Source organism: Pinus tabuliformis, chromosome X, assembly GCF_031772625.1.
Source record: "Pinus tabuliformis cultivar Carrire ecotype Pingquan chromosome X, CPIR1, whole genome shotgun sequence".
NCBI lineage: Eukaryota > Viridiplantae > Streptophyta > Pinopsida > Pinales > Pinaceae > Pinus > Pinus tabuliformis.
The window spans coordinates 1,556,454,581-1,556,598,759 of NC_142308.1; the positions used below are offsets into that span (position 1 = coordinate 1,556,454,581).

General features: G+C 40.5%; 1 protein-coding gene across 2 annotated transcripts; it reads right to left on the minus strand.

Annotated features, from left to right (window-relative positions):
- Positions 1-13,819: 13,819 nt before the first annotated feature.
- Positions 13,820-108,371, minus strand: LOC149145974 (F-box protein SKIP31-like). Of its 2 annotated transcripts, none has more exons than XM_089448803.1 (9): positions 108,081-108,371; positions 105,934-106,238; positions 105,702-105,780; positions 42,696-42,806; positions 42,402-42,576; positions 42,115-42,233; positions 41,827-41,878; positions 14,466-14,526; positions 13,820-14,265 (listed from the first exon to the last, which is right to left on the minus strand). In XM_089448803.1, the coding sequence occupies exons 1-9, from the start codon at positions 108,207-108,209 to the stop codon at positions 14,232-14,234; spliced, it is 1,065 nt and encodes a 354-aa protein (XP_089304929.1). In that variant the 5' UTR covers positions 108,210-108,371; the 3' UTR covers positions 13,820-14,231. The 2 variants fall into 2 exon arrangements, with proteins under 2 accessions (XP_089304929.1, XP_089304928.1); XM_089448802.1 differs by having other exon boundaries at positions 41,812-41,878; positions 108,081-108,368.
- Between the last annotated feature and the right edge of the window lie 35,808 nt (positions 108,372-144,179).

Sequence of the window (144,179 nt, forward strand, 5' to 3'; positions counted from 1 at the left end):
AGAGGTTGATTCTCATAAATGTTTATGATTTAATATGGAAAGTGACTTTCTGCATGCTAGAGGAAATTGGCTTCCTATAATATTTCTAATTAATTGAATTAATTTTGGCATGCATTCATGAGCTAGTTTATGTTTATTATTAATCTAAGAGGCCTGCAGATTTTGAATTGTTAGGAGCTTGAAATTAGCCTAGTGGGCTTAAGTATGAATGAAGGGATAGATTTTTGTCAAGTTTCTTTTATGTAATTAACAGATTTGGCCTTCGAGTCTTGTTATTAGCTACTAAACTCAGGAAGGATAGTGTGTGTGTGTGTGTCTGTGTGTGTATAGAGAGAGAGAGAATGGGTTAGGCCAAGCCTTGTTAAAATCTTAGGAAGGATAACATATGTAACTATATACATATACATATATATCTATAGCAGGTTGGGTCGAAGCCTCTGTAAGCTTAGGAAGGAGTGTGACTGTCAATGTGTGTTTGCAATATAAGCTAAATGGGTATAGATCCAAAGAGATTCATAACAACATGTATATATATATGGTTGTGTGGGGGTTGCACCTTAAGGCGTTAAGGGGTTTGGACCTCAAGTCATAATCGGCCTTGTGTGGTAGAGTGTCATGACCAAGCGTTGAGGATAGAGGGAACCCCAAATATACACATAAACATGTGTCGCAAGGCCTGGAATTCCATGGCCCATAGGAGAAAATGGACTCGAGCTTATGTGCCCATCACAACAGGTGTTATGTCCAAGTGCTAAGGAGGTCTCAACAATGGATGAGAATTCAGTCATTAAGTAAAGGGAATTTTTTCGTCCTAGAGGAATTACCCTAGCGATTTCGAAGGAAGACCAAGATGATTCCATCAGGATTAAATTGTCGAGATGACGTGGTGTAGTGGGGTTACTTGCCTAACATTCATCGAAGTAGGACGAAGAACCCTGAGTTTATTAATAACTTGAAAGTAAGTTTTACCACGTAGTGGAGGACCGAGTGGGACCCAAGGCCAACGTGGCAAGCATCGTGGACTCAAGGTGACTTGGCGACGTAGGATGCAGACATGTGTTAGTTGAATTTTAGGGATTTGTGGGACTAAGTGGCATGTATCCGAGTGACACGTGGCACTCATGGAGTGGATCCACGAGGAGGGTGTGACATCACCCCTGAGATAAAATTCGTTGACATCACCCTGGCGCCTTGACCTTAGTGACTTGCAAAGCTGGATGCAATTCCACTGGGATTTTATTCCTGGGGTGAGGTGGCAATGGTGGGGCCCACATGTACAGGTGTAAGGGGGCTTGACCCATGTTATTGGTTGAAGCAGAGTTTATGTGGTGACATCACAGGGCCACTTCCACATAACCCTGTTGGTTTTGAATACATCACAGAGTGGTGTCGTCCATGACGATGTGGTAGTGGTGGGGCCCAAGTGTGTGTGGTTGTGGAAAATGGGTGTTGGTACACGTTGGAAGGTCCACAGGGGATCCACATAACCTTGGCATCTCTTCCCTGATAATTTCGACGGGGGACTATAAAGGAACCCATGAGTATTTTAGTCCCGGGGTGATGTGGCCATGGAGGGGTCGCGTCTTCGTATCTCACATATGTTATATGTTCATTTGTTTGGGGGATCTTACGAACTATGGAAAGGTGTAATGCAACACGATATGAACAAGTAAATAGTTGGGGTAGTGCTTCCATGTGCCAATTATGTGGCAATGACTGGGGTATCCATGTGGGGACCATGTGGGTGTCATGTGGAAGGTCAGATGACATGGCACTATCTAATAGGTCAGTTTCAATCGGCCATATATTTTGATCCAAGAGTCGAATTGAAGCAAATTTTATATCGTTAGAAATGTCTTGACGAGACAAACGCAATGACATTATCCATTTTAAGTTTTGATAAATTTGAGAAAGATCGAAAAAATTAAACCTTATTTCCATAGTTGTACCTTGGAGATCTAGTCAACTTATTAACTACTCTCTTTCTACCTTAATAGGATGATGGGTGGTAAGGGGGTGTGTTACATATTTTATGTAAAATATTTTATTTTGAATCAATAAAATTGCCTCAAGTGGCCACGTTGGCTAAGGCCATGGACTGTTTCTCTCTCAGAGGGTTTTAACCATGTAAAATATTGGCATTGTGTGTTGAAGAATATAGGGCAAGATGACATTAATGATTCTTCTAACTATGATAATTGCTTTTGATGTGTTTTTACTTGTTAGGATTATATTATTCTTATTATTATTATAGTTTGCTCTTTCATCATCAAACATCTACCAAAACAAGAAGATCAACAAGATACAAGTACACAATGTAGGCTCCAAGCCAGGGAAAAACCTCTCCTCTTGAGAGGAAAACCCTCAATATCTTCTTATAGATTCTTTATTAACGAATACCTAGACCTTTGACCAACATTGAAGCCCTTCCAAGACCAAGATTAGATTCTCAATAATGTGCTTGCTTTACTGCTTTCCAAATCCAATAAAATCTCTTCCAACAACACTTCTTCGACCTCCAGCCATAGATTTTCGGTCCTAACTGGAGATCTGCAACTTCGGCCCCCTGAAAACAGTTGATACTTTGCACATGTGGACTAGAACTACTTCTTCTTTGCCTCCAACTACCTCGCTTGACCTAATTTGTCTTCTAGATCTAGAAGGGGAATTTGTTGGCCCTTCCTTTAGCCCTTTTTCATTAGATTGAACCCTCACATGAAACCCTAGCCAAGCAATAGAAACCCTAGAGAAAATCTGCAGAATTTCAGCCCTCTTTGCACGTGTGGAAAGAAAGAGAGAGAGAGGAACCCAAAACACTTCTTCTCCTTCTTCTGCCTTCTTCGCTGCCCTTTTCTTCTTCTTTCTTCGCATGAGAGAGAGGAATGAATGTGTCCAAATGAGGTCGAACTTCCTCCTATATATAGGTCTTCTAGGGGTACGAATTCCATCTTCTAGGCCGACTTGATAGGCTAGCAGGCCGACTTGGTCTTGGAAGGTTCAGTAAAAATACAAAAATAATTATTTTTACAATTTACAAGATTTCCGCTGGGATCTTCATATTATGACAATGTCCCTATTTGACTTCTTGACCTAAGACAACCCTAGAAGCACTTTCAATTAGTGCTTGACCTATAAAACAAATTTCTTGGGAAATAAACCCAAGCTCAATAATAATAATCATCATTTTTCTTTCTTTTACAAAATACAAGAATCAAAAGTACATTTCATATTTATGAATACCGAACCTAGTTACACTTTCTTCAACAATCCCTCTTAACTAGGGAGGTATTCATAAATGGTACATGGCTATTCTCAATATTGAAGAGATCTCATAAGAAGAGTCGCACTAGTAATCCATTTGTATAGCATCATTATCACCAACATTTTCACATAACAAGGCCTGAACTAACAGCTCTATCTTTCAATAGATCAGAGCACAATGTTGGCAAGACCAATGATTATAGACACCTTCATCATTGTCTCTCGAGGTACATACCCTCCTGGATGTTCACTAAGTATGACCTTCTAGGACTATTCTTATCTTGGGTCCCCAACCCTCAAATAATATTGGTCCTCTTGCCTACTCTTATCTTGGATGCCCTACCACATCCTCAAAGAGTATCAGATGCCATATGATTACTCAATCCTCCATTCTTTCTTCCAAAATGAAGACAAGAATGATGTGTCTATCTCTACCTCTCAACTAGGGAAGATATGTCAACCAATCCAAGTTTGTTTCTAAAATACACAAGCTTCTTATTGGGAAGAGATTTTGTCAGAATATCAGCAATTTGATCATTGGTGGGGATATACTCCAGCTTCAGTACACCATCTTGTACCAACTTTCGAATGTAGTGGTACTTGTTGTTTATGTGCTTCGTCTTTCCATGAAATATCAGATCCTCATATAGTCTTATACAGCTAGTATTATCACAATGTATTATGGTAGGGTCCAACGGTCCTGCAAACATATCAAATAACATCTTTCTTAACTAGACCGCTTCCCTGCTCACTTCACACGCTGTAATGTACTTGGCCTCAGCACTACTCAAATCCAGTGTCTCTTGTTTTTTTCTCATCCAAGAGACGATGGAGGATCCCAAGCTAAAACATCCTCCTATAGTGCTTCTTCCATCCTTCTCACTTCCTACCCAATCGTAATCAATAAATCCTTCTAGATGAACATCTTTTCCTTTTTCATACTCTAGGAAATAGTGGACGGTTCCTTGCAGATATCTCAGTATATGCTTCACAGCTATCCATGATCACGTCTAGGCTCCATTTGAAATTGAATGAGAACATTTACTGCAAAACATATGTTCGGCCAAGTATTCACCATATACATCAAGGAGCTAATCATTTTTTTGTACTTAGTAGGACCCACTGGAATGGATTCAGAATTCCTTAACATTTTCAAGTTTGTGATCATTAGAGTTGTCATGGGGATGCATTCCATCATATCAAACCTTTTCAATAACTCGATCATATAATTTCTTTGTCCCAAGTAGATTTCAGTCGGTTCCTGCCAGACTTCCAGTCCCAGATAATAATGCATAAGTCCTAGATCCTTCATATCAAATTCAGCTGCCAACAATTTCTTACATTCTTGAATTCTTTCTTCATCACCAATTATTGAATATCATCTACATATAGAAGAATGATGACAGGTTCATCATTCTCTACTTTGATGTAGAGATTCGGATATATCGTGCTTTTCCTGAAACCCAACCTTTGCAAGTATGCATCCATTCTAGCATACCATGCCCTAGGAGCTTGCTTGAGGCCATAAAGTGCCTTCTTTAATTTTCAAACATGAGTTTCTCTATCCTTTACTTCGAATCCCAATGGTTGTTCTATGTAGACTTCTTCATCTATGGTAAGATTCAAGAATGTTGTTTTGACATCCATTTGATGTACCTTCCATCCCATTGATGCTGCCAGAGATATCAAAAATCGAATCATGGTATACCTTGTTGTGGGAGAAAAGGTCTCTTCATAGTCAATGCCTTCTTCCTGAGAGAAGCCTCGAGCCATGAATCTAGCCTTGAATTTATCTATGCTTCCATCTGCAGCATGCTTGATCTTATACAGCCACTTAGAGGTTACCAATGATTTGTTTTCCGATCTTGGGAAAATTTCTGAGACTCCATTCTTCATAATAGATTGGTATTCCTCATTCATTGCATTCTTCCATTCTTGGTGTTTGGTTTCTTCTTCGAAAGTGGAAGGTTCATATTCAATGAGCTTCGACATGTATGCTACATATCCTGAGTATCTTTTCAGTTTCTTGCTCTCCCTAAATATTCCTCTTGCGGTGTGACCTTCTGCTTCTTGAAGTGTAGAAGTTAACCAGTTAGGTCTCTTTCTTCTTTCAGGGAGAGAGATTGGTTCACTAGGACCTTCTTCTTCATGATGAGAGACTTCTTCTTCCTCAAACATAGGAAGATCCTCCTCATCAGAATCAGATGGGAGATCTTTAGATTTCTTAAAGGCAATGCTCTCATCAAAAATTACATCTCTACTTACATCTATTTGATGTCCTTCCTTTATCTAGATCCTGTAATCCTTGGAGGAGTTGCTATATCCAACGAATATTCCTTTCTTGCTTGCAAGATCTAGCTTCTTTCTTTTGTCCTTGGGAATGTGAATATATACAGGACACCCAAATATCTGGAGATGATCAATATTTGGTTTCTTCCCAATGAAGACTTCTTCTGGAGTTATATTGCCAAGTGACCTGTGAGGACTTCTATTTTGGATGTATACTACAGTCTTCGTTGCTTCTCCCCATAGAAATTTTGGTAGATCTTGATCATGGAGCATAGCCTTGACACTTTCTTCTATAGCTCTATTCTTTCGTTTAGCTACTCCATTCTGCTCGGGATTGTATGGAACTATAAGCTCCCTCTTAATCCCAACCTCCTTACATAAATAAATGAGTTCTTTGGAAGTATACTCGCCTCCATTATCTGACCTCGGGTTCTGTATCTTTCTTTTTGTAAGATTTTCTACCTCTGCCTTGAATTCTCAAAATTTTATGAATACTTCGTCCTTGGATTTAAGTAAATAAACCCAATTTTTCCTTTAATGATCATCAATGAAAGTAACATAATATGGATGACCTCCAAGTGATTTAGACATGGTACCACATAAATCAGAGTGGATGAGATCTAGAATCTTTGAGCTCTAGATGTACTGTGTGCAAATGGTTTCTTTGCATTCTTTCCTAGAGCACAGCCTTTGCAGACTCCTTCATGGTCTTCTTTGAGATTTGGTATCCCATTTACAATGGAGTTTAGAGTTGGCAAGATCTTGTAATGAAGATGGCCCAATCTTCTATGCCAAAGTTCACACAAACTTATTTCAATGTGGACAAGTGCTTGACTTAGAGGAGATGAGATTTGGTAGAGACTTCCTTCTCGAACTCCAATGGTTCTAGTTTTTTCAATGCTAGAATCTTTAGCCCAAACTACTAACTTACCATCTATAAAAGCAAATCTATCTCCTTTTTCTTCTACTGATGAAATAGAAATAAGAGTTTTGCACAAACCTGCAACATATAGAATGTTGTTGAGATGAATGTTACCTCCTTCTAGATCAATTGATGAAGATCCAATGCCTTTTACCGGATAGCTCTTGCTGTCACCAATCTCCACAGAGTATGAGGACTTCCATTTGAATAGTTTTTAGAGTTTCTTGTGATATCCGGTCATCTGCCGTGAAGCTCCACTATCTATCACCCATATATTTTCATCTTGAAATGTTCCAGTGAGGGTTGAGAACAATCCTTCACTATTTGAAGATTTGAGGTCTTTGGAAGAGAAGAGACTATTCCATATTGCCTTGAAACTTTGCTTGATGAGACTTGCTAATGATGAACACTTTTTTTCAAGTCTCTTCATAATGGAGTTGACCTTCTTCATGCCTTGTGTGAACCATAGCTCTCATACCATGTTGAAGAATCTAGGGCAAAGTGACATTAATGATTCTTCTAACTATGATAACTGCTTGTGGTGTCTTTTTACTTATTAGGATTATCTTCTTATTATTATTATTATGTGTTCTTATATCATCAAACAACTACCAAAACAAGAAGATCAACAAGATACAAGTACACAAGATGTAGGCTCCAAGCCAAGGAAAAACCTCTCCTCTTGAGAGGAAAACCCTTCAATCTCTTCTTATAGATTCTTTATTGACGAATACCAAAACCTTTGACCAACACTGAAGCCCTTCCAAGACCAAGATCAGCTTCTCAATAATGTGCTTGCTTTACTGCTTTCCAAACCCAACAGAATTTATTCCAGCAACACTTCTTCGACCTCCAGCCACATACTTTTGGCCCTAACTGCAGATCCATAACTTCGGCCCCCGGGCAGTAGCTGCTACTTCATGCGTGTGGACTAGAACTGCTTCTTTTTTGCCTCCAGCTGCCTCGCTTGACCTAATTTGTCTTCTGGATCTAGAAGGGGACTTTGTTGGCCCTTTCTTCAGCCCTTTTTCATCAAATCGAACCCTCACAATGAAACCCTAGCCAAGCAGCGGAAACCCTAGCAAAAATCTGTAGAATTTTAGCCCTCTTCTTCACACGTGTGGAAAGAAAGAGAGAGAGAGAGGAACCCAAAACGCTTCTTCTCCTTCTTCTTCCTTCTTCGTTGCCCTTTTCTGCTTCTTCCTTCTTCGTTTCCTTTTTTACATCTTCCTTCGCATATGAGAGAGAGGAATGAATGTGTCCAAATGAGGTCGAATTGTCTCCTATATATAGGTCTTCCAAGGGTACAAATTCCAGCTTCTACATCGAATTGATAGGCTAGCAAGCCGACTTGATAGGTTGGCAAGTCGACTTGGTCTTGGAAAGCTCAGTAATGTAGGAATTTATAGGGTAAGTTCCTCATATAGAACACCAAAGGACACCGCTCACAAACAGATCATAAATCAATACACCAGTATTCTTGACGTGGTTAAAACCCTCAAAGAGGGAAAAACAGTGCACGGCCTTATCCAACATGGCCACTTCAGGCAATTTATTAATGAAAGAAAGAAAATCTACATAAGCTTCTCTCATGAACGGTCACCCTACAAATGACCCTCCATGCTCTTTAAATAGAGATCATGGACCAATCGGTGTTAAGCCACGGATCAAGTGTCGGTAATACCGAGGAGAGAATGAACCATCGAATCACTTCATGTCTAGAACATATCGTTGTCGTTGGATTGTAAGTTACAAATGTACATATTAAAGGAACACACTTTAGCTAACCCTACACTAGACCAAGTTATACTTAACTATTTCCTATGTGTCGAAATATCCTAACAAGTAAAAATACAAAAATAATTCTTTTTACAATTTACAAGATGCCCGATGGGGTCTTCATATTATGATGATGTCCCTATTTGACTTCTTGACCTAGGACAACCCTAGAAGAATTTTCAATTAGTGCTTGACCTATTAAAAAAAAACTTGGGCAAGAAACCCAAGCTCAATAATAATAATAATCAATTTGATTTCTTTTACAAAATACAAGAATCAAAAGTACATTTCATATTTATGAAGACCGAACCTAGTTACACTTTCTTCAACATTATGATCTTTGATCTGATTGTGAGAGTGGTTATTGAAGGTGTTAGTCTTGTATGAAATATCATGTTTACCCAAACATGGTATCAAAATCCATTTGAACTTCTCTTGATAATGATCAAGATCTTGAAGTCCATGTTGCCACATTACCGAAATTTGTCATTTTTGTACCTTTTTGGCCTAAATAGACTATTTCATTGTGTCTAGAACATTGTTTTCAGCTAAGAACGCATTACATTTCATCCAAAATGGTGTATGTTTTCCCGAGATACAACATTTTGTGTTAGATTCATAGGTATACAATCCAAATTTGTCTTTAAAAAAAACATAGTTCATATTTTAGTTTTAAGTTTATATTCTCGATTTGCTACTCTTTCTCGTCTGCATATGCTCTTTTCCCTGCATTCGGTGCGATCTTTACAAATCATAAATAGAGTGGAAAGTGTCTCCTTAACTGTGTATGTTCTTTGTTGTGTGCTTTTTGTGACTTTCTAATTAGAGAACAAGTAACGCGCTTGCATATTGGAGTGATTAGCACTACAGGTACATCTAACAAAGCCCTAGTGGCCCAACGAAAGATAAAACAAAGCATCCAAAGAAGCATCAACCTCGCAACAAGAATAAAAATAAGGGTCCCAAACCCTCTCAACCAGTGTCTACTCCTAATGGTGACAAAGGACCAAAATCAAAGAGTAAGAAGACTGACAAACATTGCAGCTATTGTGGAAAATACGGTCATCTAGAGTCCATGGAGGCCTTGGAAGCAATAATGAATAAGCACAACATTAGCCTTGATTCTTATTCTAACGCTTCTTCTCATGGACACGCACTTTCTACTTTGGGTTTATCCTTCAATGCAACATGTACTTCATTAGCCTTGATTCTTATTCTAAAGCTTCTTCTCATGGACATGCACTTTCTACTTTCGGTTTCTCCTTCAATGCAACCTCTACTTCTTCTGATGAATGGCTTATTGATTCTATAGCATTTTATCATATGGCTAAAAAATAATTTTTTATGCTCTTAATGATTGTAATACCAAACAAATATTTGTTGGTGATGATAGATCTCTTAGTGTTGTAGGGTTTGGAATAGTTTAAGTAGATAATGGTCATTTCAATGATGTATTGTGTGTTCCAAGTCTTTCTTACAACCTTCTATATCAGTTTATCATATCGCTCATCCAAGGGAAGGTAAAACAGTTGAGTTTTCACTTCACTAAATTGTAATTAAGGATTTAAAATATCCTAAGCATGTCCTTACCAATGGAATAGTTAATGATATTACCTATTTGTACAAGTTTGACAACTTTCGATCATCATATTTTCTCTCAGTTTTTATTGTTCATAGTGATAACTTGAGCAAACTTTGGCATAAGCGATTTGGTCATCTAAATTATCGCTCTCTACAGCAACTATGTAACCAAAGTATGGTCATTAGTCTTCCTCTCGTTTCTTGTAGAGATGGTGTTTGTGTCAGTTGTATTCTCGGCAAACATCTTTGGGGCAGTTTTGACAAACGTACCTATTGGCATGCCCCAGCCCCTTTGCAGATTTTTCCCAATGATTTATTTGATCCATGTTCTTCTCCTTCCTTTTATGAGTTCAAGTACTTAACTTTCATCGATGACTTCTCCATACATAGTTTAGTTTATTTCTTAAAACTTAGAGGAAAGTTTTTGAATTATTCTTGGCCTACAAAGCCCTTGTAGAAATAAAATTGGACATCAACTACAAAGGTTACGAACAAATAATGGAAGGAAATATGTCAACAATAAATTCACAACTTGTTGCATTGCACAAGACATTCAAATGCAACATATTCTGCCATATGCACCATAGAAAAATGGTTTTGTTGAAAGAAAAAAATTGTACATTAAAGAAAAATGCTAATTGTATGATTCAATTTAAGGGATTAAATCTTCATTATTAGGCGAAAGCCATCAACTGTTAAAATTACATAGTAAATCACACTCCCACAAAGGCTTCAAACAATATAACATCAAAAAAACATGGACTCAAATTAAGGAAGATGTAATCCGCTTATGTATCTTTCGCAGTGTAGCATGGGCTCACATTCCTAATGAAAAATTGGAAGCTTTACAACCTAAAAGTGATAAATGTATTTTTTTATATTCTAAATATGTAAAAGGTTATAGACTTCTTCAATCTCACTCCAATGAAATAATCATTAAAAGAAATGTTAAATTTGATGAAAATATCTTAGCCTACAATCCTAGTTCGATGGGTGTGCCATCTTCAACATGCGAGCCATCTCTAGCAATTATGCCACCTTCTCTTCCCATTCTAGTTTCTTCAAATAATGATATTGAAGATCAAAATCCACCTAAACCTACTCACATTCCTCTAGATGAATCCATTGAACATGAACCTACACCAACACCACATCTTTCCAAATGGGTCTACTCAACACGTTAAGAAACTAGTAGCCCTGCCAATGATCCTACAGATCAACTTCATACTTGTTCACAATTCCAAGAAACCTCCTCTCTTTTGGCTCAAGTTTCAAACACTCATGATCCAGAAACATTTTCAGAAGCTTTAGCCCATTCAAATTGGAAAACAACAATGAATGAAGAATATCATTCCTTCATGGAAAACAATACTTGCGAACTTGTAGTATGTCTTCCAATAGGAAAAAAACATGCCAAATGTAAATGGGTATACATAACTAAGTATGCATCAAATGGAAGTGTTGAAAGACATAAGGCCTAATTAGTTGTTAAACAATTCTCTCAAGTTGAAGGAATTGACTATAATGAAACCTTTGTCATTGTCAACAAAATGAATTCCACCCTCCTTGTTCTAGCCCTTGTTGCCTCACATGGATGGGAGGTCCATCAAATGGATGTTAAATTCACCTTCTTACATGTGGATCTACAGGAAGAAATCTACATAGAACAACCTCTAGGCTATGTTCAAAGTGACTCCAACCTTCTTTGTAACCTTAAGAAATCTCTTTGTGATCTTAAACAAGCTCTTCGAGCTTGGTATGCAAAAATGAATTGATTTCTTCTTGACAATGGCTTCTTTAAATGTCATTTTGACCCCACTATCTACACCAAGAAAGTAGGAAGTTGATAACCTTATGTTCTTTATGTTGATAACCTTATGTTCTTTATGTTGATAATCCTTGTTTTTTATGTTGATAACCTTATCCTCACTAGTAGTGATCCTAAACTTTTAACCCGTACGAAATCAAGCCCTAAGAAGAAGTTTGAAATGACAAAGTTAGAATATTTGCATTATTTCCTCAAAGAAAAAGACAAACAATAAAACAAGGGAAAAATCTTTACAAATTTTGGAACGATTCTTAATAAACTCGTGAGCTCAAACCCCAAAATATGAAAAATTAAGAGCATTTTGATATCTCCTTTAGAATTTCATGCTTATATCAGATGTAGAGTTCTAACCATTGTTCCATGGGGATGCGTCCCCACTCCATGCACCCAAGATAGGGGGACGTTTGGGGGTGCGTTTCCCCACACACCCTTTCTGGGGAGTCTTGGGGAGATGCAAGGGGGTGTGTTCCCCTAGTGTGGGGGACGTGACTCCCCAAAAGGGGTGCTTTTGGGCGTCCCCTTTTGAGGGGGGTGGGTCCCCTCTTGAATTCATCTAATAACCCCTAATATAAACCAAAAACAAAAGAACAAAAAAAATGGAAATTCAAGCATTAATAAACTTAAAAACAGAAGTAATAATAATAAAACAAAACTTAATAAATAATACTAAACTAAAAAAAAAAAAAATTGAAAATTCATGTATTAATAAACTTTAAAAAAATTAATAATAATAAAACTAAACTAAACTAAAGATTAAGAAATTACCTAGGTTAACTTACCTATTCATTTCCCAAATTTTCTTGCCCGCTACAGCATGGTTTGGTTGGAGTTTGGTTTGTTACTCAAGAGGGTGACTCTAATTCAGATAGTGACATTCCAATTGACAGTCATGTGGAAGATGGATGTAGAGGACCAATCATTGAGATTGAGTCCTTGATGTTGATTTTATTTTCAGTGTTCAATATCCAATTTTACTTTTCAATTTTAACTTTTGAGTTGTCACACTAGATATTAATGACCTTAGACTAATTCTGGACTCCTCACTATTAACTATTTTTGAGTTTGAGACTTTGAGTTAAATAATTTTTGAATTTAGTAATTTACTATTTTAGTGTTCAAACAAAAGTATCTAGTATATAGTAAATACTAAATATACTAGTTTGTTTTGCTTTCAATTTAAATTCTAGAATGATGAATGATGAATTTAATTGTTAAATCAACGTAGATTATAGAATGATGAATGATATGGATCAATGTATTTGAACCCACACGTCCCCTTGTGCATCTCCCCGCACCGGAGTTTTGGTGGAACATTGGTTATAACCTTGTCAACCAGAGCCTTTTGTAAGTTCGTGAGAGTTTTCAAAGCCTCGTATATTTTGTTAAAAGTACACGGAAAGTTTTGATTTACAAAAATCAAAATACAAAAATGCATTTTGCATGCTCTCGTGTTCCTCATAGCTTAAGGGTATTTAAGGTTTATATATGAATTAATCATTTCATACGTGACTGAATAGGTAAAGAAAAATGATAGTTTTATGTTTAATACAAGACAGCAAGCATTAATGTTACCCAATTCCACCACCATTGTCCAATGTATTGACCACCCATTGAGTTGTTCTCGAACATGGAAAATGCATAATTACAAGGATGATATTTGTTACACTACATGTAATATAAGTATTCTAATCCTATATTGATTCTTTGCATTATAAACTGCCATTTCAAAAGATTAAGATGTGACTTTCAAGACATGAAAACACAAAATGTTCAATACACATTATAAACGAAATTACTGTGCTTAATTTTATTGCCGCATTAAGTTCAAAGCAACCTCACTAAATCCCAAAAGACGAAGAAGCAACTAAGAGAGTTGTTTCCGTGGAGACAGCTCAAGTTCAGATCCTCGAGCGGACACAAAAAGCCTTCGTATATTAATAGCATGAATGACATCATGGGCAACAACCAGATAAAAAGGAACAGCATATACCCAATTAACTTAAAGCAATAGCCCAGATACTTTTATCACCCATGCCTTTAACATAATTCTAGACAGAAATAACTATTTACTGAAAAGCCATGCGACCCATATCTGTTCATTGATAACAGGCTATATTAGAATTTAGTATGCAATATAAGTATAGGCTAGACTAGAGATATGTTCTAATCTATTCTGGATGATATTATTATTATCACACCTTATTGTGCCAAGCAATAAATATCAACTTGAAAGAAGAGACCAGATGCTCACTCAAGTTTACAAGAAATACTAATTCTTTAGTTTACAAAAGAATACTGAAGATTTTGATAGGTAACATGAAGGAATTTACACTCTTTGAATTATCATTAATAATAATATGTACTGCCACAGGAGCACATTAAAAACTACAACCTAAATACTAAGTTGCTCTCTTAATCATCCAAGAGAAGATAAAGCTGCTTTCTAGGTACAAAAGAACTACGAGTTCACAAAAAAAAAACAGCACTGAAACACAATATTACAGACTTATTGCAAGCAATATTACAAAATTGTCCTATATGCATCTTAAGGGTCATAGTTTCAACGAGCACTCATATTCTATTGCAGCCAGGATATATCACCTCCCTGTCCAAAACCATCAAATCAATAATTTGCCACAATGAATAAAAAAGAAATACAAGTAATAGCTGCATAAAGCTGACATTTAGATATCAATTGCAGTTATCCCTATCTGAATAGCATTTCATTAGTAATCTACTTTTGCTAAAAATAGTTACAAAATTCAGGAAAAAAGAGGAGACAATGATAAAGATAAAAATCATTACCTTAATGCCTCTTCCAGTTCTTTTTCATCATTACAGTTATATCCCAACAAATATGCGCGTGCTGTATGATAACACAAATTGCGTAAGAATCAACAAAAGCAACCATGCCGCAAAGTGAGATTTTTCTACTTTTATTATTAGTTTTTGATTGGTACACACTACAGACACAAGTACTAATGTTTTTCCAACAATGGAAAACATGTAGTTTAAACTTTATCCACATTATATGTACCTTAAAGTGTTATATGTATCAAATTGTTATAATAACCAAGGTTCTTAGAAAACGTTATAAAAATTCAAAGAACATAATACGATAGTTTGGACTCTGGAGCTGAACTTATCCGCCGCCTCTAAGAATGGGAGTATGCAGAATCAAATTACGAAAAAAATGAAATGCTTTACTCTTGATCAGAGTGATACTTCTAGAAATCGAAAATAAATATTGTAAAAGGAATCACAATATGCATGTTGTAGCACTAGTCCAAAACAATGTTTTAAAACTCGGAATTGGAACCAGAGCTACAGACTGGACCAGACCTGTCTGACAAACTGATTCTTGAATGATTTTACCAAAAAATACATAAAGTATGCCATATATATATATATATATTAAAACCTCCAAGATCACTCAGAATCATATCTCTTCACCATACCTCCACAGAGTCTGAATGCTCACAATTGACCAATGAGACGAGAGGCATACTTATAAATATATAACTTTCAATTAGGGCTTCACACCTCCACAGAGTCTGAATGCTCACAATTGACCAATGAGAGGAGAGGCATCCTTATAAATATATAACTTTCAATTAGGGCTTTTCTGGGGGAGGGTTTTTTCAATTTTGTGTTTTTCCCGTTATTTGTCACATTTTTACTGCAATGTGGGTGGTTGTGGTCCAGGCTAGTTCAGGATGGGAACCAGATGAACCAAGCCACCAGTCCAGTTCAACACCCAGTTCTGTGCTTGGGAGGGTTCAATCCAGCCAAACCAGCCAGTTCCAGTTCAGCAGTTTTTGAACAGTGGTCAAAATATAACACCAATAACCTCCTAAGCAGAACAGTTTATTATTCCCAAATGAAATTAATTAATTAATTAATTAATAATTTAAATAAATAATAACAAAAATCTAATTTTATTAACCCTATTACAGCAAATAATGATTTCTTAAAGCAGTCTATTGGAATTTGGCATAATGGTAAGCGGAAGTGATCCCACGCCAAGGTTCTATTCCTCATAAGAAAGAAAATCATTGGGTTAAATTATGACAATGCTGACAATCAATAATAACGTTAAATTCTTTTAGTAAAAGGATAAAAAATATTACATTAATTGTTTTAGGATGTTTGAGAGTGGTTCCAACCTTGTCGAACTTCATATGGAGAAAGTAGAATTTCATATCCCACTAAAAATTCAGGAATTCAGGATGGGTAGGATTGCATTTTCATTGAATTTTATCATGTATGAGGGTATGGAATTGGCATTTAATCAAGAGCACCAAGCCCTTTGTGTACCTTGATGTTGGTGATATTCATTGTGGAATTCCTATGACGTTGGTAGTGTTGACCATTGAAGTCCTCTACCATGACCTTAACAATACCCTTCACTCCAACCAAAATCATTGGTTCAGCATGTTAAAATTCTCTACCATATTATAAGGTTGAGGAGATAAACACTTCATTCAAACCAAAATCATCGGTTAGGCATGTTAAGCTTTTTCTACCATATTATAACGTTGAAGAATCCAAGGAATATAAAGACTTTGAGCCAGATGATGATTATGTGGCCTCTGCTGAGTCATGTTAAGCTTTTTCTACCATATTATAATGTTGAAGAATCCAAGGAATATAAATACTTTGAGCCAGATGATGATTGTGTAGCCTCTGCTGAGTGCTGATTGTTGAGAAGTGTCGCTTGGGAGGTATTCCACAAGTCCAGATTGGGGTTTGTGAGAATTTTGGTCACAAAAGGACTTTGTGGGCAAAAGACCCAAGTGAAGGGGTTTAAACTTCTAAAAGGAAAAATCCCCCCTAAGGTCTAGAGGGTTCCTAAGAAAGCTTGGGAAATCTATTTAAGAGAGGCCTTAGCACAAGGCTAGAGTCTAGCAGCAGCAGTTCAGATCAGGAAAGGTGGCCGTAGTATGCAGTTGTTGGAGCTGTGAGACCTATATAAGAGGGTCGAGAAGCTCAGCATATAGCCTAAGCAAAGCCGCATTCCCTGAGGGTACTGTGTGAGGGTTATGAGGTACTAAAGGAGGAGACAACATGCTCAAGTGACTGATATAGGAGGTCGTAGTGAGCTGTGTCGAGATTAAGCCCAGATCCAGTGATTCTTGGAGCTGTGATGAAGGATCCAAGAAGGTAGAGTTGTGTGCTTCAAGTTGGTTATAATGGAGCTGTTCTGAAGCATTCAAAACAGAGATTTACAAGCCCTAGTTTAGGACAGATCCATCATAGAGAAAGACATCTAAGGAGATCTAGCTGCAACCCTTCGGTGTCGATCTGCAGCGAAGAGAAGGCATCTCTTGTGACTTGATTAGGCCGAGGTTGGGCAGCATGCTGGAAGTGTGAAGAAGGCAGTTTCTGTGTACGTTTGAAGTGTCTGATCTCAATGAACAGGCCGCAGAAGGTTTTGTACTGTTGCAAGGGAGGCCGAGTGATATTTGGAGTTGATCTCAAGTTGGAGCAGCAGAACAAGAGGCCGCACTGTCCCAGAGTAATAGCGCAGAATAGAGGGCTGTTAGAGGAGGCCAAGCACATATCTGAAAGTGTGTTTTGGGCATGGAAGGAGCAATCCTGTAGTTGCAACAAGATGCCCTAACCAGAGTGCCTAAACCACAGTAATAGGTACACAGGCCGAGAGCTGGAAGAAGTATTCTTCTAGGGTATGTATGTATCTCTAAGTTGATGGATGTTATTAAGTGTTCGAGTCCAGGAGAGACAGTTTTGGAAGTCTGCTTCAGGGTTTGAAGCAGCAGTATGAGGGGTGCCCAAGACCTGTGGTTTGTGAGTCAAACCATCAGTGAGAGGCAGAGGATTTGATAAAGGAAACAGCCCTAGATGAGGGCAGATCCATGAGCCTAGATCCGTGCGACTTGAGGACTCAAATTGCAGAACAGAGTGCAGCCTGAACAAGCCCTAGAAGACGGCAGATTCATGGAACAGCTTTAGGGATTGGAGCAGCAGCATAGTAGTGTCCCAGATCTGTGCAACAGAGGAGCTATTGCAGAACAGAGGACAGCATACTCAGAGCCTTAGGTCAGTTCAGATGGGACTGAAGATTGGGCAGATCTAAAGATGGAGTAGCAGTGCAGGAACAACAATGCAGGAAAGAGTCCAGATTTGGAAGGACACTTATGGACTCTTGGAGGGCAGTGAGAAAGTGATCCTTGTGGGCCCTAAGTGCAGAACTAGGAAGGACTCTAGGTCTGCTAGGAGTGGCAGAATTGATGAGCTCGTTGACTAATCTTTGAAGGAATAAAGAAGGAGGTCATAGAGGAGCAGTTTGTAGCCCAAGTTCATTGTTGGAGAAGGACTTCTAGCAGTGATAGGCCATCCTGCCCTATGTTTGTCCTCATTTGAGCAATGCAAGAAGACAATAGTGGGAAGAGGTCCCTAAATAGCTGAGGAGCAGCAGTGGGCAAGAAGTCTCAAAGTGATATGTCCTTGAAGAACACAGGAGTAGCTAGTGAGCATGAAAACCCTGTGTTGGTTGTAGATGGACTTATGATCAGCTAGAGGGCAGATTGGTGAACTCGAGATTCAGTGACCTAAAGGACCAGGACCATTGATAGAGGCAGTGCTGCAGAATTGAAGCGAAGGACCCGCAGGTGTTCAGAATATGACCACGGCAGTTGTGATTGCATGCTACATCAACTAGACAGTCAGTGTATCTTGTTCAAGGCAGTTGGTCGTCATAGGTGTTTGACAACAAGCCATAGTTTGTATCTTGTACTTGTGGATGTATGAGGGTCATTATCAATTTATCCCTGGTATGGGAGCCTTAGATTGTTGTATTATCAGTTTGTTAATGTAACGAAGAAGGGTTGAAAATTTTAAAAATTGTCATGTGCGCTAGTTGATTCACTGATGTATGTTTTTCTGTTGTGCAAAGTAGGATAAATTGAGGTATTTGAGTTGGTTATCTCAAAGATTTTAAGACTCTAACCCAGATTCTCATATGCCATGGAAATTCAACACTTATGATCCCAATTTTTGTAGTGGTGATGAATTTGATGAGTAATCTTGTTGATCAATATGTGTAGTAGGCCAGTGGCCCAATAGCTTGTAGAATAGTGTTTGGACCCTAGAGGCCATTTAGAGCATCAATGATTATATATTTCATTGTTGATATGTATTGCATTCAATGTCATTTTGGTATATTCAGTCTTACTGTTGAAAATTGGCAGCTCCGGAATGAATTTCCTTAAATATAATCTCATTTCTGACAATTTTGGAGTGACTTTCCAAAAATAGTAAATCACCTTGCATCAATTGGTAATCAAGCATAATTGAAGGGAAAATCACTTAACTTATCATTCCCCAATCTTAATAGTTCAATCTCGCCTTAATCATCAATATTACTAATACTATTATTATTATCCTCTACGATATTATGATATTATTATTAAAAAGAATTACAAGTCACCTTACCCTCATCACCTCAATCACTTCGCACCTCTCTCCTTGATGTCTCACATAGCACTACGTATCTCTCTCTCTCTCTCTCTCTCTCTCTCTCTTAATGATGCATTACACTCTTTTACACACTCGTTAAATACATGGCATATTCTTCTTACACTCATTGAAGGCATGTCATAAAAAATTCCTCTTACGCCCTCTTTAATGCATATGTTACACTCTTCTTAACTAAGTCATGTGTACCTCTCCTTAATGGCATAAGTTACTAAGGCATGCGTACCAATCCTTAATGGCATAAGTTGTTGAAAAGTGTAACTAGGTTTTGTCTTCATAATGACATGTGTAATTGTGATTTTATGTAATTGATAAAAAGAAGAAAATAAAATTATTTTTGTAGTACTTGAATCATGGGTTTCATGATCAAGAAATTTTATTTTAGTTAAGGTTCCCATTGTGAACCTTTAGGTTTTGTCATCAAGTCATAAAAGTCAAATTGAGTCAATGTCATGTATGAAGGACCCTTCTTGGGCATGTTATATTTTTGTATGAGTCATTAAATGTATAAGAAGGCCCTCCAAGACCAAGCAAAAGTATCTCCTTCAAGTCGGCTACAAGATGGAGTAAATGATCTACACCAAAGGACATGTCAGCTCACCCTCACTCAAGTCGGCCTAATTGATGAGGAAATCACTATAAATAGGGCAGCTCGGCTTTCATTTGAGGCAGAGATTTTCAGTCAAGCAAGTCTGCAATTAGGAGTGCGAGAAACACTTAGAAAGAAGTCTCATAGCCAGTGAAAGGAAGGAAGGAAGAGCGAGTTTGTTTGGGTTTGTTTTAGGGTTGATCTCCACTCACATGCGCAAGGAAAAGGAGTATCATTGCTGCAGAAAAGGGTCAAAGTCTTCCTTGCTATGCTAGAAGTTGATATTCATCAAGCCGAGTTGGAGAAGAAATCTATTCAGTCCAAGCGAAGGAGATTAAGGGGTTGAATCACCATATATCTCACATGTGTTGCAACTAGGGTTTCCAAGGAGGCCAAAATATATATGGTGCAAATCTGAAGCAGAGAAAAGGAGCTGAATTCTGAAAGGTAGAGCTGAGAAGGAGGGAGAAGCAGAGGTTTGACTATTTTTGACTCAAGCAAGAAGAATTTCATCAAGGAGACTTTGTGTCTTAGCCTTGGAGAGGCAACAAGCTCAAGGGTCTTGGTCTTGGTATTCGTCAATTGAAGCCTCTATAAGAAGAAGAATTTGTTTGGGCTTTCCTCTCAAGTGGAAGAGGTGTTGGCCCTAGCTGATAGCCTACATTATGTGTCTCTGGTCTCTTTATAGTTCATGCTTTGGTAGTTGTTTGATGAAAAGGAACACTATAATAATCTAACTAAAGAGAAGATCCTAATCTACTAAAGTAAAAAACATTCACAAGCAGATATAATCAATACAAAAATCACCTAATCTTGATGCCCTAGATTTCTCAACACGATTGCAGAGCTAAGGTTAAAAAGTCAAGGAAGGCATCTTATCAAGGAACACTCAAGGAGAAAATCTCGTAGGATATCAAAGAAGTCAAGAAGTGTCAAAACCCTGGATCGAAGAAGAAGTCTATACCAGCAAGAAGTCTTGGAATCCTCAAATCATCTCAAGAGACCACAAAGACCCCACTCAAGTTGAAGGACTTATAAAAATCAAGTTTCTTTCTAGAGAAGCAAGATCAAGGATGTTGTTATCATCTTCAAAAGTTCTAAGCCAATTTCCACCTTTGAAGTAAGGATTTCATCCTTGAAAAAGATCATCCAAGAAGCATCAAGATATCAACAAGAAGTCAACATCGATCATCATCAAATAGGACAACACAATCAAAGGATCAAAAGTGATCTCCTTCTTTGTGGAGTCAAGGATCACTCTTGAAGAGATCTATCTTCATCAAGGATAAGTTCTCTATCATCTATTTTATTATCAAATTCAAGGAGGAAGCAAGTGGAAGAAGCATCTTGACAAGTAGGTATATTTATGTCTGAATCTATCAAAATTTCTTTTTGCAAGGAAAGCAACAAATTGGTTGAGGCTTCAAACTACCTTGCATGGAAGAAGAGGACAGATCTAAATCTCATTGAAAATGAGGTTATGGATCATGTCAAAGGATCTATCACCAAACCAACGAAAGAAGATGCTCTAGCACTTGCAAAGTTTATGAAAAGGGAAGTGAAGGCTCAAAGGATTCTCATAGAATCCATCAAGGATCCCTGCATTCCATATGTATCAAAACTCGAAACTTCAAAAGAAATCTATGACAAATTGGTAGAGTTATATTCCATAAGCACTGTTGGAAAAGTCATCTCATTAAGACAAGAACACTACAAGCTAAAGATGTCGAAGGAAGAAGGAATAGCCTCATACTTTATGAGGATATCTAAAATTAGGAATCAACCTCAAGCTCTGGGAGAAGTCATGTCTGATAGAGAAATGACTACAGTTGTACTAAATGCACTACCAGAGGAGTGGGATAACTTTACTTCAAGTATTTATGGGAAGAAAGAAGCTACTCCATTCCAGGATCTATGGTCACTGTGCAAGGTTGAAGATTCTAGGCTAAAGGCAAAATCTGATGTAGAATCAGGTGAGCAAAATTACGCATACGCTGCTACGACAAAGAGAAGTGGAAAGTTTGGGAAATTTGGTTCTCATAAAACAGAAGAGAAACATGGCCAAAATTCAATGCTATGGATGTCAAGAATATGGGCATTACAAAAGAGATTGTCCTAAGCTCAAGAAGGACAATAACAAAAGAAGTAGAGAAGAAGCCCATATCACCAAAGAAGTGGAGGAAGTTGAAAAGAAGAAGTACAAGAAAGAGGAAAGAGGAAGTAAGAGATCTCTACTATGATTGAGATAGTCTTCCTCACCTAGTTCTTTTCAAGTTCCTGATTTCAAGTTTTTCTGTTGTAAGATATGACTATCGTGATTCACTAAGAAAAATGATAGGATGCATCATGGCATCATAGAAGCAAAAAAAGCAATAGCTCATGACATCATCATAGAGAAGCATGAAAGATGGCTGAAATAGAAGTCTATGGAAGGATATAGCTCTTGGTAACCTCATTAGAAGCATAAGTGGCACTTATGGGAAAAAGAAGAAAAATTCATCTAGCACAAAGGTCATCATACATCTGTCAAAAGGGAACATCTGCTGGATGAGGATACTCAAGATCCTCTATCGAAATCTTTATCGGAAGGTTCACCAATCAAAAGGAAAAAATGGTTTCATCAAGAATTCCAACTTGTGGAATTCATGGGATGATGGTATGATGACAAAAGAAGTGAAGCAGATCAAGGGATTGTAGTTCTTTCAATCAAGGAAGCTGTTGAAAGAAGCCTGGATGACATAAAGGAAAATGAGGTATGTATGCTTGCATTCGATATTGTAAAGTCATGTCATATGGTTGCAGATAAACATGAATAAATGCTCTATCTCGAGAGCATGATCAAAAGAAAGGATCTCCTCCTTTGAAAGGATGCAGGAAGACATGGGTCACACATTCACTAGATGAAATCAACATAATATGTCCTCATATGTAATATGAGGTGGTTGACAATAATTGGAGGAACTCTGATTGGAAGTTCCTGGGAATAAAATGTGTGAAGAAAGGAAGGACAAGATCGTGGAATATGCAAAAATGGAAAAAGCAATCAACATCCAAGGACCAGAAGATTTGACTAGGATATCTCCATGAAAGATATGAAGAATCTGATGAAGTTTGAAAAAGAAAGAGACCCTTGACAATTTATATCTTAGGGAGATGTGTCAATATGTATGCAGGATGTTGATGCAAACTAAAAGATGTCATGATGAAAGACCATCACAAAGGTGATTTTGATTTAATGTTCATTCCTTTATTTTTTTAATGATATCTGGATGGGCTTATGCAGGGTTGCCGAGGGAAGAGCTATGGATGTCTTCCACCACTGTTGACCATGTAGCAGGAAAGAAGTTCCTTTAGGCAACATGGCATGAAGGAAGGCCAGATATGGACTAATGGATCACTTTATGATGAAAGGAATGATGACATGACTGACTCATGGATGAAAATGATGGATGGACTATGCCCTACGAAGAAGTCCCAAAACATGAAGACTCCTGAATAAAGAAAAGAAGTTCATGACATCGTGAGGAGGAGTTCTTCAAGCAGTTGGTTGTCCCATCATCTCCACCTGAGGAGTTGTTGTAGGTCCCTAATTAAGAGGGAGCCTGGAAACAAGTTTCTTACTTGGTAGAAACTTGGAAGAAAAATTCCTAAGCCAAGAGGGAGCTTAGGTACATTCCTTCCGTAGAAATGTGTACATTCCTTCATTGGAATAGGTATGTCCTCCCTAATTAAAAGGGAGAGATAGACACATCATTCTTATCTTCACTTGGGAAGACAGAATGGAGGAATGGGTAAACATCTAGCATTTGATGCTCTTTGAGGATGAGTTAGGGCATCCAAGATAAGAGTAGTCATAGAGCACAGATATTCTTTGAGGACTAGGAATCCAAGATAATAATAGTTCGAGGGAACACACCCTGAGAACCCGGGTGGGGTATGTTTTGACAGAGGCAATGATGAGGGTGCCTATACATCATTGGTCTTGCCAACATTGAGATCATATCTGGTGGAGAGATAGATGGACCCACTATCACCTCAATCAATGTCCCCTACTCTTTACGGACTTTCACTGATGGGAGGACTCCTGGTATACAGGAAATCACTACGAGGATAAGGTCAATGACACAATACAATTTGATTTCCAAAGCCCATTCAAAGGAGAGGCTCAAATAATGGCTTACTTGCTTAAAAAGCAAGATAAAGGGCTCTCCAAGAAAGGCTTATGGGAGGATGCCTAGACCTAGGGAAGAGGGATACGATACAAAAGGGTGTACCTAGATCAAAGTTTCCTAAAAAAGTGAAGGATCTCCATCATGGTTTTTTGAGATGGTGATCAATACAAGTTTTGGGACCACAAGAGAGACCTAGGGGATCCAAACCAGGCCCAGGGTTTGGGATGATCATCAACAATATGACTAGGTCAAGCAAGGATGAGAAGAAAGGGTCAAAGAGAGGTCAATTTCCAACGAGTTTTCAAGAGCAAATGACCCCAGAAATGCCACTAACCAAGATGGGTGAAGGATATAATCGGTTTTAGAGCTAGGGCTTGAGATTTCTCTCAAACAAGCCACAAGAATTGCCTCAGTTTTGGAGGGCACTTAGAGGACCCACCAACGTAGTTGCCTACCAACTCGCTCTCAAAATCTCACCTCCTAAAACAATTCGTGCTATGCCCTAAGAGACCTTCCAATTTAGGGTAGAAAAACCGAAACAAACCAAAAGAAAGAAAAAAAATAAAAATAAAAATAAATAAATAAAATAAGATAAAAAAGAGAGAAAACAAAAAAAAGAAAAGAAAAAAAATGAAGAAGCAAGGTGTGATCAACTAGGATGAGGATCAGTGCCTAGTCAATTGGGAGAAGTGGAGTCAAGAATAACCTTGATGAAGGAACTTCGTTCTTTCAAAGAGTCTTATTGCAGTTTTCGCTAGCCCTAATGAAGTAGCTACCCAGCAACAAAGGAATTTATACTTTGTTTGGCAAGGGATGGAGTGTCAAGGTTGCATAATCAAACCAACCCTTAGGAACATTCACTCACATTCTCAAAATGAATAATGCATGCAAGGATACAATAATCCAGTGCTTTTAAGAATTTCGCATCACATTAGGGCACAATAATAAGATTATCACACTATATTCCATACATTAGACATGCAACAACAATGATATAGCATTAAAATTTCACTTACAAGAGAAAATGAGTATATCCATCCATCACAATTGCACTAAAGAAGCTCCAAGATAAGAATAGTGAAATCCAAACATCAAAATGCATTAAGAAACTTCAAATTTGTCCATCAATTACAGGTTTGAATTCCTTTGCAAGAGATGATCCAAATCCCAATTATGATGTCTTACAAATGAGACCTCACTTGTATTTATATGAGCCTCCAATAATTTGAATGGGTCAAATTAGCCTAATGAGCCCCTAAAATGACTCTAATGTGCAAAATGATAAACCTATTAGTGACAAGCCCCATCAAATAGCTCCAAAGATAAAACAATGAGCCTCTCAAGAGGATCGAAATGATAGAACAATAGTGCAAATGGGTCGTTGGAAGGCCTAGACAAGTCCTCCATGTGCCAAATCGAAGAGGAGGGCTCTCATGATGATGACCAAGGGGTTGGCCCCTTGGTTTCCAAGCAAAACATTTGTGGTGCTCCCAAGTGGTTGTGGGGGCACAGTGAATGGTCTCATGGGTCTCCAACTGGATCAATATGTCGATACTCCATCCATGAGGGCTAGAATGATGATACAAGCCCTCCCATGTCTCCCTAGATGAGACAAAACCCCATCTGGGCCCTGGATCATATGCCAAGTGTCTGGTGCATGCATGTGGCCAGTTGGGCAATGTGATCCAAGTACATCATCATCTCTTCATGAGTGGGACACAGGTAAGCTAAATGTGGTGTTGAAGGATCCCATGGTGTGGCAATCAATGCTTTGTTGTGGAGGAGGCCGATGGCTCTCAACGCTCACCCTACAAGTGTCATCATGACCCTCTGGGGGGCTTGGATCCCGTATAGGGAGGCCCAAACCCAAGGCAAAGATCAATCTACAATCCTATATAAGATCCAATGCGTCTCCTGACCTTTTAGTACAACAATTCATTAGAGAAATTGAGTAAATAATCTTACAAATCATGGAACTAAGTGGACACTTCATAGTGGCATGTCCTTCCATAATGGTTTTAGAATGTACAGGTGTCCCCAAGCTCAAGAAGGAGGTTAATCAAGAATCCTATTAAGTGGTTTCAACCTCTAAGGGATCAAAAGGTCCATGGTACATTCATCAAATGGCAAGTGTCATGTGAAATAATAGTGGAACGGAGTTGGATAGCAAGGGAAGGCTCCAAGCCACATTCCATGGTACAAGGGTAGTTATAATGAGGGAATCCCACACGAGTGTATAGATGTAGGAAGGAGCAATCGTGATACATGTGATCCAAAATGGATCTAGAATAGACGTCTAAGTCTAAAAATGTTCTTCACAGAGGAAAATGAAAGTCAATGGATGCTCTTGGAAATAGTCCCATTGCATAGATCTCTTCAATCTAAACCTAATGCAATTGGAATGGGCTAAAACGGACTTCGTATGAAGAAGTTATTGTAATAAGAAGTTTGCCCATTATCCTTGAAAAGGAGGCAAATTCTTATAAAAATGGGCTTAAGGCCTTATATGCAAAAATCGCATCGCAAATGCCAAAGGGAAGGACTTAACCAAAGGCGTGAAGACTTGCAATGGGCCGATTGTGATGAGCGTTGTCAGTCGTCGGATTAAACGGGAAATCAACGGTTATGATTTGATCGATGATAGGCGATCGGGGGAGCTTAAGGGTTGCGGATCATGGAAGCAGCAACCGCCGATAAGCGATATTGCAATATGCCGATGTTCCGATGGGCTGATCGGCGATCGGCGAACCCCCAATACCAGGGCCAATGCACTGCGATATGTTGATATGCGATCAGCGATGGCGCCAATATGCGACAATGCCGAAATGCGATATGCGATACGCCGATATTGGCAATCAGTGATCCCCGATACAAAGGGCCAGTGCACATTGCGATATGTCGATAGAAGGCGGGCCTGATAGAGTTTATAAGCGCGATTTCATAACTTTTGAGATCAGGATTTACGGGATTTCTATGTATTTCCCATGTATTGGGTTTTTTTGGCCATATGATTATGTGATTGCGATTTGCGATAGAAAGGCAGACCCGATGGGTTTATAGATGCGATTGCATATATTTGAAGTCCGATTAAACACTCCAATGATGTGTTTTCGCCAGTTTTCCCTATGTATTGTGTTACGTGGTCGAACGTGGGCTTTCTGTAGGAAGAAGGCCAAACGGTTGGGTTTCCTGTGCCCGTCGGTTCATTGCAATGGGAAACTAATCCTTTTGTGGAAACGCGTAGTTTTCCATGATGGAGCACTGTAACCGATGTGTTACAAATACACAGAGAGCTCAGTTGACAGGGCTGCTGAAGGTTGCCGAGAGTCGCTTAGAGGTCGAGTGAAACACGAAAGGGACAGAGAGCCCGAGAACTCGAGCGCCGAGAGCCAGAAAGCCTGAGAGCTTCAGAGCCAGAGCCAGAGCCGAGAGCCGAGAGCCGGAGCCGGAGCCGGAGCCGAGAGCCGGAGCCAAAGCCGGAGCCAGAGCCAGAGCCAGAGCCAGAGCCAAGGGCCAAAGCCAAGAGCCAGAGCTGAGAGTAGAGACAAAAGCCACCAGAGGTTGGAGGCAAAGTTGCAGAGCCAGAGAGCTCAAATGGACTTCTAAAGAGCCATGAAGCTGCAATGAAGTTCAGAATAGCGAAGAGGTCGAAATGATCAAGCTGTTGTTGGTAACTGTTGTACTGATGAAAGAAGAAGGATTCCAGAGGCAATACAGAATTTTCAGGGAATCAGAGAGGCCAGAAGCTCAAGAAGCTCAGAGCACTGGCTGAAGAAATCAAGTCCAAAGAAGCCTAAATCTGTCTGCAGCTAAAGGACAGCCAGCGGGATAAGATGGTATTCTAAACCCATAGGTTCAATTGTAAACCAATGGAGTTGAGTGTGGAACTTGTAAAAGAAAGATTACCATAATCCCAAAGAGCCTAGTCGAGTTGATTAGAGCTCAAGGAGACGTAGCCCAAGATATCAGGGTGAACTCCATATTATATTGTTGTCTTATGGTTTGTTTACTTGCTGCATCTTATTGCTATGTGCATGATGTTTACTTGTTGCACTATCTCACTGTTATATGCTGCATATCAGTTTAAGTAAATAAACATAAGGCATTTGGTCAGTTAAAAACAAACACAAACATACACCTCTTTCAAGTTATTTAATTCCGCATTTATCAAGCATAAGATAGATTTTGGGAATATTTAAGCTTTGGAGTGGGAGAGGTTCTTGTAAGCTTGACAAGAAGCCTTTAGTGCCCCATTTCAGATCAACATGAGTTACCTCGGCCTTTGCTTTTCCACCCTTCTCCATATGCCTTTTGCCTTTTATTAATTTGTCTTTCTTTATATTGCTCATGACTCTAGGGAATGAGAGTATGATGTATATGATATAGCAGTGAATACCACCCCTTAAGGTTGGGCAGTTCATTGCCCACCAGGGGTTGGGACAATCATGGGTTCCCTAATGATGCAAAGGGCTCATATAGGGGCCCTAGCAACCAGGGTGATGGCCATAATGGTAGGGGGTAGAGTTCATGTTTGGCTTTTACCCACACACTAAATTTTTATGTCTCGGCCATCTTTTGCATTTTATGGTATATTTCCTATTGTAAGTGGCCAAATTATGCTTTTAACTTTCTTTTTAGCTACATCAACCTCTGGGGCATCGTTCCAAGCCGGACCCAAAGTGTGGATATGGGGAGGGGAAGGCTAACTACTTGTGGACCTAACGGACAAATGTGGACCCAAATGGGAAATATGTGCAAAGGGGTTATAATGAGCAAAGGGAAGTGATATATGTGGTGTTGGGAAGGGGGACCACGTAGCCAAAATCGGGGTTTCCCATGTAGTGCCACTCTTAATGCTAGTAGCCAATAGAGGAGATCCCACAGGACTAGGATACAAGACTAACCACCAATTTGGGACTAGGGAACGAGAGTACAGACCAAGCCCATTCTTTCTGTTGAATCCCCCACTAATCCATGTCAAATGTGTCCATGATAAGTAAGCAGAGATACCCAATTACATAATGAAAATCCATACCTTCAGGGTTGAAAGGCCCACCCTCAAACATACGATCATAACAGATGGGCGAGGGCACATAATAGTTGGCTCAGGTGGCAGAGAATGGTGGCACATTGGGCTATCTAATGGCCGCAAGGCGTTGTTGGTTGTCGGCTGAAGACAAGTCTAGGTGAAAATTTTCTCCTATGGGTGTCACCCATTGGTGGAGGTTAACAAGACCTAAATTCTTTGTGTCTCATTTTGTTCTTGGTTGTGTTCAATTATGCATTTGGTTTCTGTTTAATCTACAATTGCTTAACTAATATTGTTGCATAAAGAAGTTTTTGGAATAAGTAATTGTTACGGTGTAGAACATCAGAATTTCAACACTTACATAGTATATAGATGAGTGAACTTTGCATATTTTGTCTCTAATGGTTTGGAATTTTAAAAATAATCTGTTTCACTAAAAATTAAAAATTAATCATGTATTTTTTAAAAAACTGGTTCATTGAATCCAGTTCAATCTGAGTCTGGTTCAAAACCCGGTTTGATAGGTGACTGGTTCTGAAAACTATGATCCATATAGCAAGTAATGCAAGCAAAAGTAGAAGGGTTGCTTGCGAGAAGCTATGAATCCTTAGACTTTTCTTCACTTTCTACATGTTCCTTCCCATTCTCCTCCACACTCTTACAGGGAGGCTTATTAGTGCCTCAGTTTCAACCTCTGAACCACTTGGTTTTCAAATTACAAGTTGACCCAATAAGAAACCAAATTTTGAAAACCTAATTTGAAGGACAATACTCTTAAGCTTCTGAAGGCTTAGGATGAAGTCGCTTACGTCTACCATTAAGCCTCATCCTATATGTCATAATTGATCTTTCTTATAAACCTCTAGTTAAGAAGTTTACTAGTTCATGGTCTACACTAAAGGTTTTGGCTACTACTTGGACGGTTAAAACTCAGGCTCAACTAGTAAAGGAATCTATCAAGATTCTTTTTTGTGTTGAATGCTTTTTGATAGCCTTCTTTTTAATAGATCCAAAAAATTTCATGAAGGTACATGGTTCTTTAGGGTCAGTGATCTCTATTTTAAAAAGTGGGAAATGACTTTCTACCCATCAAATGAAACCCGATAATTGTTCCAATTTGGGTGAGGCTTCACTCATTGCCTAACAACATTTTTTAATAAAGAAATCTTGAAATTAGTAGGAAAAACAATTGGGAGATCCATACATGCAGCGAAGCCAAAGGAGGATATACTGCATTATGCTTGGATTTTCCTGCATGTAGTGTTTGATTACTCTTTAATTTCTTGATTGGGAATATATGCTCAGGTTGGATTACAAATAAATTCCTTTCAAATATAGTCAGTTCCCTGAATATGGTCATTTCATGAAGGGATATAACAAAAATCCAAATGCATTTTACCAAGGAGCCCCAAAAGATCAGAATAGAGAAGAATTTGATCCAGCAAGAAGATGAAGATCTAGAAAAACCCAAGAGCCAATGAAAACATAGGAAGAGCAAGGCCCTTCTGATGGAAATACGTTTGAAGTTATCAAAACGTGGAGGATGAATAGGAACTCTGACTGGACCATCTGGCTAAATAGGAACGGTTTCATCTTCAGAAACAGAGTGGCTCGATGGCCAGCGTCTATTGCCTGAATTGTCATTGCCTATCATGATATCCCAGAAGATGATCCCACACCTACTGGCCACGTTGTGACACCAGAAGTCATTGATCATAATCTCTCTTGGGCATACTTTGATGGTGCTGCTCAAAAACAAGGATGTGGGTGGGGTATTCTTTTGCATAAATCTGAAAATCATTTCTTTCAAATCCAGATGGGCTTGGGATTGGTACAAACAATTATGCTGAATTGATCTCTCTTAGACATCTCCTCCATTTTGCTCTTGCACATGAATGCAGACATATTCAGATTTTTGGAGACTCTAAAATAAATCATAAATTGGTTCAATAAATCATAAATTGGTTCAATAACTCATATGCATGTCATATGCACTCTCTCAGAAACATTTTGGATGAAGTCATGCTCTTAAAAGCACAATTTACTTATATCTCTTGTCAACATATTTACAAGGAGCATAATATGGTTGCCGACCAGCTTTCCAAGGCGGCCATGGTCCAGCCCAGAGGACTGTGGATAATACAAGAGCAGCAAGGAGATGATCACTTCCAATATTATCATCGGCCTTATATAGATCATTTCTACCAGCAGCCAATAGGCCCTAATTTTTGCAGTATATAGCAGTGATTACTATCAGTACTTGGTTTATACATTGTATATATTTTTTCTATGAACAGTTACAGTATACCCTGCGTGGTAATTATGTACAGACTTATATTTTTTTGATGGCTATGGCCAACTTTATAGCATATGCCATACAAGCATCTACTACATGTAATTTTCTAAATTAATGGAAGATTGCGATTTTTCCCCGAGGAAAAAAAAACTCCCCACTCTGCCCAAGAAAGTGCTCTGATACCACTTGTAATAGATCTTACCTGAAAACATATAACAATGGAAAATATGCCCAAGAAATCATGCAAGAGATGATAGAACTGAAATATTTTATTGGAAAAACCCTTGAGATAGGGTAACACCATACAACTACTCCTTGAGGAAGGAGATCACTCCACAAGCCATATGCTTGTCAATACACAATACTTGATTGTTGGTCAAGGTTGTCATTGATGTCAATATGACATTATTGGAGATGGCAAATATTCTTGTGATACATGAACCTCATACAAAACCTAGGTGCTAAGGTTGCCCTTACATTATGAAGATGTCAAGCCATTAATGAAGAAGTCTAAGATGCCCATGATGCCCTAAGCATGAAGATTGATGTATAATCCCTAAGTACCAATTATGTATACAAGCCCTTGCCCTAATAATATGATGTCCTTACTTGATGACAGCCCTCGTGATGACAAGCCCTCTATTGACTTGATGACATGAATGTTTACACTTGATGACCACATAATGACACCAATGTTTACACATGGATGATGGTTGGATACCACATAATGACACACTTGATGACAATGGATGATGATTGAAGACCATACTTGAAGCCCTAATAAAAATACCCGAAGCTTATACATGAAGAATCCTAAATCCCCAACGTCTGCACTAAAAACTCCAAAACTGTCATCCCAAGGTCTGCACTAAAAATTCCAAACAGTCATAAAGAAAATTAATTTTTGACATCTTGATGACATCATTTCATTGTGACTCCCTCACCAGATTGTAGAGGACATTTTCCTCTTTCCAACGAGCACAAACTTGTCTCCTAACTCCCTGCCATTATAAAGATATTAATTTTTGAAAATCACATATGTTAAAATTAACCAAAGTCTGGCAGCCGACTTAAGTAGGCTCACATGAGCAGACGTGCCCCTTCAACAGTTGTGTCCCTTCAAACTATGGTCGAACTACTATAAATATAAAGTTCTGTTCATTATTCCAAGACACAAAAAAAAAATCGGTTAAGTACAGAGAAAAGCTAATTCAGATCTGAGGTACTAAAGAAGGAGGACGAAAATTGAAGATAATTTTTGTTGCACAAATTCTGTTTTGGATCTCACTGTGACAAATTGTGTAACTTTGTAATTCAGACCTGTGGCCTTCTCTGTAATTCGGAACTGTGATTTGGCACCTCAGACCTGTGCATAAGACTGTGGACAGAGACTTCAATTTGACCTGTGTTGGGACTGAGGTTTGAGGAGACTGTGGTAGTTCTGAGTAGACCTTAAACAGTCATAAACAAACCGTGGAGCGCGCAGAGAATGGACCTTGAATGATAGCTTCGGACCTGGTTTTATTACACTGTTTTGGAGCAACTTCTGTATCTTTTGTGAAGTAGATTTAGAACATCTTTCTAGCAGAACGTGAGGCCATCATCTTGAGCCTCCTTGTGACATTAAAAAAATCAGTTTTGTTGGCATCATTTGAATCTTTTAAGGACAAGTATTTTAGCATCATTTGATGACACTTTTGGAACTGAGTATAGCAGACTTTTAAAGAGCGCTATTGAAGCAGTGATTTTGCATTGGAATTGGCTTCTTAGAACTGAGTTAAGATCATCTGAAAGCTGAGTTTGGAGCTGAGTTGAGGACTCCTGGAGCAGCCTTTCATGAGCAAACTTAAAGACATCCATGGAGCATCATGAAGCATTGTTGAAAATTCTTGGAGCAATCTTGAAGCAGGTTGGATCAACATTTTTGGATCAGCCTTCTATAGGATATCTTGGGCAGTCTTGATCAGCACTTTGAAAGCAGTCTTTGAGGCAGTTTTGGATCTGACCTTTAGAGCAGATTTGTTGAAGCAAAATTGAAAGGCAACCTTGATAGACTTGATCTCAGTTTTGGAGTTGCTCCCTTGTGAACACTCTTTGCATCTTTTGGAGGCCTATAGTTGTGAACCTTGGAGGCTTGTGCAAGTTGAAGAACTTGAAGACCTTGAATAGTGGAACCTAGGTTGCATGAAGCGACGAAACGTTTCGGAGTCTCCGAAACGGTACATTTAGACATGTCACCTCCCAAAGATGGAAACGTCATCCAAAACGTCAAATATGTTTATATATATATAAAAAGAAATTTATAAATAACTGAATAACACATAATCTTGCAAGAGAAAGGGAATAAGACCCATGTATGACAATTTAGAAGGAAAACCAAGTCTATATTAACTCTCATAGATGATTACATGATGGTCGAGTTTCGGAGTTTCGGGTACGTCCCGAAACACCGAGTTCCTAGAAGTTTCGTGCAACATAGAGTGGAATGTTTGGGGACTTGCACAAGAGAAGTATTAGATCTTGAAGAACACTCTTGGAGAAGCCCATTGAAGACTCTCTTTAAGAAGCCCATTAAAGACACTCTTGGAGAAGCCTGTTGAAGTCACTCTTGGAAAAGCTTATTGAAGCCATCATGAGGTGACCTTGAAGGTTTTGTTTGGGTACCATGAAGGACAACGGAGACACGTTCATGTGAAGAGATCAAGGTTGCCATTGATGACATAACATGGAGACTACAGTGAAGACGAAGATAGACAGGGCTCATTGAAGAAGACATTGGGAGCCGTGAAGTATAACCAAATACATCTTGACAAAGTGAAGCTAAGGGTTGGAGCCCAAGAGGTTGGAGCCACGAACTGACAAGGTTGGTGCCTTGGAGGGTAGGGTTGGAGCCCTATAGGATTAGAATCCTCAAGAAACCAGGTCGGAGCCTGAACCAAATATAGGGTTGAAGCCCTTGAGGTTGGTGCTTCAAAATTGACAAGGTTGGTGCCTTGGAAAGTCCAAGTCAATGCTTGGTACATTACAGGTTGGAACCTCGAGATTGAAGATCGATGTCTTCATCTAGGGTTGGAGCCCTATCTATATTGTACTTGATTTATTGTAAAGAAGAAATTAATAAAAGCTTTTATTCTTATTGTTCATTTTGTGTTCTAAATATAAGTGATCTAACTGGTAAAAATAATCATTGAAAAGAAATATTGATTCACCCCCCCCCCCAGTATTTCCAACAACTGGAATCGGAGCCAGTACCTTCACTCAAAGCCTAGCAGCTTGAAGGTTGATCCTTAGAACACAAATGGAAAAGCCAAGGAAGAAAGCCTCCAATCCTCCTAAAGATGTCTCTTCCTCTACCATGAAAACTGAAAACAATCAAATTGAGAAAGTTCCAGTGTTCAATGAAAACTTTGAATGGAAGGTAAGAATGAGAAATTTCTTAATGGCTCAAGGCATTGGAATATGGGAATCAGTGAATATTGATAGCACGATGGACGATGAATACAAGGAGTACAATACAAGAGTAATAAAGACAATTTTGAATGCGCTACCAAATCCTATAAAGGCCAATTTGGAAAAATGTTCGTCAACAAAAGATGTATGGGAACCTGTAACTCCTAAAACCCGTGAACCTGTACTCTATGACCTTGTAAGTTGTGGTATATCCACCTAATACTTAAGAGCCTATTGATCCCCCTTTTTTGATTCATATGACCTCCTAAAGGCTTGATCCTCCTCAAATCTTTCATCCTGCCTAACCATTGTTTTCTTCAAAGCGGGAAAGTATATACGATAAGCGGCAAGCCTTTGAAGTCTCACTATACCCAACTAGAATTTCCTTTTCTATAGTGGGCTCTAGCTTTGTCCTCTTCTTTGAAGGGACGTGTGAGTAAGTCAAGCACCCAAGTGCCCGACTTCAAGCTCTTCCCTGCAAAAGCCTCAACCCAAAGGAAAAAATGATAGACCTTGATCATGTAACATGGCTCTTGCTACCCCAACAATGGCCATGTTCTTCCTCTCAGAAACCCCATTCTGTTGCGACTTCTATGTAACTGTCAACTCTCTTTTAATGCCATCTTGCACATGGAAATTCTTGAAGTCATTGGAGGTATACTCACCCCCATTGTCTGACCTCAACACCCTAATTTTCCTCCCTGTCTGGTTCTCCACAAGAGCTTTGAACTCTTGGAACCAGCTAAAGACCTAACTCTTGGTCTTCATGAAGTAAATCTAGGTCTTCCTAGAGAAATCATCTATAAAGGTAACATAATACTCATACCCACTCAAAGAGACTGATGACATTGGACCACATACATCTGAGTGTACCAAATCTATAATCCCTACTACTTTGTTGTCACTGTTTGGAAAAACAGTCTTGGTGTACTTTCCAAGTGCACACCCTTTGCACACATCTTGATGCTCTGTACTGAACTCTGGTAATCCTATAACAACCTCCCTCAACACCCTAAGAGCCCATGGTGCAAATGAGCCATCCTCCTATGCCATAACTCACATAAATCCTTGTAGTTGATGTTAAGTGCCAAGGCATGAGTTGGTTGAAACATGAGCCTATATAGTTTCCCTTGTCTGATCCCAATCACTTTTGTTGTTTTGACACTAGATCCCTTAGGATGAATAAGTGATTGTCCATCTCGAAACACCAACCCAAGAACATAAAATGCATCTTTCATTACCATGGGCAGTCGGAACTCCCTCTGAAAGGATATTGTCCCACACCCAACTGCCTTGACCTTGGTGTTGTCTCCAAGCACTACCTCAAGATCCACACCACCCTCTGCAAGATCTGTAAAGTGCTCACATAGACTTGTCATATGGTTGGAGGCCCCACTATCTATATACCAAACACTGGTAGATGTTGCACTCGTGGAAATCAGCAAAGAAAACTCTCTCAAACTGAGTGGAAAACTCATCCACTTCCACTGAAGCTGCAAGCTGCTTCTTCTTCTTCTTGTTACGACACTGACCTACATAGTGCCCAAATTTATGACATGCAAAGCACTTGACTTTGCTCATGTCCTTTTTCTATTCACCCTTTGACTTGGCCCCACCTTTAGGACCTTTCTTGGACCTTTTCTTGCCCTTTGCTGAAAGAGCAACATTTTCCTCATCATCCCCTTGCTGCTGACCTGTATGAATTAAACCAAGTCTAAGCTCCTCCTGCACGAAATCGTCCCAAAGTCTCTCCCAATTGGGCATGTTCTCCCTGGCAACAATCCCATGCACAAAGTTATCCCATGGTTTAGAAAAACCATTCAAGGTTGTCGTAACCAAATTTGATTCCTCCTCACCAACAGCACCCAACTCATCACGCACCTGTGACACTCTGGTAAGGTATGATGTAACTGTATCAGATTTAGTCATCTTGGTGTTCCTTAACTTCTCTTTTAACACCATCTTTCTGTTTTGGTTTGAGCTCTGGTATAACTTGCATAAAAAATCCCACATCTCATATGCATTATTCTTACCTGTAACATGACAAATCACATGGTCTTTAATGGCATCAAGGATAAACCTTTTGGCTTTAACATTTTTTAATTATATTTGGCCAAAAGTGTTGCATAAGTAAGAATTGTGACAGGCTTTTCAACTATGTCCCACAACTCATATTCCTCCATAATCAATACAATCATCGCTTTCCATGGGCTGAAATTTCTTCCCCCTCCAATCTATCCTCAAACTTGTAGCCATATGACCCAGTTAGCTGATAACAAGGTCCAACCCTTTTCTTCGTGAACAATCTGCAATTTTCGTGCAAATCCTAGTGTCTTTGTTATTTGTTTTTCCCTTCCAGTATCATGTGCTATGATGCCATGTAAAAATCTTTCTTTGACCCAATCACCGGTTTTCAAATTTCAATAAGTTTTCTCAATTTAATGTTCATTCATAAATGCATATTCATCTGAACTTATAAATGAAAACACATTGAATCATTTACTTCAAATACTGAGAGGAAACTTAGAAAATTAATCACATAAAAGAAAAAAAATTCGGGCAACGCCCCTGGAAAAAACCCAAAGGAAAAACCAATAGAGTAAATTTTATTATAGGCTCACAGAGAAATGAATTTAAATTTTTACAGCAATAAATATAATACTTCTTCGAAAACTGTGCCCTTTCACCACCTCAATTTCTGTGCCTGACTTCTTGAAATCTGTGCCTGATTTCCTGTACAGTTTGTACATCCTGTATGGTCTGAACTGGAAATAATAAATGCCCTCAAAATCTGTCCAGTGATACCTCGATTTCTGTGCAATGACTCAACCTCAAAATCTGTGCAAGGTGCCTTGATTTCTATGCAATGATTCAGCCTGAAAATCTATGCAGTGATACCTCGATTCTGTGCAATGACAGCCTCAAAATCTGTGCAAGGTGCCCCAATTTTTGTGCAATGAAACAGCCTTGAAATCTGTGCAAGGTGCCTCGATTTATGTGCAATGAATGCTGAAACATTCTCCTTGGTTTGTGTGCCAAATCTCTTGGAACTCATGCCCCTTCGTGCTTCTCCTCCCAGCATTCTCCTTGGTTTGTGTGCCAACTCTCTTGGAACTCATGTCCCTTCATGCTGCTCCTTTTCCTCTCTCATGTGCTGCTTCTCCTCTCTCTAATCTCAAGCATGAGCAAAAATAATAAAAAATTAAATGTGCCTTTACCTAGAAACTCCTTTTATATCTCATTATAACGGTTGTAACTTACACCTAAGATCTAATGGGTGAGATGTAAATCTTTGGCCAATAAGATCTAGGGTTGTGATTTAATCTCTCATTATCACAACTTAAATCATTTTAGTCACATTAATTATTAAATAATGCATAAAAGTCACTTTAGCTTTAAAACTTACTAAGTTAATGTTCTAGAGACCACTTTTTGAACACTCTCCCACATGCTAGACAACAAGCCAATGTGGAAGACACTTGTCCGAGCTAATCTCAACACTAAGATAATCCCCACTTGGAGGAATCAGAGGATTAATCAAGCAAGGGTGGCTAAAAGGTTAGATTTCTAATCTCATATCCTCTTATATCAGGCCAAGTCAGGATCAGATCTAGGGTGGAGATAGGTGTTGAATCTCACCAACATCCAATACTACACTTTCAAATAGCCAAAGAGACGAGCAAAACCTCAAGCCCATTCAAATTCAACTCTAACGGGTTGCAGGAGGAAGACTTCATCAATGTAGTCAAATCTACAAGGAAGCTCTATGATGTCAATCCAAGAGAATCAACCAAGATACACTCTGCATGTAGTTTAAATGAAGTAAAAAAAAAATTGCAGTGACTTGGACCTATGCCAAGAGAAAAAATATGATCAAGTAGCTACAGTAGAGGCTAGTATTGCATCCATATGAATATTAAGAAGGATGAAAGGATGAAAAGACAAAGGAAAAATTAAAAGCTCTAGAGCAGAAGAGGAAGCTATTGGCAGAAAAAGAAGCTATGTGGAGACTAAAGAGTAGTATGGTTAGCTCATGGTGACAAAAACACAATTTTTTTTCTAAATTTGCTAACCATACGGAAAATATCAACACAATCTGGGAAATGTCAAGAGAAGATGGGACAAAGGCTACATCCTTTAAAGATGTTATTGAACTTGGAGAAGCTCATTTTTCAATTTTATTTTCACATATATTCAGATAAATAATGTTGCGATTTGTATGAATCATGTTATACAATATATAGAGTCAATATGCTTGATTTTGTATGAATCAGGTTATACAAATATAGAGTCAATATGCCTGATTTTGTATAAGCATTGCAGAAGTTGACAGGAAGACCTCTTTCTTTCCTACTTTTGTGGCAGAGGAAGATAATAAAAAGCTGATGGATCCAACAACGAAAGAAGAATTACAATCAATTCTGCAGAGCATTCAAAAGCACAAAAGCCCTGACCCTGACTGTTGGTCAACCAAATTCTTTATAGGATTTTATGAACTATTAGAAGAGGATCTCCCGACGGTTTTTGAAGAATCCACACCCACAGGTAGGATTCTGGGAGCTTTCAACACCACCTTTTCAACTCTTTCTCCAATAAAATACAAGCCTGAATCTTTTGATGACTTCAGGCCTATATCACTGTGCAATTGCATTGACAATGTCATAGCTAAAGTCATAACTGTAAGGGAAAAATACTTTATTGTTGAATCCATCCCATTTGAATAATTTGACTTCCTCAAAGAGAAACAAATTCATGATGCTATAGGTACATCTCAAGGAATGCACTCTCAAAACTAAGAAACTATCTTATATGATGCTCAAATTGGATCTCTTCAAGGGTTATGATAGAGCAAACTGACTCTATAAGGCCAACGCTTATCCACATTGGGTTCGAGGTAAAGTTATAGCCGGTCAATTGGATTAAATTCCTCTCCTCACTATCCTTTGTAGCCTAATCAATGGTTCAGTTTCTACCTTCTTCCTCTAGGACCATTTCTCTTCCTAAATGTATCTAAAGGTCTCAGAAGAGCTATAATAGAGGCAAAAAGCACTGGTAATTTTAAAGGTATAAAAATTGGAAGATCTCTTTTTTTGACTCATTTACTTTTTGTTGGTGATGTTTTGTGTTTTTGCGATGGGTTGTGGAGAGATACTAATAAATTGAAAGAAAACCCAGATTTATATTGTACAGGTACAATTATGATAATCAATGAGCGAATATCCTCTATCTGCTTTAATGGGATGGATGAGGATTAGCTCAAATTCGTTCTTCAACTTCTTCCTTATAACACCTCTGCACTCCAAGATGGTTTTAAATATCAAGGGCTCTTCATAAAATGAAATGATAATGGTATAAATGGTTGGAGATGGTTGTTAGCGAAGGTGGAAAGGAGAATAAATCATTGGTGTAACAGGTAGCTATCTAGGGACACAAGATTAGTGTCCGTCATATTTGTGCTGGAAGCTATCCATGTTTACTGGTATACCCTACCCTATATCCTAAAGGGAATTCCAGAGAAAAATAGGAAAATAAGCTTCAGATTTTTATGGTCTGGGAACAGGGAGGAGAGGAATTTCATTGGTAAAGCAAGCAATAGCCACGTCAAAGGAAATGGGTGGATGGGATCATAAAAACATACTCCATTATGGGAATGCTCTTGCAGCCAAGAGTGTGTGGAGACTAATATCAAAACATGGCCTCTGGAATCAGATTCTCACTCAAAAATATATCAAGCTTAAGTCAGCAGAAAAATGGATTAGAAGTCCAAACAAACCCAACAACAATGCATATAGATTCTATAGTATAGGGAAAGCAATGACATTAGCCTTCTCTTCAATAGGGAAATGGCTGGCATGGAAGGTTGGTAATGGGGCAAAGGTGAGGGTTTGGATAGATCTGTGGGTGGGGAGTCGAGCTGATTGCAAGTTGCCGGAAAGTTATAAATTCCTTCAACAAAGAAGGAATTTTCAACCTGACCCAAGCAGATGATCCAGAACCTTCTTCTATAAGGAAACAGGATTGGAAGAAGGCTTAGCAAGTAGGTCTAGAAGGCCAGGACAAGATGCAAGGGGAAGCATATCTAAATAAATTATAAGTGTGTCATGATCATATTAAAGAACCTGATGATGACCTCATCTTGACTAAAGCGCCACTCTTTGGTATTTACACTCCGAAGATAAGGACACAGAAATGTATAGCTCGGACAGACCAGAAGACATTCTTTGGTGGTGCAAGAATATTGGAAAAATCAGGTCCCTTCTAAAGACCAGATTTTTCATGTTGTCGACAATCAGAGATAAAGCACTCACATCTGAAGTTTTTAGAAAAGGAATAGATTGGGGCCAAGAAGATGTACCATGCGTAAGGAGAAGAAGAAAATATAGGCTACTTATTAATATCTTGCCCTAGTCAGGAGAAGTCTGGAATGAAATGGATACTTTGACTGGCAGAGTCGAGACAAAGAATTGTTTGCAAGGAGCTTCAGTGGAAGATGGGCCATGCAACTTGTATCTGTGATTCTCTAGAGACTTCTGAAGAAGCACTTAAAGATCTGAAAACCAAATCACTCACAAAATCATCAGCGTCAAACTTTTAAGGGGCAAGTTGAGGCACCATGTATAAAGAAAAATGTCTGAGTGAATGGGACTAAATTGTACAGACTACCTGGAGAAATACCTGGTTAATGTTTAGGTAGATCTTGATTATCTTAATGACTGTGAAGAAGGCCCAGGCAACAACATGGAGAAACAAGTACGATTTTGGATTTGGCAATAAACTGGAGAGAATAGGGTATAGATGAAGCCAACTAGAGCCCCTGCAACCATTGTCCAGAAAAATTCTTCCATAACAAGTCTACTAAAATTAAAACACAGTTGGATACAAAGTTTTCAGTTTTTAATATGATGTTTTAAACTTTTACTCTGTCCAGGGAACTGCTACAAGATGTCATGAAAGTGACTAGTCTGGAGTCTTAGTAGAAAGGGAAAAATTTAAAATGATCTGTCAATTTTGTAGAGACTCTGCACCTAGAGATATATCTAAGGGCCAATGTAAATTTTGTGTTATTATGTAAATGCTTGTATTTAAAAACAAATGACATAATTGTAAGCATCTCTTACCAAGTTGCCCATCACCTGTCAATGGCTCTGCTTCATCCACTGCAGCATAATCAGCTTGTTGATATCCCTAGCATAAATTATAGACCAAAGTCAATAATCCAATGGAGAGGATTTGATTCTTCGAGCATGAGATATTATTTTAACTAACATGCCCTTGTGGCCACATCTAGTAATCTTCTTTGAAGCACAAAGGTACTAATCCTGAAGAACCAGATGCCTACTAAAGAAAAGCAGAAAACTGCCAAAGGAAAGCCCAAAATCAGTTTATGTGACCTCATATATACTAGTTCTAAGTTCTCTTACAGGATCAACTTCCTCTTCTGCAGTGGAAATCCACTTGTCAGAACAACGACCAGAAATAAGGCAGACTAAAAGTTGATTGGCTGCATCTACCACTGTTTCTTGGCATGTATGATCACACACTGCAAGAGTACAGATGAAAAAGATTATTTTTTTCTCCAGCCCAAAATAATAACACTGATTACACTGAAGACATGGAATACAATTCTCCCAAATCAAAATTAATGTAGTCTAGGTAACCAAGCTTCTCCTCAGAACAAGAATAATGCTGTAAAAAGGCCTCGGCATACCATGCACCAATCCTGTTTTCTCACATAGAAAAATGTCACCAACTTGAGAGTATGTGCATGTACTTCCAGAGCATGCATGGGCACCTGTGAAAACATCAGGCAAACCATGATGTTGCTTCAACTGATTAATTTGATCACCCACTGTTGCATCAGGAATCATGATATCATCCTTCAACTGCAATACACATATGAGACAGCATTTATGAATTTAAAGAGTTGTGATATTCTGTAAACTGGTAAAAGTAAAGGGAACATTGAATCAGTTAAAATGATAAGTTTGTCAAGAGTAATAACCATTGAATGATGAGGAGCGTAACTGCGTTTGGCTGCTTGCATTTGTATGTAGTACTCCTGAAATTCAATGGGACAACCTTGAACAAATTCCATCGTGTCTACCGTGTCACGCTGATTACAAGAAACATAAGACAAGTTTTCTGAGCGAGTCTCTCAAATTTTTGAAAAATGGAGTTTTCTTTCATATAATCTCTCAGGTCTGACAGTCAACATTAAAATAACAACACAGTTCACGTTCCTTAAAGACTAGAAGAACTTAGTCCCAGTAATAAGCCTAATTGGCCGCATTGACACATATAGTTGTAATATGATCATAAAATACCTAAAATCCATCGGCGATCAACTCCCCATGCTTCCCCATGGGAGTCTCTGTCGTCATATCACACTAACGGAAAGAGCATATTCCTATTTATAAGAAGTTAATAAAAGGTTACCCAAGAAAGCTTTGATGTAAACCATGGAAAAAACGAAAAACGTGTGGGAGGAGCAAACTATTAAATGAATGGAGTAATAGGAATAGTGCAGACAACTCATTCTCTGGAAAACAGGGGCTAAGATCTTAACAAAAGGAAAAAAAACTAAAATTGATGGCTGGCAATTGAGGGGAAAACGTGAAAAGAAACAACAGAGCTACATAGAATATTTCAAAATTGGTACAGATCATAAAGTTCCAGCATGCATAGACGGTTAACATACCACAGAGCTACATAGAAAATTTCAGAAGTGATACAGACCACAAAGTTCCAGCATGCATAGAAGGTAAACATACCATCAGCATGTAAAGCAGATAATAGCCTTCATTCAAGATGAAGTTGTTGATGTTTTGGGTAGCATCGGGAGTATTCTCACATGTGGGACAAGTGGGCTAAGTGATGGAGCTTTGCACCCATAGACCCATGGTATTCTGATGACCCATCATATTCTAATTACCCATGGTATAGACTATAGACCCATGATATTGCACCCTTTGGAAAAGTATAAGTACAAGGGTGAGTGATTCATTCTTGTGGGTTGGCAAGAGAGTTTGTGGAGGGAAAAGAGGGCCGAGAAGGACGAGAGGGCCAAGCAGGGCACAGAGATGTGCAAGAGCACAAGACATTGAGAGAGAGATTCTCTCAAGTAAGAAAGAGATCTGCATGAGTAATATTGCAGGTTTGTTGTGAGTGAGATACTCAGTTATGTCGGGTCCGAGGAAAGAGCATGAAGCAACAAAGGAGATCCAGATCAATGATGGATCTAGGGCTTGATTTGATAAATCAGATCCAGGGTAATGGTTGTATGTGTAATTTCCTCGAGGGCCATTATCCCTTCTACGAGAGCCCTAGATTCTTGCTGAAGGACTAATGAGATTTATGTTTTGGGGCTGAAATTTTGTGTTTATTGTGCATAATTTGTTTCTAGTTAGGCATATCAGTGTGTTTCAGTTAATTAGTTGGGTTAAAGTTAATTTGAGACAGTTACCAGATCTGGTGTGTGTGTGCGCACTCAGTCTAGTGCCCAAAATCTAACATGGTATCAAAGCATGGTCTCTAAAAAGGACAGTTGGATCTGAGATTTGCACAAGTGACAGCACTAAGAGGGAGTTGTAAGAACTATTGCAGATAGCAGCAGTGTTTTGAAAAACCATAGCAAGCGAGTTGGCTAAGTATGGAAAACTACTTGTATGGGCCGTGACAGCCTGAATCAGTAGGCCTAGTTGCCTAGTAAGACATGGAATAGATCGTTCACACGTGGAGTTGTGGACAATTGCAGCCCGATGTGTAGACAAAGAGAAATGGATGAGAGATTCATTATGATCCATGTGTGAAGGTCTTTTGAAGATATCTGGGCTTGGAGGGGCCGCGTAAGGGCCAGATCTATTCTTGTAATAGGAGGAGGGCCAAGAAGGCAGGACTAAGATGGTCAGAGGGTTGAGATAGCCATTGCAGATCCATGTGAGAAATTCGGAGTGAAGGCATGCGATGTAGAGTCAAAGGGAGTTAGGCTTTGGAGGTAGTGAGTCAAAGGGAGTTAGTCTTCAAGGGGAGTTAGTAGCTCAGAGGAAGACAACCTTCAAGTTTGGGAAGTCATGGTACAAGATGGCCATGAAGGATGCTCAAGAGCGGGAGGCTTCTAGGAGTAGCGTGTCTTTGAAGAAAGGCCCCTGTCATACAGCAAGAATTGCTTTTGTGTCATATGGAGCAGTTGTGGTAGTGGATCAAGGGTGGAAATTTTTTTCCAAGTTCGAAGGCAAAGTCACTTCAAAGTGGTGTTGTGAGAATACATCCCTCGCTAAGGAGTGTTGACATTTTGGGTAGCATCGGGAGTATTCTCATGTGTGGGACAAGTGGGCTAACTGATGGGACTTTGCACCCATAGACCCATGGTATTTTGATGACCCATGGTATTCTAATGACCCATGGTATTACACCCTCTATAAAAGTATAAGCACAAGGGTGAGTGATTCATTCTTGTGGCTTGGCAAGAGGGCTGAGAGGGCCGAGAGGGCCAAGCAGGGCTGAGAGGGCCAAGCAGGGATGAGAGGGCTGGAAGAGCTGAGAGGGTCTAGCAAAGCATAAGGATGTGCAGGAGCACAAGACATTGAGAGAGAGAGAGCCGAGAGGGTCTAGCAAGGCCGAGCAAAGCATAGAGATGTGCAGGAGCACGAGACATTGAGAGAGAGGTTCTATCAAGTAAGCAAGAGATCTGCATGAGTAATATTGCAATTTGCAGGTTTGTTGTGAGTGAGATACTCAGTTGTGCTCTGTCTGAGGAAAGAGCACGTAGCAGCAAAGAAGATCCAGATCAGCCAGATCGAGGACGGATCTAGGGCTTGATCCGTTGGATCAGATCCAGGGTAATTGTTGTATATGTAATTTCCTCGAGGACCATTATCCCTTGTCCAGAAGCCCTAGATTTTTGTTGAATGACTAATGAGAATTGTGTTTTGGGGTTGAAATTTTGTGTTCATTGTGTCCGACCTAATTTCTGGTTTTATAAGTTCCACCGTGCATAATTTGTTTCTGGTTAGGCACATCAGTGTGTTTCAGTCACTGTTGATAATATCGGCGATATATCGGCGATATTCGAAAATATCGCGATATTTTCGGCAAAACGATATATCGCCGAGAAAATATCGCGATATTTTCAAAATATCGCCAAATATCGGAAAATATCGGCAAAATATCGCGATATTTTGAAAATATCTGCAAAATATCGGTTATATTTAAAAAATTGAAAAAAATATTTTTTATGCTTGCCGATATTTGCCGATATTTTGCCGATATTTTTGCCGATATTGCCGATAAGATATTTTCTGGACCCTCGCCGATATTTTGCCGATACCGATATTTTCAACACTGGTTTCAGTTAATTAGCTGGGTTAAGGTTAATTTGAGACTGTTACTAGATCTGGTGTGTGTGTGTGTGCATTGAGTCTAGTGCCCAAAATCTAACAAAAGTAAAGTAGATGATAGAACAGTTCAGCACAAAATCTCACCAACTTCATTCCCAAGTAGGTCAATGGAAATGGCATAGAAAGGGATGGGAGGAAACCTTTGCTGAATTCATAATTTGCAAGTAGAAACTGGTGATCATCTTCTGTTTCTGTATAGGGTAAGAGCACTGGAAAAAAACTACATTGAAGATAGGATATAGGCACAAGACATCTAAATATTTATTCAGGAGGGCAGAACTGGACAAGGTGTAGTTTAGGACTTAATCGAACAATCAGAATTATCCTCAGGAATCTTTGAAAAGGAGAAATGGTGACTGTGTTCCAGCTACTGCACTATTCCAGCAGAGCAGCATAGAGCGGAACAGCAGCCCTCCTTTCAGCAGTCCATAAAACAGTTATGAGGTGCACTAGCATTTATGGAAGAGAGAGAAATAGGGGTTGCATACATGCCAAAAGCATGCATTTACCATCCTCAGTCCAGTTTCAGTTTCAAATGTTTTTCCTTAATTACCAGTTCAGTTCTAAATCTGTTTTTGCTTTATTTAGTTTCGTATGCACAGTTAGAGGGTGCAGTTCCCTAAGTTAGTAGGGATTCTCATGCATGTCAATTTCCAGCTCAGTGGAGAGTGCAGATCTCTAGGAGGGAACACCTTAAATCTGCTTGGCTATCCATGCAGGCAAAGTGTGCCAGGGTTAGAGTTCACACTGGCAGTTAAGTTGCTGATGTCCATGCATCCAGATTCATTGGACCTCTTCTTCTCAGTTTATAATGGAGAAGCAGGGGGGAACACTTTATGGTTTAAGAGTTTGAGTTCTGAGCTGCAGCTTTAGCTTTTTGTTTTCAGATTTAATATAAAATCAGTGATGCTGTTTTGAGTGTTCAGAATAGCGTGTTTACTGTTTTAATTATCAGTAATATGTGTTTGTTAATTGAAGTACTCTAGCACAGAAATTTTGATTGGCATTTGAAGATTGACTGATCAATAGCTTTAGGTTAGATTTTAGAGTGCAGAATCCGCTCAACATGGCCTGACTTTCGACATGGTATCAGAGCATACTTGCTGAGACCTTACAAGAATCCATGTACAGATAATAGAACTGCTATCTGTGATAGGGAGTTATCGGGAGGTTTCAGAGGTGAGATGCTCAAGATCCATGCTTGAGAAATAGCACCGTGGACCTATAATAGGTTGTTTTCAGATTGCCAATCAGTTTTGTAGGGCATTCCAGGCATAGTAGTATGACTACATTTAATCAGATATAAAGAAAGATTGGAAGGTCAATCTAAATTCATTCTGTGAAAGTGCAAGGTACAGATGCCATTTGAGGAGCATGATATATGGGACTTCATTGAGAACAAGTTGAAAAGCCTTCTGATCTGGTGTTGTTGGGAGAGCATAACAAGGAGATGGCCAAGACAAAGCAAGTCATCCTCATCTCTCAGTCATCCCTGTCTCTCCGAAAGATCACTTGATCCCTCACATGACTAGAAAGACAATGAGTAAGGAGATGGTTGATGCTCTAGTCATTCTATATCAAATGAAAACTCAACAAGAAAATGTTGCTACAGAAAAAGTTTAGAGCCACATGGATAAGTTATGCAAATGCCATAGCCACCTCCTTGATGAAGATTTCTGAACTTCATGTCAGTTTGCAGCAATTGGAAAATGTGTCATCAGTGAAGCGCTAGCACTCATAGCATTAAAAGGGTTCTCTTCTTCTTGCAAGTTTTTGTCTAAGGAGTCTATGCCTGAGAAAAGCTTCCCACTTTTGATAAGCTATGGGAGAATTTCATCCAAAAGGAGACGAGACTGGAAAGTGTTATGAGCATGGTGGAGAAGCAAAATCTTGTACTCGTCAACAAGATGAAGAAGGGAAACAAGAAAGGAGGAATCAAGAAGGGCTAGAAAGGGGAGAAAGAAGATTCAGGTTCCTCTAATCAACGAAAGGACTTGGACCACATCAAGTGTTTTGAGCATCAAAAGTCTAGCCAGTACGCTTCTCAGTGTCATGAGAAGAAGGGGAAGGTCAAGCAGCAACAACAAAAAGCAGTTTGTAGGGGCTGCAGAAGCATCCACTAAAGTTGCAAAGCTTTCATTGAAGCTTGAGACATACTTTTTATGGTCTCATGCCTTCCATCTGACACCATGTCTGATGCCGAATGGTCTGTGGACAATGGAGCCTCCAAACATATTGTAGGAATTTACAGGGTAAGTTCCTCAGAAAGAATACCAAAAGGACACCGCTCACAACCAGATCTCAAATCAATACACCAATATTTTTGACGTGGTTAAAACCCTCAGAGTGCAAGGAGGGAAACAGTCCACGGCCTGTCCCAACGTGGGTACAGACAATTTATTAATCAAAGAATGAAAATTTACATAAGCTTCTCTCATGCACGGATTACCCGAACAATGACCCTCCATGCGCTTTAAATAGAACTCATGGACCAATCGGGTGTCAAGCCACGGATCAAGTGTCGATAATACCGAGGTGAGAGTGAACCGTTGGATCACTACATATCGTGACCGTCGGATTGTAAGTTACAATATGTACAACGGTAAAGAAAGACACTTTACCTAACTCTATACCTAACTCTAAACTAGACCAAGTTGATCTTAACTATATCCTATGTGTCGGAATATCCTAACATCCCCCCTTAAGAACAACTTGGGATAGGATTGAAGGATTTACAAATATGACACAATAGGAGAAGGAAGGAGGCACTAGAGCCTATCCCCCCTTAGTGACAACTTCCTGAACTCTAAGCATATATCGAAGTTTAGTGAACTTCGCCTCTGTGAGAGCCTTTGTGAAGATGTCTGCAATCTGATCATCTGTTGGACAATATTGTACTTCAAGAGCATGGTCATGAATGAGTTTTCTGATGAAGTGCATGTGTAGTTCGATGTGTTTGCTGCGCTGATGCTGGACTGGATCTTTGCATAGCTGAATGGCACTTTGATTATCACACCAAAGGGAGGTTGGATGCTGCTGCTCAAAGCCAAACTCTGATAGGATCTGACGAAGCCACAAGGCTTCCTTACTAGCTTCCACGGCACCACGATACTCTGCTTCTGCTGACGAAAGAGAAATGGCAGCCTGTTTCTTACAAGCCCATGTAATAGGTCCTGAACCAAGAGTGAAGACATAACCGGCAGTAGACTTCCGATCATCAGGGTCACCAGCCCAATCAGAATCAGTGAAACCAACTAACAGAGGAGCTGCTTTGGCACTGTAATGAATCCCAAACTGTACTGTACCTCGAACATAACGAAGTATTCTTTTGGCTGCTTTCCAGTGACTTTCACGGGGGTTTTGCATAAAACGAGCAACAAGGCCAACAGCAAAGGAAAGATCAGGACGAGTATGGGTTAAGTACAAGAGTTTTCCTACAAGTTGACGGTATAAGGTAGCATCAACTTCAGGAGAAGAACAAGAGACTGAAAGTTTGACTCCAGACTGAAAGGGAGAAGGGGCTGGCTTACAATCTTCCATGTGAAAATGACGAAGAATATCACAAGCATACTTGGACTGGGAAAGGGAAATACCCTCCTTGGATTGCAAGACTTGAAGACCGAGAAAATAGTGTAAGTGTCCTAAGTCTGTCATTTCAAATTTCTTTTTAAGGATAGACTTCACATGGTTTATAAGGTTGGGATCACTACCAGTAAGGATAAGATCATCAACATAAAGAACAAGGATGATAAGAGAGTCACCCACTTTCTTGGTGTAGACAGTATTGTCAGAATGACACCTAGAAAAGCCAGATTCTAAAAGAAAGCTATCCATTTTGGCATACCAAGCCCGAGGAGCCTGCTTGAGACCATAAAGGGATTTCTTAAGTCGACACACAAGGCTTGAGTCTGTTTGTATGAAGCCAATGGGTTGTTCCATATAGATTTCTTCCTGCAAGTCCCCATGCAAGAAGGCAGATTTAACATCCATTTGATGGACTTCCCATTTTAAAGAGGCAGCAAGGGAAAGAACAAGGCGGATAGAGTTCATTTTGGCAACAGGGGCGAAGGTTTCAGTGTAGTCAATTCCTTCAACCTGTGAAAAGCCCTTAGCAACAAGACGAGCTTTATGTTTATCAATTTTGCCATCTGGTCCATACTTGGTTCTGTAAACCCATTTACATCTTACAAGTTTTCGTCCCGTTGGTAGAGGAACAAGATCCCATGTATCATTTGTCATCAATGACTGATATTCTTCATTCATAGCTGCTTCCCAATGTGGATGGCCTGAAGCTTCTGCAAAAGTGTCAGGATCATGATTTACTGGAGCTTGAGCCAGTAAAGAAGAGGCTCTTTCAAACTGAGAACGTGTACGTCGCTGATCTGTAGGATCACCGGCAAGATCACCTGCTGCATCTCGAGTAGCACGGACCCATCTTGGAAGTTGAGGATCCTGAGAAGGTGGGGGAGGATTGTCATCCTCACTTTCATCATCTGAAGAAGAAATGTTTTCAAAAGTAGAAGAGATAGGAAGAGGTGGCACATCCGCCGGACTAGGCTCGCAGGCCGATTTATTTTCATCAAATTTTACATCTCTTCTAATGATAACATTTTTGGACTTAAATGGAATAAGTCTGTAACCTTTTACATCTTCAGAATATCCAACAAAAGTGCATTTCTCACTCTTAGGTTCTAAAGCTTTATGCTTTTCATCTGGAATATGGGCCCATGCTTCACTTCCAAACACACGAAAGTGACTTACATCTGGTTTAATGGAACTCCAAGCTTCTTCTGGAGTGATATTCTCTAGAACCTTAGTAGGAGTGCGATTGATTATATAATTTGCACAATTAATTGCTTCGGCCCAAAAACTAAGACTGAGTCCTTTAGATTGCAGCATACAATTAGCCATTTCCTTTAAGGTGCGATTTTTCCTTTCAGCTACACCATTTTGTTGTGGAGTGTATGGAACAGTATGTTGCATTTGAATTCCATTTTCAGTGCAAAAGTTGATGAATGTGTTTTTAACATATTCTCCACCATTATCAGTTCGTAGCTTAAGAATTTGATGTCCAGATTGTTTTTCAACAAAGGCTTTGAAGGCCAAAAAAGTGTTAAATACTTCGCTCTTGAGTTTTAAGAAGTATACCCAAGTGCGTCTGGAGAAATCATCAATGAAGGTTAAGAAGTACTTGCAACCAGAGAATGAAGCAACAGGAAGAGGACCACATAAATCACTGTGCACAAGCTGTAAAGGGGCTGAGGCGTGCCAAGAGGCACGTTTGTCAAAACTGTCCCGATGATGTTTTCCGAGTACACATCCGGAACAAACACCATCTCTGCAAGATATCATAGGAAGACCTGTCACCATATTTTCTTTACATAGATGCTGAAGGGAGCGATAGTTTAAGTGACCAAATCGCTCATGCCAAAGTTTGCTCACTTCATCATTATGAGCAACAAATGCTGAGGGAAGATTTGATGACCCAAAGTTGTGAAACTTATACAACCTTGTGGAATCATCAGCAAGACCAGTAGCTAGAATCTGTTTAGGATCTTTTAGATCCTTGATTACAACATCATGAGGTGAAAATTCAACAATTTTGCCTTCACCTGAATGAGTTATCTGATAGACAGATAGAAGGTTGGAGGATAAGGTTGGAACACATAATACATCATTAAACTGACCATTGTCTAGATGAACAGTTCCAGTCCCTACAACACTAAGAGATCTATCATCACCAACATATATATTTTTGGTGTTACAATCTTTTAAAGAAGAAAACATGGCTTGGTTTTTGGCCATGTGATAAGAGGCTCCAGAATCAATGAGCCACTCATGAGAATGAGAAGAAGAAGAAGATACATTTAAAGCATAACCAGACTGAGATGATTGACAACGACATGCAGAAAGTGCCATTCCGGAAGTTGAAGTTGAAGTAGGCTCCACATGGATGTTATGTTTCTTCATTGCGGCTTCCAAGGCTTCCATCTTCTTAAAGCATTTAGATTCTAAGTGGCCATCTCGATTACAAAAGTTACAATGTCTGTCAGTCCTCTTCCATTTGTTTTTATTGGTCTTGTCATTTTGCTGAAATGATCTTTCATCTTGAGGCTGAGTTGGTTTAGGACCATTCCTTTGAGGATAAGACTTCTTAGGATTCTTTGAATTTGGTTGCTGCTGGGCGGCTAACGCTTTCGAGGAAGAGTTTCCAAGATTAAGAAGACCAAGGTGTAAGAGTTTTTCTTGTTCTCTTATTAAGGAATCACAAAAGGAGTCAAAGGAAGGGGGTTTGTAGTCTTTGCCTTGACAAATGAAAGCTTCCCTTGTAGAATGGAAAGTGGAAACAAATACAGAGTAGGCTGGTCCCAACTTAGTAAGGATGGAATAAATAAGGTTACCATCTTCTTTCTTAACTTTAACACCTTCCAAGAGATATCTAAGGGTCTTGAATTTGGACAAGAAATCTTCAATGCAAGAAAAATTATTAGGATCCAAAGTAAGCAACTCATTCTCAAGTTGATGGGCTCTAATTTCATTTTTAATCCCAAAAACTTTAGCAAGTTTTTCTAATGCTTCATGAGGAGTTTCAATTTCTGCAATGTGGAATCTAAGATCAGGAGAAACAGACATTCCTATCAAACCACGTGCTTGATCTTGTCTATTTTCCCATTTTTCGGCCTTGTCTTCATCTTTGGGTTTCTTCTCTTGGTCTGTGGCTATTCTGAAGAGACCTTTACTTCTAAGTAAATCTCCCATGTAGGCTACCCATTGGAAGTAGTTAGTGCTGTCAAGAATGACTTGGCATGGACTTTCCATTTTTTGAAAAAAACTGAAGCTGAAGATGCTGAAAGTAAGTGGTCCAATGGATAGATCTCGAAAAAATAGGCGGTTTTAAAAAAAACGGCTCTGAAAAAGGCTTCCGGATGAAGAAGTTATGGCTTTTTGAAAAAAAATTGTTGACGTTGCCGGCAAAGTGCGCGAATGTGCGGGAATGAAAAAATCCGCCCCCACAAAATGGAGACTTGAACCCAAGACCTCTACTCTCTTAAAAAGTCTTTGAACCAATTGATCTATACAAAATATTTGAGAGAGAGAGAGAGAGAGAGAGGGGGGGGGGCCTCGATTTGCGTGCTTGCCTTGGGAAGGCTCTTTTCCCCTACAAAACACAAAACACAAAACCCAACACGAATATGCAAAGAAAAACGAACCTTACGGCTCAAAGTTAGCTTTAGCCAAAAAACTAGAATTTAAAAAAAAAATCTCAAAGTTAGCTTTTAACCGAAAAAATAAATATTTTTCTCAATGTTTCTGATTTTCCAAGATCACACTAAGGTGCAGGGAAAAGAGCATACGCATGAGAAAAATCCTTTCTTTCTGTTTCTGATTTGCCCAGATCGCACAGAGTCGCAGGGCAAAGAGCATACGCAGAAATGAAAGGTATAGATCCGGGAAAAAAAAGGCTAAATAAACCGAAACCGAAATAAGCAGAGAGAAAATGACAGTAAACTGCAAAAAAACACTGTATACCTCCCGATCTGAAAAATGACGCAGCTAGGGCTACCGGAAACCTTTTCGCGTGAAACGAAAGGGGTTCCTCACTGAAACAGATGCTCCGAACGCAACAGAGCAGTCCTCTCGGCCCGAAAGCAGTCAGAAACAGCAGATCTAGGAAACGACAGCCGCATGCAGTTCTACCGGCTTCAGATTTGGATCACCAACGGACGCGGCCCTCAAATAGCTCTGATACCATGTAGAAATTTACAGGGTAAGTTCCTCAGAAAGAATACCAAAAGGACACCGCTCACAACCAGATCTCAAATCAATACACCAGTATTTTTGACGTGGTTAAAACCCTCAGAGTGCAAGGAGGGAAACAGTCCACGGCCTGTCCCAACGTGGGTACAGACAATTTATTAATCAAAGAATGAAAATTTACATAAGCTTCTCTCATGCACGGATTACCCGAACAATGACCCTCCATGCGCTTTAAATAGAACTCATGGACCAATCGGGTGTCAAGCCACGGATCAAGTGTCGATAATACCGAAGTGAGAGTGAACCGTCGGATCACTACATATCGTGACCGTCGGATTGTAAGTTACAATATGTACAACGGTAAAGAAAGACACTTTACCTAACTCTATACCTAACTCTAAACTAGACCAAGTTGATCTTAACTATATCCTATGTGTCGGAATATCCTAACACATATGACCTCTAACAACAAGGCCTTGAGCAAACTTCAGGAGCAAGAAGCAGGCATGCAAGTAACCTCGGTAATGGTCCCATGTATCTAGTGGCAATGGTGGGATCTATCTCACTCTAGATGCCATCAAATAAATTATAATATCCTTAAGATTACTAGTGTTATATATGTCCATGGTTTAACTAAGAACATCCTTTCAGTTTCTGTGCTGACCATAGTTTTAAAAACCAGCCACAAAAACCGGTAACCGGTCTAACCGGCCGGTTAGAGGCCTGGCCGGTCCAAACCGGCCTAAAAAACCCGGTTAGATACCTCATGTGCCCGAAAACTGGCCCTAACCGGTCAAAACCGGCCGGTTCCGTCCTAAACCGGCCGGTTTATGGACAGCCCACCGAATTATGACAAAAAGCGCAGCGGTTTTGTGGTTTAGGGGTTTTGGGGGTGAGGGAAAGGTATTTGCCCTCCAAAAACACCCTCACACTTGCTATAAGAGACCCCTCTCACTCTCATTTGTCTCACACAACTGATTTGGAGTGTTTGTGAGTGTTTGTGAGTTTGTTTGTGAGCTTGGAGAGTGTGGAGTTTTTGCTGAAATAGTCATCTTGGAGTTGGAGTTGGAGCTATTTTGGAGATAGTGTGTAGCTGTCAGTGGAGTTGCCATCTTCAAGAGGAGGCTAAGGGAGCTAGTTTGCATTTCCAGGTAAGGATTTGCACTTGATAATTGCTCATTTGAGTCTGCTGTCCATGAATTTTTTTTTTGTGTTATAAACTTCTCACTTCTATGATCTACCATCCAGGGAGTCATCATGCCTCCAAAAGCCGAAGATACTGCATGGGCTCATTGTGATATGATTGATGGCAAAATGATCTGCAAATATTGCCAAAAATCCATTCAAGGAGGGGGTATTAACAGGTTCAAGCAACACTTGGCTGGGATAGGAGGCCATGTAAAGCCATGTGGAGCACCAAATGAAATAATAGGGCATATTAGGGCAGAATACCTTCAGAAGTTTGAGACTCAAGTCACTGAACCAATAGAGAAGTTTGTGGCTACACAGTTTGGGAGTCGAGACTCAACCAACTGAGTTTGATCATGATGACTGAGACTCATGAGAAGTTTCAACTTCAAGTGATAATGTTGATCACTATTATAGTATTACTATTATCATATATGTAGAGTCTAGACTGAAGTCTTGTAGTAGGCCACTGGCCCCATAGTTTGTAGGCTTTATTTTTGCACTCTAGTGGCCATTTAGAGCCTCATTGCTTATGTATTTTGTCGATGTTATGTATTGCACTCGGTGCCATTTTGATATATTCACCTTTAAGGCTTTACATGGTATATCAATGAGCAATCTTTCCATATTTTGTCTCTATTGGCTTGGAATCATGGTTTTAAATCTTAAAAATAGTTTTTTTCATTAAAAAATAATTATTTAATGTATTTTTCTAAAACCGGTTCGTTTAGACCAAACCAGTCCCGGTTAGACCGGTTCCGGTCGGTAAACCGGTTCATTAGGTGGACCGGTCCGGTCACCGGTTCCGGTTTTAAAAACACTGGTGCTGACAAAGTTCAAACATATTGTTGACTTTGATGATCAGCAAGTCCTCATTCAAAAGATATGCCAAGATTCTAATCAGGTTTTGGCTAGAGGTATTTGAGAGGGTGGTATGTATAGGTTGCAAAGAGATCCTACAAAAACCCTAGCGCATGACAATGATGGCTTATATGACTTTGGCACAAGAAGCTAGGTCACTTGCACCATGGAGCATTGTCGATCTTGAAGGACATGGTGCAGGGATTGTTTAACTCGCACATTAAAAAGAAAGGAGTGTGCAAGCCTCGAGGGCTGTGCACTCAACAAGCATGTGAAGGTGCTTTCTGCTTTTCCTAGCAGTGGGCATAGGTCAAGAGAGATTCTTGACCTAATCCACTCAAAGGTATTTGGACCCACGACTTCAACCTCCTTATCACATAATATTTATTATGTTTCATTCATTGATGACTACTTAAGGAAGTCCTAGATTTACTTCATAAATACCAAGGTTGAGGTCTTTGAGAAGCTCGAAGAGTTTAAGGTCTTGAAGAAAATCAAGTAGGAAAGAAGATTAGGGTGTTAAGATCTCACAGTGGAGGGGAGTATACCTCCAAGGTGTTTGACACCTTTTGTGGGCAACCAAGAATCAAGGAGTTAATAATGCCCTACAACACAAGACAAAATGGGGTTGTAGAGAGGAAGAATGGATTCCGTTGACCACTCTGTGTCAACAACCCCATAGTAGTGGACCCCTTTTTTTGCAAAAGAGATCTATCATGTTCAAGTGTTTGCATCATTTGGATTTCATCAACAGTCGGTAGTTTGTTAAAAATGAAAACCCATTCTGCATGGTTATAATGTAAATGATCTTAGTAAGACCATCATGTATTTAACAGCCTAGGTAAACCTATTGTTTTGGTGACGATTTCCATTCTAAGATTTTTTTGTCTCACAGATTCATCTGCATCTCTAGACACAAATGATTGGCAGATTTTTTCCCTCCACCCTCACCTCAAAGCTAGGGTGGATTTTGTCGTCAAGATACCAAGTGAGTCCTAGTGTTTTTTATCGGGTCCTTATAAAAGTAATTTGGGAATAATCCTAGCTAATTGGCTAGAATATTTTATTACAAATTACTTGGTATTTTAAATCATATTTTGAGTCGCAGAATTGGGTAGATTTTTGAAGGTCTATAACGAACGAGGATCCCCCCTTCATGTATTAAAATGTAATATCTTGATGTAAAAAATATTTAGTGCATGGTCCCTCATAATTAGACACCATGGCTAAATATTAGAGAGTTGGAAAAATTATTAATCCCTTCATAAGTCAATTAATTAAATGTTTTGGCAAAATTAAATTAATATCCTAAGCCAAAAATTTAATTAACTTTGTATCCTAGGTAAAATTAAATTCTCCAAAGGTAAAATTCGTGGCTTTTAAAGAAATTAATTTTTGGAGGTCCCCGACCAACAGAATATTGAAGAAATCAAGAAATTTTGGACCGTTGGGGCTTGGTGGTTAAGTTAGCCAATTTTTTGAGGAAATTAACTCAAAATCATTAATTTTGAGTTAATTAAAAATCAATTAACTCTTTAAATTAAATCTTTATGAACAGTCGAGATTAATTTGACAGAGATCAAGCCAACTAGCCATTGGAGAATTTATCTATAAATTAGAGGTCACTTGTCATTCAAATCATCCAATCTTTGAATCGTGTACTAAGCTCTCAAGCTCTCTTGTAAATTTTCTGGAATTAATGCAAAAGTCCTTGGGGTTTCAACTTGCGGTGGCGTTCCTCTTCATGAATCTATGGTAACATCGTTTTAATTTCTGCAAATATTATTTGAAAATAGCAAATCAATAGCTCTCTTAGAATAATCTGAATACAAGTATCTTATTCAGTTTGTTGGATCTAGGGTAACATTTTCAATTTTGATTGAATTAACAGGTGTCTCTACATCTTCAGAAATTTATTGTTATTATATTTCTCTACTTGGTTTGATGGTTGATCTAATGTTTGCAGAATATCTCTAAGGTTTTCATTCAGCGTTTGGGAATAGTCCTCGGTTGGACCAGCCAACTCTCAGCATAAATTTTCTCAAGAGCCTATCTCATTCTAGATGCCATCAAATAAATTATAATATCCTTAAGATTACTAGTGTTATATATGTCCATGGTTTAACTAAGAATATCCTTTCAGTTTCAGTGCTGACAAAGTTCAAACATATTGTTGACTTTGATGATCAGCAAGTCCTCATTCAAAAGATATGCCAAGATTCTAATAAGGTTTTGGCTAGAGGTATTTAAGAGGGCGGTATGTATAGGTTGCAAAGAGATCCTACAAAAACCCTAGCGCATGACAATGATGGCTTATATGAGTTTGGCACAAGAAGCTAGGTCACTTGCACCATGGAGCATTGTCGATCTTGAAGGACATGGTGCAGCGATTGTTTAACTCGCACACTAAAAAAAAAGAAGTGTGCAAGCCTCGAGGGCTGTGCACTCAACAAGCATGTGAAGGTGCTTTTCCGCTTTTCCTAGCAGTGGGCATAGGTCAAGAGAGATTCTTGACCTAATCCACTCAAAGGTATTTGGACCCACGACTTCAACCTCCTTATCACATAGTATTTATTATGTTTCATTCATTGATGACTACTTAAGGAAGTCCTAGATTTAGTTCATAAATACCAAGGTTGAGGTCTTTGAGAAGCTCGAAGAGTTTAAGGTCTTGAAGAAAATCAAGTAGGAAAGAAGATTAGGGTGTTAAGATCTCACAGTGGAGGGGAGTATACCTCCAAGGAGTTTGACACCTTTTGTGGGCAACCAAGAATCAAGGAGTTAATAATGCCCTACAACACTCGACAAAATGGGGTTGCAGAGAGGAATAATGGATTCCGTTGACCACTCTGTGTCAACAACCCCATAGTAGTGGACCCCTTTTTTTGCAAAAGAGATCTATCATGTTCAAGTGTTTGCATCATTCACATTTCATCAACAGTCGGTAGTTTGTTAAAAATGAAAACCCATTCTGCATGGTTATAATGTAAATGATCTTAGTAAGACCATCATGTATTTAACAGCCTAGGTAAACCTATTGTTTTGGTGACGATTTCCATTCTAGGATGTTTTTTGTCTCACAGATTCATCTGCGTCTCTAGACACAAATGATTGGCAGATTTTTTTCCCTCCACCCTCACCTCAAAGCTAGGGTAGATTTTGTCGTCAAGATACCAAGTGAGTCCTAGTGTTTTTTATCGGGTCCTCATAAAAGTAATTTGGGAATAATCCTAGCTAATTGGCTAGAATATTTTATTACAAATTACTTGGTATTTTAAATCATATTTTGAGTCGCAGAATTGGGTAGATTTTTGAGGGTCTATAACGAACGAGTGTCCCCCCTTCATGTATTAAATTGCAATATCTTGATGTAAAAAATATTTAGTGCATGGTCCCTCATAATTAGAAACCATGGCTAAATATTAGAGAGTTGGAAAAATTATTAATCCCTTCATAAGTCAATTAATTAAATGTTCTGGCAAAATTAAATTAAAATCCTAAGCCAAAAATTTAATTAATTTTGTATCCTAGGTAAAATTAAATTCTCCAAAGGTAAAATTCGTGGCTTTTAAAGAAATTAATTTTTGGAGGTCCCCGACCAACAGAATATTGAAGAAATCAAGAAATTTTGGACCGTTGACGCTTGGTGGTTAAGTTAGCCAATTTTTTGAGGAAATTAACTCAAACTAATTAATTTTGAGTTAATTAAAAATCAATTAACTCTTTAAATTAAATATTTATGAACAGTCGAGATTAATTTGACAGGGATCAAGCCAACTAGCCGTTGGAGAATTTATCTATAAATTAGAGGTCACTTGTCATTCAAATCATCCGATCTTTGAATCGTGTACTAAGCTCTCAAGCTCTCTTGTAAATTTTCTGGAATTAATGCAAAAGTCCTTGGGGTTTCAACTTGCGGTGGCGTTCCTCTTCATGAATCTATGGTAACATCGTTTTAATTTCTGCAAATATTATTTGAAAATCACAAATCAATAGCTCTCTTAGAATAATCTGAATACAAGTATCTTATTCAGTTTGTTGGATCTAGGGTAACATTTTCAATTTTGATTGAATTAACAAGTATCTCTACATCTTCAGAATTTTATTGTTATTCTATTTCTCTACTTGGTTTGATGGTTGATATAATGTTTGCAGAAGATCTCTAAGGTTTTCATTGAGCGTTTGGGAATAGTCCTCGGTTGGACCAGCCAACTCTCAGCATAAATTTTCTCAAGAGCCTATCTCATTCTAGATGCCATCAAATAAATTATAATATCCTTAAGATTACTAGTGTTATATATGTCCATGGTTTAACTAAGAATATCCTTTCAGTTTCTGTGCTGACAAAGTTCAAACATATTGTTGACTTTGATGATCAGCAAGTCCTCATTCAAAAGATATGCCAAGATTCTAATCAAGTTTTGGCTAGAGGTATTTGAGAGGGCGGTATGTATAGGTTGCAAAGAGATCCTACAAAAACCCTAGCGCATGACAATGATGGCTTATATGAGTTTGGCACAAGAAGCTAGGTCACTTGCACCATGGAGCATTGTCGATCTTGAAGGACATGGTGCAAGGATTGTTTAACTCGCACATTAAAAAGAAAGGAGTGTGCAAGCCTCGAGGGTTGTGCACTCAACAAGCATGTGAAGGTGCTTTTCCGCTTTTCGTAGCAGTGGGCATAGGTCAAGAGAGATTCTTGACCTAATCCACTCAAAGGTATTTGGACCCACAACTTCAACCTCCTTACCACATAGTATTTATTATGTTTCATTCATTGATGACTACTTAAGGAAGTCCTAGATTTACTTCATAAATACCAAGGTTGAGGTCTTTGAGAAGCTCGAAGAGTTTAAGGTCTTGAAGAAAATCAAGTAGGAAAGAAGATTAGGGTGTTAAGATCTCACAGTGGAGGGGAGTATACCTCCAAGGAGTTTGACACCTTTTGTGGGCAACCAAGAATCAAGGAGTTAATAATGCCCTACAACACTCGACAAAATGGGGTTGCAGAGAGGAAGAATGGATTCCGTTGACCACTCTGTGTCAACAACCCCATAGTAGTGGACCCCTATTTTTGCAAAAGAGATCTATCATGTTCAAGTGTTTGCATCATTCAGATTTCATCAACAGTCGGTAGTTTGTTAAAAATGAAAAATCATTCTGCATGGTTATAATGTAAATGATCTTAGTAAGACCATCATGTATTTAACAGCCTAGGTAAACCTATTGTTTTGGTGACGATTTCCATTCTAGGATGTTTTTTGTCTCACAGATTCATCTGCGTCTCTAGACACAAATGGTTGGCAGATTTTTTCCCTCCACCCTCACCTCAAAGCTAGGGTGGATTTTGTCGTCAAGATACCAAGTGAATCCTAGTGTTTTTTATCGGGTCCTTATAAAAGTAATTTGGGAATAATCCTAGCTAATTGGCTAGAATATTTTATTACAAATTACTTGGTATTTTAAATCATATTTTGAGTCGCAGAATTGGGTAGATTTTTGAGGGTCTATAAGGAACGTGTGTCCCCCCTTCATGTATTAAATTGTAATATCTTGATGTAAAAAATATTTAGTGCATGGTCCCTCATAATTAGACACCATGGCTAAATATTAGAGAGTTGGAAAAATTATTAATCCCTTCATAAGTCAATTAATTAAATGTTCTGGCAAAATTAAATTAAAATCCTAAGCCAAAAATTTAATTAATTTTGTATCTTAGGTAAAATTCGTGGCTTTTAAAGAAATTAATTTTTGGAGGTCCCCGACCAACAGAATATTGAAGAAATCAAGAAATTTTGGACCGCTAGGGCTTCGTGGTTAAGTTAGCCAATTTTTTTAGGAAATTAACTCAAAATAATTAATTTTGAGTTAATTAAAAATCAATTAACTCTTTAAATTAAATCTTTATGAACAGTCGAGATTAATTTGACAGGGATCAAGCCAACTAGCCGTTGGAGAATTTATCTATAAATTAGAGGTCATTCAAACCATCTGATCTTTGAATCGTATACTAAGCTCTCAAGCTCTCTTGTAAATTTTCTGGAATTAATGCAAAAGTCCTTGGGGTTTCAACTTGCGGTGGCGTTCCTCTTCATGAATCTATGGTAACATCGTTTTAATTTCTGCAAATATTATTTGAAAATCGCAAATCAATAGCTCTCTTAGAATAATCTGAATACAAGTATCTTATTCAGTTTGTTGGATCTAGGGTAACATTTTCAATTTTGATTGAATTAACAGGTATCTCTACATCTTCAGAATTTTATTGTTATTCTATTTCTCTACTTGGTTTGATGGTTGATATAATGTTTGCAGAAGATCTCTAAGGTTTTCATTGAGCGTTTGGGAATAGTCCTCGGTTGGACCAGCCAACTCTCAGCATAAATTTTCTCAAGAGCCTACCTCATACTCATAGTTTTAAAAACCGAAATCGATGACCGGACTGGTCCACCTAATAAATCGAGTTTCAAATCGGCACTAGTCATATCTCGATGAACCGGTCTTTAAAAAAATACATGAAATAATTAGCTTTTAATAAAAAAAACTAATTTTAAGATTTAAGACCATGATTCCAAACCAATAGAGACAAAATATGCAAGGTTTGCTCATTTATATACCATGTAAAGGTGAATATATCAAAATGGCATAGAGTGCAATACATATCAGCAACAAAATACATAATCAATGAGGCTCTAAATGGCCTCTAGAGTCTGAAAACAATGCTCTAAGCTATGGGGCCACTGACCTACTACAAGTCTACATATCAGTGATCAACAACATGATCACTCCTCATCATGATCAAACTCATCACCACTACTAGACAAGAGATCATCAACATGAGCTACATAAATAATATGGCTCAGAGTTTGAGGACTCCTAAAACTCCTCTACAACTTTAGTAGTAGTAGTAGTAGTAGCAGCAAAAATAGACATCAAAACTACAAATCATTGATCAACGTGGTCACTCATGAAACTCATCATTGATTCAACACAACTAGAAGTGGGATCATCAACAAGAGATACATAAACATCATCTAGCTCAAATTCTTCAGACTTGGATTGCTCGACCTTATAACATGATAGAAATTGAAAAGGTTTAACATGCCTAACCAATGATTTTGGTTTGAGTGAAGGGTTCATCTCCTCAACTTTATAATGTGGTAGAAAAATATTAACATGCCTAACCAGTTGTTTTCCTTTGACTGAAGGGTACATTCTTGTTAAGACCATGGTAGAGGAGTTCAACAATCAATACCACCAACATCAACAAAGTTCAACAATCAATGCCACCAACATCAAGGTTCTTAAAGGGCTTCAGGCTCTTGATCAAATGCCAATCTCATAGCTTCACATATGATAGAATCAAATGGAAACATTGCAAACCCCTAAGCCATGAAATCCTGAAAACCATTAAGTCTGTTGAATTTTGAGTGAAATCTAAAATTCTAGATTCTCCATATGAAATCCAATGAGGTCGAAAGCACTCTCAAACATCCCAAGTCATTTCATGGCAATGTTAAAAATTTAAGTGAAGGATGAAAATGAAAAATAAAGGAAATGTCACTTTTACTTTAAGAATTTTACATTACCATTAATTGCCAACATTGCTAGGGTTGAGATGTGTCAAGAAAATGAGACGGTAGGCATGCTTTTCTTGGAGGGGCTATTTTTTGAGGAAAACAACCCCAAATTTCCCTCAAAACAACTTCAAAACTCAAAAAACTGCATTATGTAGGGTTTATAGTTGCCATGGCAATAAATCAGCCGATTTGGTCCATTTTTTGTGAAATTTGGTCGAAATGGACCCTTCAACCGGGTTTTTTGGCCAGTTTGACCCGGTCACCCAATGAACCAGTCGGTTTGACCAGTTTTCGATTCTAGCCGACCGGTTTTTAAAACTATGCTCATACTAACTCTGAGATTATCTAACAATCTACTTTTCTGCAGGGTGTTTCTGGGCTAGTACCTCATTAAAAAAAATATTTATCTTTAATAATTTGTGCTAAATAGTTAGATCTGGCTAGCAAGAGCCTAAAATCTACAGATCTGGGAGCGGAGTCGAACTCATACTCCTCAGATCTGATAGATCTATAATTTAATTGTATATTCTTTGTAGAATAATTTTGATTTTCTAACCTTTGGGGTTTTGGATTTTGTTTTAAATTTTATGTTTTAGGGTTTTTAGCATACTTGTAAAAAAAAATAGATTTATTTTGTAAACGATTTTTAGATTTCAAAAAGCATAAATATTTATTTGATTCAAGTTTAAATTTGTAGTTTAAATTTTTTTTTAATTAGATTTAACTTCTTCTTTTTTAAGTTTTTTTTATCCCACATTCAAAACTTGAAAAGAGTTTCTCTAATTTGTATCTATATATACTAACCTTCCACCTTGTATTATTTCACTAACCCATTGCATTTTAAAATTCCTTCTTGTATATATTATTTTATTTTTATTTTAAAGTTTTGTAAATATAGATTTTGTAAAGGCTTATTATAAATTTTAAATATTTGTAAATATTCCTTTTTTTTAAAGACTTGTAAATATTTTATTTTCTATCTTTCTTAAATTTTGTAAATAAAAATATCTGAAACACTTATTTTTAAAATTTGTGAATATAATGTATTGTTTTAAATTTTGTGAATAACGTTCATGTATCATTTTCTCTATGTATTCGTGTGGCTATTTTGTGTGACCACCGCAGACTTAGACAAGATACGTGTAGGGTTTTAAAATCGTTTTGTTTGTAGGTATCCCCATGAGAGATTTCAGGAAGCCGAATAGAAGAAAGGACTCCACCCCTCATAGCCTTCACGGCTAGGGTTCGAGTAAAGAAAATTTTAAAGTTTTGAAGCTGTCTTGCTTAGGCCAAGAGGGTCTTTCTCCATTTCAAAATCCAGATTGTTTGCAACGAAGAATAATCACATTTTTCTGAAAATTTCTTTTAAATTTTTTATTGAGATTTTGGCTCTAATGTTACTTGCAGGCCGCACTAAAAATTTTAGTGGAAATTTGTGGGCTGAAGGGCCTCTTTTTCTCTGAAGAGTTCTTGTGATAATTTCTCCATTAAAATCAAGTTTCAAATTTGCAGAACTTATCACATTACAAAGACAGGGTTTTACCAAGAGGTTCTCAGAAAATTTGAGAGGGTTCCAAATAAATTTCTGAACCTTGAGAATTCTTTTCTTTGGGAAGGTCGCATCCTTTTCTGATTTGAAGCAAAAGGGTTTCTTTCAAAAACTTCTAAATCTTTTGGCAGGATTTTCATCTTTTTTGGGTTCCAGGAAGAAATTTGTGGCTCAAGAAAATTTATTTGATAATTTTGTGAAGTAGCCGCTAACATACTTGCCTCATTTTGCTACACCACAAGGGGTTTGAAACCAGTTTTCATGGTTATGAATTTGTCTTTCTAACCCTTCCTCTTGTAGAGAAAAGATCTGATTTATTAGAGCTTGGTTTGATATTTTTTGTGAAGAAATTGAGTGCAGGTGTGATTTCAGGGCCGAGAGAGGTTTTTGGAAGGATCTATTTCTCTTTAACTAAATTTTACATCACTTTGCAGAGGATCAAAGCCATTTTTGCCACATCAAATTGTTGAATAAATTTGCAATTTTTCTCTCTGGCCTAGGGCCAAGAGTGCTTCTTTACAGTGTCTGGTTGTTTGCATAATCTGTGAGGGCTACAGGCTTTGAGACTTAATAAAAATTCACCCAAGAAATTTAATTAAAAAAATTTTGAGTCATAAATTTTCTAAGCATATTTTGGTCCAGGTTGTGATCAATCTTGAGACTTTCTAAGTTTTTCTTGGTGGGCTGGAAGCATATCTATTAGCTGGTGTGAATTATTGCAGAAAGGTCATCATTTGCAAGGGTCTCTTATTTGTTCTTGGGTCAAAAGACTACAAAATCTCATTTAATAATCAAAAGGTTTAACATTTGAAAGGCTTGAAACAGTTAGATCAGTCACACATTTTAACCTTGCTTCTCTACCTGGTCATGGGCTTCATTGACTATTTTGTATTGGCTGAAAGGGATTTTCAGAGGTCTGGTATATACTTTTTTGCTTAACTCTTGTGTCTGGATCTTAGTGGTTTGATTTTTTTGAAGAGCAATTGTTATGCAATCGAATTGCTAGTGCTCTTGGTGGTTTCCTTGAGGATATTAATTCCATGATTTACCTTCTCATTAGTGCAGACTGGTATTGAAAGTGAGATCGAATTATTGATTTATTTCTCACACTCACTGTTGACAGTTTCAATTTTTTAGAGTGACGTGTGCTGGTGCATTCTGAGAATCCTAATTGATACTTAACAAAGTGAAGATACTCTAAAAACAGGTGCAGAATTAAAGGGATGTGATATAGTCGTGATCTCATTATCTTGGTTGCAAGTTGCTTATATTGTTGTAAACATATTGATTTGAAGCAACTTATCATAGCTTTCTAATTCACATTCTTCTAAGACTGTACAATTGGTTGATCTAAGTAATGACTTCCATTTTGCTTAGCAGCTTCACCTGTCATTGTTAAAGGCAAATATTTTGTGCTCTTAAAGAACAAACATCAAAGTAATAATCTAATTAGATCTATAATTCATTTCACCTAAGAACAAGGCTTAAACTTAAAGAGGCACTTGTGTTATCTACTAACATATTGTTTCTCTTTTTGCTTCATCAGTATTGTGATCTTGGAATATTTGTCATATCTTTAGTGGATTTCATTTTGAAGCATCTTAACCTACATTATCTCATTGAAGCATTTGCATTGCATATTAGTCTTGATCTATCTTACTAACATTTCCTTGCAGCATTACTTATCTTGTGGCTTGAGGTATATTGCATCATTGAACAAGTTCTCTAATTTATTTGAGCATTGTATCTAGGCACTGGTCTCTTATGGTTTCATCTTAAGTGTCAGATTATTGCCCTTAATTCAAGCTACCTAGAGAAGTAATTGCCCTACCTCAAATCTCCTAGAACTACTTGTTCCAACAAGTTTCCCCTTTCCATCTACCCTTAGGGACTACCCCCCTTGGCTTAGCTAGAAGAGAGTCTAAACGGAGTGACTAGGGATCAAGGTGACAGCCCCTACTCTGAGCGTTGTGCCTTAGGTGTACACTTTGGGCGACAATAGGTTCATTGTAGAGACAGCCAAATCCATGATTCATGATCTAGATTTACCCATGTGTCTCTCAAACAAAGCATGCCTCGCATTAGTCTATATTCTAAACAAGTGTCCTCGTAGAGTTTTGAAGGACAAGACACCAAAGGAGGCATTCATAAGTGAGAAGCCTCAAGCAGCACATCTTTGTGTTTTCAGTTGTCTTGTCTATATTCATTTGCCTAATGAGAAAAAGACTAGGCTAGAACCTTCTAGTTGGAAGGGTGTTTTTGCGGGTTACAGTGAGACCTCTAAAGCTTACAAAGTTTTCATTCCATCTCAGTGAAAGGAAGTTGTGAGCAGAGTATGTCAAGTTTGTTGAGAATGCATGGTCTTCCAAGTCTCACCTAGCTGAGATTAAGCAGGTGGAGGAGCTCACTGCCCCAAAGGCAGACCCAAGATTTCTGAAAATATGGATTCATATCACCAAGCTTTAGGAGTTGTAACTCATACTCCCAAGAAATTTCTAAATCATGCAGCACTGATGTCTTCCATCATGGTGCAGACCCTTCTACCTTTAAGGAGGCAGCAAGTCAACAGGTTTATCAAGATACCATGGTGGAGTACAACTTGATCATGAAGAATGATGAGTGAAGATTGTGCCTGGACCAAAGGGGAAGTCAATGATCGACTATAGGTGGTTGTACAAGGTTAAGCACACAGCAGCTGGCAACATAGAGAAATTTGAAGCTTGGATTGTGGCTAGAGGGTTCTCCTAAAAAGAGTGGGCTGACTATGACAAGACTTTTGCTCCTATTGTTAAGTATACCTCCATTAGATTCATTAAGCCTTTAGCATCAGTCTTTGGTTGGCATTTATATCAAATGGATAGAAAGACAACATTTCTTCATAGTCTAATTAAGGAGGAGATGTACATAAATCAGCCAAGATAATTTGAGGTGCACGGGCATGAGAACATTCTTGTAGGTTGAAGAAGACCCTTTATGGGTTGACGTGGCTTCAAGATTAATGAGAATCTTTCAAGTTTGGATTTCACTAAAGTCTAAAACAGAAAGATTCCAAACTAGGAAAACACAGCAAATAACATATGCATGAACTAAATTACAGCAACAAAAATCTAAACAAGCGCACAAATCAGAAAACCCCAAAATCTAGGCAATAGTTATGAGCCATCTTATTAATTATGCATGGAAAATCAAGTACAATACTATGAAATCCATAGAACCTACACTTGCTACAGCAAGCAACGCAAAACCTAGGTGAGAATGTGTAGGATTGGGTACTAGAATTGGACCAAATCTGTAGCTCTGACTTGCCCAGAAACTATGTCATTGACTGCTGAATGGAACTGGTTGTTCTGCTCAAAATAATGCCCGAAATGCTCTAAAAATGCAGCCACAAGCTCCTCTCATCAAACCCGAAAATACCCAAAAAAGGTTTGGCCTATCTCCAAGCCAAAGTCAAACCCACAAAGTGATGCAAATTTCTCAGCTTACCAGCAATTCGCCCTACTATAAGAATGAGGATTTCAAGACCAAATATCGCCCGGAAAATTCTGTAAAATTAGTTGGAGACTCCTCTCAATAAACCCAAAAAGGGTTTGGGTTGAATCCACCAACCCCCAATGGCCCCCAACAAGTGCGAATTGCCCAATTTGACCAAAAAATGCCCCATAGTATTGATACTACTGACTTATGCCCAAATCCACCACAGGAAATTTCTCCCAACTCCAGCTAAATTCTCCACTAAGAAATACCTCCTATCTCCAACCCTTATCTCTCCCAGCTCCACTTCTCTAAACCCCTGCGCAACACTTAGTCAATAGCTTCTGCGCCATGCCAAAAGATAGAATCGACCCATGTAATAACCTCCAATCCATCTCGGTGAATTGTTGTCCAAACTCCGGTCTAACAATAAGAAAATTCCCTGCAAAAGCCCGGAGCCTCTATCCCACTCTGGCTCCCACAATGTGCTACACGAAAATGTCGTTGCACCCAAGAAATGTGCATTGCTCAGTAAACTCCTGTAATGATGTCCAATGGAAGTTCTGAATTGAGCTCCCCAAATTGCCTCACTAGGGAGACACTCGAAGTTCTCCTTAATGAGGGTGGAATTCCCACTCGGAAATTCCTTGAGTTGAATAGCACGAGTTGTCTTGGCTAAGCAACTCAAGAGAACTAGTGTTGAATTGTAAAATGACCCAAGATCTCCAAATGAGAGCCTCCATGCTCTATTTATCATTGTTGGCCTCCTCCTCCTTGGTGGCCCCCCCTCTCCACTAGTTCACACCCTTTCTCTTTCTCTTTCCTCCAGGAAGTATGAATTCCTCCATTGGGTCGAATTTCCTTCTCTTGTGGCCCCCACATTCCATTAGAGCTGTAATTTTCCATTTCTCCTAAGTCTCATATGCCAAAAATGTCTCTAATGCCCATATTACAAAATTGTGCTATGCTTAGCACCTCCCCAATAAACTTTGTTAATCCCCTCAAATGAAAAATCAAAATTGGGGATATTACAATGTAGACAATCTTAATATTATAAGTTTAGAGAAACCCACATGGTGCAAAACAAAGCTGGTGAAGGAATTTGTTACCAAGAATATTGATTCAATGCCCTACTTTTTGGGGCTAGAGATGTAGAAAAGTCCAAGTGAGGTCTTCCTTGGACAAGGCAAGTGGGCAGTTGAGATACCAAAGAGATTTCGGATGATGGACTATAAGCCCATGGCTACTCTTATGGTAGCTAATTTGATATCATTTATTTATTCTGATTCCAATCTGATTGATCCATCTTTGTACAAGGAGTTGATAGGCTCAACACTAAAGGCAGAGATCGTTCAGCTCAAGTAGCCAAGAGTTACGGGAAGGGGCTTTATAAGTGTTGCACATGTGGCAAAAATCATTTGAGACAGAATTGCCCAAAATGCAAACACATTGGCCCGAAATTGTACAACGCAGAGGAAGCACAAACTGTGGGAGATGTGGCAGGCAAATTATCAAGTTTCCATAATTGAAATGGAAGGTAAGATTTGCAATCAAACCATTACTATTTTGATTGACCCTGGTTCTAATTATAGCTATGTTAGCCCTGAGTTTGTGAGACGATGTCAATTGAACCAAGAGCCACATGAGAAATCCTGGCTAGTTCAATTAGCCATGGGAATAAAGAAGAAGGTTGAATATTGGGTGAAGGCTTGCCCAATTGAATTAAATGGGATGCCAACAATGGTAAATCTTAATGTATTACCATTGGGTGTGTATCAGTGTTGTTAAAATCGCGATAAAATCGCGATTTTATCGAAAAATCGCGATTTTTTCCCCTTCACGATCAAATCGCGATTTTTACCCATAAAAATCGGCAATTTTTTTTATACACGATTTTTTTCGAAAAAATCGCGATTTTTTCAAAAAATCGCGATTTTTTCGAAAAAATCGCGATTTTTAAGGAAAAAATCGCAGATGGTCGGGGCAGCGGGCTTTTAATAGGAAAAAGTTTAGATATTAAAAAAATTGAAAAAAAATGAAAAAAAATGAATATTTTTGTGCCAAACGATTTTTTCCCGATTTTTTCCGATTTTTTCCCGATTTTAACGATTTTTTCCGCTTTTTTCCCGGCGCCGATTAAATCCCGATCGCGCTTTTAACAACATTGGTGTGTATAGCACGTTGTTAGGCATGGATTGGTTGTATGCACACAGGACCAAAGTCAACTATTTTGAAAAAAAAATTGAGTGCCTAGATGAGCATGGAGAGAGAAGGATGTTGCAAGGGAAGCGAAAGCCTACCTCAGTGCAAGCCAAGAGAAGCAATAGGAAAGGCTGCCATTTATTTGTTGTACACATTTCCAGCAAAGAAAAAGCCACTAACAACACTGAAGAAGAAGAGAGCGAACCATTGAAGCAATATCTTGTGTTGCAGCAGTGTGCAAATGTATTTCCACCAGAAGTTCTTGGATTACCTCCTCACAAAGAGGTAGACTTCTCCATCGAATTGATGCTAGGAGCAGCACCAACATCCAAGGCACCATACAGGATGAGTACACCAGAGCTAGTTGAGTTGAAATTACAGCTTAAGGAAATGTTGGATAAAGGCTATAAGGTCGAGTGTGTCTCCATGGGGAGCACCTGTTACCCACCATTTTGTCGGTGATATCCCCCTAGGAGAAAAAAATTCTCCAAGATGGTCCTTAGCCAGCAGCCCCTTGCAGCCACCAACTAGCTCATTGTGTCATTTCTCCGCCACCTGAGCCAGCCATGTGGTCCCTCGCCCATCTACCATGATCGTATGTTTAAAAGTAGGCATCCCGAATCTAAAGTTATGCCTTGTCATTTGGAAATTGAGTATTGTAGTTTGCTTATCATGGACACTTCTGGGCATGGATTAATGGGGGAATTCGGCGGAAAGAATGGACTAGGTCTATGCTTCTGTCCTCTAGAACCCTTTTGGGAATGAACCTTGGATTCTAGTCCCGTGGGATCTCTTTTACTGACCATTTGGTTCCAGGGATGGTTGTTAAATTTGAGATAACATGATCTTTGCTTAAGACAGTTACTTCATAAGCCCATAATTAGCTTCATTAATCCATTAGCCATCACATTAACCATTAGGATATGACAGTAACTGATGAAAGAACATTCAACATAGATGCAGAAGACAAGCCAAGACAAGAGGACACAAAAATATGGCTCAAGCCAAGGAAAAACCCCAAGGTGGGGAAAACCCTTGAACAATTCTTCTTATTATCAATATCAAATGTTCAGCAGAGAGAGAATACAATATTTAGAAGTCTAAATGACTTGCCAGTAAGGAGATTCAGAGTCCCTGTCTCAAACAAGATGATGGCTTAATTAATAGGCTGCAATTTAGACATTTTGTCATAGAGATCAGATGATACCTTCCTGAAAATCTGGTTAGGGCTTCTTGTAGAGATGTTGTTGATCTATTTAATAGTTCCAAAACCCTTCATCTTAACTATCGCTTGCCTTGGTCAACATGACGGTACCCTTCATTGGTTGGACAGAGCTCTAGACGTGTATCTCAAACCTTATATGAGAAGGAATGCTTGCGGCCCCTAACTGAAGCAATGGATCTGCAATGTGACTTCTCCTTAATATCCACAAGCCAACCCTCAGATTTGACCTTCCTTTCAGCTATTAAGGTAAGACATGTGATGATGAATATGCCCATATGAAAGAGACCAAATCAACAGAAATCCTAAGGGAAGCATCTTGGCCTAGTTGCAAAAGATGAACCCAAAACCAGAGCTGACCTTCGACCTCCTCGAGTACGGTCGCCTGAGGCATACCTTAGAAACCCTTTGTGGATGATGCAAATGAAGATGGAGGATGCTTCTATATATATGACAATTTGTCCTTATGAAGGTGAAGTCGATCTTGACATTTGGAGGCAAATTTGAATTTCAAATTTTCAATTTTCCTACCTTGATAAGGTTATGACTTGAAGAATTTCTTTTTAAATAAATAAATATTTTTCCTTATTCAAATTTGATGATCTTTAGGTCGATTTTGGTCCTCTCGAAAAGAGGAATTCAATGCCACAATTATCTTCCCCAAAGGAGTTGTCCAAAGTGAAATTTAGCCCTAGTTGCCAATTTTAACACTCCCTCTCAACTAGGGAGAATTTCACCTGTCAAACCTTTAGCCATTGTTACCGATCATCATGCCATCCTATTGCCATGAACCATCTTTGTATCTTGTCTCAACTCTGTTGAACACTAATATAGATAATAAAGAAGAATTAATCAAGAGTGAGTCATAAGACCTTACCACTCTTCACTAACTAAAGTTAGTCCACATAACCTGATGTAAAACCGCAACCAAACTTGATCTCAAGTGATCAAGTTTGTTGAACATCATTCATCCTAGACATAGAAAATAGAAGAAAGTAGTAATCACATAATACTCTGACGCCTCCCTGGCAACGGCACCAAAAAGTGGTGAGCACTAGTATTGCAGCAACAATGTTGTACGACAGTACACGATGCGTCCATCGGTAGTGTTATGGTCCCAAACCACTTTTCCCAACTCATTGGCCAGATGAGAGGTACTTCCCATGTGTCCCGGACTACATGGGTAGGATGATGTAGGAACACCAGCAGGGAAAGAATATATCACATCCTGCTCATAACCATACATAGGGAAAGGAGAAACCACATCCTACAAACACATGTCACAACCACACGTAGGGAAAGGATAAACCACATCCTACAAACACATGTCATAACCACACATACGGAAAGGATAAACCTCATCCTACAAACACGTGTCATAACCACACGTAGTGAAAGGATAGACCACATCCTACAAACACATGCCATAACCACACGTAGGGATAGGATGAACCACATCCTACATGCATGCCAACCAATCATTCGTAGGAAGGATCCTACTCGTGGGGAAAGGAAGAACCATGTCCCATCGACATGTCAACCATCAATCGTAGGGAATGAGCATCCTACATGTGGGGAAAGGGTGAACTACGTCCCACCGACATGTCCACACGCAGATGCCTAAATGCATCTCTCACGGGGGTATCCGCATGAGAAGGTGAACCACTCACCCTATGCATATGTCATCAATAGTAGGGGAAGGTGAACCACTCACCCTACATACATGTGTCCGCAATCGCAGGGGAAGCTGGACCACTCACCCTACACACATGTCATCCGTCATAGGGGAAGGTGAACCACTCACCCTGTACGTCGCGCATCTACAAGGGAAGTTGAACCACTCACCCTATGGTTGTTCATAGCTCAATAAGTACCCCAAGCCTTCAGGAGCTCCCAAAGCTCAATATTCCATCTTAACCAAAGATCCCTTCATAAAGGGAATAGTGTCAGGCTACTCTTCAAAAATCAGGGCTATTTCTGACTGGTTCGTCAATGGGAACCTCATTGCTCCACCCAATAGCATAAAGATGTATATATATATAACAGCTAACTTGCAATTGGTCATACTGGCAGCAGAGATCTTAGTTGTACTTACCAATCCTCTAAGATACTTAATTGTTCTTACTGTTGATTTGTCGTAGCATCAGATGTGCTCTAGCCATGAAAATTAGTGGAGAGGCTAAAGCACATGAGATCTCCAAGACCCAGAAATGGTTTGGGGAAATTCCACCCGGTTAGAGAGATATTAAAATAATTAATATTTTTAATGGAGTTCCTAAGTCTAAACTTAGGAAAATTAAAATATTAATGGGTATTATATAAAACTGTGTGAGAATGTTCTAAATGACATGGATCAAGCCAAATCTAATCTTAGCCGTTGATTAGGGACTTAATATTGGCCGTTGAAGACTCAACAGGAAAAGTATAAGAGGAGGCTTGAGGGTCAGTTGGAGATACACCAAGATTGATCAGTGAATTTGATTTTCTGGAGTGGGGTTTGCAAGAAAATTCAAACAAGTGATCAGAGTTGCAACGAGGGGTAGTGAATGCATAGCAGAGAGGCAGAGATAGTGTCGAAGGAGCAACGCGAAGATTGAGGAGGCTACACAGAGCCAGCGGGAGCCACGCAAAGGGCCAGAGTGACTACGCAGAGGCTAGCAAGGCCTGTGTGGGTGACGCAGAAGGCCAAAGAGCAGCGCAGAGCAACAGAAGGCTGACGCAAAGGGTTTCAGAGTGATGCAGAGGCCAAGAGGGCTAACGCAGAGCTTCAAAGAAGCATTGGAGAGATTTTCGTGGAGCAGACATGCTGAATATCTGCTTCCTAAGAGAGGTATTACTGCCAGATTGATATCTCTGTTGGGTGAGCCAGTTTGGCACCCAAGTTGTACTGAAGAAAGCTACTTAATAATAAAACCCTCAAAACTATTGCACCGGTTTTCCCAAGTTATGTTTTTTTGGGGACGATTGTCCAAAAATAATGGTGTCCCTTGTGTGTTTGTCTGTTATTTTCAGTTGATGATCTGTACACTGCATTTGTGTTTATTTTCAGTATTTATATGGTTAAATAACTTGTTAAGAAATAAACAAGTAGGTGAAATAAACCAGATAATGCAGGAAGAATTTCTGACGTGTTACACTTAGAAATTCCAACACTTACTCCCTCTCACTCAGGTAGAACACATGCTTCAGCTTGTCTTTCCAGAGAGGGTTCTACAATATGATCAGTCTTTGACTCTTTTCCCTTTGATAAGGTGCAGAATAAAAGAATATTGAATGAATTAATTAGAAATGAGCAAACAGCTCAATGATAATACAAAGATATTTACAATAATAGAAACATCAGGTTTCTATGTAGAATATGGAAACAAACAGTTTCATCTAAGAAACTGCTAAAAGAATAAAAATAGCAACAGCTAAAAGACTGAGCATTAAATACTAAATAGGAATATTCTAATACCCTCCCTTAATGCTCAATCTATTTACAACACCAATAGACCCTCGAAATTTTACAAATTTATCAGGACCAAGAGGCTTGGTGAAAATGTCGGCGGGCTGCTCTGTTGTGGGAACATATTGCAACTGAACTGAGCCGTCTTCAACCAACTGGCGAATGTAGTGGCAATGAGTTTCCACATGCTTTGTTCGTTCATGAAAGACTGGATACTTGGCAAGTTTGAGCACTCCCTGATTATCACAAAACAAAGAAGTAGGCCCTGTCTAGAAAACATGCATATCTGCAAGCATACGACGAAGCCAAACTGCCTCACAGGATGCCTTAACTGCTCCCCGATACTCTGCTTCTGTTGAGGAGAGAGCCACTGCCTGTTGCTTCTTACTAGTCCAAGTAACAGCACCAGATCCTAGACTAAACACATACCCAGCTGTAGATTTACGGTCATCAACCGAACCGGCCCAGTCAGAGTCAGTGTAGCCACTGAGAATAGGATTGGAGCTGCGAGTATATAAGAGGCCATAATCAGAAGTACCACGCACATATCGTAGCACCCGCTTTGCTGCTATCCAATGATCAGCTTTAGGAGCTGACATAAAGCGAGAAATGTAGCTTACTGCAAACTGATGTCAGGTCTGGTAGCAGTAAGATAGATGAGACTGCCCACTAATTGCCTAAATAAAGTTTCATCCACAAGGGGAGAGGATGACTGTGCTGAAAGTTTGAGCCCTGGTTCCATAGGAGTCGTGGCCGGTTTGCAATCCTGCATTCTGAACCGTTCCACAAGATTTTTGGCATACTTGGACTGAGAGAGAAAGATCTGATTTTCAGTCTGCCAAACTTCAACCCCCAGACAGTAATGAAGAAGTCCCAAGTCTGTCATCTCAAAAGTTCTGCATAGATCTTGTTTGATCCCATGGATCAAATGTGCAGAGCTGCCAGTAATGATAAGGTCATCCACATAGACAACCACAAACAAGATATCATCACCAGTATACTTGATATACAGGTTTGCATCAGATGGACTCCGCTGAAAACCCTGATCTGTCAGGTACTGATCAATTTTCATGTACCAAGCCCGAGGAGCTTGTTTCAATCCATAGATTGCTTTAGCTAACCGACACACTTTCTGTTCTTGACCAGCAACCTTGAATCCTGGGGGCTGCGTCATGTAGACTTCTTCTTGAAGATCACCATTTAGGAAAGCACTCTTTACATCCATCTGATGAACTTTCCAATTGAACTGAGCTGCTAGGGCAAGGACAAGCCTTATGGTACTCATCTTGGCTGTAGGAGCAAAAGTCTCCTCATAATCGATGCCTTCCTTCTGTGAGAACCCTCGAGCCACAAGACGAGCTTTATACTTGTCTATGGTTCCATCAGCTTTGTATTTCACTTTATACACCCATTTGCAGCCTATGGGCTTTTTTCGGCAGGAAGATCAGAAAGTGTCCAGGTGTGATTCTTCTGAAGACTCTGGAATTCGGCTTCCATAGCCTGCTCCCACTCAGATGTACCCTTAGCCTCTGAATAGGTTTGAGGCTCAAAAATACTGTGGAGGTTAGCCATAAGAGCAAAATTGACTGTAGACTGTTGTCTGTTCTTATGTCTAGAAGTTCTACCTTCAAGGAGCTCATTATCCCGGAGATCACCAATGGTTTTAGCCCACCATTTAGGCCGAAGAGAAGAAGAACCAATATCAGGAGTAGAGGAACCAATATCAGGAGGAGATGGAGAAGACTCAAGAGCAATAGGGGCAGCAAGGGGAGGGTTAGCTTCTGGAGAAAGCTCAGATAGAGTATTATCAAATACTGATGCTACATCATCCCTCCCATCAGGTGGACCGACCGGAAGAAGAACACTGTGAGACTGATCCTCAGAATGCTGCTCAGAAGAAGAAGACTGAAAGAATCCTCTATCTTCATCAAATACTACATCTCGACTGAAGCTAAGACGACCAGTGGCTATATCTATCAGCCTATAGGCCTTGTGATGATCACTGTAACCTGTCATCATGAGTTTCTGGCTTTTGGAATCCAACTTAGAGCGCTTAGCAGATGGAATCCAAACATATGCAACTGAGCCAAATACTTTGAGGTGACTGATCTTAGGCTTACGACCAGACCAAACTTCTTCAGGAGTCTTCCCTTTAACAGCCTGAGTAGGTGATCGGTTAAGAAGGTAAACAACAGTAAATACTGCTTCAGCCCAGAATTTGTTTGGAACACTCTTGTGTTGTAACATGGAACGAGCCATTTCAACAACCGTGCGGTTGCGACGCTCGACAACACTGTTCTGCTGGGGAGTGTAAGGGGTGGTTAATTGACGTTTGATGCCATGAATATCACAGTAGTTGGCAAAAGCTGAGGAACAAAATTCCCCCCCATTGTCGGTCCTAAGGGTCATGATATTACAACCAGATTCTTTTTCAACTAAGGTTTTAAACTTCTGAAAAGTACTAAGAGCAACAGATTTATTTTTTAAAAAATACACCCACATCTTTCTCCTGAAGTCATCTACAATAAGTAAAAAATATTTGCAAGCAGTGATAGAAGCTGTATTCATAGGACCACAAATATCAGCATGAAATAACTGAAGTACCTTAGATGCGCGCCAAGATTCTCCATTTGTGAATGAAGACCGATGTTGCTTTCCTGCTTGACAGGCGCTGCATACCCCCAACTGCTGAGTCTGAATATCAGGTAATCCTGACACAAGTCCCTCCCGAGAGAGCTGAGAGAGATACTGCATATTTAGATGCCCATATCGCTGATGCCATAGAGTGCTGATGGGAGAGACACGTGCTGCTAGAGCCACTTCTGGAGAGTCACCGGTGTCAAGTAGCCTGTATAGACCATGGTCCTCTAGCCCAACAGCAACTGTTAGACTGGTCTCCCTGTCAATGATGGAGCACTTGTGTGCACTGAACACAACATCAAGCTGAGGAGAATTCCTCATAATCTGGCTAACAGATAGCAGATTAATCTCCATACCAGGAACATAGTATACATTCAGAAATATGAGTGTGCGTCCACCAGACTGAATTTGAACTGTACCCCTGCCAGCTACAGTGTACTTTTCACCTCCACCAAATACCACGGAATCACTGAACAGTGAGAAGTCCATAAACCAGTCACGCCTGTGAGAGAAGTGGCATGATGCACCAGAATCAATGTACCATGCAGAGGAAGGAACATGTTCTGAAGACCTTTTAGCCATAAAGGCGTAAAAGGCAGAATCTGTCTGCTCGGAATGTTCTGCAACATTGGCTGTCTGATGTGGCCCTCCCTGTTTCTTCTGTTCAGAAGCAATCCTCTGTCGGCAATCTTTCTTCATGTGACCGAACCTGTGACAGTAATTACACTGCACACTTTTCTTCCTAGCAGGATCCAAAGACTGAGAAGAGCCTTTCTGCTGAAAGGACTGAGAGGACTGGTATTTTGCAGTAAATGCATTTTCTGAGGACACTGATGAAGCACCACTACCAAACTGCTGTTTCCACCGATCCTGCTGCAGAAGTTTGGTACATAAATCTGGAAACTTCAGATCAACATTTGTGGTCGTAATGTTGAGAGTTTCTATGAAGTGTTCATAAGATTTTGGTAGACTTTTCAGAGTAATGACTACCATATCTTCTTCCTCCATGGTCCGACCAATGGCTTCGAGTTGATCTCGAATGTCTTTAATTTTGTTGAGATGTTCCTGTAAAGACATATGTTCATCCATCATGATGGAGAACAACTGATTTTTGAGAAAAAATGCTCTGCTTTTGTCAGATGTCTCGTGCAGTTCTTTCAATTGTTGCCAGATTTCGGCAGCGGTCTTGCCAGAAGGAATCTGAGGTAACTGATCATCAGCGACAGAGAGCTTGAGAAGCATAACAGCTTCTCGATTTCGATCATCAAATTTATCTTGATCGGTACCAGCTGTACCGGGACGAGACTCTTTGCCCAAAATGAGCTGATCAAGACGCCTGTATTCAAAAATGGTCAGCATTCTTTGTTTCCAAATGTTATAGTTGCTGCCATTAAAGCGTTGATTTCCTTCTAACATCAGATTGGTGAGCGTAGCCATTTTCCCAAAGACAATACAGAAGACTGAAAAAAATAATGTAGCTGTCTGCTTAAAATCCCTCTTTCAGAATGACTGTACCAAACCTTAACAAATTCTGATTTGAAAGAAAATAGGCTTTCACAATAACTCAGATCTGTACCAGATCAACACACCAGACCAAGAGGTCACATGTATCGATATACACGCTGATGATATATACGCTGTTCTGTTCAGATTATATATATATGCGTAGACTGAATGCGTGATATATATATGCTGTTATATATGCGTGATATATATACGCTGAACTGGAGAAAGCCGTCACTATAATCTGGGAAATGCGTGATACCTTTTGAAAAAATGCCGTCACTGAAAAAATGCTTCACGTGGTGAATATATGCGTGATAGCCGTCACTGGAACTGGAGAAAGCCGTCACGTGATATATATGCGCGATAGAATCTGAACTGAACTGGAAAAAAAAATGCCGTCACTGTAATCTGGGAAATGCGTGATACCTTTTGAAAAAATGCCGTCACTGAAAAAATGCTTTACGTGGTGAAAACGGAACTGTAATCTCGATCTGTCGAATGAGCCAAAAATTCGTGAGCAAAAAGAAAACGATTTTCCGCTTCTCGATCTGGTTCCGCTTCCGGTTCTGATACTCAGGCTCTCGATACTCGAACGCGATTTCCACTGACGCTTTTCCTTTTCACATATATAGTGACCCCGAGCCTTTTGTGTGGTCTTGAGATTCGAGTCACGATAGTGGCATCAATGGCCCCGAGAGCAGAGAAGAGGCCCGCGGCTGAAAAAAACGGTGATGGGGAATTCGTTTTCAACAGAAAAGAAGCCTTTGAAGCCGGAGAATAAGCTATTAAGGGAAGGCGACAGAAAGCGCAGAGGCTGGCTATTACAGCGAGGGTAAAAACCGAATACGGGTTTTACAGATTGTGCTCATCCCCGTCAATTTCAACAATAAAAAATACCGAGTCCTTGAACTTGCGCGTATTCTTCCTCTTCAGGAGCTAGGCTTCAAGGGCCACGAGAACCATGAGACACCACAGCTTCAAACAAATAAACTGTTCCTTTCAAAGCAATTTTACGATTCCGAGCACCGCTACAAAGTTAATTCCTCATAAAGTGATAATGCAGGAGAAGAATCCCTTTCTGTATCGAGATTGACGACTGTAAGCTTTTATCACAGTGAGCAAAGCCGAGGCTAAGACTCAGTGAAGGCTACCTGGCTTACAGAGGGCTCGACCTTAGAAAGGAATGAAGGAACTCAAGAGATTAGGATACGAAGAGGATAGCTAATCAAGAAATCTACAGATCCTGAGAGCAGTTTCGAAATGAACTACTGAATTTTTCAAACTATGAAAAATTATTTCGAAAAAAATCCCTGTGCTCTGATACCATAAAAGAATATTGAATGAATTAATTAGAAATGAGCAAACAGCTCAATGATAATACAAAGATATTTACAATAATAGAAACATCAGGTTTCTATGTAGAATATGGAAACAAACAGTTTCATCTAAGAAACTGCTAAAAGAATAAAAATAGCAACAGCTAAAAGACTGAGCATTAAATACTAAATAGGAATATTCTAATACAGAATACCCATCTGGCAATCTGCTCATGATGAGATCCATTAAATTTGAAGATAATCAAACATGCCATGATTCTGACAGTGCATTTCCAAAAATAGGAATGTCTTATACTGGCTGGGAGAGTTCAACAGACAACTCCCTCTGAGACTAAAGAGATAAGACATCCATGTTAGAGGTAAACTGCTCATAAAACCAAATGTTGTAGGCATACCTTTATTCCATCAGGTATTTATCAAGTTCAGAATATATGATTGTTCATTTTTCTTTAAAATCTGATGATAGTTTTTAGAAGAACTTCATCCTTAGATATAAGCATCAGTAATCAATAATCCATGAAACGATCCTATCATGATCCTATCTTATTAAGTAAGAGATCAGGGAGTCTTCAAATCTTTCTCCAAGGTCTGGGCTTGGCTTTCAGTGCTATTCCAATCCAGCTGTTCTGAATTCATTGTATTATTTAAACACAAAGACTCAATCAACTATCCGGGCTTTACTAAAGCTAAACCAACAATGAGTGTTGTAATGACTGTAAAGACTCAAAGTAAGATTTGCATGAGCATAGGTTCTTATAATCATATCTAACCAAGGTCTATAATCTTTTAGGGAATACAATCATACATATCAGCCTTTTAACTGGCCATGTCCAATAGTGTTGTTTCCTTTATAACTCGTCCCAGTCAAATGCAATTTGCACCAGCAACTTCCATGTTCAATCATCTGGCAAAAGTGCACTGATATTTAATTTGATTTGATCTCTAGACTAGGCCCTGGTTATTCTGCTTTTCCTTTTCAACGTTACCCCTGAATATGCAGCTTCAATATTCAGTTTTGGTTCTTGAGATAGTACCCAGCCCAAGAGGCAATGGACTGAACTCGTAGTAGGGAGAGGCCTACTTATTTTTGTTATTTCCAGAGCACGCAGGTAACAGAGAGATGACAACTTTTTCTAGATATGGCTCCTTTGAAGCTCAACTTCTGCATTCATTCTATTTCATTCCACATTCAAGAAGTTACATAACCAATAATGAGGTCAGTGGGAGTGAGCCTTGCATCCTTAATCACCCATTCCATCGAATGCCTAAATGTAGACAAGAGTGTACAAATTGTATCCTCCTTTATGCCTTTGTTTCTTTGCAAATATAATAAATCATTAAAGCTTTGTATATTGAAGTTACCTTATTAAATTCCCCTATACTTAAATTCTGCATTCAGTTGAGTCAATATCCTTGCTAGTCAATTTGGAGTACTTCTTTGGATCTATTGATATTTCAGATTGATTTTGTTTCCTGTATATTCCTTTTAAGTCTATGTCTTGGTAAATGGGTCTGGCCTCTGCCCATTATCAGTTTGATCAACAATCCATAGCTGATCTAACTGCATTGTTCCTCAAGATGACTGCGACCAGGGCAGAGGATTTAAGCTAGTCCTCAAACCAGACCTTTCAAGCTGCTGTAACGACATCCCTTTTTCTGTGGCCTAGAACAGGACGCGAAAACATAACTGTGGCTAGAACTAGTCCTCTTGGCCCTCTCAAATCTTCCTCTAAATATTGCTATAGCAGCACTTCCCTGCAACCTTGTAAACAAAGACAAATCCTTTACAAAATAGTATGAAGATATTTTTCCATATCGAGTCGGTTTGCCTACAAGAGGCACTGTATCATATGAATCTATATCTATATATATAAGCATCCATATTCCTTCATTCAAAACACATAAGTTCACATGATATCACGGTGACTCGCATATTTGACTTAGACCTGCTCTTTATGTTTATGACGGATCGATGTATCTCTGTGAATATCGCTCCTATTCTTTTCTATGGCACGGATATTCTTAGATCACACCACAGTCCTATGGTTTACATCTTCGATCTGTGAACTCGATGTCGAATTCAGCTGGCTTGTTTATCCTCTGTATAATGTATTGATGCGATGGCTCAAATTCGATGGGTTAGGTAATACTCTGATTCGATGATTCGATGGCTCGTTAATTCATGTGGGCTTTGTATGATCCATATGGCCATGTCATCGCATATATATTTACAGTCTCGATAGATGTATCATGGTTCTGGTTCCATCGTGGCATTGTATGATTTATGGGCATCACATTCTATCTCATCATCGCACATAGTTTTGGCATAACGCATATACAATCATCGCTCATACCGTCTTGGCATCTCTGTACATCGCATGGTTAGGCATGGCACATAGATGTGGTCTCTATGTATATGGTATCAGATGGTCAAATGGTGCGAGACTCGTAACTGAAGCGAGTCTTATAACTAACAATGCGAGAGCGAGATAGTGAGACAGTAATACAGTGAAACCAATTGGTGACTCGCTACTCCCAATTTCCAAGCGTCATGACGAGAGCCATGCACGAGGCCACCACAGTTTAAATTTCAAGATAATTTACCGAAATTATGACCCCAAGAAACCACAGAAACATCCAAATAAAATTTTGGATTACAAATGTAGAAAGAGAGAAAAATAAACAGACCTCCACAACCATATTTGCCATTGCGAGGCGACCCTTGTTGCGCCTAGAGAAGGACAGCGAAGGAGACGATGACTTCTGTCGGCCTGCAAGCAGAACTGACAACGAGGGAGCACTCGACGTCACGACACCACTATTTGATCTATGCGACGACACAAAATTGAAAAACGACAGTTTCTCCAGTCTCACAGTCCTTTACATCTTTAATTGGTACCACTAATATTGTTTAGCATCATAGTTCAAATAGAAGAGGGTTTCTCACACCACTGCTTAGCCAAGGAACTTGTATCAAATTTTCAGTTCAAGGAACTCGCATGACTGTTATCGTATCACAGTCAACGAAAGTATCACCATATAGTTGGTATCTCAGAATATAACCAATTTGAACCGACTCCCTAAAGAAGAAGAAAACTGATAGAGAAGTAGCTTGGACTACCATAAAAACTCACCTTAATTCTTTACTGAAACACGCATCTTTTCCTCAGAGATATGACCATAATAAACTTGCATTTTTTCCTTAGGCAGAAAGTCAATCAAACTCGCATTAGGCTCAGAACTGTCAATAAACCTTTTGGGATTGCTCCTTACTCTTGGGCTTGTCTTCTCCTAGCTCTGATTCCATGTTAAATTTGAGATAACATGATCTTTGCTTAAGACAGTTACCTCATAAGGCCATAATTAGCTTCATTAATCCATTAGCCATCACATTAACCATTAAGATATGACAGTAACTGATGAAAGAACATTCAACATAGATGCAGAAGACAAGCCATGACAAGAGGACACAAAAATATGGCTCAAGCTAGGGAAAAACCCCAAGGTGGGGAAAAACCTTGAACAATTCTTCTTATTATAAATATCTAATGTTCATTAGAGAGAGAATACAATATTTCAAAGTCTAAATGACTTGCAATTAAGGAGATTCAGAGTCCCTGTCTCAAACAAGATGATGGCTTAATTAATAGGCTGCAATTTAGACATTTTGTCATAGAGATCAGATGATACCTTCTTGAAAATCTGGTTGGGGCTTCTTGTAGATATGTTGTTGATCTATTTAATAGTTCCAAAACCCTTCATCTTAACTGCGGCTTGCCTTGGTCAACATGACGGTACCCTTCACTGGTTGGACAGAGCTCTAGACATGTATCTCAACCCTTTTATGAGAAGGAATGCTTTCGACCCCTGACTAAAGCAATGGATCTGCAATGCGACTTCTCTTTAATATCCACAAGCCAGCCCTCAGATTTGGCCTTCCTTTCATGTTAATTTTAGGTATGTTCTATGCTTAGAGCAATTTATTTCAATTTTCATAGTTAGCTCAATATCTTTTCTAGATTAACAATCACATCAGCATTAAAGTAAACTGCAGATAGAACATAAACATAAATCGCAGAAGACAAGCCAAGACAAGAGGACACAAGATGTGGCGCTAGCCAGGGACAAACCCCAATGTGGGGAAACCCTTGATCAATTCTTCTTTTATGTTCTTCAATAGTTCAGCAGAGAGAGAGAGATAGTACATTTACAACAGAAGTCAACACTTTGACTTTTCTAGATAAGAGCAGAGATCATCTCTAGGAAGATGATACATGAGATCAATTGAAGACACGCTGCTTCAACTAATTCTCCAAGGTGACTCCTTCACCTCTCATTGTGTTGCATCTCGTCATCATGCTGCACCTCACCATGTTGCACCCATCATCACAATGCTGGACCTCATGACTGTTGCACCTTATGTTGCACTGTTGTCCCATGTGCCATGGTTGAACCATGTTGTCATACTACATGTCTCATGTGCTTGCAGCACCATGCTTGCCACTGCTATCCATGTTGTCCATGCTTGCTGTTGTACCATGCTTGTTGTTGTAACTTGTACCATGCTTGCTGTTGTACCATGCGCCTTCTGCCATGTCACAGTTGTTGTCTCACTTTGCCTTGCCATACCTTGTAGCTGTCCCATATGTCTTGGCATACCTGGCTATTGTCCATGTGTCTTAGCAGCACCATGTCACCTTGTTGTCCCATGCATGTTAGCAGCACTATGTCACCTTGTTGTCCCATGCCTGTTAGCAGCACTATGTCCTTGTTGTCCCATGCATCTTAGCAGCACAATGTCACCTTGTTGTCCCATGCATGTTAGCAGCACTATGTCCTTTTGTTGTCCTATTAGTACTGTTGTCCCACTTGCTGATGTCCTATGTAACTTTGCAGCACTATGTAGCCTGTTGTCCATGCATCTTGCCAGCACCATGTAGCCCAGTTGTATATTTACTTCGCTGCACTAGTTAGCAACTCCATGTAACCTTGTTGCCATGTGTTGTTTCACCACGCTGCACTACTACACTGCATCACTAGATAGGGCATCACCCTACAGCCCTTATCTTCCATAGAAATCAGCAAGGCAGCGTTCTAAAGACTGTGGTTCTCCAAGGGGATAACCCTCCATACCTACGCTATTTCTTTAGGCCTTGTTTGACTGCGATTAAGGCCACGCTGTCCCTTCAGCTCCTTCATATTGCGGCTAAGGTCACGCTGTCCCTTCAGCCCCTTTACATTGTCTAGGGCAACCTCCACGTTGTTCCTTTGACCCCTTATATTGCGGCTATGACTCCGTTATCCACACAACTGTTCCTCGGCCTAATCTGCCCAGCATTATGCACTTGGAATAGCCCTTACTTACCATGCTGTCACCTACAGCAAACCCTCAGTGCGGCCCATAAACATGACTGCATTAGGGCTTAATTAGATCAGTGTTTAGGGCTAGACTAGACCAGCGTTTAGGGCAGCCTTTAGGTCTATGTTAGGGCACCCTTTAGTCTGTGTCTAGGGCCGCCTTCCATCTGCGTCTAGGGTTGCCTTCCATCTGCGTCTAGGGCAGCCTCTTTTCCTCCAACATCTAGGGCTTCCGCTCTTAGATTTCTCTTCCACTAAAACCCAAGACAAGTGGAGAGAGAAATCAAGATAGAAGTGTGTGTGAGAAATGACTCTCAAGTCACTCCTTTTATACTAAAACGTTGAGCACATGTGCGGTTTATGAATTGTCTTATAACACAAATAAATTCATAACTCCATGAATACTTATCAGAATCGGATGATCTTTAAATCAATCCTACACCTCTCAATGAGAGGGATCCAAGAAAAATATCAGCTGCCATAAATAAGATGACCCACATGGAGTTTGCCCCTAGTTGCCAATTTTAACATTTCAACTATTAAGGTAAGACATGTGATGATGAATATGCCCATACGAAAGAGACCAGATCAGCAGAAATCCTAAGCAAAGCATCTTAGCCTAGTTGTAGAAGATGAAACCAAAACCAGAGCTGACCTTCGACCTCCTTGAGTACAGCTGCCTGAGGCATACCTTAGAAACCCTTTGTGGATGATACAAATGAAGATGCAGGATGCTTTTATATATATGACAATTTGTCCTTATGAAGGTGAAGCCGATCTTGCCATTGGGAGGGAGGCAAATTTGAATTTCAAATTTTCAATTTTCCTACCTTGATAGGGTTATGACTTGAAGAATTTCTTTTTAGATAAATAAATATTTTCCTTATTCAAATTTGATGATCTTTAGGTCGATTTTGGTCCTCTCAAAAAGAGGAATTCAATGCCACAATTATCTTCCCCAAAGGAGTTGTCCAAAGTGAAATTTGGCCATAGTTGCCAATTTTAACAATGGTATGTCACGGGAAACCCCAATTTTGGTTGCATGGTCCCGCTCCCTTATCCGCTTATATTACCCTATTTCCATTCATTATTACCCCATCCATCATCTTTCCCACTTGAGCCCACATTCCTCCATCGTGTCCACATAGGGTTAGCTCGCCCCTTCCTCTTGCCCACACCTTGGGTCATGACCTGAAATGAAGCCCGGAGGTTGATGTAGCTGAAAAGAAAGTTCAAAACATATATGGCCGCATTCAACAGAAAAAGAACCACAAAATGCAAAAGATGGTCGGGACAAAAACATTTAGCATGTGGGCAAAAGCCAATACATGAGCTCTACGCCATCATCATGGCCATCACCCTGGTTCCTACAGGTTCCATGAGCCTTCTTGATCATATAAGAACCCATGATTGTCCCAACCCCTGGTGGGCGATGAACCGCCCCACCTTAAAAGGGGAAATTCACTGTTATACCTTATACATCATGCTCTAACCCCTTGAGCCCAGAGCAGCTAATCAAATAAAATCATAAAAAGGCACAAAAAGCATAAAAGAAGGGTGGAAAAATCAAGGTTAGGGCACCTCATGTACCATGATTGCTCCCTCCTACACATTATAAACCCAAGTGTGGGCTTATGTGACCCAGCGCTACCCCTTCTCATCCCCACATCATTCACTTATCTATCAAATGCCACCACCTTTTGAAGGATGTACCATGAACATATTATCCCCTTTAGAAATAGAAACCACCTAATAGGATGCTTCGTTAACCCCATTTGGAGTTTAGGAGACATTGGCACATCCTGAAGACCATTATGGAAGGGCGGGCCATTATGAAGTCCCCACCTGTGGTCCATGATTCGGTAAGCTCATTTACTCGCGATTTCTCTAATGACTTGTTGTGCTAGAAGGCTAAGGGACGCATTGGATCTTATGTGGGATTAGAGATGGTTTCCATTTGGGTTTGGTCTCCCTATACAGGGTCCTAATCCTCCAAAGGACTACATTGGCACATATAGGGCGAGCGTTGAAAGCCATGGGCCTCCACAGCAGCAGATTGCACTTCATGGATCCCCACAGCCATTCAGAGATTGCTCGTGGTTCACTCATTGGACGAGGAGGATGCACCTAATCCATCATGCCCAGCTGGCCCCATATCTACACCATACACTTGGCAGATGATCCAAGACTTGTACAATGATGTGGCATCACCTACATTATCATCTTAGCCCTTAAGGTAAAACGACAGGCATCTTCGATTTGTTTGGAGACCCATTAGGACACTTGTGTGCCCCCACATGTCACTTGGAGCACCACATGTTATTACAAGGGGCCAACCCCTTTTCCACTGCTTTTGAGTGTCCTATTCTTCATTATGGCACCCATGGACCTCATTAGGCCTCTTCGAGGACCCTACGACATGCATAGATTATTATTTGACCTCTTGAGAGGCTTACTTCTTCATTTATGAGCTAGTTTGGTGGGTTTGTCACCAAAAGGTTGTATTATTAGCAGTGCATTATTTTATTTTTGGGGCTTATGTAGGCCAATGAGGCTAATTCAAACTCCTTAGATGTGTATAAATACAAGTGAGGTGAGATAATTTCTCATCATCACTTTGGATTGGATCTCTCTCTTCTTTAGAGAATTTTGCAGTTTTTTCTAGAGGATGAATTGGAGCATTTATGGATGAATTTTGATGGATGGTTATTGGTCTATCTTCTCTTGGAGCTTCTCTATTGTCATTTGTGAATGGCTGAATATACTCTGCTACATGTAAGTATGAATTTTTTTGATGTTATTCTTGTTACTTCTGTCACATATGTTGGATGGGATTTTCGTTGTTTTAAAGGCTAATTGTTGCTTAATATTGTGGGATTGTCTCTATTATAACGTTCTCTCCATATATTGGCCCATGTAGTATGAGCTAATCTCCTAGGGGTAAATCTGACCTTGATAAGCATTCCTTTTGTACACTTGAAGTATAAAAGTTGCAAGATTGCTTTCACTTGACCTAAAGGGGTTTGTGAAGTAATTTTGAGGCCTCCTTGACTGGGAACCAAGAAATCTTACACATAATCAACATAGACTCCATTCTCCCAAGGATTAAGGCACTGATCTACCATGAGTGGTCACCAAAACTCCTATTCTTTCACCTTCTCCCAAGTCTAGCCACATTGGGGTGCCTAGGGCATCAATTTCCCGCCAAGCTAGCCACTAAAAATTTTCGATCTCCTAGGGTCACCTGTGTTGGCCTTTCTTATAGCCCTCCTCCAGATTTGAAGACATTTCGACAGTGGAGTTGGGAGAAAAGCCAAGCCCTAGCTCCGGGACCAAAACTTGCCCTGTCATCCCCAAGGCTAGCACTTCCCAGGGTCAAAGCAACATCAAGTGAAATACTTTTTGATCCTTCCCACCTTGTCTAGGGTAAGAAAATCATTGATTATTTCATACTTAAGAAAATCATTGATTATTTCATACTTTCCTCGTACCCCAGACCAAGTCCATTTGGCCCCGTGTGGTCCCTCTCCTTCAAAGGACTATTCTTCAATAACCATCTGAGATACCAACTTTAACAAGGATTTAGGGTGTGGGAAACTCCTTTCAAAACCTATTCTTATACACCTAACCCCTAAAATCCTCTTCCTTTCCCTAGAAGCACATAGTACCTTGCTTAGAAAGCAAGCAAGCTCCATCCTTCAAAACCTACTCGAAAAGGGTTTGGGTCACTCACATCCATTGACTTATCACTCATCGGTGACTCCATATATATCGAGTCTCCTACCATCGATGAAAGTCTGTAAATAGAAGGGAGCCTTAGCTGAGGAGACAGTGGGCTAAGACTCCAGTTGTTGCCCTTGGCCTAGCATTTGCCCTTTAGGGATTCCCCTTAGGTCCCCTGCTAGTTTGATTGGTAAGTGCACCAATATTGTCCGTAAAGAAGAAAAATGGTACATTTAGATTATGCGTAGATTACAGGCAGTTAAACAAAGTGAATATCAAGAACAGATATACAGTGCCACGAATTGATGATTTGTTCGATCAACTAAGATAAGCATCAGTCTTTCCAAAATTGATTTAAGGTCAGCTATTATCAAGTGTGTATAAAAGATGAGGACATCCACAAAACATCTTTCAGAACAAGGTATGGCATTATGAATTTGTGGTAGTGCCCTTTGGACTTGCCAATGCACCTGCAACCTTTATGTGCCTTATGAACAATGTATTGTGCCCTTTATTTGGCTAAGTTCGTCATAGTCTTCATGGATGACACTTTACTTTATTCAAGGATCAAGGAGGAGAACAAAAAGCACTTGGCGCCAGTATTGCAATCGCTGAGAGAGCATAAGCTTTATGAAAAGCTTAGTACATGCAACTTCCAATCACAAATTCATTACTTGGGGCACATTGTCTCAAGGGAGGGAGTGGCAGTTGACCCAGAGAAGGTTAAGGCTATCATGGAATGGCCAACACCTAGAAATGTGGTTGAAGTTAGGTCCTTCATGGGACTGGCAGGCTACTACAGAAGATTCATCAAAAACTTCTCCAAGATAGGCCACCCAATCACTTCCTTGCAGAGGAAGGGAAAGAAATTTGAATGGACAGTTGATTGTGCAACAAGCTTTGATCAATTGAATCAATTGTTGACCAATACATCGGTATTAGGGATAGCAAATCCTGAAAAGGATTTTATTGTGTGCACGGATGCCTGCAAGGAGGGACTCAATGGAGTGTTGATGTAGGAAGGTCAAGTGGTGTGCTATGAATCCCACAAGTTGAATGAGCATGAGCAGAATTATGTAACTCACGATCTAGACTTGGTTGCCAATATTCATGCACTGAAGATGTGGAGACACTACCTTCTTGGTCGAAAGCTTACCTTAATGACTAACCATGGAGGGCTGAAATATTTATTTGAGCATCCCAAGTTAAATGCAAGGCAAGCACGATGGTTAGCCACGCTCTGCGAATTTGATTTTGAAATCAGATATATAAAGGGCAAAGAGAACAGAGTAGCAGATACACTCAACAAGAGGGTGCAAATGAATCATCTAATAGACATAACTTCTTATGGAACCGATCTTGAAGAGAAAATCAAAAGCATTGGGCAGCATGATGAGAAATATCAACAAATAAAAGCAAGGCTACAACAAGATAGTGAGAGTGGAAAGAATGAAGAATATCATCTCTCAGACGATGGCCTAGTTAGATTCAAGAATAGAATCTATGTGCCAAGCGATAATGACTTGAAAAGGCTTATAATGAGAGAGTTCCATACTAAGCCATATTCTAGCCACCCGGGATACCAAAAGACTCTCACTACCATCAAAAAGTTTTATTATTGGCCTAATTTAAAAAGAGAAGTAGATGATTTTGTTGCCAAGTGTATAGAATGCCCGCAGGTGAAGCCTGAATGTAAACACCCAACAGGGTTGTTGCAACCCATGCCCATTCCAAAATGGAAATGGGAAGTGATCTCCATGGATTTTATTATTGGTCTTCCAAAAACCTCCAAACAGCATGACGCCATTATGGTGGTGATTGACAAGTTGAGAAAGGTGGCTCATTTTGTAGCAGTCAAATCCACCATTTCAACCAATGAAATGGTAGAAGTCTTCATAAATGAAATCATAATACTGCACAGAGTTCCCAAGAAGATTATCTCAGATAGAGATGCCAAGTTCACTTCAAAGTTTTGGAAGGAGCTATTTGCAGGCCTGGGGACTGAATTGGCTTTCAATACAACTTATCATCCACAGACGGATGGGCAAACAAAGAGGACAAACAAAATCATCGAAGACATGTTGAAGATGTATGTAATGCATCGGCCAAGGAAGTCGGAAGAGTACCTTCCACTTGTAGAATTTGCATACAACAATGGGCACCAAGAATCTCTAAAGATGAGCCCATTTGAGGCACTTTATGGAAAGAGTTGCAATACTCCTATTAGCTAGAGTGATCCAGCAAATAGGGTCTTTATTGGGCCTGATATGTTAAAATAAATGGAGAAACAAGTGCAGGTCATCAAACAGAATTTAAAGGTGGCACAAGACAGGCATAAGAGCTACGCGGATCAGCATAAGGTGCATAAGGAATTCCGAGTTGGGGAACATGTTTACTTGAGAATCAAACCCAAGAAGAGTTCCTTGAAGATTGGGTCATGTGTCAAGTTGGCACCATGGTTTTGTGGGCCTTTCAAAATACTTGAAAGGATTGGACCAATAGCCTATAGATTAGCCTTACCACCATCAATAAAGGTCCATGATGTTTTCTATGTTTCATTGCTTAAAAGATATGTACAGGATGTTAATCATGTAATTGATTGGTCTATGTTACAGGTGGAACCAGAGGGAGAGTTCCAGCCGGAACCACTATGCATTATGGATCGGAGACAGCTCATGCTTCAAAACCGAGTAATAGACCAAATCAAAGTGCAAAGGAGGCACTTTGGGCCTGAGGAAGCCACGTGGGGAATGGCTGACCAAATGAGGGCCACATATCCTTTCCTATTTTTTGAGTAAAGTAAAATGTAAATGCATTATAAATGTTGTACAGAGTTGTGTATAAAGCTCTATATCAACTATGTTTGCTTTGTTTAAGGCTATTGAACACCGAGGACAGTGTTCCCCTCGAGGACTGTGATATCCCCTAGTTAACATTTTCCCCTTTTGTAAATAATTGTAATTACTTTAAAATATTTGAGAAAGGGATACGGATTCCACTGCTTGAGGTAGGAGAGTTGCTTGAAGAAATGGTTGTCTTTTAAATATAAACCCTAGTTGGTTAAAAGGGAGTTAATGTGCCGACTATGCATTGAATGTAACTGGAAGAGGAAGGAGTGGTCCAAGTGTCCTTCGGCTCAAACAGCAAGCAAAAAAAAAGGACAAAAATTAAGAGCAATAGACGTTGCGTTGTCAAGAGGTGACTGATGTCCCACTCATGTAGAGAACAAAGGCAATTAATCTGTTACATGACGGGGAGATACGTTCATTCAGGAATACATGCTCCCTCTTTCTCTCACGCGTGCACAAGTCAAGAAGTATTAGAGCAGATGTGACGTTTAGAGCTACTGTCTGTGGAAGAACGCAGAGCTGAAAGAGAGATCAAGTGGTCTCTAGCATGGAATCTACTCCAAGAAAAGGAGCACCAACTGAGGAACCTTCTCAGTGAAGCTTGTTGTGTGAATTGGTTAAGGAGTGTGGCTTGCCTATAAGGCTGAAGAACCCATTGGAAGCTAGTGGATTGATGAACCTGTTAGATTTGGGAAGAATCACTCAGGTGTTGTGAGGGTTGAAGAACCACTAGGAGTTGCCTTGGGGTTGAAGCTTTGGTGCTTGACTCACTGAGGAACCACCTAGAGAAGTGATTTCCTTACCCTTTAACAGCTTAGCCACTGATGAACCTTCGTGATAGTGGACTTTCTTCTACTAAAAGTGAGTTGGAGTTCTTTGTATTGTGAAATGTTGGCATGACTCTATGTATCCCTGAACTATGTGAGTCATAATGAGCTAGCTAGTGGATGAAGGCAGCAGTGGCCTTGTGACATCTTGTCTCAATTGTGTTGGTTGGCTAAAAACACTCAGAAGCACCCCATATCAAGTTTTGGAATCCGGCTTGAGGGTGATGTTTGGCTGCAACTGTCTATGGTTGGGTGGAGAGTTGTTGTCCCGATCTCAGTTGCCAACTCTAGTATTAATTCCAAATAAGTGTTTGTAATTGCTTCTTCTTGTTATTGAGCTCATGTTAAGTTGTAAATCATTGTTGTATTTACTATATGAATGGCTCATGGTTCACCAAGATTGGAATGGTGAGATTATGATGCATTGTTGCTGTGATATTGTATCATTGTTCTTTATGCAGAAAACACTATATATATATATATATATATAACCACCTATGGGGGTGCAGTATGCATTGGGTTAACGCTGATGTGTGTGGTATGAGCATTGGATGCTTGCTAGGTGGCTTCAAGCCTATAGTATTGAATATTGGGCGACAATGTGGTCCATGCCTAGAATTCCCGTCCTTAAGAATGAAATGCTTGTAGTCTTAAATTATTATCGCTTATGTGCTTGTATTTATGGTTTAGGTCTATAATTGGATCGCAAAGGAGGATTTCACGTTTAATTGTGGAATGTTGATCTCCTTGTTGTCTTCTTGGTACCGCATGTTTTTTGGTTACTTTTATAAGCTTGCTATGCTTATTTGTTCCTTAAAGAGGCATGTTGATCTCTAAGTCGAGATCAATCCGTCCCTTGTATGACATTAAAGACCCAAGGGACCGCAAAACTCCAAGAAACTGAATGGGCAAGTTCTTGGCTTGAATGGACAAGCTCCTGTCCTAAATGGACAAGTCCTTGACCTGGATGGATAAGTCCCTAAACCATGCCTTGTGCTTTTGTCATCAAGAACCCTGAGATGGTATTCTTGTGGTAAGCTCAGGAGGGATAACACTATAGTGTGCTTCATAAATCCTTACTAGCTATGGTCAGACTCTTGCGAAGGACCAAGCTCTTATAGAACCACCGTGGCCGAGCTATGGCCAAGTTCATCACAAAAGGTTTAACGTGACTTACACAACCCAAGTTTTGAGCAGAACCACCGTGGTCTCGACCAAGCATACTCATGTGTGCACACATGAAGGCTTTCCTTAGCCTCTCGCAGCCCAAATGCATTTCATTGCGGACTGAAACAAAGCGCGGGATAAGTCCCTATAAGAAGCCTTACGCTAACTGGTTCCTCCCTTCTGCCCTCGTGACCAGACTTTTGATCAAGAGTGAATGCCCTCGTAACAAGTGGTCGAGATCAAGCTAGAAAGATCAACAACCCGGGAGAAATCGGAGATGACGTAAGCCCAGAGGTTACGTCTCGGAAGCTCGCAAATGGTCGTGCATGGGAAATGCCTGGGTTGACAAGGACCGAGCTAGCATGGCAAGGACGACGGCATGGAGCAAGCTGGGGGGAGCTAGAGTCCATGCATTAGCCGACAAAGGAACTAAATCACCCACACGGAACACCCATTGCATTGTTAAAAGGCCAAGGCGAGCCTGCATAGACTGGAAATAGGTGCAACAAATGGCGGGAATATTGTCCCAGATTTTGTTACCCGGAAGAAGGCCTTCGCGTCATAATGGAGGAGATCTGGTATGACTCAACTCTGAGGTGACATGGTAAGTGCAGGCCTAAGGGTACACTACTATGGCCTGTTGCAAGAGGACACATGGGGCAAGGAGTCAAAGTTATTATATAAGAGCGGGGAACTGCGGACCAATCGAAAGTGTTGTTAACATGGAGGTGTGGACCCGCCAAGGCACGTAAGCCCGGAGGTTGGCCCCCGAGTGTTCAACGACGAAGCGAGTTTGAAAGAGAGTAGGATGACGTGAGCCCGATAGTTTATTCTTTGGTGCAAGGGCACACCTACAAACAAGTCAACCCGGATAATTTTTCTCGGAACTGATCTTCACGGAGTTGAAATTGTAAAGTTGTGGGACCACACAAGACCAAGTGGACACAAAATTAGGTCAAGGAAGTGGAATTTATCAACCAAGGAGCGGCTTGACCTAGTTAGGGAAAAGAAGAGGATCAAAAGACAAATTTTCTTTTGAGATTTAGATGCAAAAATCCTAGGGCAAGAAATGGCCTTATGGCTAGGGCTTGCTATATCTCGGGATTCCACCATCGGAATTGCTTGAAATTTGAAGGACCTCTCGAGCAAACTACAGCACAATAGTGGACCTATTTTCAAGGGTTTTGGATGGCTACAAATGATTTCGTGTGGTGCCCTAGGGGACCTTCTGGGGTTAGGCCTAGAATTGGAAGAAACAAAGAAAAGAAATGTTATTTTGACCACCAAAGGGGTACGAGGTTCAGTGCCTTATTGCTTGGGCTTAAAGGAGTCAAGATACACAAAGACCATGAATTTTGTGAGCTAAAGAGCCCTAACTGATCTTTGCTAGCCTCTCCAAGGATAGCAACTAGATCAATATAGATTTAGACTTCAAATTTGCGAAGGATACAAAGTTTTGAGGTTTTAAACCTAAGAGGTGCCTCTAGGAACTTTCACCCAATCCCTCAAAGGTCAACGCATGCATATAATCACTTATTCAAGGTCCCATAAGAATTTCACATTACATTTAACCCATACAAGAATAAAGATAACAACATACATGCTGTTAACCAGTAAGATAACAAGAATAGCATCAAATTTTCAACTTACATGAGAGAGAGAGTATATCCATTTATCAACTTCACGTTAGAGAAGCTCCAAAGACAATAGTGAAATCCAAACATCATAGTGCATCAAGAAAAGCTACAAAATTCATTCCAACAAAAAGTGCAAAAATCTCATAAGAGATACTAATCCAATCGAAGTGATGATGAATGAGAGAGAATGGCTCTCTTCTATTTATACAATCCTCTAAGGGATTCGAATGGCCTAACTTGGATTAGAAATGCCCCCTAGAAAAAAATAATGTGCATAATAACAATACTTTTGGTGACAAACCCACCAAATAGCTCAATAATACAAGAATAAGCCTCTCAAGAGGGTTGAATGATCAATAAAGTGAGTCGTTGGGCCTTTTAAGGAAGCCTAATGAAGTCCAAGGGGTGCCATGATGTAGAAATGGACTCCAAACATAGTGGACAAGGGGTTGGCCCCTTGTTTTCCAAGCAAGAACTTGTGGTGCTCCTAAGTGGGTGTGCGGGCACAAGGATATCCTCATGGGTCTCCAAGTGGATTGAAAAAATGCCTGTAGACCATTTGTAAGGACTACGATGATGATCTAAGCCCTCCCTTTGCAACGAGAGACATCCTTTGGACCCTGGAACATTTGCCAAGTGTATGGTGCAAGTGTGGAGTCGATTGGGCATGGTGAACCAAGTGCATCATCCTCATCCAAAAGATGGAACATGAGCAATCAATGAGTCCTATTGGGGATCCATGAAGCAATATCTGTTATGGTGGAGGCCCCTGGCTCTCAACGCTCACCCTACAAGTGCCAATGTGGCCCTCTCGAAGGTTAGGACCCCATATAGGGAGACCCTCTTGCAATCTTGCATAAGATCCAATGCATCACCTTTGCCCTCCAATACAACAAATCATTAGAATAATCAAGTAAAAGCGTTTACAAGTCATGATGACCACATGTCATGGTACAAGGGTAACTATAATAAGGGAAGCCCACACCTGAGTATATAAATGTAGGAGGGAGCAAATCGTGGTACATGATATTAGAATATGTCTATTTAGTATTTAATGCTCAGTCTTCTAGCTGTTGCTAATTTTATTCTTTTAGCAGTTTCTTAGATGAAACTGTTTGTACATAGAAACCTGATGTTTCTATTATTGTAAATATCTTTGTATTATCATTGAGCTGTTTGCTCTTTGTGAATTAATTCATTCAACATTCTTTTATGGTATCAGAGCACAGGGATTTTTTTCGAAATAATTTTTCATAGTTTGAAAAATTCAGGAGTTCATTTCGAAACTGCTCTCAGGGTCTGTAGATTTCTTGATCAGCTATCCTCTTCATTTCTTTCTAAGGTCGAGCCCTCTGTAAGCCAGGTAGCCTTCACTGAGTCTTAGCTTCGGCTTTGCTCATTGTGATAAAAGCTTACAGTCGTCAATCTCGATACAGAAAGGGATTCTTCTCCTGCATTATCTTTATTATGAGGAATTAACTTTGTGGCGGTACTCGGGATCGTGAAATTCTCTTGAAATTAAATCCGGCATTGTGAATCCGGGGGCAGCAGTCGATTTGTCGGTTGAACAGTTTATCTGTTTTGAAGTCTTGTTTATTTTTGTGGCCCGTGAATTCTCAGTATTCAACCCTAGTCTCGTACCAGCGTTTTCACGGTGAATCCTCAGCTGAGACGATAACCACGGGAACGTGGCATCTCAGTGTTCTTCTGTCACGATATCTGGAAATCGCACGCATATCCGGTTATTTTCTTCGTGGGAGCGGGATTTTTTTTTGGCTGGCGAATCCGGTTATTTTCTTCGAAGTTGTGGAACCTGTGGATACACCTCGGGTATTCAATCAAGCTCTCGTATATTGATATTTGAACCCTCACGGCTTCTAGCGTTTGCTCTTACCTCTGCGTTCTCGGCTTCGAGTGCTTCAATTCTCGCCTCGGTATGCTCAAACCCATCCATTTTCATGGTCAAACTATCTTAGAAATGCGTGGATGAATATTCAGTAAGTATATACTTCACATATCTATGCTGTTCGATCTTCGATTTAGAGGAAATTGCTTGTCGATTTAATATACCGCGGCACTGTGGACGTGAAGCCGTAACACAAATTAAATCATAGCTGAGAAGTGAAGACGTGGGTTCATTTTTTGTTATGAGCCGTGAAAAATTAAACCGTAGCTGAGACGTGAAGACGTGGGTCCATTTTTTTTGTTGTTTTGTGAGCCGTGAAACATTAAAATCATAGCTGATATACCGTAGAACTGTGGACGTGAAGCCGTGAAGAAGACGTGGGTCCATTTCCTTTTTTCAATCTACGTATTTAATTTTCAAACAGTCTTGTCTGCCGGCAGTTGTTTTCCAGTCAGCGAATTTTTTCTCCATAGTGATCCTGACAGCCTCCATTACAACTCAGATTTGAAGGAAAATTACCTGTTTATAGCCTGGACATTGCAGCAGTCAGACCTGTGCTTACCTTATCTTATGATTTGGACCTGTTACATTCATTAAAATTCTGTCCTGTGGTATTTGCCTAAAGAAGGGTACAGCTACAGCCGTATTGCTATTTTTTAGACAGGGAGAGATATTTTTGCTGGGTAATTTTTTTCAGAACAAAATCTGTTTTGATTTACATCAGGATAAACAGGCAGCTACATTCTTTTTGTGTATCAGACTTCTGTATTTTCTTTAAGAAAATGGCCACGCTCACCAATCTGATGTTAGAAGGAAATCAACGCTTTAATGGCAGCAACTATAACATTTGGAAACAAAGAATGTTGACCATTTTTGAATACAGGCGTCTTGATCAGCTCATTTTGGGCAAAGAGCTTCGTCCCGGTACAGCTGGGACCGATCAAGATAAATTTGATGATCGAAATCGAGAGGCTGTTATGCTTCTCAAGCTCTCTGTCGCTGATGATCAGTTACCACAGATTCCTTCTGGCAAGACCGCTGCCGAAATCTGGCAACAGTTGAAAGAACTGCATGAGACATCTGACAAAAGCAGAGCATTTTTTCTCAAAAATCAGTTGTTCTCCATCATGATGGATGACCATATGTCTTTACAGGAACATCTCAACAAAATTAAAGACATTCGAGATCAGCTCGAAGCTATTGGTCGGACCATGGAGGAAGAAGATATGGTAGTCATTACTCTGAAAAGTCTACCGAAATCTTATGAACACTTCATCGAAACTCTCAACATTACAACCACAAATGTTGATCTGAAGTTTCCAGATTTATGTACCAAACTTCTGCAACAAGATAGGTGGAAACAGCAGTTTGGTAGTGGTACTTCATCAGTGCCCTCGGAAAATGCATTTGCTGCAAAATATCAGTCCTTTCAGTCTTTTCAGCAGAAAGGCTCGCCTCAGTCTTTTGATCCTGCCAGGAAGAAAAGTGTACAGTGTAATTACTGTCACAGGTTCGGTCACATGAAGAAAGATTGCCGACAGAGGATTGCTTCTAAACAAAAGAAACAGGGAGGGCCACATCAGACAGCGAATGTTGCAGAACATTCCGAGCAGACAAATTCTGCCTTTTACGCCTTTATGGCTAAAAGGTCTTCAGAACATGTTCCTTCCTCTGCATGGTACATTGATTCTGGTGCATCACGCCACTTCTCTCACAGGCGTGACTGGTTTATTGACTTCTCACCTTTCAGTGATTCAGTGGTATTTGGTGGAGGTGAAAAGTACAATGTAGCTGGCAGGGGTACAGTTCAAATTCAGTCTGGTGGACGCACGCTCATATTTCTAAATGTATACTATGTTCCTGGTATGGAGATTAATCTGCTCTCTGTCAGTCAGATTATGAGGAATTCTCCTCAGCTTGATGTTGTGTTCAGTGCACACAAGTGTTCCATCATTGACAGGGAGACCAGTCTAACAGTTGTTGTTGGCCTAGAGGACCATGGTCTATACAGGCTACTTGACACCGGTGACTTTCCAGAAGTGGCTCTAGCAGCACGTGTCTCTCCCATCAGTACTCTATGGCATCAGCGATATGGGCATCTCAATATGCAGTATCTCTCTCAGCTCTCTCGGGAGGGACTTGTGTCAGGATTACCTGATATTCAGACTCAGCAGTTGGGGGTATGCAGCGCCTATCAAGCGGGAAAGCAACATCGGTCTTCATTCAAAAATGGAGAATCTTGGCGCGCATCCAAGGTACTTCAGTTACTTCATGCTGATATTTGTGGTCCTATGAATACAGCTTCTATCACTGCTTGCAAATATTTTTTACTTATTGTAGATGACTTCAGTAGAAAGATGTGGGTGTATTTTTTAAAAAATAAATCTGATGCTCTTAGTACCTTTCAGAAGTTTAAAACATTAGTTGAAAACGAATCTGGTTGTAATATCATGACCCTTAGGACCAACAATGGGGGGGAATTTTGTTCCTCAGCTTTTGCCAACTTCTGTGATATTCATGGCATCAAACGTCAATTAACCACACCTTACACTCCCCAGCAGAACAGTGTTGTCGAGCGTCGCAACCGCACGGTTGTTGAAATGGCTCGTTCCATGTTACAACACCGGAGTGTTCCAAACAAATTCTGGGCTGAAGCAGTATTTACTGCTGTTTACCTTCTTAACAGATCCCCTACTCAGGCTGTTAAAGGGAAGACTCCTGAAGAAGTGTGGTCTGGTCGTAAGCCTAAGATCAGTCATCTCAAAGTTTTTGGCTCAGTTGCATATGTTTGGATTCCATCTGCTAAGTGCTCTAAGTTGGATTCCAAAAGTCAGAAACTCATGATGACAGGTTACAGTGATCATCACAAGGCCTATAGGCTGATAGATATAGCCACTGGTCGACTTAGCTTCAGTCGAGATGTAGTATTTGATGAAGACAGAGGATTCTTTCAGTCTTCTTCTTCTGAGCAGCGTTCTGAGGATCCGCCTCACAGTGTTCTTCTCCCAGTCAGTCCACCTGATGGGAGGGATGATGTAGCATCAGGATTTGATACTACTCTATCTGAGCTTCCTCCAGAAGCTAATCCTCCTCTTGCTGTTCCTATTGCTCTTGAGCCTTCTTCTCTTCCTCCTGATATTGGTTCCTCTAATCCTGATATTGGTTCTTCTTCTCTTCGGCCTAAATGGTGGGCTAAAACCATAGGTGATCTCCGGGATGATGAGCTCCTTGAAGGTAGAACTTCTAGGCATAAGAACAGACAACAGTCTACAGTCAATTTTGCTCTTATGGCTAACCTTCACAGTATTTTTGAGCCTCAAACCTATTCAGAGGCTAAGGGTACATCTGAGTGGGAACAGGCTATGGAAGCCGAATTCCAGAGTCTTCAGAAGAATCACACCTGGACTCTTTCTGATCTTCCTGCCGAAAAAAAGCCCATAGGCTGCAAATGGGTGTATAAAGTAAAATACAAAGCTGATGGAACCATAGACAAGTATAAAGCTCGTCTTGTGGCTCGAGGGTTCTCACAGAAGGAAGGCATCGATTATGAGGAGACTTTTGCTCCTACAGCCAAGATGAGTACCATAAGGCTTGTTCTTTCCCTAGCAGCTCAGTTCAATTGGAAAGTTCATCAGATGGATGTAAAGAGTGCTTTCCTAAATGGTGATCTTCAGGAAGAAGTCTACATGACGCAGCCTCCAGGATTCAAGGTTGCTGGTCAAGAACAGAAAGTGTGCCGGTTAGCTAAAGCACTCTATGGATTGAAACAAGCTCCTCGGGCTTGGTACATGAAAATTGATCAGTATCTGACAGATCAGGGTTTTCAGCGGAGCCCATCTGATGCAAACCTGTACATCAAGCATACTGGTGCTGATATCTTATTTGTTGTTGTCTATGTGGACGATCTCATCATTACTGGCAGCTCTGCACATTTGATCCATGGGATCAAACAAGATCTATGCAGAACTTTTGAGATGACAGACTTGGGACTTCTTCATTACTGTCTAGGGGTTGAAGTTTGGCAGACTGAAAATCAGATTTTTCTCTCTCAGTCCAAGTATGCCAACAATCTTGTGGAACGGTTCAGAATGCAGGATTGCAAACCGGCCACAACTCCTATGGAACCAGGGCTCAAACTTTCAACACAATCATCCTCTCCTCTTGTGGATGAAACTTTATTCAGGCAATTAGTGGGCAGTCTCATCTATCTTACTGCTACCAGACCTGATATCAGTTTTGCAGTAAGCTACATTTCTCGCTTTATGTCAGCTCCTAAAGCTGATCATTGGATAGCTGCAAAGCGGGTGCTACGATATGTGTGTGGTACTTCTGATTATGGCCTCTTATATACTCGCAGCTCCAATCCTATTCTCAGTGGCTACACTGATTCTGACTGGGCCGGTTCGGTTGATGACCGTAAATCTACAGCTGGGTATGTGTTTAGTCTAGGATCTGGTGTTGTTACTTGGACTAGTAAGAAGCAACAGGCAGTGGCTCTCTCCTCAACAGAAGCAGAGTATCGGGGAGCAGTTAAGGCATCCTGTGAGGCAGTTTGGCTTCGCCGTATGCTTGCAGATATGCATGTTTTTCAGACAGGGCCTACTTCTTTGTTTTGTGATAATCAGGGAGTACTCAAACTTGCCAAGAATCCAGTCTTTCATGAACGAACAAAGCATGTGGAAACTCATTGCCACTACATTCGCCAGCTGGTTGAAGACGGCTCAGTTCAGTTGCAATATGTTCCCACAACAGAGCAGCTCGCCGACATTTTCACCAAGCCGCTTGGTCCTGATAAATTTGTAAAATTCCGAGGGTCTATTGGTGTTGTAAATAGATTGAGCATTAAGGGAGGGTATTAGAATATGTCTATTTAGTATTTAATGCTCAGTCTTCTAGCTGTTGCTAATTTTATTCTTTTAGCAGTTTCTTAGATGAAACTGTTTGTACATAGAAACCTGATGTTTCTATTATTGTAAATATCTTTGTATTATCATTGAGCTGTTTGCTCTTTGTGAATTAATTCATTCAACATTCTTTTACATGAGTTACCCTGACCTTTGTTTTTCCACCCTTTTTCATATGCCTTTTGCCTTTGATTGATTTTTCTTCATAACTGCTCGGGGCTCCAAGTGATAAGAGCGTGATGTGTAATATGTTGTCGTAGATACCCCCTTAAGGTGGAGCAGTTCATCACCCACCAGGGGTTGGGACAATCATGGGTTCATTAATGATGGAGGGGGCTCATGTCTGGCTCTTGCCCATGTGCTAAATTTGTATATCCCAGCCATCTTTTGCATCTTGTGGTATATTTCCTGTTGAGAGCGACCAAATTAAGCTTTCTTTTCTTTTTAGCTGCATCAACCTTTGGGGCATCGTTCCAAGCCCAACCCAAGGTGTGGACAAGGGGAAGAGGAGGCTAACCTTATGTGGACCAGGTGGACACAGGTGGACTCAAATGGGAAAAAATAGATGAATGGGGCTAAAATGAGTGTAAGGGGAGTGATGTAGATAGTATCGAGAAGCGGGACCACACAACCAAAATCAGGATTTCCCATGTAGTGCCAACCCTAAAGCTAATGGCCAGTAAAGGAGATCCCACGGGACTAGGATACAAGGGTAACCACGAAATTGGGCAGTGGAGACAAGAATACAAACCTAACCCACTCTTTTCGCTGAATCCCCCCACCAATTCATGCCCAAAAGTGCCCATGACAAGTAAGAAAAATTACTCAACTATACCAATGAAAAGTTATGCCCTTGGGGTCGAGAGGCCCACCTTCAAACATACAATCATGACGAGTGGTTGACGGACCACATAGTTGGCTCAGGTGGCGAAGACAATGGCACATTGAGCTATCTGGTCGTTGCAAGGGGTTGCTGGCTGTCGGCTGAGGACCATCTAGGAGAAAAATTTCTCCTATATACACTACCCACGGGTGGTGGGTAACAATTTACAATTGTAGTTGCTTCAAGGTTGTAAGTATAACAAGCTATACTATATAATACTATGCATAGCCCTTACACTGTGTAAGCGATACTATATAATACTATGCATAGCCCTTGCCAATTCTGAAAAATTCCAAACAATTTAAAGGGGGGGCTAAATGACATTTCATCATTGGCTGCTAGACATGAGAAAAATGCAGTTTAGCTTTAGGAAACTTAAATGTAACTATTATCAATTTGCAATAAGGTCCATGAAGGACCTATATGTCACAGGCAATTGTCTTTATAGCAGTTTTTCTTCCTCATATTTCTTGTTGATGATGATTATGAACATAAAAGGCATTCACTTCTCAATAGGTTTCTCAAACTTTTACAGTTGTGTTGAAAACCACTGTAAAATACTTTGGTTTTGTAAAGAAATTAGATTCACATTTCAGATTAAGAAGGTGATTAAATAGGAATTTATTCAAGCATTCAGTGCCCAATCCAAGTCACTACTATCTAATTGTTTTCACAATGCTTGAGGTTGGGATGGTGGAAGAATTGGACTTGAATGACTCCTAGAAACCCATGTACAATATGTAAAAGTTGAGATGACCTGAAAAATGAAAAAAAACAAAAGCAATAACCAAAAAATCAACCCTTTAAAATGTTGCATTTCCTATTTTCTTGACATGGAGGCTCCGATGCTTGTAATTTTGTCGCTGAAAATACAATATTTAAATAACTAGAAACCAAATTGAAACTCATCCCAAAAAGCCCATGTTTTAGGCTGCAATTTGTACAACAGATTTAGATTCAGTGCAATACAAAAATAATGAATGGAAAAAATGATCATATTGTTCAATCATCAATGTCCATGATTGTCAAAACTGAAGATATATGCCCAGATTATTGCTGAAATCTGCCCAGAAAATCCCTGAAATCTGTTCAAACATCCCTGAAATCTGTCCAAACCATCACTGAAATCTGCCCAAAATGTCTTGGGGACAGCCAGCAAATCCCCAAGTCCCCAGCAGTTTGGGGATGTTTCCTAAGTGTCCACAAGTCCCCAGAACGTGGGAGTGCAGGGTACATGGGTTTTTTAGGGGGGGAACAGGTCCCCGGTGCAACATAGCAAAATATGTACTGCACATTGGTTGATGGTGGTATCCGTGCAGACAAGGAGAAGGTTGAGGAAGATAGCAAGCAGCCAAACAGCAGCCCGTCAACAACTAATGCAGGGAAAGTTATGTCTCATTCTTGTCTTCCTCATGTGAGTGGTTGAACAGGTCAAGACAGGCTCAAAAACAGGAAAAAGGTAATTCTTAAAAAAATGCATGTCAATATTTGAATTGCTACAGCACAACTACTCCCAGAGCCATTTTTAATGCCTGCAGATGCAAAATTAAATTAACCAACCAAAAAACAGTAATCAGGATAAAGCTTGTATACCTCAATATAGAGTTTCTTCCAAGCACATTCTCGCAATTTTCCATGGTCTGACTCAGGTAAACCCCACCTCATGCAATACCTAACAAAATGGTATTTGAAAAGTTAAACATGTACCAAAGAAAGGACGAGAAGTGCGAACCCCAAAATCAAATAAAAGCATAAAAGCATCCCAAATAAAAAAATGATTGTTATATGCTAATAACCTGACAATTTAATTAATGAATGAACTTACAATCGCTTCCAAAGAGATTCTTCTGATGCTGCAGCCCTCATGAACCGACACACTAATGCACAATTAGTTAGGTCTTCTGGAGAGAGGAACTTGAATATATTTGGATAAATTTCTGTAGGTATCTTGCTAAAAGACCCATTCTCCATGTAACGTTTCCGTTTCAAAAGCCGAGAACTACTTCCTGAAGCTTCTACTTTATGCTTCATTACTGTGCCAACATCATACTCTGCAAGTTCCTCTACATCAACCTCCACTTTGCCCTCCTCAAAATCAATAGACTTTGAGGAACTCGATCTTGAATTTTCCTAAATCCATAAAACGTGAAACTGGTAAGATAAGATATTTTATCAATGTCCAACAACTGAACACGGATAGGTCAAAGGGACTGCTAAGTACAACAGTGTGGAATACAAAGTGGGAATAGAGACTGCTTCTGTGAAAGCATATAAAAGCAGGTGTAAACAATGCTAGACAAGATCTATAGTGTAAGACCATAAAACAAAAAAACTCATTTTTACTAAGAAGCAAAAGAACCAATCAATAATTTCAAAGGGCATCATATAATAACTGCACAATTATTGTGGGAGAGAGAATAGCTATTTTATTAAACCATCCATAAGGCCAATTGGCCTATGGGACCAAATGCTCACACAGAGCCATCTCTAGGCAATGCCAAAATCTTCTAGCTAAATCCAATATGATGAAAACTTTGTATACAATAACTAGAGAAGTAAAATGCACAATAGTAAAATAATTTCTGAAAAATTAAAAGACCAATCGACCATGTCAAGCAAGCGTGGACAAGTGGTAAATCAAAAGCCTGCAATGCGGAGACCTAGGTTTGATCCCCCAGAGGATATGCTTCCACGCTATTGCAGCCGATTTGTGTTATCTTGTTGTATCTCATCATTAATCAACCATGTCAAGAAAGTGTAGTCAAGTGGTAAATAAAATGCCTGCATTGCGAAGACCTAGGTTTGATCCCCCAGGGGACATGCTTCCACGCTACTGCAACAGATTTGTGCAGAATTGTGTTGTCTTGTGATATATATCATTATTAATTGAGCCTGGAAAGTTTTTCCTAGGCACTAAGCATACAAGCGCAAGTGCAAGTCCTGGGTGATTTTCACAGGATAGAAACCCCACAGATGTCACCTCTAACTTGAGGGCTTCCAGGCCACAAGGATCTTGCCCAAGAAAATACTTAATAACCATGAAAAACCAAAAACAACAAAGCTAAAAACAGAGTATATGATAGAAGTACTACAAGACTACTGCAAACTACATGAACTAAAAAATAGATTTTTTCTGAAAATATACAAATTACATTATTATTAAAAAAATCTTCATAAATTTAAAAACTAATAAAATCCAATTCCAACATGTATGTTATAAGTTCAGTGATTTAGTCCCATTGGGTCCAAACTGCAAACTGCATGAACTGGAAAACATGACAATATAGGAAAACTACTGAGAAATTATAGCACAGCGTAATGGCAACAAATCAAATGGTCAAAAACTAAATAAATAAATCTGAAAATATACAAATTAAAGTATTACTGAAAAAATCTTCATAAAATTAAAACTAATAAAATCCCAATTCCAATGTGGTAAATAAGTTCGGTGATTGGGCTCCATTGGTTCCATGAGGTCCCCTTTATTTTCCGGCTTTCCTATTGAGTCTCACTGGATTACCAGCTGTTAAGCTGTAATTGTGGCTAAAAGTTTATTGAAGAAAAAAATAAGACATCAGAACAATAATCAAAAGCTATGTGTGTACAGCAAAATTGTCTGAAGGATACAGTTTTCCGTGTATTTCTTCACAAAATGAAAAAAAGGTATATACTGATCATAGGCGCACACAGCCATATAATGTATTATAAAGTTACAATAAAACCCACCTGGCCATTATGCTGGCATATATGTATCAGAACAAGCAGCAGGATTATTGAAGGAAAAAACAAGACACGAGAACAATAATCAAAACCTATGTGTACAGCAGAATTGTCTGAAAAATGCAGTTTTCAGTGTATTTCTGCATAAAATGAAAAAAATTATGTAGTGATGATAGGCGCACACAACCATATAAGCAATTGCATTCAGGCTTCCATGGAGTAAGGAAATATAGTGTTACACTAAAAACCCACCTGGCCATTATGCTGGGAGTCTTCGTATACATCTTGGGCCAGGACCTCGTCTTCAAGGAACTTGACAAGATCATCATCTACATCGTTTTCCTCTGAATGCGACAAGGACATAATGGAAGCCCTCTCCATTTTAATTTTATATATAGTAAAATCCTGCTGTAATTCTCAATGTTGAAGGATAGGGAACTTTGGTGAGACAACAGTGTATGTTTATAGGAAGGGTTTAAGTCCAAGGAATCTCTGTCGTCAGTCGAACCTTTTTTGTTCTGCTCGTTTGGTTACGTGGCTGTATCAGGGATGCAAACATGAGTTAATTTCATTTTGAAGATTACATACGTTTGAATTCCCCTTTATATAGTTTAGCATATAATTTAAAGGGGTTACGTAGTGGACAATGTTTGTTTTTCATATTAATTTTAATAAATAGTGGAGTTTAAATGTTGTTTTAGGTTTATTAAAAGAGTAACTTAATATTTTAATAAATGGTTTTTTTTATCTTACAAATTAGATACAATAGAAATTTTAAATGCGAGTAAAGCGCAAAAATATAGGTGAAAATTTAAATGTGAGTAAATTTTACCATGATTTAAGGTATTTGTATGGGAAATAAGACCTTTGAGGACTTTTTCCATTCTAAATGCATTTAGATTGTTAAAATTTTGATTAAAATATATGGTGAACAAAATCTTTGGCCTTAACCAATTATGAATGCATTTAGATTGTTAAAAAATAATTAAATTAAACGGTGAACAAAATTTCTCATGGATTTGACTATTGGTTATATTTTTAATTAAATTTTTAAAAATATAGTAATTTTAGTTTTTTACATTATAGACTTTTATAATAATAATAATAATAATATCCATTTTTAAGGTCACAGCCAAGCCAGACACCAAATTGGTGTATGAGACCTCCTTGTTTGTGGGACAAGGGACCCACCTCCGCGCAGCGATTTGACTGCTAAGTCTGCGAAGGCATACATACTCTACCCCCTCTGGTTTTGAACCTATGATCTTTTACAAGGAAACACATGCTCTTAACCATTAGGCCCACTCAAGCTGTATATAACAATATTTAAAAAATAAATCAGCACAAATCTATTTTAAACTTACATTTATCAAAGTATTAAGAGGTATCAAATTTCTTAATGTATAGTTTTATTTATCCTTTAATATAAGGGGATTGATAAATGATATGAAATTAAATTATTAAAAAATATTTTTAAGAAATGTGATCTCTCTTCAGGTTTAAGATGGATCCACAATTGTATTACACAACTCTCTTACTAAGGTGCAATTAATATTCAACACTTAGAATAATGGCATTGAGACAAATGGCCACATTAGAGTTTTGACACGCAAATGAAAAGGTAAAATGATAGTTAATTTAATTTAGATATTGATGCCCAGTAAATATCAAAGTTGGTTTTGGAAGTGGCTAACTAACCATCTGAAAAATGTCGTGTGATCATGCCACATGGCAGTTCGTCGAAGGTCCACATCAGTCGATAATGTTGTCATCTCTTGTCAACCAATTAGCACCACATGTCATATCGTGACTAGCTTTCCACTATCTTATCAGATTGTGCCATGTGTAGCAATGTAATTAGTTGGTATGGTGGAACCGCACTAGTTAATTAGTGCACATGTTGGTGTATATCCACCATCAAATCCAAGCAAGTTGCATGACCATTAACTCTATTAAACATCATGCTAGTTTGGATATCATTCGTCGTGGATCTTCTGGAAGTTGCACATGGTTTAATGAATTAATGTTGGGGGTTTTTGGCCTATAGTTTTGGGCCCTCAATTATTATTGAACTTCAAATGACCATAACTTATCCGGGAGGAGTTTTTCAGAGTGGAATATATTGTTATGCTCTTAACCTGCAAAAGATACCCAAATACAGAATATGCGAAGAAAGATACCCAGAACATAGAATAGTGAAAGACAACATCAAATATTTTATTATTCAGAAAGCAATGTTCACTGGCCTCTTCGAGGGGGCAACCTCCAATAGAGCAGAGCTCGATACAGAAATAAGACACGATGCTCCTCGCAGGGAGTCTCTATCCTTTATATATGACTCATACATGCAATACCATGGATCAATACCATGGGTTTTATTAATACCATCTATCTAATACTACGACCCATTTGCAACTAACTGTGGTCCGTCATTAATTGTGGGTTAACCACTTACAATTATTAATATGGGCTTTATTGACTCTTGACTATGACTCGATCCCATTACATAAATAAGGGGGTTAGGGTGGGACCCTAACATGCCCTCCCCCTTAAGACTAGCCTTGTCCTCAAGGCTGAAGCTGCGGAAACTGCTAAAGAATAGTGGTTGGTTCCCAAGTTGCATCTTCCGGAGAGGTGTCTTTCCACTTGACGAGGACTTCCCTAATCATGCGGCCCCGCAGGTGCTTGTCTCGTGTGTCTATGACCTGTTCAGGTTGGAGCCAGATTGACCCTTCTTCGTCAAATTCAGGTAGACTAGTTTGAATTCTGCAATTGTTCCCAATCACTTTCTTGAGGCATGAGACATGGAAAACTGGATGGATTTTTGCAGTAGGTGGAAAAGCCAACTTGTAAGCCACTTCTCCAATGCGCTGAAGTACTTGATATGGTCCATAGAATTTTGGAGATAGTTTCTGACAACCCTTGTCTTTGAGTGATGTTTGGTTATATGGTTGCAACCTCAAAAAGCCCTGATCCCCTTCTTGAAATTGGCGCTCTAAGCGATGCTTGTCTACCTGTTGCTTCATGCGGTTTTGAGCTTGATGAAGATTCTCTTTAAGATGGGCGAGCATGGTTGCACGGTGTTGTAGGAGTTGATCCACTGCTTGTACCTTTGAGCACCCCTTGATATAAGAAGTAGGGTAAGGAGGGAGTTGACCATATACTGCTTCATAGAGAGTCATTTTGGTGGTGGCATGATAGTTGGTGTTATACCACCATTCAGCCAGAGGTAACCACTGTACCCAAACATGTTGCTTTTCTGAAGTGAAACACCTAAGGTAGGTTTCCAGACATTTGTTGACGGCTTCAGTTTGACCATCCGTTTGGGGATGATAGGAAGTACTGAGTTTTAGTTGAGTGCCTTGTAGCCTGAAGAGTTCCTGCCAGAAATTACTGGTGAAGATCGGGTCGCGATCGGACACAATAGAAGTGGACATGCCATGCAATTTGAAGATCTGATCCGTGAAAGATTGAGCGACCAAAGTCGGTGTAAACGGGTGGGGTAGGGCACAGAAATGAGCATACTTCGAAAGTCTGTCCACAACCACCATGATGACTGACTTGTTTCCTGACTTTGGAAGACCTGTAATGAAATCCATAGAAACCTCCGTCCATATTGATGTCGGGATGGGCAACGGTTGTAATGTGCCTGGTGTGTTGACGGTCTCCCCTTTGTGGCGTTGACAGACATCGCATTCTGCTACGAAAGTAAGGATGTCCTTTTTCATACCTGTCCAAAAAATGATCTTCTGGTGCGAGCATACGTCTTCTGAAAGCCTGAATGTCCTGCAATTGGGGATGAGTGCAATTCTGCCAAAATGCGACTTTTGAGGGTGGATGTTGGTGATATTACGACTCTGTCCCTGTAGCGAAGAATCTCATCCTGCCACGAGTAGCCCTTGATGGAATTTGGATCCGCCTGCAATTGAGAAATGTGTTGGGAGAGCCCGGGATGTGAAAACCATTCCTTGCGAGCCTCTTCAATCCATTCTGGAATGGGGAGGGAAATTGCTAGCAGAGTACTTTCCTCCTCAAATTGGCGAGATAATGCATCTGCTACACTATTGTCTTGCCCTTTCTTGTAAATGATCTCATAATCATATCCCAGCATTTTGGCGAGCCATTTATTTTGTTGTGGGGAGGATAGGCGTTGCTCCAAAAAATATTTAAGACTGTGATGGTCTGTGCGGATTTGGAAACGTCGCCCCAATAAGTAAGGTCGCTAGGTCTCTACTGCATGTAAGATGGCCATCATTTCCTTCTCGTAGGTAGATTGGCCCAGATTCTTCCCACTTAGTTGTTGGCTTGTGAAGGCCAAAGGTCGTCCTTCCTGCATTAAGACCGCCCCAATACCCGTACCCGAAGCATTACATTCAATGACAAAAGATTTGGTGAAATCAGGTAGTGCTAAGACTGAAGTGGAACACATGGCATTTTTGAGAGCTGTAAAGGCCTGTTTTGCGTCCTCATTCCAGAAGAATGAATTTTTCTTCAGGAGTTGAGTGAGGGGCTTCGCTATGCGACCATAATTGCGGACAAATTTGCGATAATAGCCTGTGAGACCCAAAAATCCTCTCAGGCTCTTCAAGGTCCTAGGTTGAGGCCAATCCTGCATTGCCTGGATCTTTTTGGGGTCCACCTTGACACCTTCACGCCCCACAATGTGGCCCAAATACTCAACTTCTTCCATGCCAAACGAACACTTGGACATCTTAACAAATAATTTATGCTTGCGGAGCAGTTGCAAGAGTAGATCTACATGCTGAAGATGTGCGGCCCAAGTGCAACTATAGATGAGGATGTCATCGAAGAAGACAAGGACAAATTTCCTGAGATATGGTTTGAGAAGGTGGTTCATAAGGCTCTGAAAAGTAGATGGGGCATTACAAAGACCGAATGGCATGACCAGGAACTCATAATGGCCTTCATGAGTTCGGAAAGCAGTCTTTGGAATGTCGACTTCCTTCATGCGAATTTGGTGGTAGCCTGAGCGCAGAACTAGCTTAGTGAAGAATTGAGCCCCATTGAGTTCATCTAGCAAATCATCAACCACCGGGATGGGAAATTTATCTTTGACTGTCAACTTATTGAGGGCCCTGAAGTCTGGACACATCCGCCACTCCCCATCTTTCTTGAGCACCATGACCACCGATGATGAATAAGGACTAATGTTGGGACGAATGACACCTGCTTCCAAAAGTTCCTTGATTATTTTTTCTATTTCATTCTTTTGGGTGAACGTATATCTGTATGGGCGCACATTTGGGGGTTGGGCCCCTGGAACCAAGGTGATGCTATGATCATGTTCCCCTCTCGAGGGTGGAAGCTCATGAGGCTTGTCAAAGACCGGCAGATGGTTATTTAAAATCTGTTGCATCTCAGGATGAATCAGCAGAGACTTGGTTGCGACTGCCTGGATAGCATTAAATTGAGCTATAACTCCATGATGGCCCTTTTTTAGCAATTTTTCCATCCTATGCGAGCTGATGATAGAGGGAGCTCCCGCCTGGAGTCCACGGAGGGTATGTGTGGAGTTGTTCTGCTTAAAACTCATATATAACTCCTGGAAATCCATTGTGATTGGCCCAAGAGTGCGGAGCCATTCAGCGCCGAGGACAATGTCGCACCCTCCCATGTGTATGGCAAACATGTGGGTCTTCAACTGATAATCCCCCATTTGAAGTTTGACATTTTCACAACGGCCTTCACATTTCATTGTGCCCCCATCCGCAATTTGGACTTGGAAGTTAGAAACTGCTCGTACAAAACAATGCATTACTTCCGCGACTTTGTGATGGATGAAATTATGTGTACTTCCACTATCAATCAAGACTACTACTGGGCGATGTTTAATAAAACCTCTGATTTTGAGAGTTTGAGGTGAAGAAATCCCTGCCAAAGCATGCAGCGAAATAACTGGTTCGTCAGGGACATTGTCCTTTTGGTTGTCCTCTTCTACTGCCTCATGTTCCTCAAGTGGTGGATCTTCCTCCGATAAGCTGTAGTCAGTGGCATCAATTTGAAAAAATTTGGGCTCCTTGCATTTATGACCTGGGGAGTATTTTTCATCACAGTAGTAACATAATCCTTGCTTTCTTCTTCCGTCCATTTCTGCAGGTGACACCTTTTGGACCTTAAGTGTTTGAGTCGTGTTGTGAGCTTGTGGGGGGGCGACCCTTAGTGGAGAAATTTGGGCGACTGTACTGGGCTGCTAATGCACGTTCCACGTTACGAGCTACCTTGCAAGCCTTCGTCCATGTGGGAGGGTGGTGTAGTAGGACTTGGGCTTTTATGGCTTCTTTAAGACCGCTGATAAAACATTCCGTGTAGAACACATCTGAGAGACCCCTAGTGCGGAAGGCTAAGGCTTCAAAGGTTGTAATATATTCATCCACTGTGCCAGTCTGTCGGAGCTTAGTAAGACGACCCAAAAAAGAAGATTCCTAGTCAAAGTGGTCTGTAAGAGCTTTTTTGAAGTTGGTCCAAGCCAGAAAAGGTCCATTGCAATGTTGATGCCATTCCCACCATTGCCACCTTTCATTGTCCAAGTACATGCTCCCCACCATAAGTTGAGTCTCATTATCTAAGATGTTATTCAAATTGAAATACTGCTCCATTTGTGCTATCTAGGCTGCTGGGTGAGAACCGTCAAGTTTATGCATATCCAACTTGGGAGGTCGCTGACGGGGTTGTTGGTGGGTGCCCCAGACATGAGGAGAGTGGCTAGACTCACCCTCACTGTGTCCATTACCATTATACGCCTCCTCGTGGGCTTCCTCCTTGCCCTTCGAGATTAGGGTAGATATTCTGTCAAGTTGACTTTGGATGGATTGCAAGGTTAGTTCAAGTTTGTCAATCCTCTCATTGGCCATAGCTTGAGCTCTAGTTTCTACCATGCACCGATCAGATGTTCATGAGATTTGGGACCGCCCGAAGAAAAAAAAAAAAAAAAGAGTAAAAATTGAATGGTACCACCGTGCTCAGCTCGTCGTCCTGATTCTGATGGGCTAGATCACCAATAGTCGCCAAATCCTCAAAATGTCATTGCTGCCAAAAGTCCTGCGAAAATTCTGCCCCGGTATAGGAACCCCACACAACTACTTAGATCTGGTGGATCTGAGAGATCTGAATGGCGGATCGGATAGCTTTGGGCGGCGGAACAGACTGTTGTTGCGGATCTGATGGATCTAATAAATCGGAATGGCTAGTCTGCTAACTCGGAACTGCGGGACTGATGTCTGCTGCTGCTGCACCTCTTTGCACAAGCGGATCTGGCAGAGATGATGCGTGATCCCAAGATAGAAAAGGGAACTATGGTCTCGAGGAGTGTCAGGTGCTACAGATTGCAATATACATAAGGGTCTGACAGTAGTACTCGGCCCAATGTTTCAGGGCTCTAACTAAGGCGAATCAACCGTACCTTTAGCCGTACAACCCGACTACCCTATCGTACCGGCGAGTAATCTCTCCGAGTGTTGTTCTCGATGTACTGTAGCCGTAAGACAGCCGACGGTTTATCTATGGCAAGGTTGCGGAGGAGCTAAGGGGCTTCCGATATACCCAGAAGGTACTTGGAAGACAGTCCGTACGCGGTTCTGTCTAATGCACTACTACTCGAAGGGGTACCCACAGGGGTTACAAGGGAGTCCAACAAGCGTGACCACCTCTTGTATTTCCTGCGTGCATGCCTCCCCAAATCCGCAGGTTTATGCGCTCAACGACAGATCCCGTGGTTTAAAGACACCGGAACACGTCTCTAGCCAAAAAAAAAATTGCTAAGAAATGGAGATCCCACTGGCCCTGGAAAGTGCTCTGATACCACTTGTTATGCTCTTAACCTGCAAAAGATACCCAAATACAGAATATGCGAAGAAAGATACCCAGAACATAGAATAGTGAGAGACAACAGCAAATATTTTATTATTCAGAAAGCAATGTTCACTGGCCTCTTCGAGGGGGCAACCTCCAATAGAGCAGAGCTCGATACAGAAATAAGACACGATGCTCCTCGCAGAGAGTCTCTATCCTTTATATATGACTCATACATCAATACCATGGGTTTTATTAATACCATCTATCTAATACTACGGCCCATTTGCAACTAACTGTGGTCCCGTCATTAATTGTGGGTTAACCACTTACAATTATTAATATGGGCTTTATTGACTCTTGACTATGACTTGATCCCATTACATAAATAAGGGGGTTAGGGTGGGACCCTAACATATATCGTTGGAAAGGAATTGATGAGGCCTACACAACCATGTTGTTTATAGAATCATTAGGACATCAAAACCTTGTCAAAACTCAATAAACGTCAAGCATCCTTTGACTTCACTTGATGCGGGAATGCAATAAATCCAATTGTCATACTACCTTCTTTGACCCATGAATGATAATACACTATTGTTGTTTCAGTCATCCCCTTTGACATCAATGACACTTGTTGTCATCAATGAAAAGACTATGCATAACAACAAGTGGATGGGGTTTCTACAGTAGCTTCAATTAGTGAACAAGTAGAAGAAGGGCAGCACAAACAAGTTGGTCAACATGCTTTCAACACCACCCACATCAAAGATCACAACTTTGGGAACATTGATGCACATGGATCTATTCACCCATGATGAATATAGAGATGCATATTTGGAGGATGAGGACTTCAAGGAAGTGTTTCAGCATATGCAGAGCTAAATTTATGTGCATGGTGGTGACAAGACACAGTGACTATTATCTCCAAGATGTATTACTCTACAGACTAAATAAATCATGTGTTCCTAAAGGTGAGCGATTATAGCGGATTAGAGAGGCTCACACCTCCAAGGTTGCAAGGCACTTTGGTGTAGGGAAGACAATGGCCAACTTGTAGAGGTATTTGTATTAGCCTAAGATGCAAGAATAGGTAGTTAGGTTTATAAGAGGATGCATTCTTTGTTGTACTAGCAAGCTTCGTAATAGGAAACAGGGTCTATATCATCCCTTACATGTACCCATTTATCCCCAGAAAAGTGTTTCCATGGACTCTGTAGGAGATTTACCAACAATTAGGAAGGTACATGACTATATATTCGTGGTAGTTGACAGGTTCAGCAAGAAGTACATTCTAATGCCTTATAAAAAGACTATCAGCAGGAAAGAAGTAGCAAACTTGTTCTATGGACAAGTCTATTTGCATTTTGGGATACCAAGGAGCATCATTTCAAACAAAGACATGAGATATCTCCGTGCATTCCAGACTCCATTATGGGAGAATATAGACACAAAGTTGAAGAGGTCTACAATGTTCCATCCATAAACACTTGGGTAGGTAGAAGTAGTCAATGAGACTTTGGTGCAACTTTCGAGGGGTTATAATTAGAAACATTCGAAGACCTGGGATCGAAATTTGGTTTATATACAACACTCTTATAGCATCTTAGTCTACACTTCTACTATTAAGTCCCCATTTGAAACTTGTTTTGGATATTTGGCAATGTCACCTTTGGATATTGCATATGGGCAACAAGGAGGAGTAAGGGGGAATCTTATAGGGGATGCCTTAAGGGCTAAAAAAATTGTTGAGAGGATCAAGAAGATCCATATACAAGTACAGGGGACACAACATAAGTCACGGGAAAAATATAAGACCAGGCATGATCAGAACAGAACAAAGAAGTCATTCAAGGTAGGAAACAGAGTATGATTATAGTTGAAAATGGAGAGGCTACAAGGTCTTGGTAAGAACATCAAGACTTTATGGTATGTCCTTTTGAGATACTGGAAAAGGTGGGAGATAACACCTATAGACTCAGTCTACCCCCATATATGCACATTTGCTCAATTATGAATGTGGAGAATCTGAAACTCTATGAGCCTTCCCTGTTAGATCATGAAGAGGAACAAGTTCTACCTTCTGAAGAGGATTTGACACCAGATGCTCTGGTAGAATTAATAGAAGAAACAATTTTGCAGAAGAGGTCTAGAACTACGAGATAGGGGCAGCATGACATTTAGTAGATTGGGTTGAAATGGAAACTTCCAGGCAAAGCTAAATGGTATATGTAACAACCCTTTTTTTTCGTGACTCTTCATATAAATATTATTATATGAATTGATCATGTAAATTGATGTGAACTATAACTGATGACTGAACTAAGAGAGGACATGGATTTAGAGTTGAGAGGAGGATCTACTTGTGAATGGTTTGACGAAATAGCCAAACTCTGAATGCTACAATTAATCTCCACCTATATCTTTATTGCATTAAACAAAATGTGGTACAAGGATTTACATCAGTGTATGGGCACCTAAGAAAAAGGATGGGCTAGTCCTATGGGACGACGGACATTGGTCAACACACAAAGGAAATTAGGGAAGGCATTTCAACATGAGAAGACACATTCTCTTAAGGGGAATTAAGCAATATCAGATAGACAAGAAAGGAAAAAAATGCAGGCAATATTAGGAACGCATGAAGAAGACCCACACTTAGGGTTGCATTGTAGCGAGAAGAACTGCACAGTAGCAATGTGTGAAAGCACTAGACAAGGCTCAACATATGGTTAGGCTTGGGAGCTAGTTGATGGACATTATACAAAGGAAAAGTCGTGGTGTTGAAAAGGTGGGTGGAAATGGACTTTGGATTCCTACATAGTAGGTGGAGACACAGGTTGCTCTGGGACTTCTCTTGGTTTTCACAGGTGGAGACCCTAAAGGTAGACTCTGGACCCCTTTGAAAGCTATCGGTTAAAGGCATGGTGTGCTCTGGATTCTTTCCAGATTATCGAATTACGGGTGGAGGCATTGTGGGCTCTGGATTCTTGTGGTGTGAATCAAGTGGAGACATTATGGGCTCTATATACTTATAAATGATTGTTGGGTGGGGCATTACATGCTCTAGATTCCCTGAAGTGATTGCCTGGGTGGAGACACTATGTGCTTTGGACTCCTGTAGGATTGCAGGTGGAGGCACTATGTGCTTTGGATTGCCTAAAGTATTTTTATAAGTGGAGACACTGTGTGCTCTAGATTCCCATGTGTTGTGATTGACTAGTGATAAATTCCCTTGAGCATTTCATTCTTGAGGCTTTGAATGTGTCTCAGGGATGGTTAACTGCAGGAGATGATAACAATGCAATTGGCCTACGATTGGGACGAGAATGAAGTCCCTCTCTCAGTTGTCATTCATTCAAATACTAAGATAAGTCACTTACTTGTATCTTGTACATGATGATGCACTACTAATGATGTTAAATGTCATTATATGATAATGGGTGCATCAACACTATCAATGAGGATGTGTATTCATGTGTGTTGCATTGTGATGGTTTATGAATGATTATTATGGTTGTAAGGGACTTGCAAATCCCTATGTTGTTGATATGTTCTTGAATGGAAAGTTATTTATATGTTTATGTTTGATTGTTGGTACGATCAATTGTTTGTGGTTGTGTGTGATTTCCATCATATGCCATGCATGTATATCTTGAACAAATGTTGTGTAAAGGTTGTTGAAGGCATGTGGATAATGTTGTAAATGCCTTTTTAATAAATCATATTGAACTATAATGGAGTGTGGAAATCCATGAGTTGTATGCCAATTGGAGATGAAGTCTCCATGTCTTAACACTAATGAGCTTTTTTGTTAAAATCTTGCTTACGACAACTTAAAAGATTATGTGGACCTCTATTATGACTGTTGGTCGTTGTTTACTCTCCTGATTATGGACCAATATTGAGGTATTGCATTATAAGTGTTGAAAATGGTTATGTAGGGCCTTGAATTCCTTAAGACTTTGGGTCTAGGCTCACATAGAGTAGGCATATATCTTGGTTCAGTAGGCCTTGATAAATTCCAAAGGCAGAACTGTGAACTATGAAGGTGTTGAGTTAACGGAGTGCGGGATGGGAAAATTTTCATTACTCACCATACAATATGCATGTCACACCATGTCGAGAATACCGATGGATGGTTAATGAAAAGGGGCATAGTAGACAGAAGGTGTGAGATGGAAAACTTCTCGTTACCTGTCACCAATATTGTCATCGTGCTACAGAGGTGTAACAAGGGGTTCTTCTGAGATTGGGTGTGTTGGTGTTATTGATGGAGAGTGAACCAGAAAAACCTCTCTGTCATTAAACACGAAATAATTGTTTTGCACAAGGGTTCGGGACTCGGTGGGATGACGTGTGCCTGTGACATGTCAAAGGTTGTTGACATGGCACACTATCAGCGTGACATATGGTAGACATATATGACCTTTTAGTATGGCCAAGTGTTCATTTTTGGATGACACGTGGCACCACTGAAGGATGACATGTGATAGGAGGGAATCACCCTTATGTCAGTATGACATCAGCAAGACACAATAGAAGTGGTTGACATGGAGGCCAACGCTGGCATGATAATAAGTGACATGTGATAGTGGTGAGTGGAGCCACCTAGCGTGAGGTTGTTGTGTGACACTGATGTGGTGGCACACATGGTTGGGAGCCACGTCACTGCAGAGCTCAGGACCGCGGAGGTATCGTGTGGTGCTTATTGATCCAATAGTGGTAGATACGTATCAGGATTGAACATGTGCATGCGTTAATGCCATAACTATCACCTGATATAATATGATGTTATTAAATTAATGAGAGCGACGATTGTAGTTTACATTGGGTGCAAAATTGATCAAAGTTTAAGCTATAAGAGTTACCCGGTGCATCCAATGGTTTGTATCATTTTCATCAGACAATTGATGTTCAAGCAGTTTTGACCGCGGAGGTATTGTGGTGCATTGCTACTAGAGGGGTAGACAGAAGCCACGAACAGTGATTTTCCCTGTCAAATGATGTGAAAATGTATGGCATGTCGTGAAGGTTTGAATGGAGTGCCATTTTGGAGAAGTGGTGTGGGGCATAATGGCACTAAGGTGTTATGATGTGGCAGGTGCCATGGTGGGCTTCATATGAGGAATTCGTGCCACGTGGGTGGCATGTGAAAAATCCTTGCTAATGTGGCAAGGGTTGCGAGGTTCAAACTTCAAATGGGCATAAATTCCAATCCAAAGGCCAAATTGAGATAAAGTTTATATCACTAGAAAGCTCTTGACAAGTTGAATCTGAGGGTGTTATCCATAGTGAGTTTCTCACACTTTGGGTGGGAACGAATTTTGTAACCCCTTCTTCATAAGGAGACCATGGAGATTTATAGAGTGATATAAAAGCATTGTTCAACATTGGACATGGATGAGCAAAGAAATAGATATATTTGGAGTTATGTTACAAATTGGTAGCAAAGTGCACAAGTTCAACACTCATACTAAATGGGCTTGAGAGGATAAAATATAGAATTGTGTTATAGAGTGCAATAATTGAGAGTGATTGTTTGTTGTATGCAAGTATTGAGTTTGATATAATTGTTATTTCCTAATAGTTATACTAACCTGAAAGGTGTTGTTTCAAATAACTTCACAACCATATGCTTATGGCAGATTTTCCAATGTAATATTTAACATGTTTTATTTGCATATTGGATTGGCTAATAGTTGTGTGTGTATGATAGCACATAAGAAGACAATGGGAATGAATAGTAGAATGGTGTGACATAGCCCTGATAGATGCCACCAGTGTTAGGAAGAAGAGTCAGTGGAAAGAGGATAGAGGAAGACTCTCCTAACTAGATGGACACCATTAGAAGCATAAGAGTTTAGCTAAGAAGTTAGAACGATGATAATGAAATGTTTGTTATGGCTCATGAGAAGTAAACAGAAGTAAATGCCATCATATTACAGAGCCTGTCAGATTCACAAAGGCAAAGACAACATGATATAGGTGTCAGCCACCTCAGAAAGCATAAAGACAGACAAAGTCCATTAGGACTTGGAAAGCATGAATTGAAAACTAATGTTGCAGAAGGAAACATATCCAAGAAAATACATAGGAGGCAAGGAGGATACAGTGAGAGGTGGAACTCCACTAAGTAATCCATAAAGGAGGTAAAGTAGTCATGATAAGTTGTCTAGTGATGCAACTAAAATATATCACTAGTAGAAAAGGAAAGGAAAGGACTTTGTGCTAGAAGAATTAAAAAGGAAAAACCTCCTACATTTGATGGAGAGGTGAAGAAGGTCGAGGAAGCAGAGGCATGACTACTAGGGATGAAGAAGTGTTTCGGGGTACATGATTATTCTGAGAACGTGAAGGCAAGTGTAGCCATCTTCATCAAGGGTAAGGCTAATATTTGGTGGGAGGACTTGAGGAATGTAAAATATATCAGAGAGGAGTGGTCTTAGAGAAGATTTGAAGGGTACTTCAGGGAGAAGTATCTATCTAAAGGACACTATGACAGTAAGGCCAAGGAAATCTATGAGTACAAACTCGAGAAGCTATCAATTGATGAATATACATCTAGATTTTTGGAGATACTGAGATACATACCTTACATTAAGGATGTGAAGACAAAGATTCCAAGATATCTCAATGGACTACTTTAGGAAGTCAAGGACGTAATAAAATTCTATGAGCCTAAAACATTGGAGGATGCCATCAAAAAAATGAAGTATTACTATGAGTAATCAAAGCACAAACTTGAGTTCATGACTAATTGGAAAAAAGGGGCAGACCCATTTTTAAAGGGAAAGGACCGAATTTTGCAAGAGGAAATGTGAGGTTTTCCACTTTTGCTAAGGATGTGTATCGACAAGAAAACACTATTGTTGTTAAGGATCGATTCACTAAGCCCGTTAGAGTTAAAGCTTAAAGGTTTAGAGGAAGACATATGCAGTGTTGGACATGTGGAGAAAACCATCAACAAAGAGTATCCTCGGTGATGGAGGAATGGTCCAAGGATGTACAATGTGCAACAACCAGAGATCGTGAAGGACATGGCTTAGAGTGTGCCATAGATTTAAGTTGTGTTGGACAACAGACAGGTTGATCACCAAGCATCGATGATCAAGTGGAAGGTATGATTCATAACCAACCAATTTTAATTATGATCAACCCAAGTTCTAATTTCAGTTACATTAGCCCCGAGATTTCAGAGAGATGTTTGTTGCAAAGCACTACCCATGACAGGTCGTGGCTAGTCCAATTGGCCATGGGGACTAAGAAACAAGTTGAACATGTTTTGAAATCATCATCAGTCATGATAGGTGGCATGCCCACGACAACAAATATAAACTTATTACCACTTAGTGCATACGACTTATTAGTCGGTATGGATTTGCTAGCGGGCCATAGAACCAAAGTTTATTACTTCAGCAAGTTAATAAAGTGTCTTAATGGGAAGGGGAGAAGGCGATATTGAAGGAGAAAAGAAAACCTGCGACGATGAGGAAAATAACTACACTACAATTGAATAGGTGCAACAGGAAGGGGTGCAAGCTATATGTTGTCAAAGTGGCAAGTGAGTCAAAGGCAGAGAGAAGCAAAATTAAAGAACACTTAATAATCAAACAATTCAATGATCTATTTCCCAAAGAGATTCCAAGATTTTTCCAAGGAGAGAATTTGATTTTTTAATTGAATTACTGCTAGGATCGACGTTGGTGTCAAAATCTCCATACCAAATGAGTACACTAGAGCTAGTAAATTTGAAATTATAACTAAAAGAAATGTTGGAAGAGGATATATCAGACCCAACGTATCACCCTAGGGAGCTCTTGTATTATTCGTGAAGAAGAATGACGACATGTTAAGGTTGTGTATTGACTACATGCATCTCAATAAGGCCACCATAAAAAAAAAACTTCCTCTGTTAAGGATCTATGATCTATTTGATCAGTTGAAGGGAGTTGCAGTCTTATCGAAAATTGATTTGGGGTCTAGGTACCATCAGGTACACATCAAAGATGAACACATTCATAAAAAAACATTTAGAACTAGGTATGGGCACTATGAATTTGTAGTTGTGTCATTTGGGCTCACAAACACCCCAACAACATTCATGTGTTTAATGAGCAATGTTTTAAGTCCATATTTGGACAAGTTTGTACTGTTTTTTCAATGACATCTTGATTTATTCAAAGACAAAGGAGGAGCATGAAAAACATTTAGTGGCAGTGTTACAATTATTGAGAGAACAAAAGTTCTACGCCAAACTGAGCAAGTGTGAATTCTTATAGTCCCAAGTTCAGTATTTGGGGCACACTGTCTCCAAAGAGGGAGTAACGGTAGATCCGAAGAAGATGCCATCATGGAGTGGCCTGCTCCTCAAAACGTGGAAGATGTAAGATCCTTCAGGGGATTGGTCAGTTATTACCAGAGGTTCATCTGCAACTTCTTGAATTTTAGGCATCCAATTACAACACTGCAAAGAAAAGGAATTAAATTCCAATGGACGTCAAAATGTGAAGCCAACTTTGAGCAATTGAAATATTTTCTCACACATTCACCGATATTGAGGACAAGAGAGGCAGAGAAGGATTTTATGGTGTGCATGGATGCTTGCAAAGAAGGGTTCGGTGGAGTCTTGATGCAAGAAGGATGTGTGGTTTGCTATGAATCGAGAAAGCTAATTGAACATGAGAAGAGCTATGTTACCCACAACTTAGATCTTGCTACAATATTTCACATTTTAAGGATGTGGAGGCATTATCTATTGGGGAGAAAGTTTGTATTGATGACAGACCATGAGGGGTTGAGATATCTATTTGATCAACCCAAGGTGAATGTCAGGCATGTAAGATGGCTAGCCTTTATTAGTGAGTTTGATTTTGAAATCAAGTACATCAAAGGCAAAAGAGAACAAAGTAGTTGATGCACTTAATAGAAGGCTACATGTAGCTCACATAAAAACTAAAAGTTCTTGTGAAGTTAACATTCAAGAAAAGATTGAGGAGGCCATACAATAGGATGAGAATTACTAGCAAATAAAAGAACACTTACAGCCAGAGCCAGAAGGAACAATGAGTACAAAATTCTCTCTCACCAAGGATGGATTGTTGAAGTTCAAAGGCATGTGGTATGTACCTTGCATGGGCGACTTGAAGAAGTTAATTTATGATGAGTTTCATAAAATACCATATTCAGGTCATATGGTTTTCAAAAAATGATAACAATTATGAAAAAGATAAAATGTTAGTCGGACATGAAATGGGTTGTGGTTGAGTACATTGATAATGCATGGATTGACAACAAGTGAAGGTGAGGTTTAGACATCTAGTGGGATTACTACAGCGAATTCCCATTCTAGAGTGGAACTGGGAAGTCACATCAATGGACTTCATTATCATACTGCCAAGAACATCTAAGAAGTGTGAATCCATAATGGTGGTAGTAGATAATCTGAGCAAAGTAGCTCATTTTATAACTATTAAATCCATGAATAAGGCAAGTGACATTGCCCATATTTTTATAAAAGAATAGTGAGATTGCACGATGTAAAAGGAGATCACCTTAGATAGGGATGTTAATTTCACCTTTAAGTATTGGAAGACATTGTTCGTTGGTTTTAGGACATAATTAACCTTTAGCACGGAGTATCATCGTCAAATAGATGGATAGTTGAAATGATAAATAGAGTGTTGGAAGACATGTTGAGGATGTATGTCATGCATCGACCGAGGAGGTGGGAAGATTTTCTACCTTGAGCAGAGTTTTCCTATAATAATGGGTACTAGGAACCGTTGAAGATGATCCCATTCAAGGTTTTGTATTGTAGAAAGTGAAATACACCCATCGGGGGGGATGAAGCAGTAAACAAGGTGCATATCAAACCTGATATGTTGAAGAAAACGGAATAGGAAGTAATCATTATCAAGCAATAATTGAAAATAGCTCAAGGCAAGAAGAAGAGCTATGAATATCAACACAGGATGCATAAGGATTTCCAAGTGGGGGAACATGTTTATCTCTCCATCAGATCGAGGAAGAGTTCACTGAGAATTGGGCCTTGTGCAAAACTAGCACCTGGATTTTGAGGACCATTTCAAATTATTGAACCAATGGGTCCAATGGCTTATAGATTGGCCTTACCCCCCAAACTGAAGGTACATGATGTTTTCCATATCTCTTTGCTTAAAAAGTATGTTCATGATGCTAATCATGTTTTTGATTGGTCTATGATACTGGTGGAATCCACTTTGGACTAGATGAAGCCACTTGGGAGATGGTTGAGCAAATGAGGGTTTTGCTTGTTGTGTAAGCAAATGTAAATGAGTTTTTTTGTATATAAAGTTCATTGTGGATTTTGTCTTTGATATAGAACACCAAGAATGATGTTCCTCTAAGTGGGTGGAGTCTATAACAACCATTTTTGTCACCCTTCATGTAAATATTATTATATGAACTTGTCATGAAAATTGATGTGAAATATTATTGATGATTGGCCTGAGAGAGAGGACATAGATTTAGAGTTGGGAGGATGGGTTGCTTGGGAATGGCTTGGGGAAATAGTCAAACTTTGAATGTTGTAGTTAATCTCCACATATATCCCTATAGCATTAAACAAAAAGTGGTACAAGGATTTACATTGGTTTATGGGCACCTGAGAAAAAGGATAGGTCGGTCCTGTAGGATGACGGGTGTTGGTCAACATGCAAAGGAAATTAGGGAAGGCATTAAGAGAGGATATGAGACGCTCTCGTGAGTGGTGACAAACATTATTAGATAGACAAGAAGGGGAAAGCACAAGCAATCTTATGAACACATGAAGAAGACCCATGCTTGGGGTTGCATTGTAGAAAGAATAATTGTGCAGTAGTAGTGTGTGAAAGCATTGGATGAGGCCCAACATATGCTTAAGCTTGGGAGTTAGCGAAGGGACATTATAGAAAGGTGAAGTTGTGGTGCTGAGAAGGTAGGGTAGTTTTAGAATCTATATTTCTACATAAAGTTGGATACACTGATTACTCTAGGGCTTCTCTTAGTTTTCATAGGTGGAGACCCTTAAAGGTGGAATCTCGATCCCCATGAAAATTATCATGTTGGTCAACATGCAAAGGAAATTAGGGAAGGCATTAAGAGAGGAGATGCGACGCTCTCGCGAGGGGTAACAAGCATTATTAGATAGACAAGAAGGGGAAAAGCACAAGCAATATTATGAACACATGAAGAAGACCCATGCTTGGGGTTGCATTGTAGAAAGAATAACTATGTAGTAGTAGTGTGTGAAAGCATTAGACGAGGTCCAACATATGCTCAAGCTCAGGAGTTAGCCAAGGGACATTATAGAAAGGTGAAGTTGTGGTGTTGAGAAGGTAGGGTAGTTGTGGACTCTAGATTCCTGCATAATAGGTGGATACACTGATTACTCTGCGACTTCTCTTAGTTTTCATAGGTGGAGACCCTGAAGGTGGAATCTCGATCTCCATGAAAGCTATCATGTGGAGGTATGGTGTGCTCTGGTTTCCTACTAGATTGTAGGTGGAGGCATTGTGGGCTTTGGATTCCTGTGGTGTGAATCGGGTGGAGACATTGTAGGCTCTAGATCTTATAAGTAATTGTTGGATGGTCCACTATGTCCTGTAGATTCCCTGAAGTGATTGTCTTGGTGGAGACATTGTCTGTTCTAGACTCATGTCGGATGGCAGGTGGAGGCATTGTGTGCTATGTATTCCTTGAACTGATTGTTTGCATGTAGACACTATGTGATCTAGATTCCCATATGTTGTGGTTGAATGGAGAGAAATTCCCTTGAGCGCTTCACTCCTCAGGCTCTGAATTTGGCATGGGGGTGGTTAACTACAAGAAAGGATGGTAGTGTAGTTGCCTATGGTTGGGAGGAGAGTTGAAGTCCCTCTCTCAATTTCCATTCATCCATCTACTAAGATAAGTCACTTAGTTATATTTTGTACATATTGATGTACCATGAATGATTTTAAATGTCATTACATGATCATGGGTGTATCAAAATTATCAATGGGGATGTGTATCCTTGTGTGTTGCATTGTGATGGATTGTGCATGATTATCATGGTTGCAAGGGACCTGTGGATCTTGTGTTACTGATATGCTCCTGAATGGCAAGTTATTTATAAGCTTATGTTTGATTGTTGATACAACCAGTTTTCTATGATTATGTGTGATTTCCATATTATGTTATGCATCAATATCTTGAATATATGTTGTGAACATGTTATTTAAGGCATCTGGATAATGTTGTAAATGTTTTTTTAATACATCCCATTGAAATGTCATGGTGTGTGGAAATCCATGACTTGTATGCCAATTCGAGGTGGAGTCCCATGCGTTAGAACTAATGAGCTATATTGTTAAAATATTGCTTATGAAAAGTTAAAAGAATGTGGGACCTATGTTATGAACGATGGTCATTGTTTATTTTTCTAGTTATGAACCAATACTAAGGTCTTGTATTATAAGTGTTGGAAATGGCTATGTAGGGCCTTCAAGTCCTTTAGACTTCAAGTTTGGTCCCACATGGAGTAGGTTTGTATGAAGGTTAAACAAGCCTTGATAAATTCTAAAGGCAGAACCATAGACTATGAAGGTGTTGAATTAACGGAGCACAGGATGGGAAAATTTATGTTACTAACCGTATAATATTATGCATATCACACCCAGTTGGGAATGTCGGTGAATGGTTAGTGAAAAGGGGCATGGTTGATAGAGGTCACAAGATGGGTAACTTCTCATCACCTATCACCAATATTGTTGTTGCACCGTGGAGGTGTGACTAGGGGTTCTGTTAACAGTGTTGGACCCACAAACATGTCAGAGGATCTCCCCGGTAAGAAGTCTCAATTAGACCTCAGACCGTTTGGTGTAGGAGTTCTAGCAGTGGGTCGCACAGTTGTTATAGACATTTTTGTGACTTACAGCTATAAGCATGAAATGTCCATAATTCAAGGGATCCAAAGTCCCTAAAGATGTTGTTACAGCTCCTAAAGGAACAAGGTCAACCAATGACAGCTTCTCCCAGAAGTTCTCCACCAAAAACCACTCAGAAACAGTCAATTCAGGATCAATTCAAGTGCTCCACTAGCTGCCTGCATTGCAAAGCACCCCAGTACACTGTCTAGGTGCGTTGCAACGCACTTGAATGCACTACCCAGGTGCGTTGAGCGGGAAATGACAAGTGGCAGAGTCATTCAACGAGGTGGAGAGACAATGGAAGCTTCCAGAATCTTCTCCAATGACACTTGCCTCACTGAATTCGACCAGTGATGAGTAAGAGGCTCTCAGTCTCCAAGTGGAAGCAAGAAATGATAGAGAGAAGCCACAAGTCAAAACATAAGCTGACTCATCCTCTCTGCTTACATCTATATATGGATCCCTCATCCCAGAGATCCAAGGGCTGGAATTTTGTACTTTGCAGAGAATTGATGTTGGTTTGAGATTGAGATTAGTACATTGGGTGATTTATGCTTTGTTGGAGGAGAGGAAGGGATTCCTTTGCTGGGAGGTAGATGCTGGATCGGAACTCACTTGGTTGTATCTCCTCTTGGACTTTCTTATTCTATCAATAAACTATTTGAGTTTCTCCTACATACTGTGTATCAATGATGTTTTGTTATATTTGCATGTTTAGCTTAATCTGATCTTGAGCTTTTTATGAATGTATATCTATATCTTCGTGTAGTTTCTCTCTCTTGTGATCTTGCAGGAATTCGGTGAAGCTGGGCCGGTAAGGGAGCAGGGAGCTGGGAGCTATTGAAGAGAGGAGCGATTGGATCAACAAACTAGCGAAAGACATAGGTTAGTTACATCCTTCCTCCTCATTTACATTTCATAAAGAAGAATACTCAATTAGTTTTCCTTGTTTGTTGCTAAGGCACTATCACACCTTAGAGTGGGATAGGGGCATTCTGAATGGATACTTTTCCCAACAACAAATTGGCGACTCCACTGGGGATCGTATCTAGTTAGTTTATTTGTGTTTCTATTGTTGTTCTTCTCATAAACTTAGGAGTGGAGAATCGAACTGCATTTGCCATTTACAAATGCAAAGTAGAGATCTGCCACTCTAGTCCACTCACTGGGCCTGTTTATGATCTGAACAAGCTGATCCACAAATGCTCTAACTGCCCTTTGTGATAGCTCTTAGTCCTCCTTTAAATCATCCCTCTAATTGTACCTTATTGATAGCTTTTATCCGGCCAAAAACTGTAGATTAAACTGCAAACCGTGACCCAGAACCCAGAGACAATTCTCGTTTCTGCTTCAGCGCAGGCTCTGTGAAGAGACTCTGCATTTCAACGCAGGTCCCGAGAGGGCTACCTGCGCTGCAATTCAGTTTCTCTGTGCTGCAGGTGCGCTGATCAGCCTTTGCCCTGTGCAGCTGTGGTTCTTTGCATCCTTGTGTTCAGTTTCATCTCTGTTTTTTTGCAGCCTGTTATCAGTGTGTGTACCTATCTGAAAACCCTTTTTCTCTGCCTTAATTCCGCCTCAGTTGTATAAAAGAAACTGTATTTGTTTTTGTGTATTTGTTACATCATTTGCAGCTTCCCATTACGAAAGTAAACTAGTCATACTGTCACCCTTAGATCTAGACCTGTCGTAAGTGTCGTTTTGATCTTAAGAGTAAGTTTGTTGCTGTTGACAGTTGATTGCGCTTTTTATTTTGTCTTTTGGTTTGAATTTATGAATTTCTAATGTCGAAACAAGTGTTTACTTCAAAATCATAAAGTGTCGTAATCGTCTTTTTGATTTCAAAAAGAAACTTGTTTGTGTTTTCACTTGAAATCGAATTCAAATTTTGTACAACAGCTTTCTTTTTAGGCATCAATATTAAGAAAGTGAAAACAAATACATGCATTTGTGCATTTGCATAATGATAGTTTGTATGGTTTGATTTAGGAAAAAGTGCATCTACAGTGTGCTCTATGCTCTTTGAGAAAAGATTGTGTCTTTCTTTTCCCCTTGTAGCTAGGATTTTCATTGTTGAAAAGAGATAAATGCTTGCTTATCATCTTTAGACTGCATTTAGGAATTGTATATACATCTCGTGGTGATCCAAAAAGGCAAACTTCTAAGAAAGATCAACCTAAAATAAATTGAATGAACTTAACAACGCATTGGAACTTAACGCACAACATAGAGGTCTAGGCTAGAGACGTGTTCCGGCGTCGTAAAACCTGATGACTGTCGATCTTACTGATGGTTGGGTGATTCCTCCTGAGAGACGATAAGCACTAGTACGGATTGTGCTCCCACGTACCGTCGAGTATATATTGGGAGACCCCTATAGGCATAAAACCTTTATCCATAGGAAGCCGTGTCGGCCGCCCTACTGATCGCAATGCACTGAACACAACATTAAGGAAGATTGACCGCCCGTACCTTAAAAAGTATTCTGCGGTTTTGCGATTGGTTTGGCACACCATCTACCTAGAACTCCAAAGCAGTTCCTTTTGGCCTTTTTCAGACTCTATAACGGAAAAAGTCCATCCGAGCATTTGTCACTTCGGACTCGTTAAAACATCGAAGGAGACTAGAGTCATCTTTTGCTTTTTCTCGACTCTTTAAAATTGAAAAAGCAAGTTGTGTCCAAGCATCACTAAAATTTATTTTAAACGGAATATTCATCCCCTTTTTCCTGCGTTGATCTTTAGGTTGAGAAAATGGAGCCTACCAACCAAGGAATTCCCCTTGGTGGAAGTCCTAGTCCCTTCTCCTCTTGGGGAGATGTTGGTGCGCCACATATGGTGATCCAGATTTAAGCAGGAACGCAACAAATTACAGAGATAACCATATACACAAAGATGCAGCGGAAATAATACTTCATTTCATTAATGGAAAATACTGACATATGCTTACAAACAGAAATGGCAATAAACTAGCTAGGGCGATGGTAGCTTATCTCTGAGAAGAGATGTGATGGCTACATGCCTCTGAACTGTTCTGAACTGTATTACAATGAGGCTCGAAGGCCTATTTATTGTTGAGAAACAATGGAAAACCCTTCACATACCGAAACCTAACCCTAGAAGATGAAACGCCAAATTGTGGGCCCCGTTTGGGTAAATTGGTACATCAATTTCCCGGGGTCGTAACTTTGGCATACGATCTCCGTTTGACGCGTACGATAGCTCGTTAGAAAGATCTATCCGAGTACTACCACTTTGGGAGGCAACATAGGGCTCGGTCGCCCCAGAATTCCAAAAAAACGTCGTTTAGGGCCTCAAAACGGCTCCGGAAGTTCAGGACCCGAAAAACTGCTAAAAATAGTAAACTGTGCTACAATTAAGGAAACTGAAAATGCTGAGAAAGACAATGGTGGGGGTCCAGGTGGACCTGGCAGGTGGCCACCAATATCCACCTGGATCATTCCTCCCCCCTTAGGAAGCAATGGTCCCCATTGCGTTGAGCTCCTCCATGAGATGAGGAAACCTCTGCTGAACTTGTTCCCTGGTGAGCCACTTGCCCTGCTGAAGGAGTTGGCCTGCTTTGACAACTCGATACAGTTGGATATGCTGTTGGCGAGTGTTCTTGATCTGTGTGTCCATGATCCGATCAGTTGCAGCTTGTTCCATGCAATCTGGATTTAATTCTGTGGGTTTGAGCTGTTCTGCAATGTCGGATGTGTCTAGCAATGGTGGAAAGTATGGCCGAAGGCGGTCCACATTGAACACTGGGTGCAGGCCAAGGAATGGGGGAATGCTGAGCTCAAATGCATTGTCTCCCATAGCCTTAGTAATGGTGTAAGGACCATATCGAAGTGGTCTCAATTTCCGATAGGCTCCAGTAAGGCGTTCCTTTTGCAAATGCAACCAGACTTTGTCGCCCACCTGAAACTTGTGTGGCACCCGGTGTTGATCATGTCGCTGCTTGTACTTGGCATTTGATTTCTCAAGAATGTCATGGACCTGCTGGCGAATATGTTGGATGCGCTCAATGAAGCTGGTGGCCTTATCTGTTTCGGACTGGACATGAGCTGAATTCATGTGAGTAGCTGCAAGTGGCATGGCCACATCAATGGGGCATAGTGGCTGGAATCCTAAACCCACCTGAAAAGGGCTATGGCCAGTGGAGCTGTGAAGAGCTCGGTTGTAGCTGTGCTGAACATAGGGGAGGCTCTCGTCCCATGTGCGTGGATGCTTTGAGTTATACATGCGCAGAATGTGCACAATCATCCTGTTGACAACCTCTGTCTGGCCATCAGTTTGAGGATGGAAGGCTGTGGACTTCGTGAGTTTGGTGTCCAGCATTGACCAGAGACTGGACCAAAATGTGCTGAGAAACCGACTGTCCCGATCTGAGATGATAGACTGTGGGATCCCAAAGTGCACCCACACTCGTTCAAAGAAGAGTTTAGCAGTGGCTTCTGCTGTGATATTCTTCTTGCAGGCCATCATAATGGCCATCTTTGAGAACCTGTCGACGACCACAAAAACACAGTCATTTCCATGCTTAGTGGAAGGAAGGCCTGACATGTAATCCATGGAGATGGATTCCCAAGGTCGACTAGGGGTAGGCAACGGGGTATAGAGGCCTTGCTTCTTAATGGTCGGTTTGGCAATGGCACAGGCAGTACATGATCGGATGTACTTCCCAACATCCTGTCGAAGATTCGGCCAATAGAAATAGTTTTGCAGTACTGCCACTGTTTTCTCGACCCCGAAATGCCCAGCAGCCCGACTGTAGTGTGCTTCCCAAATCATCTTGGCACGCTCGCTTGAAGGAACACAAAGGTGACCGAGGTGGCATAATAGGGCATCCTGGAGGTGAAAATCTGCAACCTGCCGACCCTCCAAGAGTGTCTGGTATGTGTGGCCGAATTCTGGGTCGCTTTTGTAGAGAAGTGGCCAATCAGAAGTCTCGTGCCCGCAAGAGTTGAGCACGGTGGTTAGCGCCATGATCGGTGGTCGACTGAGGCAATCTGCAACATTATTGGTGCTGCCCTTTTTATACTTGATATTCAAGTGAAACTGTTGCAGGTATGTAGACCACTTCTGATGGCGATCATTCTGCAATTTCCCTTGGGTCTGTATGAATTGCAGAGGTCGGTGGTCTGTGTGGATGACCGTTTCCTTCCCCAAAATGTAATGCTTCCATTGTCGGCAGGCCTGTACAATGGAATACATCTCTTTATCATAAGTGGGGTACTTCCGGACTGTGTCTGAAAGTGTTTCACTGTGATATGCCACTGGATGTCCATGTTGAGTAAGGACTGCCCCAATAGCATAGTCAGAGGCATCTGTCTCGACCTCAAATGGTTGTTGTAAATCTGGTAACGCGAGCACTGGTGCCGTGCAGAGGCGATCCTTCAACTCCCTGAATGCCTTCTGTTGAGATTCAGACCAAAAGAATTTTGCTTTCGCCCCGCCCTTGGTGACTTGACTCAAGGGCCAAGAAATATGAGAAAATCCCAACACAAACCTGCGGTAGAAGTTGGCAAGACCTAGAAAGCTGCGGAGCTCTGTTAGAGTGGTTGGAGAGGGCCAATCCCGAATGACTTGGACCTTGGCTGGATCGACATGCACCCCCTGTTCATCAATGATGTATCCCAGATACTGGACCTCGGTCATGCCAAAAGTGCATTTCTCCAAATTGGCACATAGCTTGTGTTGCCGCAGTGTTTGGAGAACCTGTCGGATGTGGTGGAGGTGCTCTTCCCAACTCTGGCTGAAGATCAGAATGTCATCCAAGTATACTACTACAAAGGAGTTGGTGAATGGCCGCAAGATGTCATCCATTAGCCTCATAAAGGTTGCAGGAGCATTCGTCAATCCGAAAGGCATGACCAACCATTCGAAGAGGCCCTCCTTGGATTTGAAGGCAGTCTTCCACACATCTGAGGGTTCAATTGGTACCTGGTGATATCCTGACTTCAGATCGATCTTGCTGAAATATTTCGCCCCCTTTAGTTGGTCTAGGAGGTCATCAATCCGCGGGATCGGGTACCTATTACGGACAGTGATCTTGTTCAGCGCCCGATAGTCAATACAGAGTCTCCACGTCCCATCCTTCTTCTGTACCAACACTATCGGGCTCCCACAGGGCGAAGAACTCGGACGGATGTGACCTTTCTGTAGGAGCTCCTGAATCTGCCTCTTGATTTCATTGTTCTCCAGAACGGAGCGCCGATAAATTGGTCCATTGGGTAGCGGCGCACCTGGGGTCAGATCAATGGAGTGCTTGACTTGACAGTGCAGAGGAACCCCTGCCGGGGAGGTGAAGATGTCTTTGTACTCCTCCACAATCTTGTCCATTTGTAGCTGCCGTGCAGAGGGACCTCGTTTGGAGGCCGCGGCCACTGTCTTCTTCTTCCCTTGAGGGCGTATCATCAGGAAAACAAATTTCCTGGTTTTGGAAATGATCTTACTGCATTGTTTTGCAGTAATCAAAGAGATGGCGGCAGGTGGTGGTACCTCTGGTATCCTGAACAACTTATTTCCCAATGTAATAATAACAGCACGGGGCCTTGATTCATACACAGCATGTCGCTTCCACAAGTATGGTTGTCCTAGTAATACATCACAAACTTCAAGGGGAGCAATGTCACACAATACCTCATCCGTGAAGGGCTTGATGTTGTATGGAAGGCGACACTGCTGGCTCACGCGAAGATCTCGCCCTTGGTAAAGCCACCCAATGGTGTATGGTTGTGGATGTGCTGTGGTCGGTAAGCCCAACCGCTTCACGACCTCTGCCGAAATGAGGTTCTTTTGACTCCCGCTATCAACAATGAACTGTATCGGGGAGCCCTTGACCCACATCTGGGAGTGGAAGAGACGCTCCTCCTCCTCTGGATCTTCGGGTTCATTTTTCTGGATCTTTGCGGTAGCAACAGTGGCGCTGGGATCCGCATCAATGATCTGCTTCCCTTTTTCATACCCCTTATCGGGTTCTGACTCAGAGTCGGAACATGCATCTGATTCTGAAACCTTTAGCTCAGCCACCAGTGACTGTTTGGCCCGACACTCACTTGTGTTGTGAGTGGAGCTCTTATGGAACTCGCACCATTTTCCAGTGTCCTTTCTCGGCTTCGCGGCGTTGCTCTTTGCTTGCAGCTTCAGCTGGTTGTCTTGGGCTGTCCCGCCTTGGCTTTGTCCTTTGTTCTGTGGTTTAGGGGCACCTTTCCCCTGCTTTGGATTCGCAGATCCAAAGTCTCGCTTCTTTTGTTTAAACTTCTGCTCGACTTTGACGGCATACCGGTATGCTGCGCCGAGCGAGGGGATGTTTAGGAACTGTATTTCTTCCTGGATGTACTTGTGCAGGCAGCCACGGTATTTGAGTATCAAATGTTGCTCCGAATCCTTGATACCCAACTTTGTGCGAAGGGTATGGAAAAGATTGGTGAACTCCGGCACATCTTGGTCCCTTCCCTGCCGCAGCGTGGTCCACTTTATGTATTCATCCTCATAGCTTCCGACAGGGTAGTACTGCTCCTTGATGGCATCCCGGAACGAATCCCAGGTGGGTGCGGCTGAAAATAGTGAGCCAGTACTTTCATCCTTCTGCTCGCAGTAGGTTTCCCACCAGTCCTTGACGTGGGGGGCTGCTTTGAGAAGAGCAAAAACAATCTTTTCCCGACTCGAAAATTCATGAACAGAAAAATAACCCTCTAGCAGATTTAACCATTTATCTACGGCATCGGCGTCTATCTGACCCTCGAATATGGGGATTTCAAAATTAACTTGTACCTTAAAGGGTGTGGCGTTTCCAGAGGAGCTGCTGGAAGCCGATGCGCCGCTTCTGGGTAGCCGCTGAAGGATCTGCGCAAAGCTGTCCATCATCGCGTTCCGTTGTCGCTCGAGCGCTTCTTCGAGCAAGATTTTGATGGGATCTCCTGCCCCCTCGTCTTTCTTCTCGTCCGCCATGGGAGGCCGTCGGGATTTGCGAGGCTGGTCTTGCAAAGGTTCAACCAGTTCAAGCCCTAACTCCTTATATCCCGACCTTGTTGGGGACATGCAAAGAAAAACAGAGAAAAAGCAGACCGCTCTGATACCACTGATCCAGATTTAAACAGGAACGCAACAAATTACAGAGATAACCATATACACAAAGATGCAGCGGAAATAATACTTCATTTCATTAATGGAAAATACTGACATATGCTTACAAACAGAAATGGCAATAAACTAGCTAGGGCGATGGTAGCTTATCTCTGAGAAGAGATGTGATGGCTACATGCCTCTGAACTGTTCTGAACTGTATTACAATGAGGCTCGAAGGCCTATTTATTGTTGAGAAACAATGGAAAACCCTTCACATACCGAAACCTAACCCTAGAAGATGAAACGCCAAATTGTGGGCCCCGTTTGGGTAAATTGGTACATCAATTTCCCGGGGTCGTAACTTTGGCATACGATCTCCGTTTGACGCGTACGATAGCTCGTTAGAAAGATCTATCCGAGTACTACCACTTTGGGAGGCAACATAGGGCTCGGTCGCCCCAGAATTCCAAAAAAACGTCGTTTAGGGCCTCAAAACGGCTCCGGAAGTTCAGGACCCGAAAAACTGCTAAAAATAGTAAACTGTGCTACAATTAAGGAAACTGAAAATGCTGAGAAAGACAATGGTGGGGGTCCAGGTGGACCTGGCAGGTGGCCACCAATATCCACCTGGATCATTCCTCCCCCCTTAGGAAGCAATGGTCCCCATTGCGTTGAGCTCCTCCATGAGATGAGGAAACCTCTGCTGAACTTGTTCCCTGGTGAGCCACTTGCCCTGCTGAAGGAGTTGGCCTGCTTTGACAACTCGATACAGTTGGATATGCTGTTGGCGAGTGTTCTTGATCTGTGTGTCCATGATCCGATCAGTTGCAGCTTGTTCCATGCAATCTGGATTTAATTCTGTGGGTTTGAGCTGTTCTGCAATGTCGGATGTGTCTAGCAATGGTGGAAAGTATGGCCGAAGGCGGTCCACATTGAACACTGGGTGCAGGCCAAGGAATGGGGGAATGCTGAGCTCAAATGCATTGTCTCCCATAGCCTTAGTAATGGTGTAAGGACCATATCGAAGTGGTCTCAATTTCCGATAGGCTCCAGTAAGGCGTTCCTTTTGCAAATGCAACCAGACTTTGTCGCCCACCTGAAACTTGTGTGGCACCCGGTGTTGATCATGTCGCTGCTTGTACTTGGCATTTGATTTCTCAAGAATGTCATGGACCTGCTGGCGAATATGTTGGATGCGCTCAATGAAGCTGGTGGCCTTATCTGTTTCGGACTGGACATGAGCTGAATTCATGTGAGTAGCTGCAAGTGGCATGGCCACATCAATGGGGCATAGTGGCTGGAATCCTAAACCCACCTGAAAAGGGCTATGGCCAGTGGAGCTGTGAAGAGCTCGGTTGTAGCTGTGCTGAACATAGGGGAGGCTCTCGTCCCATGTGCGTGGATGCTTTGAGTTATACATGCGCAGAATGTGCACAATCATCCTGTTGACAACCTCTGTCTGGCCATCAGTTTGAGGATGGAAGGCTGTGGACTTCGTGAGTTTGGTGTCCAGCATTGACCAGAGACTGGACCAAAATGTGCTGAGAAACCGACTGTCCCGATCTGAGATGATAGACTGTGGGATCCCAAAGTGCACCCACACTCGTTCAAAGAAGAGTTTAGCAGTGGCTTCTGCTGTGATATTCTTCTTGCAGGCCATCATAATGGCCATCTTTGAGAACCTGTCGACGACCACAAAAACACAGTCATTTCCATGCTTAGTGGAAGGAAGGCCTGACATGTAATCCATGGAGATGGATTCCCAAGGTCGACTAGGGGTAGGCAACGGGGTATAGAGGCCTTGCTTCTTAATGGTCGGTTTGGCAATGGCACAGGCAGTACATGATCGGATGTACTTCCCAACATCCTGTCGAAGATTCGGCCAATAGAAATAGTTTTGCAGTACTGCCACTGTTTTCTCGACCCCGAAATGCCCAGCAGCCCGACTGTAGTGTGCTTCCCAAATCATCTTGGCACGCTCGCTTGAAGGAACACAAAGGTGACCGAGGTGGCATAATAGGGCATCCTGGAGGTGAAAATCTGCAACCTGCCGACCCTCCAAGAGTGTCTGGTATGTGTGGCCGAATTCTGGGTCGCTTTTGTAGAGAAGTGGCCAATCAGAAGTCTCGTGCCCGCAAGAGTTGAGCACGGTGGTTAGCGCCATGATCGGTGGTCGACTGAGGCAATCTGCAACATTATTGGTGCTGCCCTTTTTATACTTGATATTCAAGTGAAACTGTTGCAGGTATGTAGACCACTTCTGATGGCGATCATTCTGCAATTTCCCTTGGGTCTGTATGAATTGCAGAGGTCGGTGGTCTGTGTGGATGACCGTTTCCTTCCCCAAAATGTAATGCTTCCATTGTCGGCAGGCCTGTACAATGGAATACATCTCTTTATCATAAGTGGGGTACTTCCGGACTGTGTCTGAAAGTGTTTCACTGTGATATGCCACTGGATGTCCATGTTGAGTAAGGACTGCCCCAATAGCATAGTCAGAGGCATCTGTCTCGACCTCAAATGGTTGTTGTAAATCTGGTAACGCGAGCACTGGTGCCGTGCAGAGGCGATCCTTCAACTCCCTGAATGCCTTCTGTTGAGATTCAGACCAAAAGAATTTTGCTTTCGCCCCGCCCTTGGTGACTTGACTCAAGGGCCAAGAAATATGAGAAAATCCCAACACAAACCTGCGGTAGAAGTTGGCAAGACCTAGAAAGCTGCGGAGCTCTGTTAGAGTGGTTGGAGAGGGCCAATCCCGAATGACTTGGACCTTGGCTGGATCGACATGCACCCCCTGTTCATCAATGATGTATCCCAGATACTGGACCTCGGTCATGCCAAAAGTGCATTTCTCCAAATTGGCACATAGCTTGTGTTGCCGCAGTGTTTGGAGAACCTGTCGGATGTGGTGGAGGTGCTCTTCCCAACTCTGGCTGAAGATCAGAATGTCATCCAAGTATACTACTACAAAGGAGTTGGTGAATGGCCGCAAGATGTCATCCATTAGCCTCATAAAGGTTGCAGGAGCATTCGTCAATCCGAAAGGCATGACCAACCATTCGAAGAGGCCCTCCTTGGATTTGAAGGCAGTCTTCCACACATCTGAGGGTTCAATTGGTACCTGGTGATATCCTGACTTCAGATCGATCTTGCTGAAATATTTCGCCCCCTTTAGTTGGTCTAGGAGGTCATCAATCCGCGGGATCGGGTACCTATTACGGACAGTGATCTTGTTCAGCGCCCGATAGTCAATACAGAGTCTCCACGTCCCATCCTTCTTCTGTACCAACACTATCGGGCTCCCACAGGGCGAAGAACTCGGACGGATGTGACCTTTCTGCAGGAGCTCCTGAATCTGCCTCTTGATTTCATTGTTCTCCAGAACGGAGCGCCGATAAATTGGTCCATTGGGTAGCGGCGCACCTGGGGTCAGATCGATGGAGTGCTTGACTTGACAGTGCAGAGGAACCCCTGCCGGGGAGGTGAAGATGTCTTTGTACTCCTCCACAATCTTGTCCATTTGTAGCTGCCGTGCAGAGGGACCTCGTTTGGAGGCCGCGGCCACTGTCTTCTTCTTCCCTTGAGGGCGTATCATCAGGAAAACAAATTTCCTGGTTTTGGAAATGATCTTACTGCATTGTTTTGCAGTAATCAAAGAGATGGCGGCAGGTGGTGCTACCTCTGGTATCCTGAACAACTTATTTCCCAATGTAATAATAACAGCACGGGGCCTTGATTCATACACAGCATGTCGCTTCCACAAGTATGGTTGTCCTAGTAATACATCACAAACTTCAAGGGGAGCAATGTCACACAATACCTCATCCGTGAAGGGCTTGATGTTGTATGGAAGGCGACACTGCTGGCTCACGCGAAGATCTCGCCCTTGGTGAAGCCACCCAATGGTGTATGGTTGTGGATGTGCTGTGGTCGGTAAGCCCAACCGCTTCACGACCTCTGCCGAAATGAGGTTCTTTTGACTCCCGCTATCAACAATGAACTGTATCGGGGAGCCCTTTACCCACATCTGGGAGTGGAAGAGACGCTCCTCCTCCTCTGGATCTTCGGGTTCATTTTTCTGGATCTTTGCGGTAGCAACAGTGGCGCTGGGATCCGCATCAATGATCTGCTTCCCTTTTTCATACCCCTTATCGGGTTCTGACTCAGAGTCGGAACATGCATCTGATTCTGAAACCTTTAGCTCAGCCACCAGTGACTGTTGGCCCGACACTCACTTGTGTTGTGAGTGGAGCTCTTATGGAACTCGCACCATTTTCCAGTGTCCTTTCTCGGCTTCGCGGCGTTGCTCTTTGCTTGCAGCTTCAGCTGGTTGTCTTGGGCTGTCCCGCCTTGGCTTTGTCCTTTGTTCTGTGGTTTAGGGGCACCTTTCCCCTGCTTTGGATTCGCAGATCCAAAGTCTCGCTTCTTTTGTTTAAACTTCTGCTCGACTTTGACGGCATACCGGTATGCTGCGCCGAGCGAGGGGATGTTTAGGAACTGTATTTCTTCCTGGATGTACTTGTGCAGGCAGCCACGGTATTTGAGTATCAAATGTTGCTCCGAATCCTTGATACCCAACTTTGTGCGAAGGGTATGGAAAAGATTGGTGAACTCCGGCACATCTTGGTCCCTTCCCTGCCGCAGCGTGGTCCACTTTATGTATTCATCCTCATAGCTTCCGACAGGGTAGTACTGCTCCTTGATGGCATCCCGGAACGAATCCCAGGTGGGTGCGGCTGAAAATAGTGAGCCAGTACTTTCATCCTTCTGCTCGCAGTAGGTTTCCCACCAGTCCTTGACGTGGGGGGCTGCTTTGAGAAGAGCAAAAACAATCTTTTCCCGACTCGAAAATTCATGAACAGAAAAATAACCCTCTAGCAGATTTAACCATTTATCTACGGCATCGGCGTCTATCTGACCCTCGAATATGGGGATTTCAAAATTAACTTGTACCTTAAAGGGTGTGGCGTTTCCAGAGGAGCTGCTGGAAGCCGATGCGCCGCTTCTGGGTAGCCGCTGAAGGATCTGCGCAAAGCTGTCCATCATCGCGTTCCGTTGTCGCTCGAGCGCTTCTTCGAGCAAGATTTTGATGGGATCTCCTGCCCCCTCGTCTTTCTTCTCGTCCGCCATGGGAGGCCGTCGGGATTTGCGAGGCTGGTCTTGCAAAGGTTCAACCAGTTCAAGCCCTAACTCCTTATATCCCGACCTTGTTGGGGACATGCAAAGAAAAACAGAGAAAAAGCAGACCGCTCTGATACCACTGATCCAGATTTAAACAGGAACGCAACAAATTACAGAGATAACCATATACACAAAGATGCAGCGGAAATAATACTTCATTTCATTAATGGAAAATACTGAAATATGCTTACAAACAGAAATGGCAATAAACTAGCTAGGGCGATGGTAGCTTATCTCTGAGAAGAGATGTGATGGCTACATGCCTCTGAACTGTTCTGAACTGTATTACAATGAGGCTCGAAGGCCTATTTATTGTTGAGAAACAATGGAAAACCCTTCACATACCGAAACCTAACCCTAGAAGATGAAACGCCAAATTGTGGGCCCCGTTTGGGTAAATTGGTACATCAATTTCCCGGGGTCGTAACTTTGGCATACGATCTCCGTTTGACGCGTACGATAGCTCGTTAGAAAGATCTATCCGAGTACTACCACTTTGGGAGGCAACATAGGGCTCGGTCGCCCCAGAATTCCAAAAAAACGTCGTTTAGGGCCTCAAAACGGCTCCGGAAGTTCAGGACCCGAAAAACTGCTAAAAATAGTAAACTGTGCTACAATTAAGGAAACTGAAAATGCTGAGAAAGACAATGGTGGGGGTCCAGGTGGACTGGCAGGTGGCCACCAATATCCACCTGGATCATTCCTCCCCCCTTAGGAAGCAATGGTCCCCATTGCGTTGAGCTCCTCCATGAGATGAGGAAACCTCTGCTGAACTTGTTCCCTGGTGAGCCACTTGCCCTGCTGAAGGAGTTGGCCTGCTTTGACAACTCGATACAGTTGGATATGCTGTTGGCGAGTGTTCTTGATCTGTGTGTCCATGATCCGATCAGTTGCAGCTTGTTCCATGCAATCTGGATTTAATTCTGTGGGTTTGAGCTGTTCTGCAATGTCGGATGTGTCTAGCAATGGTGGAAAGTATGGCCGAAGGCGGTCCACATTGAACACTGGGTGCAGGCCAAGGAATGGGGGAATGCTGAGCTCAAATGCATTGTCTCCCATAGCCTTAGTAATGGTGTAAGGACCATATCGAAGTGGTCTCAATTTCCGATAGGCTCCAGTAAGGCGTTCCTTTTGCAAATGCAACCAGACTTTGTCGCCCACCTGAAACTTGTGTGGCACCCGGTGTTGATCATGTCGCTGCTTGTACTTGGCATTTGATTTCTCAAGAATGTCATGGACCTGCTGGCGAATATGTTGGATGCGCTCAATGAAGCTGGTGGCCTTATCTGTTTCGGACTGGACATGAGCTGAATTCATGTGAGTAGCTGCAAGTGGCATGGCCACATCAATGGGGCATAGTGGCTGGAATCCTAAACCCACCTGAAAAGGGCTATGGCCAGTGGAGCTGTGAAGAGCTCGGTTGTAGCTGTGCTGAACATAGGGGAGGCTCTCGTCCCATGTGCGTGGATGCTTTGAGTTATACATGCGCAGAATGTGCACAATCATCCTGTTGACAACCTCTGTCTGGCCATCAGTTTGAGGATGGAAGGCTGTGGACTTCGTGAGTTTGGTGTCCAGCATTGACCAGAGACTGGACCAAAATGTGCTGAGAAACCGACTGTCCCGATCTGAGATGATAGACTGTGGGATCCCAAAGTGCACCCACACTCGTTCAAAGAAGAGTTTAGCAGTGGCTTCTGCTGTGATATTCTTCTTGCAGGCCATCATAATGGCCATCTTTGAGAACCTGTCGACGACCACAAAAACACAGTCATTTCCATGCTTAGTGGAAGGAAGGCCTGACATGTAATCCATGGAGATGGATTCCCAAGGTCGACTAGGGGTAGGCAACGGGGTATAGAGGCCTTGCTTCTTAATGGTCGGTTTGGCAATGGCACAGGCAGTACATGATCGGATGTACTTCCCAACATCCTGTCGAAGATTCGGCCAATAGAAATAGTTTTGCAGTACTGCCACTGTTTTCTCGACCCCGAAATGCCCAGCAGCCCGACTGTAGTGTGCTTCCCAAATCATCTTGGCACGCTCGCTTGAAGGAACACAAAGGTGACCGAGGTGGCATAATAGGGCATCCTGGAGGTGAAAATCTGCAACCTGCCGACCCTCCAAGAGTGTCTGGTATGTGTGGCCGAATTCTGGGTCGCTTTTGTAGAGAAGTGGCCAATCAGAAGTCTCGTGCCCGCAAGAGTTGAGCACGGTGGTTAGCGCCATGATCGGTGGTCGACTGAGGCAATCTGCAACATTATTGGTGCTGCCCTTTTTATACTTGATATTCAAGTGAAACTGTTGCAGGTATGTAGACCACTTCTGATGGCGATCATTCTGCAATTTCCCTTGGGTCTGTA

Excerpts from the sequence above, each read along its gene's own strand:
- LOC149145974 (XM_089448802.1), bottom strand. The coding sequence starts at position 108,209 with ATGGAGAGGGCTTCCATTATGTCCTTGTCGCATTCAGAGGAAAACGAT. Across the intron at positions 106,239-108,080 it reads ACTCCCAGCATAATGGCCAG|GAAAATTCAAGATCGAGTTC; the intron begins GTGGGTTTTTAG and ends TTATGGATTTAG. Across the intron at positions 14,266-14,465 it reads GAACTGGAAGAGGCATTAAG|GGAGGTGATATATCCTGGCT; the intron begins GTAATGATTTTT and ends GGTTTTGGACAG.